Source organism: Euprymna scolopes, chromosome 40 (genome assembly GCF_053919585.1).
Source record: "Euprymna scolopes isolate OS-2025 chromosome 40, ASM5391958v1, whole genome shotgun sequence".
In the NCBI taxonomy this organism is placed as follows: Eukaryota; Metazoa; Mollusca; class Cephalopoda; order Sepiida; family Sepiolidae; genus Euprymna; species Euprymna scolopes.
The window spans coordinates 46748057-46892235 of record NC_136521.1 but is presented as its reverse complement, the minus strand read 5'-3'; the positions used below and the strand labels follow the sequence as shown (position 1 = coordinate 46892235).

At 36.0% G+C, this 144179-nt stretch overlaps 2 protein-coding genes and 1 pseudogene across 7 annotated transcripts; 2 read left to right on the top strand and 1 right to left on the bottom strand.

Annotated features, from left to right (window-relative positions):
• Positions 1-26634: 26634 nt before the first annotated feature.
• Positions 26635-97691, top strand: LOC145265534 (uncharacterized). 3 transcript variants are annotated; one of them, XM_080121462.1, is made up of 11 exons: positions 26635-26746; positions 38514-38643; positions 42856-43070; positions 50158-50419; positions 51825-51929; positions 55097-55356; positions 60071-60288; positions 71687-74003; positions 83553-83745; positions 85356-85515; positions 95474-97691. In XM_080121462.1, exons 2-11 carry the CDS (start codon positions 38526-38528, stop codon positions 96000-96002), a joined length of 4377 nt encoding a protein of 1458 aa, XP_079977588.1. In that variant the 5' UTR covers positions 26635-26746; positions 38514-38525; the 3' UTR covers positions 96003-97691. The 3 variants fall into 3 exon arrangements, with proteins under 3 accessions (XP_079977588.1, XP_079977589.1, XP_079977587.1); XM_080121463.1 differs by lacking the exon at positions 26635-26746 and adding an exon at positions 27824-27962 and having other exon boundaries at positions 60071-60129; XM_080121461.1 differs by lacking the exon at positions 26635-26746 and adding an exon at positions 27824-27962.
• LOC145265838 (U2 spliceosomal RNA) lies at positions 64577-64714 on the bottom strand (annotated as a pseudogene).
• Positions 97692-104939: 7248 nt separating the features above from the next.
• LOC145265535 (uncharacterized) lies at positions 104940-131103 on the top strand. 4 transcript variants are annotated; one of them, XM_080121465.1, is made up of 3 exons: positions 109551-109615; positions 116674-116781; positions 120605-131103. In XM_080121465.1, the coding sequence occupies exon 3, from the start codon at positions 121385-121387 to the stop codon at positions 124202-124204; it is 2820 nt and encodes a 939-aa protein (XP_079977591.1). In that variant the 5' UTR covers positions 109551-109615; positions 116674-116781; positions 120605-121384; the 3' UTR covers positions 124205-131103. The 4 variants fall into 4 exon arrangements, with proteins under 4 accessions (XP_079977593.1, XP_079977590.1, XP_079977591.1 ...); XM_080121467.1 differs by lacking the exons at positions 109551-109615; positions 116674-116781 and adding an exon at positions 104940-105022; XM_080121464.1 differs by lacking the exon at positions 116674-116781 and having other exon boundaries at positions 109504-109615.
• The last annotated feature ends 13076 nt before the right edge of the window (positions 131104-144179 follow it).

Sequence of the window (144179 nt, the reverse complement as noted above, 5' to 3'; positions counted from 1 at the left end):
AAATACTAGCATTTCAGCCCGGCGTTGCCCGGGTGTTTGAAGGTGTATGTTGAGCAAAAAAAAAAAAAAAGAGTAAATTTTTTTTTTAATTTGACCCCTATTATGACCCCTTAAAATTTATAGTTTCGGGCTCAAATCACTTTATTAAGTTAGATCCAGGTTCAAGGAACCTATATCTAAAATTTCAAGTGTCTAGACCCAAAATTGTCGGAGGAGTTTGGTAGAGTTCTTAAAGGTCAAATCGTTGAAATTTGACCCCTTAACAGCCAAATTTCTGGCTGACACCCGTCACAGCGATTTTCCCAAATCTCAGTACCCAGTATTTCAAATTTCGAGTCTATAGACTAAGAATTGACAGAGTTATTGCGTAGGGAAATGTACACAGACAGACAGACACACAGACAGACAGACAGACACGTTCACTTTTATAGATATACTAACAGGGGTGCCCGGCGTTGCTCGAGTGTTTGGAGGTGTATGCTGTGCAAAAAAAACAAAAAAACAAAAACAATGGTTAATTTTTTAACACTTTGACCCCTATTATGACCCCTTAAAATTTATAGTTTCGGGCTCAAATCACTTTATTAAGTTAGATCCAGGTTCAAGGAACCTATATCTAAAATTTCAAGTGTCTAGACCCAAAATTGTCGGAGCAGTTTGGTAGAGTTCTTAAAGGTCAAATCGTTGAAATTTTACCCCTTAACAGCCAAATTTCTGGCTGACACCCGTCACATCGATTTTTCCAAATCTCAGTACCCGGTATTTCAAATTTCGAGTCTATAGACTAAAAATTGACAGAGTTATTGCGTAGGGAAATGTACACAGACAGACAGACACACAGACAGACAGACAGACAGACAGACAGACAGACAGACACGTTCACTTTTATAGATATATATAGATAGATGACGGATCATAACGCTCTCACTTCCTCATAAAATTTGATTTTCTTAGAAAACACTACTGAGGTTTATATTTAAAAAAATCTTTCTATTTCAATAGTTGATAAAAAAAATAAATTAATTAATTAAAAAAAACTTTCCACGCTTCTACACTATTAGGGAGACATTTCGGAAACTGAATTTCACATGAAAACAATGCTATCCACGCATTCCTCGTATTTTTAAGATGATTATATCCAAAAATGACGAAAATCGATAAAGTGGACAATTATTTATTAAAGAAAATAAAAAATAGAATTTGATGAAAAACGACCGTAAGACACAGGAGCGTTTCAAAGGGAGGTAATTTTCCATTTTGATTTAAACAAAATGGCTGCAAATTTTCACCTGCTAATGTTTCGTCGGGTCCCTGTAATTTCTATGCTACCACGTGGTGACCGCTGCTATTACATTTAAGAGGAGGAAGGAAAGAACCAGAAACGCGTCCGTTCACATCAAATACCTTATTTAGACTCCCTCTGATATTAACCAAGGGCAAGTAACTCTTTATTATTACACATCTCCGTTTGTCGAGATCCTTTTTTTTTCTTCTTTATTTACAAACAGTTTTAACCTTTATTTACAAACGGTAACATTTATTATCTTTGCAAAGCAAAAGTAGTTTGGTTTTTTTTTATAATCGTCCTCTGCTTGATACAGTTGTCTCCTGCTTTTGCTTAACTTCGCTTCTTCTGGAGGAGTTGTCTACGTTTTCCAAAATCGGTTGGTTGGTTGGTTGTTTTTGTTTTACGGCATATCAACACCTTTCGGGTTATTTAATGCCGAATCCAAAGATTTAAGAAAAATTTTTAATAAAATATATTTGTTGTTTTCAAGTTGGTTTCTATTTAACCCATAGTTGGGACCCTAACAGGTACTACCACTCCGGGTCAGAGTGGACCTGGGAGCAATGGTAATTAAAGGGTGGCTCCACACTCCCCAAAGCCCGCAAGTTGGGGCCTCACCACTGGATATAGTTTAAGGTCATATCCAGGACCCCAAAATAGGTAGTAAGTGTTTTCTGTTCCTTTTTAGACTTTCTCCAGAGTTCAACTTTACTGTATATAATTATATAATTTTAACTGCTTATCCTTCAGCTAACATTCACGTATGTGAAGACTTCAATGTTCACAATGTCGAATGGTTGACCCACTCAAACAAGACCGATGATGAGGGGAGGTTCTGTCATGATTTCTCCATTGCCTATGACCTCACTCAGATTGTTCAGGAACCCACCCGTGTGCCCGACAATGACGGCCAGTATGCGAGCTTACTAGACCTTTTTCTCACAACTTGCCCTGAACTATGTTCAGTTTCTGTTCTGTCGCCTCTTGGATCTTCCGACCACTCTGTTGTATCAATTAAGATAAAAATGAAATGTAATATGTCCCCAGACGTACCTCTCTATCATACAGTATATCGATACACTAAGGCTGACTGGGATAGCTTCCGTACATTTATATCTGATCTACCTCTGCATTCCATGTTTAAAAAGGATGTGTCCTCTATAGTATTAGACCTGACGGAATGGTTAATTGTGGGTATTGACCGTTTCATACCCTCGAAAAAGTTTCAGCAAAAACCTAACAGCCAGCCATGGTTCTCTCCAGAATGTGCTGCTGCCATTGCGCACAGAAATCACTTTTTCCACTGCTTCCAACGTAATAGATGTATGGAAACTAAAGCCGCTTTCAGGACTGCCAGCAACCATTGTAAGAAAGTAATAAAGAACGCTAGAGAGTTGTATGCTCAATCTGTTAAGTCCAAAGTAGCTGAGCAGCAGCTTGGTTCCCACCAGTTTTGGCAAATAGCAAACAGAATCCTGAACAGAAGCGTGTGCTCCATCCCAACTATTATCAATGGACCTGAGGTAATCTCATCAGCATCAGACAAAGCCAAACTCTTTGTCAAGAACTTTGCAGCTAATTCTACCCTTTGCGACCAAGGCCGCCAACCCCCAATATTTCCTCCTGTATCAGAAAACACGCTATGTGATATACGTATATCTGTACGTGATGTTGCCAAACTAATCAAAAACCTTGATTCCAGTAAAGCAACTGGCCCTGACGGTATTCCAATTATAGTACTCACTTCAACCAGAACTAGCAACCATACTAGCACCCATACTTACAAAACTGTTTAAACGTTGTCTTAAGGAGAATAGTTTCCCATCTCCCTGGAAAATTTCATCAGTATGCCCTGTATTCAGGTGATCGCTCATCCCCCTCTCAGTACAGAACAATAAGTCTCCTGTGCGTCATGAGTAAGTTGCTGGAATCTGTGTTCAATACAGAAGTAATCAACCATCTCAACAAAAATAACCTTCTTAGTGACACTCAATATGGTTTCCGTTCTGCTAGATCTACAGCAGATGTGCTTACAGTTATATCTCATAGGATTAGCAAATCTCTCGACGGAGGTCACCTTTCTAAGGCAATTGCTCTTGACATATCTAAGACCTTTGATAGGGTATGGCATAAAGGTTTACTTCATAAGATCTCCAGCTATGGTATAGCTGGAAATGTCTTCTCAATTATTAAATCATTTCTTTCTGATAGGTTCTTAAGAGTAGTAGTTGAGGGGCAAAAATCAGAAGCTCACAGTATTAATGCCAGTGTCCCTCAGGGGTCCATCCTAGGCCCAACTCTTTTCATGATCTACGTTAATGATCTTCCAAATCACATCCTTACATCATTTGTAGACATTTATGCTGACGACACTACCATTTATGGTAGCACATCTAAGACAGTAAACGACCAAGTTCTCTCCAATTCTCTCTCCTCTGATCTTGAGCACGTAGTACAATGGGGAAAGGAGTGGCTGGTTACTTTTAATGCATCTAAAACCAAACTTCTCTCTTTACATCATCAACATTCTGATCCACATCTGGCATCAGTTGAAATGAATGGCTCTTGTCTTCAGGAAGCCTCAAGTTTTAACAAGCTTCTGGGCTTGACCTTTACTCCTGATCTTAAATGGAACACGTACATCAAATCTGTTGCCAAGGCCACTGGAAAAATGGTGGGATCTTTCTATCGATCCGGCAAATATTTCACTGCTGATGCAATTCTCTATCTATATAAGAGCCAGGCACGTCCAAGGATGGAATATTCTTGCCACATCTGGGCAGGAGCTGCTAGAAAGGACTTGTCCTGCCTTGATAGAGTTCAAAATAGACTTCGTAGCCTTGTAGGAGATGTCCTTTTCTCTTCCTTGCAACCTCTATCTCACAGAAGAGATGTTGCGAGTTTGTCTCTGATGTATCGTTATTTTCATGGAAGGTGTTCAACTGAGCTTCAATCTATGGTCCCCCGTCGCCAAACCTTCACAAGAAACACTCATCTAGCTGTACACACTATCAATAATTTCCCCCACTCTTTGTCTGTGCCTAAACCTAAACGTAGATTCCATGAACAAAGCTTCTTTCTTAGAACTGCACTCCTGTGGAATTGTCTTCCGTTTTCCTGCTTTCCGGCTGACTACAATATGGTTGTGTTCAAGTCTAACGTAAATAAGTTCTTGATGAGCCGTTCTATATAAGTTATCAAATTTACAAAATTTTCATTACTAATGATTACTATATTGTCCAATGTCTACTGTACACTCTTTAACCCTTATCCTTGAGTGGCCTCTTAGCCTTGATAAGTGGTGATGCCTATGTAAAAAAAAATTTTTTAAATAAAAAAATATGTCCTATTTTTCTTATTTGTTGCTGCGACTATACCAGTATTCCTCCACATTTTATCTTCATCCGTTTTCTCTCGGATTCTGTCTCCCACTCTTAGTGGTTTCAAGTCTTTACTTCCATGTCTTTTATCGTAATTTATTTTACTTTTTGTTTTGTAAACCCCATCTCTCTCTTTTACTTTTCGTAAATTTGGCCATTTGGGTTTTAATTTATTTGGATGACTGGGTAAAGTTGTTTTAATTTTTCTACCCATCAAGAGTTCTGCTGGGCTAACTCCCGTAGCAGTTATTGGTGTACTACGGTAAGCCATTAATGCGAGAAATATGTCTGGCTATCGTAATATTCTTTTCGCAATTTTCACTGCACTTTCGGCAGCTCCATTCGCCTGAGGGAAATGCGGACTCACTGTGGTGTATGTGAACCCATATTGTTTTGCAAATTCTTTGAAATATGTGCTTGTGAACTGTCCTCTATTATCACTTACGATCTCCTCAGGTATTCCCCATCGAGCCAATATTTCTCGTAATTTCCCAATTATCGTTTTGCTGGTTAGTGGATTTAATCTCGCGATTTCCAAGTAATGGGAGAAATAGTCTGTTACGACTAAGTAATATTCTCCCTCTAATTTTAGGAAGTCTGTCCCCAATTTCTGCCACGGCCTATCTGGCAAAATATTTGGTTTCAATGTTTCATTGGGATTTGCAGCACGATGACTATTGCAAAAATCACATCGTCTAATGAGATCTTTTATTTCTTGTGATATTCTCGACCACCATACTGACATTTTGGCTCGTTCTCGGCATTTGTTTAACCCCAGATGTCCTGTATGTATTGCTTGTAATATTTCTGCTCTGAGATTTTGTGGAACCACTATTCGATCTTGATAAAATAAAATTTCCTGATGAACTGATAGATCATTCCTAAAGTTAAAGTAAGGTTTAACTCCCTTGTTTAATCTATCCTCCTTGCTCGGCCAACCATTTGATGTTAAATGGATAATCTCCTGTAGTTTTGAATCCTTAGATGTAGCATTCCTAATTTCTTTTAATTTTCTATCAGTAGCTGCTCTGGTCTTTATGATAGTGTCTATATACATTTCTACATCTTTCTCCGTGGTGCTTTCTGCTTTTTCGGTTGGACTTCTAGACAGTGCATCTGATACCAGCAAAAGTTTCCCAGGAACATACTCTGCTATAGGATTGTATCTCGTAAGTCTCATCAACAGTCTTTGACATCTCAAAGGAGTGTTATTCAGATCCTGAGTATTTATCAACGGTACCAAAGGTTTATGATCCGTTAGAAGACAAAACTGATCTAGTCCCGCGATGTATCTGTCAAATTTCTCACAGGCCCATACACTCGCTAAACATTCTTTTTCAATTTGAGCATAGTTTTGTTCTGTTTGTGTCAGCGTACGAGAGGCATAAGCTATGACTCTCAATATTTTATTTTCTTCTTGGAAAATGGCAACGCCAAGTCCATAGCTGCTCGCATCCGCACTAATCGTGATGGGCTTTTTTGGATCATAATAAGTCAATATCGGTGCCTGTGTCAATAGTTCTTTAACGCTTTGGAATGACTTTTCTTGAGGTTCATTCAAAGCCCAAACCGTATCTTTTTTCAATAATTCCAGCATTGGTTGTAATGCCGCTGCTAAGTTAAGCACGAATTTCCCTAGATACTGACTCATTCCCAAAAATCTTCTGAGCTCTGTGACTGATGTAGGGACAGACAACTTTTTTATCACTTCTAACCATTCTTCAGTGGGTTGTATCCCCTTAGCTGATATGCTGTGTCCGAAGTATTTTATAATACTTTTCCTGAATTCGCACTTCTCTTTGTTTAATTTTATTCCTGTTTGCTCTATTATTTTTAGTGCTACTGTAAGCCTTCTATCATGTTCCTCCATCGTTTTCCCATGAATTAATATGTCATCTATTATGACGTGAACACCTTCCACATTTTCTAGAAGCTTGGACATTTTCCGTTGAAAAATTTCCGGTGCTGATGATATTCCAAAGGGCAATCTTTTAAAACAATATCTCCCGAATGAAGTTATGAAAGTCGTAAGCAACCGACTCTCTTTTGCCAATGGAATTTGGTGAAACCCACTGGCTGCATCCAGTTTCGAAAATATCACTGAGCCGTTCAATTTGGGTGATATATCCTCCAGATTCGGCAGCATATAATATTCGCGTTTTACTGCTGAATTTAATTTTTTTAGATCGACACACAACCGTACTTCTCCGTTTTGTTTTCTCACCGGAACGATTGGACTGCATCAATCCGTTGGTTGTGTGACTTTCTCGATCACACCATCGTCCTTTAAACGTCGAAGTTCCTTCTTTACTTTTGGCATAATGGGAAATGCTATCCGTCTAGCCGTCGGGGTACAATACGGTTTCACACCGTCTTTTAACGCTATTTTCACTGGGTCTGTTTTCATAACTCCAGTTACCTCCCCCTTAGACACGAATTTAACCAAATTCATTCGATACGCTGTTTCTCTCGATAGCAAGTTGTCTGTACTGCTATCAATAACATGTATTTCGAATGAGTATCTGCTATCCTTATGTCTCGTATCAACCGTAAACTTCCCTATACAGTTCAATATACCTCCGGGGCTTTTGTATATACCATATGCTGGTTTCAAAACAGGGTTTTTTCTCAAGCTACGAAACGTTTCGTAACTGATAACATTTATGTCCGCTCCGGTGTCGATTTTAAAAATTAAATTATTTTCACATACCTTTAACCGCATGTGCCATGGGTCTATTGCATTTTCTCTGAATTCTTTTCTTTTATAAATAGCCCAAGAAAGTATTCCTCTGTCGTATGTTTTTCCACTTGTCTGACATTACGGGCTTTGAATCTGCAACATATCGCGAAGTGATTTATTTTGTCACAGTTTTGACATCATTTTCCGTTCGCTGGACAATAATCTTGCCGTTTGTGTTTTTTGTTACATTTTCCACATCTCTGTTGCTGCGTTTCTTTTTGTGGATAATTTTGTTTCCATTCGTTTTGTTTTACTGCGTCAACCGATTTTTCCTTCATTTCAGCCATTTGCTGTCTCACTTGTTCGTAGCTGCGTGCTATTTCTATAGCCTTTTCCAAGCTTAGGTCGTCTCTAAGTTGTAGTTTTTCGGGCTTTTTTGGATCATAGCTCTCCACTTCTTAACCCGATGACCAGCCTGTCTCTTATTTGGTCATTTTTGTGTGGAAAATCACAGTTTTCCGATAGTTTGTGCAGTCCCCGAATAAATTGTTCTATCGATTCGCCTTCCCTTTGTGTTCTGAGGTGAAATTTTGCGCACTCGTGCATAATATTTTTTTTCGGCATGAAGTGGCCTTCAAATTTGTTCAGTATCACGTCGAAACTCTTTTCATCTTCCTTTTTCTTGAAAGAGAACGACTTATATATCTGTTCGGCATCCGGTCCCATACAATACACAAGCGTGCTAATTTGTGTATCGGGCGACTCTTCATATAATTTTGTCGCACTCTGAAAACGTTGAAATCGCTCTCGCCATGTCCTCCACTGGTTCGGTTGCGTAAAGTCAAAACACTCTGGGTGCTGAAGTCTAAACATATTATTTTTTTTAAATAGTTGACGTTAATCCTTTTTTTTTTCTCGTTATAAGGTTTCCTTACCCAAAGAAAAAAATTTATCCCAATCCGACACCATGTTTCGTCGGGTCCCTGTAATTTCTATGCTACCACGTGGTGACCGCTGCTACTACATTTAAGAGGAGGAAGGAAAGAACCAGAAACGCGTCCGTTCACATCAAATAGCTAACACTATTAAAGTTGTTTTGTTTAATAATTCAGTAATATTCATGGAATTTCGACTGCATGATTTGAAAGCTACTATTGTAAGTTATTAGAATTTAAAAAAAAAATCAATTGAAACCATTGTTTTTTTTTTGTTTTTTTTATCTGAAAATTCCATCGACTACAAAATTTCGTCCTAATACTGTAGAAGCGCCAAGTCTTCTAATAAACAACTTAGTCGTGGCGTGAATTAGGTGTATCAGAATTTTTGGAATTTTTGACACCCCTAACACAAAATTGTGAATAAAATATAAAAAAACTCGTAATTTTTCTTTTTTAAATGGGTTATTTTTTTTATGGAATATACTTCCAAAATAAACTATTAAAGTTGTTTAAAAAATAATAGAGAAATATTATTTTTTATTTAAAAAAAAAAACAAAAAAAAACAGCGTTTACAAAGTGTCTGCGCGTCTTCATGCAGCCATTTTTTTTATGTAATGAAATCAATTGAATTTTACGAGTTAAATTTTTTTTTCAATTTTTAAACTTTAAAACTCTATGAAAATTTTTCTATTGGTTCAATTTTTACGATATTTTCAGGGGCAATGTGAAATTTTATGCTCTTTCCAATAAACCGAATATAATATTCTAGACAAGCGTTTTTTTTTTTAATTCACCCCCCCCCATTTTGAAATGTCTATTCAAATGAAAATAATTAATTTTCTCACCTCAAATTTATATATCACAAATTGAAGGTAAAAGATCAATAAATAAAATAAACTAATCTAAAACAAAAAAAAAGAATTATTTGCAAATTTACCTGTTAAAGTTCAAAGTTTAAAACCTTTTTTTTAACCACGTTGAATTTTTTTTTAAGTGAAACCTTATAATCTTGTTATATTGTCCAAAAAATTTCGTACAATTACGACAATTTTTTCTATTTCATTCAATATTTTTTTTTTTTTAGATATTTAAAAAAAAAGTTCACTCCATAAAGAATAATAATTATAATATATTAAATCAAAAACTCATGTATTTCTTTGAGAGAAGAAAAAAAAAAAAATTCGTCGAGTGTTTTTTTTTTTTTAGGCAAAAACTGATAAGTAAAATGTGATCATTTTTACCTTCGGTGGCACATATTTCTTCATGCACAAGGCTTGACGGATAACACGTATGTGTTTATTTTTACGTTTTATAGTCCTTTTATCCATCCGTATTTCAAAACAGGAAGAAACGCCGGCTAGCTAACACCAGTTAATGCTTATGTAATGGCGGTCTTTTCAAATAGTTGTTTAAAAAATTCTTTTATTTAAAAAATACATGGAATATGAAATATAAATATGGACAAATTCTCATGAATGAAGAATGGAAGCATCCATTGATTAGTATTTTATATAGGTAAGTGATTTTTTTTTATTTATATATATTTATTATATTTAGATTAAGTTAAAATTCGTTGAATTTTGTGAAATCTTTTTTAAAGAAAACCGATTTTAAAAAATATTGTATATTTTTCGATAAAACCTTTTATTATTGTAAAGTTTGGCCTTTGCTCCTATTATTGAAAAAAATTAGCGTTTAAATTACACTATTCATGTTGTTATAAGCTTTGAAAAATAGTGAGTTTAATTAATCACTCCATTTTTAATGGCGTCTTCTGATACTCCAAGTCGTGGACATGTGTGCAACTTCAAAAAGGTTAACTAATTTGCACTTCTTCGTTATTAGAGCGAAAATCGAAATATTGAATTTCAAGTAAAACCAGTCATATCTACTTAATTATCATGTCACAAACATGAACATATACAAAAAAATTACGAAAAACGATAAGGTAGAAAATTAAGTATTAATGAAAATAGTTTTCAAAGTCAATTGAGTTTGGCTAAAAAAAAAAAAAACTAGAGAGGTCGACTCGTAACAAGGGAGATAATTATTTTCTGAACTCTTAAGCCAACTTTGCAAGGCTCAATTTTCACTAATTGTTTTTGAAACTATTTCCATTAATAATTAATTTTCTACATTACTGTTTTTCGTAATTTTTGGATATGTTCATCACTGCGACATGACAATTAAGTTTTACAATTGGTTTTACATGAAATTCGATATTTTGATTTTCGAATTTCGCTCCAATAACAAAGAAGCACTGTATATTCCTTTAAAAAAAACGAACTTATTGATTTAATATTTATTTTTTTTGTTTTCTTTATTTAATTAGTGGTTTCATTTAACACAGTTCTATCCATGCATAGTGCAAGTGAAATACAAACGATTGCACTGAAAGGGACGGCTAGAATCCTGAAAAGATCTCTTGGTTAGACTCACTATCCATGCATGTTTTCTAAACTGTGCATAAATGTGTCACAAAAGTTTTAGCACACACACACACACACACACACACACACACACACACACACGCACACGCACACACACACACCCTCCACCACGATCAGGAAAGGGTTATAATGGCTGCTCAAGCTCTTTTCTCTTTCCTGTAACCTCTCTCCTACAGAAGAGACGTTGTGAACCTGTTTTTGTTTTATCGTTATTTCCAAGGCAAGTGCGTGTCTGAGCTCCAATCTTTGGTCCCCCCCCCCCGCCAATATTTCATGAGAAACACCCGTCTAGCTAAAACCAGTCAATAATTTTCCCCACTCTTTATCTGTGCCTAAATCAAAACGTAGATTCCATGAACAAAGCTTCTTTCTTAGAAGTGCACGCCTGTGGAACTCTCTTCCATTTGCCTGTTTCCCACCTGACAACAACTTGGATGTCTTCAAGTCCAACATAAACAAATTCCTGATGAACCGCCCCCTTAAGTAAGACACTTTATCAAATCTCCAATACTAACGATTACTACGATACTATCCCATATATCACGCAATAACCCTTATCCCCGAGTGGCTTCCAGGCCTTGATAAGTGGTGATCTCCATGTAAAAAAAGAAAAAGACCAGGGATTAATGACCAATGCATTCAAGAAGATGTCAGGTCTCCCTAATGACAAATGTAAATTCTGCCATACAGAATTGGAAAATGTGAGTCATCTAGTATCAAGTTGCAAGGTTCTTTTAGGGGATGGCTTTTACACAGCGAGACTGATGGAGTATGTAAGTACCTCCAGTGGACCATCTGTCAAAAATTATACATCCAATATAGCAGCAAATACTGAAACATTAACCTGAAAGAACAGTTGGAAATGACTTATATACTATACTAGTACCTCTCAACCCTCTGCCTGGGGGTGAGTCTCATCCTTGAGGTACCTGCATTCTTGAATTTTTTTTTATATATATATACTGAAATGATAAAGGTACTTTTTATTGTTTTAATAGTCATGCATAGGTTTTGTAATCTTAAGGAGATATCAATCATACTAGTTATAGGTGCCACAGGGTTTATGAAGAAGAATCTGAAGTCCTACCTAACTAATATTCCTGGTGAACCAAGTGCAAAAGAGATCCAAATAATTGCGCTTAAGGGAACAATGAGGATACTAAAAAGCGCTCTCGGTTGGTTTCAATAAAAAGCAGGGCAATGTTGGCAGCTGGTTTGGCTGCCCCATACCCAGCATTACAATCTTCAAAGACAAAGAAAAAAAAACCACAGACACACACACGCATACAGGAAAAACCTGTGCTCTAACTGATAAAGTACTTGGTAAAATTTCATTCTAAGTAACACTCTTTTGAAGGTTCAAACCTCAGTGCAGTCGATATTCAAAATAAAATTGTGAATTACTTAGACTTCTACCTGGTCATGGCTGATGGAACGAGAGCATGCTACCTCCATGGATTAGATAAAAAGTTCTGTTCAAAATTCTGTGCATATATCTGAGTTTGACAGAAAGATTCCTGAGTTTGACAAGATACACCTGAAAAAGACCAGAAATTACATCGGCCAAAATGTTGTGACAATAAAACTCAAGATAAGGACTGTAGTCCGAAGAATCAAAATAATACAAATTATCAATCTTCATTTCAAGAGATACACTCGAAGAAGGCCAGAGGTTACATCGGTCGAAATGTTGTGCAAGATGAGAACAGTAATTAGAATAATTAGAATAATCCAAATAATACAAATTATCAATTCTCATCTCACAAAATACGCCTGAAGAAGGCCAGTGGTTACATTGGCTGAAACGTTGTGAAAATAACATGCAAGATGAGAATAGTAGTCCGAATAATCCATATAATATGTATGTGCAGGTATAGGAGCAAGAACAAAAGAGCATGCAAGGACCAGGCAGTAGGAAAGAGTGAAGGCTTAAACACATTGTAGCTTGTAGGAAAGTTTACCCTGAAAAGGATAGCTTGATCAGATTTTTGTAGTTGGATGAAAGTTGAAAAGTTGCCCTGAAAAGGACAGTTTGTTTATTATGGCTGTCTTCTTCAGCTGCTTCTGGGCTCGATGGCTTGGTAAAAGTGTGTCTTAATTAGACGCTAGAAAATTCCTGACTCCAGGTTGAATTGACAAACAATGAAAACTCAATCGAATATATTGTTTGAAATATCCAAATACATGCTGCTGCTCCCATTAAATATTAAGAACCCTAGTGTCAATTATTGGCACATGGCAATATAGTTTAATCTACCTCATATTAAAAGGGAAATAACTCTTTAGCCTTGGTTATCTTCCTTGCCTCAAAGGTATTTGGAGAGTAGAATTATGTAAAAGCCAAGTACATCCAAAGATGGAGTACTGTTGCTACATGTGGGCAGGAACTGCTAGAAGCACCTTATCCTGCCTTGACAGAGTTCAAAATAGACTTTGTAGCTTGGTGGGGGCTGCCCTTTTCTCTTCCCTGCAACCTCTTTCCCACAGAAGTGACATTGCGAGCCTGTCTCTGCTTTATCATTATTTTCATGGCAAGTGCTTGCCTGAGCTCCAATCTATAGTTTCCCCTCGTCCAATTTTCACAAAAAACACTCGTCTAGTTGAAACCACTATCAATAATTTCCCCCACTCTTTATCTGTGCCTAAACCAAAATGTAGATTCCATGAACAAAGCTTGTTTCTTAGAACTGCACGCCTGTGAAACTCTCTTCCATTCCATTTGCCTGTTTTCTAGCTGACTACAATTTGGTAGTCTTTAAGTCCAATGCAAACAAATTCTTGATGAACCGTCCCCTTAAGTAATCCAGTTTCCCAAATTTCCACTACTAACAATTACTAGAATATTATCCCATTGACTACTGTGCACTCAATAACCCTTATTCTCGAGTGGCCTCTGGGCCTCCGGGCTTTGATAAGTGGTGACTCCTATGTTAAAAAAAAAAATGTGCCTTGTACATTCTAGAAAGTAAACATATTGGATTAATGTGTGTCACAGAGCTCCATCCAAATAAGACATTTTAGATGAAGAAGTAATTTGGTTTTCACTTGTAAATGGAGAATAAATATTTATTGTTGATTTTTTTTTTTTTTTTTTACATAGGCATCACCACATTATCAAGGCCAAGAGGCCACTCAAGGATAAGGGTTAAAGAGTGTACATTAGAAATTGGACAGTATAGTAATCATTAGTAATGAAAATTTGGTAAATTTGATAACTTATATGGAACGGCTCATCAAGAACTTATTTACGTTAGACTTAAAGACAACCATATTGTAGTCAGCCGGAAAGCAGGAAAACGGAAGACAATTCCACAGGCGTGCAGTTCTAAGAGAGAAGCTCTGTTCATGGAATCTACGTTTAGGTTTAGGCACAGATAAAGAGTGGGGGGAATTATTGATAGTGTTTACAGCTAGATGAGTGTTTCTTGTGAAAGTTTGGCGAGGGGGGACCATAGATTGAAGCTCATACAGAGGAGTGTTATTCAATTCTTTTTTCATGTTAATCCCATGGCTAATAAATACCTCCATTACACATCAGAAGGTTTTCATGATTTTTCAGATAAAGATTGATAATTTGTATTATCTGGATTATTTGGACCACTGCTTTGTGAATTCCTTGGGAAAGCCAAAGGTTAAAGGGAGCAAACTCTGACAAAAATTTGGTTTGGAGTCCCGATAAGCAGATGGTGAACCGCTAGAACATTTTTCTCGCAACTCCTGCAGCTGAGCTGGCTCTGACCATATTGGCTTGCCTTTCCATCATACTTTGTCTGCAACATTGAGAAGAGGGCCTTCGTAACTTGATAAACCTATGTCTCATTATCACCCGCTCAACGTCGACTGTATAGTCACCACTAACGCTACGGTGCTTCAAATGCAGAAAGCCATTGACTCATGAAACAAAAGATTACCATCGCAGTTCTCATCTTGGATGTTATTCTCACAATGTTTTGCAAGGACCCATGGCACAAGAGATATAAGTGCTAAGTTATCATCAACTCTAAGTTGTTAGTTCACTTAGTACATCCCATGATGTAGGATAAAAACATGTTACTGTTGGCCGGATGCCATATTGAATATTCACTTGAGACAAGGCACATAACTAAATATATAGAAGAAGGCCACTAAGTTCAATAAATCCAACTTTAACATTGCTGGTGTCTTCTGGCGCCAGATGTAAGTCAAAGTTCCAACAAAAAAACAAAGAAAACGGCTTATTAACACAACGAGTATCTTAGAATTTCAGTAGAAGCTCCCATCTTTGTCAAACAGTTTGTGACCTGTTTCTGGACCTTGATCCATTCAATTTGGATTTCTTCCTTTATGAAGATTTCTTTTACCTTGGCCACATCAACTCTCAAACGTCTGTCACTTACAAGATTTGATGATTTTAAGGTCTCTACCAAAAATGCATTGTTTGTTTTGCAAAGTACTTCAGGCAACTTGGTAGTCTGAAGATTTCTTGCAGCATGGCAGCTATCAGTACACCTGCATCAGCAGCTTCACTGAGTGCAAGAGTCTCAGATACCAATGGGCTCTTTGTTACTTGGTCAAGTTTTTTTGATGACCAGCATGCAGGAGCAAGTGTATTCATCTTACCATAAACAAAGATGATAAATCCACCCTGTGAGGAACCAGCCTCCAAGCTGGCATAGGTAGCATCAGAATAGTAAACCACACTCAAATCTAAAGGATTTCCCAGCTGTGGAAAGAATATGGAACCTGTCTTCGATTTAAGCTTTAATAATGACTTGTTGGCTCCAAAAAGTAACTTCACTTTAGAAGATTTTCCGGTTTTACTCAGACTACACACATTAAATGATACATCAGGTTCCCACATCATTTGACCTGTTAGTTCTTTTAAATCTGTCTTCTCCTCTTCACTCAGCTCATCATTTTTCGGTAATCGTGCATAAAATGGGAGCCTAACTTTCATAGACACCGATAGGTGGCATCCACGTCTGTCAGTTGAGGTATAGAAGCACAAAATGGATACAATGCTTCCGCTACTTCAAAATGAATGCAATGTATAAAAATACGTAAATTTTTTTTATCAATTAATTTTCAATTTTTTTGGCGCATACCTTATCAAATAACTGTTTATTTAAGTTAATATGCTATATATTTTTTCAAACTGTTTAAATATTTTAAAAATATATTTATTTACAGAAACATGAAAAAAAACATTGAATGTTTCACATTTTCTACAGTTTTAGCAGTTTCAAAAAGGTGAATGTGCCACAGAAAATAGTTTAAAAGTTTTAAGATGTGAATATTTCACATGATACATATATAACATATTAACTTAAATAAACATAGTTATTTTTTGTTTCTTTACATAGGCATCACCACTTATCGAAGCCCAGAGACCAGTCGAGGATAAAGGTTAAGAGTGTACAGTAGTCAATTGGACAATATAATAATCGTTAGTAATGGAAATTCAGTAAATTTGTTAACTTAAATGGAACGGCTCATCAACAACTTGTTTACATTGGACTTGAAGACAATCAGATTGTAGTCAGCTGGAAAGCAGGAAAACGGAAGACAGTTCCACAGGCATGCATTTCTAAGAAAGAAGCTTTGTTCATGGAATCTACATTTAGGTTTAGGCACAGATAAAGAATGGGGGGAATTATTGATAGTGTTTTCAGCTAGACAAGTGTTTCTTGTGAAAGTTTGGTGAGAGAGGACATAGATTGAAGCTCAGTCGAGCATTTGACATGAAAATAATGATAAAGCAGAGACAAACTCGCAACATCTCTTCTGTGAGATAGAGGTTGCAGGGAAGAGAAAAGGACATCTCCTACGAGGCTACGAAGTTTATTTTGAACTCTATCAAGGCAGGACAAGTCCTTTCTAGCAGCTCCTGGCCAGATGTGACAACAGTACTCCATCCTTGGACGAACTTGGCTCTTATATAGATAGAGAATTGCATCAGCAGTGAGATATCTACAGGATTGATAGAAGGATCCCACCATTTTTCCAGCAGCCTTGGCAACAGATTGGATGTATGTGTTCCATTTAAGATCAGGAGTAAAAGTCAAGCCCAGAAGCTTGTCAAAATATGAGGCCTCCCCAAGACGAGAGCCATTCATTTCAACTGATGCCAGATGGCGATCAGAGTGTTGATGATGTAAAGGGATAAGTTTGGTTTTAGATGCATTAAAAGTAACCAGCCATTCCTTTCCTTCCTTTCCCCATTGTACCACGTGCTCAAGATCAGAGGAGAGAGAATCGGAGAGAACTTGGTTGTTTATGTCTTAGATGTGCTACCATAGATAGTAGTGTCATCAGCATAAATGTCTACAAATGATGTAAGGATGTGATTTGGAAGATCATTAATGTAGATCAAGAAGAGAATTGGGCCCAGGATGGACCCCTGAGGGACTCCAGCATTAATACTGTAAGCTTCTGATTTTTGCCCATCAACTACTACTATTATGAACTTATCAGAGAGAAATGATTTAATAATTGAAAAGACATTTTCAGCTATACTGTAGCTAGAGATCTTGTGAAGTAAATCTTTATGCCATACCCTATCAAAGGCTTTTGATATGTCAAGAGCAATTGCCCTAGAAAGGTTGCCTCCACCAAGAGATTCACTAATCCCATGAAATATAACTAAGCACATCTGCTTTAGATCTAGCAGAATGGAAACCATATTGTGTGTCGCTAAGAAGGTTATTTTTGCTGAGATGGTTGATTGCTTCTCTATTTAACACAGGTTCCAGCAACTTACTCATGACGCACAGGAGACTTATTGGCCTGTACTGAGAGGGAGATGAGCGATCACCTGAATTCTTAAATACAAGGCATACTGATGAGATTTTCCAGGGTGATAGGAAACAATTCTCATTAAGACAACGTTTAAACAGTTTTGTAAGTATAGGCGCGATTTCTGGTTGAAGTTTTTTTTAGTACTATAATTGGAATACCGTCAGGGCCGGTTACTTTACTGGAATCAAGGTTTTTGATTAGTTTGGCAACATCACGTACAGATATTTGTATATCACATAGCATGTTTTCTGATACAGGAGGAAATATTGGGGGTTGGCGGCCTTGGTCGCAAAGGGTAGAATTAGCTGCAAAGTTCTTGACAAAGAGTTTGGCTTTGTCTGATGCTGACGAGATTACCTCAGGTCCATTGATAATAGTTGGAATAGAGCACACGCTTCTGTTCAGAATTCTGTTTGCCATTTACCAACCTGGTGGGAACCAAGCCGCTGCTTAGCTACTTTGGACTTGACGGACTGAACATACATGTAAAAAGACAAATAGCACAATAAAATTGAATTTACAATAAAACAATTTACTCACTCTCTACTACCAGAATGAATACTTGTCTATGACAGCATCTTATACTCATCCATGCGAGAATCAGTCCACTGTAAGGAAAAGCATGCATTCACCTCCCTTTTCGAAATTCCTCTATCCTAAGGAGAAGTAACTTACCGGTGTCTTAACAACTGCTTTTGTTTTCCCTTATTCCCCTTCAGGAGGAAATTATGGGGTCACAGTTTGACCACAATAGAACTGCTGTAAAAACATGTTGTCCATCATAATCGTTGACCCCATTGCTGTTTGCCATGGTTTTCTATTCGTCTTCATCTCTTCTGGTTCTGGCAATCACTGAGAGTATGAACACTGTACATACATTACAAGTACAGGGTGACCCATTTAAAAGTAGCCCAATCCCTCTAATCTTTCTCTTAATGACCAACTGACACCACAAGACAAAATGCAATTCTTTTTCCAACAAGATGACGCTACATGCCACACGTCTCACAGATCACTGACACGAGTTCATGACATGTTTACGGAAGAGAGAAACAATATTCAAAGGGTTATGGCCACCACATTCCTCAGACTTGTCATCATGTGATTTTTATCTTTGAGGGACTTCAAAACAAAAATTTTGGTAGTAGGCAGGCAGGCAGGCCTGAACCTGTGTAGCGAAGACAAAACACAAAGTGAAAGAAAACCTGACATCTTACCCCTACTCCATGACGTGACTGGAAGTTCGGAATGTTGAAATTAGTAAAGTACATTCCAACCGATACAATGACTTGAAAAAATGGTGACACAAAAAAAAAAAACAGCCATCCTTGTAGAAAACTGCCCAGTTGAGGGTGAAGGAATTAATGTTTTTAACCAATTTTTCGATATTTGTCGTCCAAAGTGCCGAGGAGCTTCAAAATGATACCAGTCTCGTGAAAATCCGTCGCCTCTGTCGAAAGTTTTAGTTGATTGTTTTTGTTTTACGGCATATCAACCCTTTTCAGGTTATTTAATGTTGAATCCAGTGATTTTGAAGAACAATTTTTTAATGGAATACATTTGTTTTCTTCAAGTTGGTTTCTATTTAACCCATAGTTGGGACCCTAACAGGTACTACCACTCCGGGTCAGAGTGGACCTGGGAGGAATGGCAATTAAAGGGTGGCTCTAGACTCCCCAAAGCTCGCAAGCTGGGGCCTCATCATCAGATATAGTTTAAGATCATATCCAGGACCTCGAAAGTTTTAGGCATACATACATACATGGTGATTGTCACTTCTTGACAGAAGAAGACCATCTTTCCCTTGCTTTATTGTTGATTACTCAATTATTTTCATGTATTTTTGAAAATATATATATATATTTTTTTTTTTATTATAATTATGTACACATATACACACACACACACACACACACACACACACACATATGGAGATGTGATCAGGAATGCATCAATTCTTATTTTCTGTGCGAACAAAGGTGGCTCTTCAGACCAGCCCTACATACATACATACATACATACATACATACATTTAAACAGACAGGTGAGATTTATATAATAGATGTAGAGTATACCCAAACTGACATGAAACCATAAAAACAATTGCTGCAATTTTTTTGTGTCAGTTGGTGCACTGACCCATCTAATCTACTAAAACTCTCTCCAATCTAGTTATAAACTCTATGACTGTCTTATACTCCTCATCCATGTGAGAATCGGTTCACTGTAGGAAAAAAGCATGCATTCACCTCTATTCTTGAAGTTTCTCATGCTTAAGGGGAAGTAATCCATTGGTGTCCTGGAAACCAGTATTATTTTCCCTTATTCCTTTACAATTCAAAACGTTCTAAGCATAACATTCAAGATGGGAATAGTAATCAGAATAATCTAAATGATGCTTGTATGTCTTTGAGGATTTTTATGCAAAATAAAATCTCTTTCTTTCAGATAAAGTGCCTGGTAAAATTCAGTCGTAAGTGACACTCTTCTAAAGATTGAATGTTCAATCTTCACAGCGGGCGATACTCAGAATCTAATTGTTTGAAATTTCGTGCACAGTTCTAAATAATCCACAATTGTAGTGTTTGTGTTTGCAAGGACCCATGGTATAGAGGATAAAGTACTTGGTAAAAATCAGTTTAAAGTTACACTCTTCTAGAGGTTGACGGTTCAATCCTCAGTGTGAGCAACACTAAAACCATAATTGAATTACTAGGACTTCTACCCAGTCATGGCTGACAGAATGAGAGCATGTTAACTTTGTGGATTAAATAAAGAGTTCTGTTCAAAATTCCGTGCAGATTTCTGAGTTTGACAGAAAGGTTCCCAAGTTCGACAAGATACACCTGAAAAAGGTCGGAGCTTATGTTGGTTGAAATGTTGTGAGAATTACGATCAAAATGAGAACAGTGGTCGGAAGATTCCAAATTATACAAATGTTTTTATGCCTTTGCGGATTTCTGTGTAAAATAAAATAAGTTTTTTTCCATTTTAAAACACAGCCCACTTACTAGTACGAGTACCCGGCGTTGCCCGGGTGTTTGTAAGTGCGTGTTGAGCAAAAAAAAAGTTGTAGTAGGCAGGAAGGGTCAAACTCGTGATGCGAAGGCAGAAATGAAAGTAGGTGTGTGTGTAAGGGTGTTGGTTGAGCAAAAAAAAAAATGGAAAATTGCGAGCACAAAATAAAAAAATAGTAGTAGGCAAGCAGGCTTGAACCTGTACTGCGAAGGAAGAAAAGAAAGTGAAAAAAAAAAAAGTGACGTGTTAGTTGTTGCACCCATTACCAAACCAGAAGTGACATAGGCTTAAATTAAGGCTAGACAATCGAAAAGAGGCGATGACTTTTGAAAATATCAGCCAAAAAAGTGATGACCCCCCCCCCTCCCTGTAGAAAAATGCCCAGTTGAGGGTGAAGGAATCAATGTTTTTGGCCAATTTTTCGATATTTGTTGTACAAACGGTCGAGCTTCAAAATGATAACAATGTCGTGAAAATCTGTCGCCTCTGTTGAAAGATTTTGCAACCCATTCTTTGGCCTTTTTCAGGTGATTAATTGCAACAGAATAGGAATGCTGAGTCTCAAAACGTCTGCAAATTTAATAAATAAATACACAAATAAATCATCTGAAAAGGTTCCAATATAAAAAGTAACGATAGCATATAATACCATTTTTCGTTTTTTTTTTCATTTTTCTTAAACTTTTTCTTCTAGGGGATGGGACATCCAACCAGATGTCTGACATTTACCCCTATTTTAGTGAGTTCAACCAAGAGATCTTTTCAGGATTCTAGCCGTCCCTTTCAGTGCAATCGTTTGTATTTCACTTGCACTTGGTTCACCGGGTATGCTTGCTATGTACTTTTTAAAGTTCTTTTTCATAAGCCCAGTTGCTCCTATGATGACTGGCATAATTGAAACGTCTTTTAATTTCCAATTTCGTTTCATATCATACATAAGTCCTTGATACTTTGTTATCTTTTCCCTCTCAGCTCTGTTAAGCCCTGTATCATTGGGTACACTGACCTCTATTACGGTCGCTTTTTTGTTTGCTCTGTCCCAAATCACTATATCTGGTTTAACAGCTGCGTTTTCTAGATATGTAGCAGTAGGGATTATGTAGTCATAGTGAATAGTGTAGTTGTCATTCCCAACTGTTCGTTCGGGTATATGTTTCCAGGATTTTTTACTACACTGAATGTTGAGTTTCTTACATATCTTCCAGTGAAGGTATTTGCAAACTCTGTTAGTATGGACCCGACAATGGAAGACCAGATAAAAACAAAAACTTGGATTTAGAAGACCAAAAAATCCAACTTTAATCGCCCTTCGGGGCCTGATCACAGTGGATAGAGGCATTGAATCTCTACGGTTTCAGGTGAGCATTATCTGAAGATAGTGGTTTCAATCCTACCCAAAGCAGCCAAAAAACATGGTTAGTCAACAGCAACTATGGAAGGCAGTAATTACTAGGAGACTCAACATTCCTACCTCATTACGATTAATCACCAGAAGAAGGCCAGAGGATGAGTTGGGTGAAACAACAACTATGAAGATGTGGATAACAGGGCATAAATAAATATAGCCTACTTGTGCTGTCACTTTTTTAAAATTTTATTTGAAAAAGAATAAAATTCCGACAAGTAAAAATAAATATCATTAAAATAGCAATTTTCATTGTACACTCATTGGAATAATCTGTCAAATATAAATGTGCTCCCCTTTAGGGATTTTGACGTAAAATAAAATCTCTTTTTTTTTTTCAGTTCTAAATTATTAATTTTAATCCCTTCTTGGTGAATTCCAGTTTCTCTCCTTGACTAACCTGACTTATAGAGTTCCTAAGGACGTCAGTGAGTTATTCCCCTTTGCACAGAGGGCGTCAGGGTACTTAAGGAGAGAGACTGGAATTCACTACGGCTGCACGGGCTGCACAGGTTTCTAGGCAAATGTGTATTTCAGCGGCATAAATTAGACAGACAAAAATTTAGAAAAATTATTTATTTTTATATAAAACACATTATTAGACCCTAAGGCTGAAATAAAACCTGAAAAAATTAAACTTTTATTATTTTTTCAACATTTTTTATTAGACTAAATGTACAACAACAGAGGCCACCATCTTGTTTTGAAATTTTGGCCTTTCTAAAGCTTGCCAGATTGGTCTTTTTGAGGCCAAATTTGGCCTTTTTTACGCTCATGCGTGGAACCATGGTCAATGCAAGAGCGTAAAAATGTCAAATTTGGCCTCAAAAAGGCCAATCTGGCAAGCTTTAGAAAGGACAAATTTTTAAAACGTTGGCAGCCTTGATTGTTGTACATTTAGTCTAATAAAAAATTTTGAAAAAATTAAATTTTTTCGGATTTTATTCCAACCTTAGGGTCTAATAATGTGTTTTATATAAAAAATAAATCATTTTTATAAATTTTTGTCTGTCAAATAATTCATGCTGCTGAAATACACATTTGCTGGTTTCTACATGATTGTGGATATGAAGAAGACTTGTCTGATATTCCTAACCTATCATGTTTGGTAGAACTCCACTCAACTAAGCTCCAGCCCCTGTCCCATCACTGCAATATTGCATCACTGTGCCTGTTTTACAAATATTTTAATGGAATATGTTCTGATGAACTCGTTTCACTTGTACCCCTCAACGTACATCATATCCTGGACAAACCTGCTTAACAATAAGATCTCACCTCTTCACTGTTGTTGTCCCTAAATGCCAGAAAGCTTTCTATTCTAATAGTTTCTTCCCTCGAACAGCTAGACTTTGGAATTCCCTTCCTGTTGCCTGCTTCCCTGGCTGTACTGATATGCAGAAGTTTAAATGTAACATAAACACATATCTTGTTAATCTTTCCTAGACATGGCCCCAAATAGTAGCCCCTTACGTCCAAGTGGCGATATGCTTTGTAAGGGGTGAACATGAGTAAAAAAAAAAAAAAAAAAAAAGAAAAGAAAATTACGAGTGATGAATAAAAAGCTGTCTATTGTAGTTTACTGGTATGCTGTGTGGTAAATCCACTTTACATTTGTTTCCTCCCCCCCCCCTTTTTTTTTACCGATAATCTTGCTTTTTTTTTTTTTTTCAAGACTAAGATCAAAAGGCATCTCCTGCCTTTACAAGAATCATCTTTCCTTCTTGTTAGCTCCTTACATTAAGTGGTTTCATGCTTCGTTTGTACGGATTTCCATGAAAAAAAAAAAAATGATAAACTTCCAAATTCAAATGACATTTTGACTGAGAGCAAAATGTATCTGTTCTGATACTGCACTTCAACTTTTCTGTGCTCAGTCAATGAAAAATAAATCCTTCTAGACTAAGGCAATTTAATTTTTGTCCCAATCCAGAAGTACAACATAATCACACTGACACACTGGTTCTTGTTATATCAGCAAAGTCAACACTGGGTCTGACCAATACCAGATGATTGTAGGGAAACAAGGGAGATTAACACTGGTTGCTAAAGATGCCAATGGATTATTTCCCTTTGGAGAGAGACTGGAATTCGTCATGGTTGCACAGATTTCAACGTGGTTGGTAACATGAAGAAGATCTATCTTATTGTTGCAATATTTGTGATGATCACCAAAAATTGGAAGGTTATACTTATAGGCACTGGCAATAGGAACTGACCAATCAAATGGAGCCACGTTCTGCTAGCAGCCAATCAGAAACCAGAATTGCTCCAGAAAATATTCAATCTTTTAGCATTCTAGCACATAATTTTTTTTGTTTAGCTACCCACTGAAAACTCTTCATCTCCTGAAACTGATCGAAGCAAACTCATCTGCCTGGCCTTCCAGGCAAGGACGTCTTCAAGGCAATTAGCTTTGATCAATATGGGGGAAAACCCTTCATATCAGACAATTGCTATTCATTTGGACACTACCAGAGCTCCCTCTTTTTGAGGGAAGCTGGTTTTCCCCAACATCGTGATGAAACAAATAGGGCAGAAAACAAAAAGTTCAACTGGCCTACAGTCAGATTTCTCATTCATTTCGCTATCCGCTATGGCGTAATGGTTGACATTGTTAAATTTGAACGCTTTACACTTTCGCTCGCGTCATGGCGTAGCGGTAAGATGTCACATTTTCTTTCACTTTCTTTTCTGCCTTCGCATCGGGGGTTCGAGCCTGCCTGCCTACTACCAAATTTTTTTATTTTACACCGCCAAACACCTGGGCAACGCCGGGCACCTAGGCCAGTCACAAAGAAATCATGAGGAGATCTTTGTTTTCCTTTCTAAACTCCAGCAATGTTTCTCCTTTTATTCTCAAGCAAAATTCAATTGCTGTCTGTAAATTTATTCTCTTATTCATAAAAGTGGGCCTCGACTTAGTGATTTAAAAACCTTTCTATGTACTACCGAAACGTCAGCCCAGAATCTAGTAATGCTCTGTATGTTTTTGTGTCTAACCTAATGCTAATCATGTTAGGTGAGCCTTCCATCCTTAATTCATATAGCGGAATGTTATTGGGTGCCTATTTATCTCTAATCCTTTCTTGACACGTACGAGCATGTGTGTGTGTGTGTTGGGGGAAGGGTTAGTACCACAGTATTCTGTAATATAACCAGTAAAGTGATGTGTTTATCTCCTTCTAATGCTATATATTTGTCTTTAAACCTCAGAGTGTTTAAGTCATAGTATTCGTGTTATGAAGTCTATCATATGAATAGCACTATTAGTGTGGGATGGCATTCAATGCAATAGGATTCAAAAGATTAAGACTCATCAAACCCGGCGACACTGCTCTGACATGTTGTGGGCGTGTTGACTTGCAGGTGCATTTGGTAACACCCCATATCTAAAATACAAAAAGGAAGGATGCACACATGCTTAGACAGTTTGAATTTGAATTTAGAGTCTTCAGTTCGATAGTCCACAGTTGTCAGTTATTCTGAGAAGATAAAAGACTTCTTGTGGAAACGGTAAGAGATAGCGATGTATGGCAGATGAATCGATAGAAAAATTCCCACCCTCCTTCTAAGGATGAACAGAGAGCAGGGGCATGACTTCGATCATGAAGCTGAATAAAGTTCCAATTGTCCAGAGAAATGAAACTTGTGTCTGTTGTTATGCATGAGAGAGCTTTTGTTTCAGGGGAGCTGACATGGTCGAGAGAGATGCAAAGAAGACATAAAAGGTATGTTCTGCTTCGTTTTTATAAACTCCTCAAAAGGGCTGATGTGCCACAAACTTTGACGCAATATAAACAGATACTCCTTCCTCCGCACAACAAATGCAGGTGCAAATTTTTTTTAACCAATCACGCCGTAAAAAAATGATCCTATTTAGGTTCTCTATCACAAAGAAATTGTGATGAAATCTTTGTCCCATTCTTCTAAACTCCAGTAATGTTTCTCCTTTCATTTTCAAGCAAGATCCATACATTGTCTATAAATTTATTCTGTTATTGATTAGGGCAAGCCTCGGCTTTATTGATTTAAAAACCCTACTATGTACTACTTAAACCTTGGCACCAGTATCTATTAATGCTCTATAGATTTTTGTGTCTAACCTAATGCTAATCATGTTTGGTGAGCCCTCCACTTCTAATATATATATATTGGGGTGGTATTGGGTGCCCACTGTAGTGGCTCACTGTAGCTGGGTGTGGACCATTTCCCTTTTTTTTCTTTTACAGTTCCTAGCTATGTGACCTTTTTTGCCACAGTTCTAACAAGTCCCATGAATAGGTGTCCGTCTATCAACTTGTGTTTCAGGTTTTATACTTGGAAGAAAGAGAAAGAAAGGAATTGAAAGATAAATAACTTTTTTTTAAAGGTACTTATTCTTTTTGCCGGGGGGGGGGGATATCTTTTCTTCAGTTTTGGTGCTTTTGTAGGAGAGAAGTATTACCAGCTTTAACTTTCAAAGCGGATCTTGTTTTTTTTTTTTTTCTTGCTGTGTCTGTTTCTTGATTGCTGCATCCCTCTTCTTTCTTCTCTTCTCTCTCTCAAAACCTCAACTATTTATCTCTCTCAACTGGCTCCTGCAACATGCTGACTGTTCATAATTTATTTTAGTTGCGTACGCTTCCCATTGGTCAGATTAATTTCTACTATTTTTCTTTTTCTCAGCAGAAAGGTGCGTGGAGCTGATGCGCAGAGACGCTTTTGTATGTAATAGCTGATGAGTCAACATCTGGTTCAGAGTTTTATTTTTATTCATAGATCCCGACACAGTCGGACTATGGTACACTTGTTACTGCATGGATAACTGTGAGTAGTAATTCGTTTCTGTTTGTCTGACTCTTGTTAGTGTGTAGAAATGTCTATGTATAAGATGAAAAATGCTAGTATGTGAGTCATTGAGTACTTTCCGCCTCCTCCAGCCTGAAAGGCATGGATGGGGGGGGGGAGTTTTGAGCATGGATTTTGGACAAAAATAAGAATTGCTTCGGTCTTGAAAGATTTCTTTTTCAGTGTATAAGGATAGAACAGGTACTACACTTTAGCGGGGATTAATGTCTCTTTTTCCTTTCCATCCTGAGTGGGCAAAGTTAGAAATAATGTTAGTTTTTAATGTGGGGAAAATCCAGTCCCCGCCTCCTCAAAAAAGAGGTATTCTGGATTTTGGACACAACTAAAAATTGACTCAGTCTAGAAGGATCTCTTTTTCACAGATCGAAGACAGAACAGATACTACGCTTTGAGTTATATATATTTTATTTTCTTCTAAAGTACAAGACAAAACAACAAAACAAAAAATTAGGCAAAAGGCCACTCCAAAAAATTGGGTAGGGAGGGAGGGATCTATAGTCAGTCTCGTCACTGCCGCAGTGCCGCTTTTATTAATCTATGCTAATTCTAGCTAGAATTCGCATTCACCATAATATCGCAAACACATGGGGGGGGGTCATTTTACTTCCCGGATCAAATCTTTTTTTTTTTTTTTTTTTTAATAAATAAATAATAAAACACACACACACACACATATGGAAAAATAAAATTTTGTATTGGAGGATTGTCTCTATTAATGTGCCTCCCCATGAAGACAGAACTGAACACATGGTCAGTTTTAATGTGGGCAGCTCTCCAAAAGATGAGCACTCTGGATTGGGACAAAAATGAAATAAAATTGTCTCAGCCTAGAAGAATTTCTCTTTCTCTAATAGTCGACAGAAAAATGGCCTTTGAACCTAATCAAAATGTGACGAGGATTGAAATCGTTATTTGTTATCTCCCTTTTCTATTTAAAGGCGGAAATATTACTTGGAAAAACATTAACAGGAAAGTTTTTATTTTAAATAAGTCATTTTCTGTGTTTTATTTTTCTTCTTTTTTTTTTTCATAACTAAATCAACCGCAGAGAATTTTAAAAATACGGGAAAACCCTTAAAAGTGAAACAAAATGTTTAATTTCATTTTTGAAAGAGATTTGGTGTTCCGACAACCAACAAGTTGTTTTTGCTGGGTTGTGGCCCGTCCGGTAGGGGTAAGTTCAGAAGTATATACATTTTTAATTAAAACAAATACAGAACATTTTTTTTTTTTTTTTTTTTTTAAAGAAAGAATGGAGCAAAAAATACACAACAAATAAATCTTACAAAGACAAGATACCTACCTGGATAAGTTTTTTTTTTTTTTTAAACTTATTTTAAAGCGTTTATTAACTTTGAAGCAAAACTAGGGTAAAGTTTGTTGAGTTAGAACGAGAAAAGGTACTTGTTTAATTTAATCAAGACATTAAAATATGAAAATATTGAAAAAAAAAAAAAAATTGTACATACCCGTTATGGAATTAAGGTCAATGTCAAGTTTCTTTCCAACTCCTCAAAAAACTTTAAAATGACGACCTTTAAAGGTTTTCGGTGGTGCTGAAAACGAATATCACATTTAAATTTGGGGCAGATAAGTTGTTTTCATGATATGAAGAAATTACTTTTTCAAAAAGTGGAGGATCAGTGGATCACTTTCCTATATAAATTTAACGTAAAATGGGCACCCACTTTCTAACCACTTAGTAATTTCTTCATATAAAACAAATTTGACTATTATATTCGTTTTCAGCACCCCCGAAAACCGGCGCTGTTTTTTACTTCGTTCATTTTTTTCATAATTTGTTTTTTTACAGACGAAAATCAAATTTTAATGAGATCGATCATCTCTCAGCCATCTTGCCTATTTCGTGGACGAGGAGGAGGGGGGCGCCAAGGGTGATAACTCCATCATTGCTTAAAGTTTGTCAAAATTTGACGAGATTATTTTGAAACATGGGTAGAAAAAATACCTAGATAAATATGTTTTTTTTTTTTTTTTTCATTTATTTTACACTAGCGGGGGGTACCCAGCGTTGCCCGGGTGTTTGGAGGCGGGGGGGGGGCAGATCAAAACAACCCTGTCTAAAAAAAACAAAAAAAAAAAAAAAAAAAAAACGTTGGGCGGGTGTTTGGAGGTGTAAAAGGAAAAAAAAGTTTTAGTAGAAATGTTGGCTTGAACCTTTGACGCGGAGGTGGAAAGGAAATGGAAAAAAATTAAATTAAAGATCGCTGCGACCAGAGTTCCTTAGTCGTAGATATTATTATTTAGACAGCATATAAAAAGTTTTAAGGAGCGAGCCAACCGAGAATCACGGCCAAAAAACCCTTTTGTAGACATACACAAAAAGCAAACATACGTACATAATACATTTTCGCTTTTATATAGATAGATAGAAGAAGATAGTCTCTTTGTCCATTTTTAACCCCTTTTTAGTTTCGTTTTCACCCCTTCCTCTTCCACGAAATAAGCAAAATGGCGGGACATGATCGATCTCATTAAAATTTGATTTTCCACTGTAAGAAAAAAAGGAGGTACTTTTACAGTTTAATCAAGACATTAAAAAATTAAAATAACGAAAAAAGAAACTTGTATATATCCGTTCTCCGAAAAAAAATCACTTAATTTGATCGAGTATTTTTTAAATTTAATTTAATTTTTTTTTTTTTTTTTACAGCGGAAAAACACGTTTTTATGACGTTGAAGGCAGCCATGTTTGGATTTTTAGAACATGCCATTGGGAGATAACTCCGTCTAAAGCGCTGACAACCCTCCTTTCTATCTTAAATATTAGCTTTTCTTCCTAAAAATCAAAACATGGCTACTTTTTAGATCGGTAAAGAAAGAAAAAGAAAAGAAAAAAAAAAACTACTTGATCAAATTAAGTGAATTTTTTTTTTTTTTTTTTTTTTTTTCAGAGAACTTCATTCCATAACGGATACGTTGCAATATAACTTTTGTTTTCGATATTTTCATTTTTAATGTCTTGATTAAACTGTGCTGTGCTGTGCAGGTACCAAAAAAACTTATGTTGCCTCTAATATAGTGTTTTTTCTTTTTTTTTTCGTTGGCTATTGTAAAAGAAATGCTCCAAATATAAATTTACGTTTCGGAATTTGTATCATTCTGGCTATTAGTTACAACGTTTCAGCCGATATAACCTATCTTCTTCAAGTTGCCTTTTTTCGAAGTTCTAGTTTCAATCAGGAAATTCCACCCGGCGTTCTGATTTCAAAACGATGCACCTGAATAAGGTCGATGTTACATTGGCCAAAAACGTTGTGATGATAAAAGCCCAGAATAGTTAACAGTCAAACTCTTATAAACGTGAATAATAATTATTTAGGTACCTCCAACGCGCATCACAATTTTAACCCCTCCCCCTATATGTAACACGATGTTACTGTAATTTAATTTAATATTATCATCCTAACTTTTTTACCATTTAAAAGAAGCTTCAAATAAACTGCTAATATTGAAAAAAAATCTTTACAGTATACAAAAATAATGAAAATGTGAGACAAAAACCGTGTTTACGTTAAAATAACGTTTCGGTTCCCTTCAAAGCGTATTTTGGTTATATGAGAAAATAAAGCTGTGTACGAATTATAAATGTTTCTTTTCTGTGTCTTATGTTATACATTAGTACATTAGGGATCATTTCGAGTTAAAAGTTTATTTACTGCACCCATCTGAACTTGAGAAAATCATGATTTAAATGTATATGTCTCATGTAAATAACTAACGATGAATATGTAATATGGCCGACGTTCAGAAGACATTCTGGAGACCAGACGGGTGATCAAAAAATCAGATCAAGCGCACCGGAAAACGAAATGAGACCAAATTGACAACTCAGAAATTCTAAAATGAAAAAACTTTAATGGTTAATGTTTTAATTTAAGCAAGGTGTTATTTTGGTTGATGAACACGCATTGGCTCCGATGTTGTACGCAGTTCGTTCGAGGGAGCATTCATTAATCCGAAAAGGAAAGAAGTTTGGCGTGTGTGGCCTTTTTTTGGTGTTTTTTTTTTTTTTTTTTTTTTTTTTTGCTTGAACTTTGCGCTTTTCGGATTATTTTGTTATGTTTTATTTTTTTGGTGGATATATTTTTTTTGCCGTGTTTTTTTTTTTTTTTTTTTTTTTTTTTTTACTGTTAATTAGAGGCCTCGGTACAGTTTTTTGAAAAAGGCGTAAAATTAAAGTTGCCACTGCTTCAATTAAAACAATCAAATCAAAATGAATTTTTTTTTTTTTTAGGCTGATGTTAAATTTCTGATTTTAACATTGCCAATAGTCCTATATTCTATTATATGAATATTTTTAATATTAGAAACCTGTTAGAAAAAATTCTGTTTAAATTTCATATCCTGGAATATATCATTTAAATCTTTTAAGAATTGTTTTTTAGAATTCTGTTTTTTTGTTTTGTTATAATTCAAATAATTATATTGCTAATAAAAAAAATCAAGAAAAAGTGTTTAATTTTTTTTTAACATAATATTAATTTTATGTCCATTTTTTTTATTATTTACAACGTTAAGGTAAGTGAAATAAATAGATTTTTTTATATATATAAAGACTAGCAGGCTGCCCAGCATTGCTCAGTCGTAAAATATGCTTAAAATATGATATTTTGATTAATGCAGATTTTGTATTTATTATTATACTAGTGAGGGTACCTGGTGTTGCCCAAGTATAGAGAGGTTTTATACGGGTATTGATGAACGAAGCCCTAAAAAAAATGTTTCCAACAAAAAAAAAAATGTTTCCCCCCCCCAAAAAAAATGTCCCCCCCCAAAAAAAAAATTAATCCACCTCTATAAAAAAATGTAAATAGCAGTGAGTACCCATGCAAGTGCAAAAAAAAAAAAAAAAAAGCCTTGAACCTGTAATGCTTACAGGAAAAGAAAGTGTAACAAGAAAACAAATGGTTTAGTCACCGCACCCACTGCGACATATGACGTTGCCGTCGTTCAAATTAAGCTTAGTCATTGCAAGGCATATGATGACTTTGCAAAAATGTCGGCGAAAAAAGTGACTCCTTGTAAAAAAAAACGGCCCAGTTCACGGTGAAAGAATTAATGTTTTTGGCCAATTTTTGGATATTTGTCGTCCGAGAGACTGAACTTTTTTGAAAGATACCAATATTGTCAATGTTGGTTGCATGTCAAACGTTTTAGCGAGCCTACAAACATACAGACTAACAGACGTTTGAGATATATATAAGAGATTATAAACTAGCGGGGGTACCTGGCATTAGCCGGGTATGGCGAGGTTTTATGGCAAGGGTATTAATCAACGGAGCCTTAAAACAAAAATGTTTCAAAACTCCCTAAAAAAAAAAAATGAAAATAGCGAGTACCCGTGCAAGTGCAAAAAAAAAAAAAAAAGTATTAACAAGTCAGGCAGGCTCGAATCAGTAACACTAAGAGGAAAAGTAAGTAATAAAAAAAAAAGCGAATGATTTAGTCACCGCAGCCACCGTGACATACAACGTCGCCGCCATTCAAATTAAGCTTAGTCATTGCAAAGCATGAATGATTTTGCAAAAATGTGACCTCTTCCTTGTAAAAAACAGTCCAGTTCACAGTGAAAGAATTGATGTTTTTGGCCAATTTTTGGATATGTCATCCGAGAATCCGAGCTTTCAAACGATAACATATTTTGTCATGTTTGTTGAAAGTTTTAGGCAGGCGTACAAACACACACACATATTTTTCCTTTTATATATATAGACTAGCGGGGGTATTCGGTATTGCCCGGGTGTTGTAGGTGTGTGTGTTGGGAGGGGGGGGTGTAAAGCAGAACAGAAAGGAAACTTAAACCTGTTTAAATATAAAATAAACGATGTTAAACTTATTAAAAAAATAAAACAAAAAAAAACAACAATTTTAAAAAATGGGACAAAAAATCTTTTGTACATGTAAAAGAAAAAAAAAGGGGGATAGCAGGTAGGCTCAAACCCAGAGCCTTGAGGGCAATAGGCTGACGACATATACCTGTGCTACAGCCACAGAAGGAATGTAAGATGTTAAATTTAGTGATTAAAAAGTGAATGAGTTCAAATTGAGGTCAAACATCACGCTATTCCGCAGTTGACAATTTCTGCGAAACAGTTTTAAGTGCGTGTTTAATGAGGTCAAATCTGCACTTAATTATACTGTGGGATAGTTCCTTTGAGTTTGTATTTTTTTTACCCAACTTTGTCTGGTTTTGTTTCCCCAACGTGTTTGGGAAAACCAGCTCCCCCGTTTATTAGGGGAGTGTCCAAATGAAAGCAATTGTCTGATATGATGGTTAAAACCAAAATTGACCAAATGTCTATTGCTTTCTGAACGCTACCGGCCTGTAGGCTAACAACCGCGCCTTAGTTTCACCAGTTTCGCTTTTATACGAAAAAGCTGAATCAACACAAGAGGGGCCGAAATAGCAAGAATTGTGTAAAATTCGGCGGAAATAAATCTAGCTGTGACGCGCATTTGCAATTTGTACATATCATGATCTACATGGTATATAAGAAGTTCTAAGCGATAGTACCCCCCCCCCCGAGAACCCCCCCCCGAAAAAAAAGCCTTTCTTGGACATACAAAAACTCTCGCGCGCGTTTTGCCTTTTATATATATATATAGAAGATAACTATTTTTTAATTATTTAAACTCTTCAGCTTTAAAAAACATTGCAATTTTTATGGGCCTAAATTTATTTTGTTTAGTTTTCGTAACATGAGATATAGGAGTGGTAGAACACCTTATAAAAAAAAATTTCCTTTCATATATTTAACTAGCGGGGGGGTACCCGGCATTGCCTGGGTGTGTAGAAGTAGTGTAGTAAGGAACCCCGAAACAACAGTAAGCAGCTCGGGTAGAGAGAGGTGTTAAAAAAGAATAGTGGTAGTAGGCAGGCAGGCTCGAACCCATAACGCAAAGGAGGAAAAGAAGATAAAAAAAAAAAACGTAATGTCTTAGCTGATGTGCCCATTGCGAAACCAGAAGTCGTGAGCATTGGAATTAAGGGTAGTCAATCGAAAGGAGATAATGACTTGTGAAAATGTCGATGAAAAAAGCGACCACCTCCTTGTAGAAAACTGCCCAGTTGAGGGTGAAGGAATTAATGTTTTTGGCCGATTTTTCGATATTTGTCGTCTGAGAGATCGATCTTTAAAAAGATACCAATCTCGTCACATTCCGACGCATCTGTCAAAAGTTTTTGCTAGGCATACACGCACAGACACACATTTTGCCTTTTATATAATAGACTGGTGGGGGTGCCCGGCATTGCCCGGGTGTGTGAAGATGGTGTAGTAAGGAGTTTAAAGCGCAATTCAACTGTGATACTTGACTTTTAATTTTAAACTTTAATTCAAACCATTATCACTGCACAAGCAGTAAGGCCAGGTATATAAAATGAACAGAAGGTTCTTTGATATGACAAGGACATCTTTGAAGCTGCTGGTTTGGAGCCGGGATTGAAGGAAGTCCTCTGAAAATTAATCCCAGCTTTTCAGGGAGACGTTGGTAAACGAAATCAGAATTATTATTATGTTATAATTATGTTTAATTCATTTTTTATCATATGCAAATAAAAATTAAAAAATTGAATCTTTTTCTAGCAATGATCTCAAAATGGCTACCTGATTATTTTATCATTGAACTATTTTTAACTCATACAACTCGGACTTTGATTGTCAGAACTTTCCTTCCCCTCCCACCCAGTTGGCTGCTTATCACTTGCCTCTTTCAATTTTCACCAGCCCATGATATAAAGATATATTCGAATCTTTGGGTTTGTATTACTGTACACATAGATTCGAAAGGGTTGTCAAAAAACAAATATATAACAAATAAATATTATCAAAGGCAAGATAAGTTACTTTTCTACCTAACTGGATACATTTTTTTTGTTTTTATTCAATGTAACATGTTTATTCAGCTCGAAAAACATGCAGTGTTTACCGATGTATTGGAAAATTCAAAATGGCGCCCGACACTCTCTTTAACATGGTAAGTTTGGGAAAAGGTGTTATAAATAATAAACTAGACAAAATACTATTAAAAAAACACAGAATATATGTCAACTTATGTCACGGTAATATATAATGAGCGAATTTCTAACAGTATTTTGTCTAGTTTATTATTTATAACATCTTTTCCTCAACTTACCGTTTTAAAGAGAGTGTCGGGCGCCATTTTGAATTTTCCAATACATCGGTAAACACTGTATGCTTTTCGAGCTGAATAAACATGTTACATTGAATAAAAACACGAAAAATATATCCAGTTAGGTAGAAAAGTAACTTATCTTGCCTTTGATAACATTTATTTGTTATATATTTGTTTTTTGACAACTTTTTCGAATCTATGTGTACAGTAATACAAACCCGAATCTTTCTTTTATTTTTTTATGTTTTTAGTTTTGTCCTTTGGTTATTTGTTTTATGTTTTTTGTTTATTGGTGCATAATTTTATTGCATTATTATTTTTTTATATATATATATTTTCTTTTTATTTCTTTTTTTTCCTTCTCTTCTTTATTTTTCACTTACTTAAATGCCATTAATTTATTTCATTTTTGAATATCACGTGACTTTTTTTTAAAGAGGAGTTGCTGCTTATCATGGCCCGTAGGCCACTCAGGGATATGGGGTAATAAGTGTACAGTAGTCAATGGGAAAATATTGTAGTAATCTGCCCTCTAGATCAATATCTGCTGCAAATTTTCTTTTTAATTTTCATTATGGAGTCTACTTTTGTATAAGCAACATTCCTTATAACTGGCTGACCAAAACATGCTAATGAATGTGTAGGGACATATTAATGCTTATACAAAACAAATAAAAAGTATATATATATATAACTTTCTGAATGTGAGAGATTATATAATTATTTCCGCTGTCAATCAATGTCACATCTCACAAGAGTCATGACAGCTAACAAACCAGAAGTTCACGACTTGAGTTTCGCTCTCATTTAGGCTCATCAGTTAGACATATTTGAACTTGGGATTCAAAACTTTATATATACACACACATCATATATATATATATATATATATATATATATATATCATCTCCCTCTCAGTAAAGGCCAATAAGTCTCCTGTGCATCATGAGTAAGTTGCTGGAACCTGTTAAATAGAGAAGTAATCAACCATCTTAGCAAAAATAACCTTCTTAGTGACACGCAATATGGCTTCCGTTCTGCTAGATCTACAGCAGATGTGCTTACAGTTATATCTCATAGGATTAGCAAATCTCTCGACAAAGGCTTCCTTTCTAGGGCAATTGCTCTTGACATATCAAAGGCCTTTGATAGAGTATGGCATAAAAGTTTACTTCACAAAATCTCCAGCTACAGTATAGCTGGAAATGTCTTCTCAGTTATTAAATCATTTCTCTCTGATAGGTTCATAAGAGTAGTTGTTGATGGCAGAAATCAGAAGGTCTCAGTATTAATGCTGGAGTCCCTCAGGGGTCCATCCTGGGTTCAACTCTCTTCCTGATCTACATTAATGATCTTCCAAATCACATCCTTACATCATTCGTAGACATTTATACTGATGACACTACTATCTATGGTAGCACATCTAAGATGTAAACGACCTAGTTCTCTCTGATTCTCTCTACTCTGATCTTGAGCATGTGGTACAATGTGGAAAGGAGTGGCTGGTTACTTTTAATGCATCTAAAACCAAGCTTTTATCTTTACATCATGAACACTCTGATCCACATCTGGCATCAATTGAAATGAATGGCTCTCGTCTTGGGGAGGCCTCATGTTTTGACAAGCTTCTGGACTTGACTTTTACTCCTGATCTTAAGTTGAATACATACATTAAATCCGTTGCCAAGGCCGTTGGAAAAATGGTCGGATCCTTCTATCGATCCAGTAGATATCTCACTGCTGATGCAATTCTCTATCTATATAAGAGCCAGGTACGTCAAAGGATGGAGTACTGTTGCCACATCTGGGCAGGAGCTGCTAGAAAGGACTTGTCATGCCTTGATAGAGTTCAGAATAGACTTCGTAGCCTAGTGGGGAATGTCCTTTTCTCTTCCCTGCAACCTCTTTCTCACAGAAGAAATGTTGCAAATATGTCTCTGCTTTATCGTTATTTTCATGGCAAATGCTCGGCTGAGCTCCAATCTATGGTCCTCCCTTGCCAAACTTTCACAAGAAACACCCGTCTAGCAGAAATCAATAATTTCCCCCACTCTTTATCTGTACCTAAACCTAAACGTAGATTCCATGAGCAAAACTTCTTTATTAGAACTGCAAACCTATGGAATGGTCTTCCGTTTTCCTGCTTTCCAGCTGATTACAATATGGTTGTCTTCAAGTCTAATGTAAACAAGTTGTTGATGAGCCATTTCATATAAGTTAACAAATTTACCAAAAGTGTTCGACTGAGTTTCAATCTATGGTCCCCCCTCGCCAAACTTTCACAAGAAACACTCGTCTAGCTGTAAACACTATCAATAATTCCCCCCACTCTTTATCTGTGCCTAAACCTAAACGTAGATTCCATGAACAAAGCTTCTTTCTTAGAACTGCACGCCTGTGGAATTGTCTTCCGTTTTCCTGCTTTCCGGCTGACTACAATATGGTTGTCTTTAAGTCTAACGTAAATAAGTTCTTGATGAGCGTTCCATATAAGTTATCAAATTTACCAAATTTTCATTACTAATGATTACTATATTGTCCAATTTCTACTGTACACTCTTTAACCCTTATCCTCGAGTGGCCTCTTGGCCTTGATAAGTGGTGCTGCCTATGTAAAAATTTATATATATAAAGTGAAATTGTCTCCGTGTGTGTACATTTCCCTACATAACTACTATGTCAATTCTCAGTCTACAGACTCGAGATTTGACATAATAGGCATTGAGATTTGGGAAAATCTTTTTAATTGGTTTTCGACCAAAAATTTGGCTTTCAAGGTGTCAAAGGTCAATGATCTAACCTTTGAAAACTCTACCAAACTCCTCCACCAATTTGGGTCTAAACACTTGAAATTTTAGATGTAGGTTACTTGGAAATGGATCAAACTTTTTAAATTGATTTGAGTCCATAACAATAAATGTTAAATATCAAAATTGGGGTCAAAGTTTTAAAAAATTTTACCTCTGCGGTCTCTACCAAATCCCTCAGCCAATTTTTGGTCTAAACATTTTAAATTTTACATAAAGTGTATTCAGACTCAGGGCAAGGTTTTTAATTGGGCTTTGGCTGAAAATTTGGCTGCCAAGGGGTCAAAGTGCAAAAGATTTGACTTTTGCGGTCTCTAGCAAATTATTCAGCCGATTTTGGGTCTAAACATTTGAAATTTTACTTAAAGGATATTCAGGCACGTAACAAGCTTTTATGAAACTCCTCTGCCAATTTCGGGTCTAAACATTTGAAATTTTATATGTAGGTTACCTGGACATGAGTCAAACTTTTTAATATATATATATATAAGTTATAAACAGTACATAGGGCCCAAGCGAAGCTGGGTTGAATTGCTAGTATATATATAATGCTGAAATGAAATAAGAGCATTGATTAAAATAAGACCCCCCCACCCAAAAAAAAAAAAAATTATTACAAATAAATAAAAAGCAGAATTCAATTAGTACATTTTAATTAAAAAGTATCTTTTTTTTTTTTTTTTTTTTTTTTTTTTTGTTGGATATTAATATTTTTTAATTTTTAAAAATTTTACCTTTTTTTTTTTTTTCCTATTTAGCAAGAGTAATCCATGATTCTGTTGAGCAATTGTTGCTACCACCTCCGAATCAAAATGAACTTCACATTAAATCCTGTGCTGCAAGAGCAGTTGCCACGATTGGCAAAAAAGATTTCCACCATCAATCCAGGTAAGACGATTTTGTTTTTAAATCCGTATAAATTCTATGATACAATTGTGTGACGTTAATCAAGAAAATGTCACCTTACTTCATTAAAATAAACAACCTTGTGTCACATAGTAAATTAAAGAAAGATTAAATATAAACCTACATCAATAATAGGTCCCGCACTGTCTGCCAAGCTTCAACACCTGTCACATCACCAGTGTTACATCCTTGTGCTTGTTTTACAAGTACTGCACTAGTACAATCTCAATGTAAAGACTTTTGGCCAAACTGACCAGCAGCAAAATCCTACCCCTTCACTGCAGAGGCCCCAGATGCTGAAAAACATTTTACTATAATTTCTTTTTTACCCTACTTGTTGCCTTTGGAATTTCACTTATTGCTCTCGTTTTCGCTAGCTGTTCCAACACGCTGATATTTAAATGTAAAGTGAACAAATATCTTGCTACACAACTTCCCAGCCATAAATTTGGCTCCTAATCACAGTAGAAAAACATTTTACTCTAATAATTTCTTTTTTCCGTTCACCTTCCTTTGGAATTTCCCTTTCTACTCTGTTTCCCCGATTGTCCCAACATGCAGAAATTTAAATGTAATGTGAAAAAAAATATCTTGCTGCACAACTTCCTAGCTATAAATTTGGTCCCTACATTTTATTCTAATAGCTTTTTTTTATTCTCAGAGCACATGCCTTGAGGATTTTCTCCCTTTTTCCTATTTCTTTGACTGTACCAACATGCAGAAATTTAAATGTAATATGAACAAACATCTTACCGCTAAACTCCCCACAAAGGATGCTCCATATGAATCTTATGTCTCAGTGGCAATATGTCTTGTTTGAGATGAATAAAAATAAAACAAGTGAAGCATGAATGGTCCCCCGTGAGTGCACAGTGAACGATGCATAAAAAAAAATAACTAAGTTCAGTATTGCCCCCCCTCCCTCTCCATTTAGTCCCCAATGTCCCCAGGGGACATCAAATTCTGGTGAAAATGACCAAATGCATTTTTAGGCCTTAACATATGTAAATTTGACTTCTGCACCATATAAAAAAAGAAATGACTAAATCCATCATTTGCCCCCACCCCACCCACATTTAGCCCCAAAAGTTCTCAAGGCCTTAACATATTTAAATTTGAGTCCAGTACCATGCAAAACTGCTAAATAGACATACACAGAAAATTTTGGACAAATATAGTAAAACAGTCCCAAAAATGGAATGTTTTTATTAGCCCTAAAAGAGCCCCTGGGGCACACCCAAGAGTTATTGCAAAGTATAGACAAACAAAATTATATAGAAATCAGTTAGTTACAACTTTTCAGAAAGTTTTATAAAAATCCAAGGCATCAATTTTTTTTAGCCATTTTAACCCAAAAGGCACCCGGGGGAGGGGGGGGGGGCAACAGGAGTTTTCTTGGAAAATCCGTTCTGTTGTTTTTTTACTCATATCATGTTTAATGTTTGTGCAAAATTTAAAAAAATTTCAAGGTGCAGTTATTGAGAATAGTGTGGACAGACAAACGGACGAACAGACAAGGGTGGATTTTTTACCAAAAAAAAAACATTTTGCAACTGTTTAAGGGTATATATATAAATTAAATAAGTAAATAAATATGGGCAGATAACTCGTATTTCTTCCAATACCAAATGATATATGGCATTGCCTATTTCTTATATTCTCATCCAAATGGCTAGTTATAACAATTGTTAGTCATTTCTATTTTAGGACTTTCTTTTTTTCTTTTTTTTCCTTCTTTTTTCATTTATTTCTTTTTTCATTTTCTTATTTTTTTCTCTTTCTTCTTTCTCTTTTTTCTTTCATATTTATTTGTTAACTTCTCATCCATGAGGGATCAAATAAAAATATTTATACATTTTTTTTCCTTTAATGGAAATCGCTCCAGACAAGGCATGAAGCCACTTGATGTAAAGAGTTAAAAACCAAAATAGTAATTCAAGGGCAAAAACTTAAGTGTTAGACAGAATAGATTCTGACTGAGAAAACAGCAATTCTTCCCTCTTTGTCAGAAACATCACTCCTGGAAAGTAAGGACTAAATGACAAAATAAAGTAAGAGTTCTGTGGCTACTATTCAGGAGCAAATCTACAACGATACTGTATAGGGAGTTGAGCAACAAGATATCCGTTTACATTACACTTGAACTTCTGCATGTAAGTACAGTCAGTGAAGCAGGGATCCGGGAGCGAATTCTAGAGTCTAGCAGTTTGAGAGAAGAAACTATTTGAGAAGAAAGCATTTCAGATTCAAGGGGTCTCTATAGTGCAAAGGTGGGATTTTGCTGCCTGCCGGGTTAGTCAGGGATATTTACATTGAGGGGGGTACAAGTGCTTTAAGTTCATCGGTGAACATTCCATTAAATTGTTTATCTCCTCTAGTGGTTTTTAATTGTCAATTTAACTGAGACAAATAAAACCTCTCATGCATAAAAGACACAAGAAGACATTTGCTGAGTTTTCTTCAAGGTTTTATTAGCGAGAATGCACTGAAAGGGAGAGAGACTAAAGTTATTGTCTGATTTTTAAAATTACTTTTTTTCCATCAAATGAAATGAGGAATTGTATTGGAATTGGGAATTTAGTACGGAATCGGTAATTGTATCAAAATTGGGAAAAGTATTAGAATCGTCTCATCACTAGCACTTATGTTAAGCAACTGCACAAGCTGTGATCATCCCATCTGTTGAGTTGGTCCAAAGTTGTTGCTTGATCCAGTCAGCACTGCGACAAAGGAATTCTCCCTCCAAAACAAAAATTACATAGTCACTTTATAAGCAAATAATAATGCTTATTTCTTTGGAGATTATGAATGGTATTCATCCTTTTAAGGTCAAATGTTAAACTTGCAAATTGAGAATTTTGTCTGACTAAATCAAAGCACACAAGTCCTCTTGACATAGTTCTTCAGCCAACCTGCCCAGGGAGGCACTGTGGTTCAATTGCTCAGCAGCTCCCAGGAAAAATTAGCTGCCTCTGTTGAGCATTCAGTTCTAACTCTTTTAACTAGGAACAAAGTGTAGTATCTGTTCTGATGCTACACTTAAGCGTATTCTATTCTGAGGCAGTGAAGAAGTCCATCTTGACCGAGCCAGTTTAATTTGTGTTCCAATCCAAGGAGCCCCTTTTGGGGGGGATGGATTTTCTCCACATTAAAAACTTTGTGGCTTGCTTTGCCATTATGGGGAGATAAGTAAAGAGGAACGCTTCCTCTTCTTTCTCCTCCTCAAGGATCTGACTGCCTCTCTTTCCCATTTCCTGAAATCTTTTTACCCTTGCCTGATTCTGAGCATTTGTTAGTGGTCACAATTCAGCCACCCAGAAGTTGATTACTGAAGATAACATTTAAACAATCTCTATTCAAATGAGTTTATCTGGAGCTCATCTAGGAAAATTACTTTTCTCACACAGGTCAGTTTCAGCATAACTTTCCAATTCAATAAGGTACTTATTTTTTCAAACGAAGAAAAATATCTCTTGGGTGGTCAGACTCTAGCCAGAGGTACTTTCAATTCTCTATCCCATTACCTCGCTTTCTTTGGCCAAGCATCTATCACCTGCAATGTCTACCACTCGTATGCACCATTTAAACATGCTGCATAGTGCACATTTACACTTTCCTGATCTGGCTTTCAAATTGTGAGAACCAGCAATCGTAACTTCTTGACCTATTCTTGACGGCATTGTCTGCGGCTTGTGTGACAAATTCCCACTCAGGAATGCTGATCACCTCATAATAATGGTTCATATCATCATAAAACCTTGTTGTCATCTTGAGTGTTATTTTCACAATGTTTTGATTGATCTAAACTCTGATCTTCTTCAAGTGTATCTTGTTGTACTATTTCTGTTAAACTTGCGAATCTACATGGAATTTCAAATGAGCTTTTCATTTAATCCATGAGGGTAGCCTTCACTGGATAAAAGTCCTAAGTAATATGCAATTGAACCTTCAACCTTCAGAAGACTGTAACTTACAGCAGAATTTTACTAAGTACTTTATCCACTATGCCATGGTTACTTGTGGTGAAGATACACCAAAAGAAGATCGAAGGTTACATCGGCCGAAACATTGTGTGAATAACACTCAAGATGAGACCAGTTGTTCAAATAATCCAAATAATACAAAGCATTTTTTATGTCTTCAAAAATTTATTATGTTCTTTTGATTTTTTTTATTTATTTTATTGAAAAACAGAGGATATTCCTGAAAATCTTTTGGAGTGTCTGGAGCAAAATAATCATACAAGAATTCTGGAGGAACTGCTTCAACTCTTTTCTCAAGAGTTCCAGAAATATATCCAGGGTGCTTTCACTCAAGATTGGCCATTTCTGCCGCCAACAATCAACCCAACAATGATGGTGGAATCGAACCCAAAAATTCCAAAGCTAAATCAAGTTGAGCTTCTACTTGTGAGTAAATTATTGTCTTGACCTTTGGCCTGGATATGATCATAAACTACATCACCCCCTCAGTAATTGCTTAGTTTCTATTATTCGTAAGGGGTGAAAATATGTTTCGCTTGATTTAATTTTATGAAAAGGGGGTAGGAAGGTTGTGGAAGCCTTTCATGAACCGTCTGATTTTTATATAAAACTCATTGTATTTGCATGTTCCTTTATAGAAAGAAATACAGCATAATTACATTGAAACACTGGTTTTCATCAGATCACCAAAGTTAAGCAACAATGAGCCGAGACAATATCACATAGATGACCATTTGGCCATGTATGTACCACACCAGAACGTAGAAAAATTTTCAGGTTGGTATTTAGAGGTGCGTTTAATTCACTGGGACAGCTTCTTTTTTTTTTACATAGGTATCATCACTTATCAAGGCCAAGAGGCCACTCGAGGATAAGGGTTAAAGAGTGTACAGTAGAAATTGGACAATATAGTAACCGTTAGTAACGGAGATTCGGTAAGTTTGTTAACTTATATGGAACAGCTCATCAAAAACTTGCACCCTCAGTTTTCATTGAGACATGCATTTAGGAGAAGGAAGACTCTGATGTAACAACTTGAGGTCTACTGTCCGCTCTGTCTTGTGGCAGCCATTACACTGACTGAGATTAGCAGTTTTACCAAAAAGTGTGGTTGGTTCTGCACAAAGCCTTTACCACTATAAACAAATCATCTATGTGGATTTCTGAACTACTTAGTTGTTGTGGCTGACCTTATATGTCGAAATCGACGAGAATATCATCATAGAAAGAAAGGTTAGAGAATCTATCTAAAATCTAAAAGTGTATTCTTATGTAAATTTTACTGGGGAAGATATTAGAAGTGTTCTCGAATCTCTAAGTAAACTTCTAAGGACACTATGAGGACATAACCTCTTAAAACTTAAAATATATCCCACTTTTTATGAAATCATATGTATAAAATTTTCTAGGGAAGACAATGGAAGTGGCGTTGAATTTATAAGTACCCTTCTAACCTAATGAGGACTAAACCAATCAAATATGTCTAACCTACTGGGGACCAAACCAATCAAATATGTCTTATTTTGAGGAAATTTATATCATATTAGCAGGTCACCTGGCATTGCCCAGTTATGAAATTTGCTTAAATATGATATTTTAATTTATGTAGATTTCGCATTTATTATTATAAAGCCAATACTCTATTGATTATTATATTGTACCCAATATATAGTAGTGATTTCAAAAGTAAAAAAAATATGCTATCAGCTAGAATCGAAACCAAAATATATAGCACTTCAGCTTTATTTGTTACTGTTTGAGCTATTGTCAGACAGATAAGAAATAGTTAAAAATAAACCGGCTTTAGCGTATAAATTATAATAAATGCATGCATGCATACATACAAGAGCACTTTGTCGACTTATGCCTGCCCAGTTTCAGTTATTTTGGATTTTAACTCCTTAATAGCTATTTTTACTGGCTAAAAAAGCATAAAATAACGGTCCATAAAAAAATGCCACTTGTTGTTATGTGACCTTGCGTCTTGAAAGAGATGCACTTTGAAAAAATAATGACAGACAGACAGATATACTAAGTTTTATAAATTAGATGTATAAAATTCTCTGTGGCTAAAATAGAAAAGCATTTAGAAGATAAGTTGGCCTGGGTGGTGGCGGGAACTGATATATATATATATATATATATATATATATATATACCTATTTACTATGCCTCCCCACGGGACAGAGTTAGACACCAGGGTCGTTTTTTAACGTGGAGAAAAGGTACAAAAATAAAAATTGTCTCAATCGTGAAGGATTTCTCCTTCACCGAAAGAGAACAAGAAATAGAAGTGCAGCATCTGAAGAACAGATACTACACTTTGATCTTGTCCCGAAGGCCAAGAAAAATACAATGGATTGTGAAAGTGTCTGTCTGTGTGTGTGTGTGTGTGTCTCTCTCTGTCTGTGTACATTTCCCTACACAATAACTCTGTCAATTTTCAGTCTACAGACTTGAAATTTGATATACAGGGTATTGAGATTTGGGAAAATCTTTGTAATCCATTTTCGGCAAGAAATGTTGCTGTTAAGGGGTTAAAGTTCAACGATTTGACCCTTGAGAACTCTACCAAACTCCTCTGCCAGTTTTGGGTACAAACAATTGAAATTTTAGATATAGGTTCCTTGGACATGAATCTAACTTAATAACTTGATTTGAGCCCAAAACTAATGTTAAGGGGTTATAATAGGGGTCAAAGTTTTAAAAAAACTGACCTCTGCGGTCTCAACCAAATTACTCAGTCAATTTCTGGTCTAAAGATTTGAAATTAATCAGTTTGGGGTCGAAAATTTGAGCTACCAATATATAAATGTATGTATGTATGTTTGCATGTCTGCCTAAAACTTTCAACAAAGGCGACGGATTTTCACAAGATCAGTATTTTTTTGAAGCTCGACCCTTCAGATGACAAATACCGAAAAATTGGCTAAAAACATTAATTTCTTCACCCTAAACTGGGCACTTTTCTACAGGGAGGGGTCGCTTTTTTGCCGATATTTTCGAAAGTCATCCCCTCTTTTCGATTGTCTAGCCTTGATTTAAACCTACGTCACTTCTGGTTTGGCGGTGGGCATAACAGCAAAGACGCCACATTTTTTTCCCGTTCTTTTCCTCCTTCGCGGTACGGATTGAAGCCTGCCTTCCTACTATCACTTTTTTTTTTTTTGCTCAACACACACCTCCAAACACTTGGGCAACGCCAGGCACCCATGCTAGTATATATATATATATGTTGCAATATTTTGGACCTATTAATGGGGTATGATCCCACACAGTCGGACGATTCTATTTATAAACGATGCTGCTAAGAACTGACGAATCAAATTAATTCACGTTCTGCTACCAACCAATCAGAAACCAGAATTGCTTCATAAATATTAAACCTTTTCTGGATCAATTTCACATGTTCTTTTCCTGGGTTTCAACACGGAGCCTTCCTACTATCACTTTTTTTTTTTTCTCAACACACACCTCCAAACAGTTGGGCAACGCCAGGCACCCATGCTAGTATATATATATATATGTTGCAATATTTTGGACCTATTAATGGGGTATGATCCCACACAGTCGGACGATTCTATTTATAAACGATGCTGCTAAGAACTGACGAATCAAATTAATTCACGTTCTGCTACCAACCAATCAGAAACCAGAATTGCTTCATAAATATTAAACCTTTTCTGGATCAATTTCACATGTTCTTTTCCTGGGTTTCAACACGGTAAGAATATTTTTTTCTGTGGAACTGTCTACTACAAACAAGTCACCTCCCAGGACTTGTGTGTAACAGCGAACCATCTGAAACTGTTCTGAAACTCAAAATGGCTTACACTTCTTTCCCCTCTTTTCGATTGTCTAGCCTTGATTTAAACCTTTTTTTTTTTTTACATAGGCATCACCACATTATCAAGGCCAAGAGGCCACTCAAGGATAAGGGTTAAAGAGTGTACATTAGAAATTGGACAATATAGTAATCATTAGTTATGAAAATTTGGTAAATTTGATAACTTATATGGAACGGTTCATCAAGAACTTATTTACGTTAGACTTGAAGACAACCATATTGTAGTCAGCCGGAAAGCAGGAAAACGGAAGACAATTCCACAGGCGTGCAGTTTTAAGAAAGAAGCTTTGTTCATGGAATCTACGTTTAGGTTTAGGCACAGATAAGGAGTGGGGGGAATTATTGATAGTGTTTACAGCTAGACGAGTGTTTCTTGTGAAAGTTTGGCGAGGGGGGACCATAGATTGAAGCTCAGTCGAACACTTTCCATGAAAATAACGATACATCAGAGACAAACTCGCAACATCTCTTCTGTGAGATAGAGGTTGCAAGGAAGAGAAAAGGACATCTCCTACGAGGCTACGAAGTCTATTTTGAACTCTATCTAGGCAGGCCAAGTCCTTTCTAGCAGCTCCTGCCCAGATGTGGCAACAGTATTCCATCCTTGGATGTACCTGGCTTTTATATAGATAGAGAATTGCATCAGCAGTGAGATATCTACCGGATCGATAGAAAGATCCCACCATTTTTCCAGCGGCCTTGGCAACAGATTTGATGTACATGTTCCATTTAAGATCAGGAGTAATGGTCAAGCCAAGAAGCTTGTCAAAACTTGAGGCCTCCTGAAGACGAGAGCCATTCATTTCAATTGATACAAGATGTGGATCAGAATGTTGATGATGTAAAGAGAGAAGCTTGGTTTTAGATGCATTAAAAGTAACCAGCCACTCCTTACCCCATTGTACTACGTGCTCAAGATCAGAGGAGAGAGAATTGGAGAGAACTTGGTCGTTTACTGTCTTAGATGTGCTACCATAAATGGTAGTGTCGTCAGCATAAATGTCTACAAATGATGTAAGGATGTGATTTGGAAGATCATTAATGTAGATCAGGAAAAGAGTTGGGCCCAGGATGGATCCCTGAGGGACACCGGCATTAATACTGTGAGCTTCTGATTTTTGCCCCTCAACTACTACTCTTATGAACTTATCAGAAAGAAATGATTTAATAATTGAGAAGACATTTTCAGCAATACCATAGCTAGAGATCTTATGAAGTAAACCTTTATGCCATACCCTATCAAAGGCCTTAGATATGTCAAGAGCAATTGCCCTAGAAAGGTTGCCTCCGTCGAGAGATTTGCTAATCCTATGAGATATAACTGTAAGCACATCTGCTGTAGATCTAGCAGAACGGAAACCATATTGAGTGTCACTAAGAAGGTTATTTTTGTTGAGATGGTTGATTACTTCTGTATTTAACACAGATTCCAGCAACTTACTCATGACGCACAGGAGACTTATTGGTCTGTACTGAGAGGGGGATGAGCGATCACCTGAATTCTTAAATACAGGGCATACTGATTAAATTTTCCAGGGAGATGGGAAACTATTCTCCTTAAGACAACGTTTAAACAGTTTTCTAAGTATGGGCGCTAGTTCAGGTTGAAGTTTTTTGAGTACTATAATTGGAATACCGTCAGGGCCAGTTGCTTTACTGGAATCAAGGTTTTTGATTAGCTTGGCAACATCACGTACAGATATACGTATATCACATAGCGTGTTTTCTGATACAGGAGGAAATATTGGGGGTTGGCGGCCTTGATCGCAAAGGGTAGAATTAGCTGCAAAGTTCTTGACAAAGAGTTTGGCTTTGTCTGATGCTGACGAGATTACCTCAGGTCCATTGATAATAGTTGGGATGGAGCACACGCTTCTGTTCAGGATTCTGTTTGCTATTTGCCAAAACTGGTGGGAACCAAGCCGCTGCTCAGCTACTTTGGACTTAACAGATTGAGCATACAACTCTCTTGCATTCTTTATTACTTTCTTACAATGGTTGCTGGCAGTCCTGAAAACGGCTTTAGTTTCCATACATCTATTACGTTGGAAACAGTGGAAAAAGTGATTTCTGTGTGCAATGGCAGCAGCACATTCTGGAGAGAACCATGGCTGGCTGTTAGGTTTTTGCTGAAACTTTTTCGAGGGTATGAAACGGTCAATACCTACAATTAATCATTCCGTCAAGTCTAATACTATAGAGGACACATCCTTTTTAAACATGGAATGCAGAGGTAGATCAGATATAAATGTACGGAAGCTATCCCAGTCAGCCTTAGTGTATCGATATACTGTACGATGGAGAGGTACGTCTGGGGACTTATTACATTTCATTTTTATCTTAATTGATACAACAGAGTGGTCGGAAGAGCCAAAAGGTGACAGAACAGAAACTGAACATAGTTCAGAGCAAGTTGTGAGAGAAAGGTCTAGTAGGCTCGCATACTGGCTGTCATTGTCGGGCACACGGGTGGGTTCCTGAACAATCTGAGTGAGGTCATAGGCAATGGAGAAATCATGACAGAACCTCCCCTCATCATCGGTCTTGCTAGAGTGGGTCAACCATTTGACGTTGTGAACATTGAAGTCACCACATACGTGAATGTTAGCTGAAGGATAAGCAGATAAGACTTGGTCAATTTTCTCAGATATGCTTTGAAAGATAGTAACTCCGCTGTTATGGGGGCGATAGAGAGTAAATATAAATGCCGTAGTATGAGCTAAAGCAACCCGGAAGCACATATAGGGTAAGTTAGGATCTTCCCTGGAGATGTCTCTACCACATGGAAAGCTATCCCTAATATAGGCACATATTCCATGCCCATGGCGATCTTGGGGGTCAGATTTAGAAGTTAAGTTAGAGTATCCTTTAATTGCGAACTCTTCTAGGGAAATAGCCTGTCCAATGCCAGTTTCACTTAAAAATAAAAGGTCTGGTTTAGTCTCCTGTAATTGGGTTTCAACCTCTGGAAGGTTAGAACGTAGACCCCTGATGTTAGAGAAGGAGACATGGTAGTAGGGGTCTACGTTGGAAGTTGGAGAACCGGGTTTAATCGTGTATTTTTTCTTGAAACTTGTCATGATGAAATTTTGGAATTTGTGGACTAGGTCGTCAGATTTACTTAGAGCAGGACAGAGAGGGAAACTAAGAGAGAAAAAGAAACAAAGAATTTTTTTTCTATTTGTAGCTAATGATAAGGTAAAGCCGTAACAATTACCCACTAGTATGGCATCGAGAGGCCCCACCAGAAGCTACTGCATGGTCCAAAATCCATTCACCAAATGGCAATACAGCAGCCCCAGTACTTTGCACCTGCTGATAGGACAGCCTCCTTAGTGGTTAATCCAAGGTTCGGGTCCCTGACTATCAGGCGGATAACGTCAGCCCAGACAAAACGTTTACCTCCAGCACCCTTACTAGTGACATGGCTACAAGGATAGACATAGAAACAGAAAATTTCCGCCATCTCTGCCAACTGTTCACGCAAAATACTGCAAACCTACGTCACTTCTGGTTTGGCGGTGGTCATAACAGCAAAGACGCCACGTTTTTTTCAACCTTAATAGATCTTGCCATCGAGTTGTACTTCCTCCATATCTGATTTCTTATCCATCTTCATTATCTTCGACTTCTCACAATAAACGAAAAAAATTATTTTTCTTTTAGTTGTGTTTAAATTCTGCCTTTAACAATGAAGACTACAGAATGGCCCTGTCGATTGCTTTTGTTATTGACCGATTTGTCTATTACTGCGATGGTTCCGCAGCTCTTCTTAAAATTGTGGACTGTATTCGAAAGCTGTCACCCTCGACTCCTGTGGCCCCTCAATTGATCATTCGAAGTGCTCGGGTTATGAAGGACAATGGGGATCTTCATGGAAGTATCCAGATTTTGAATCGTCTGATTGAAGAAAAATGGGAAGACCTTCGTGAGTGAATTTGATTTTGATAAAATTTATTTATATTTTTATTTATTTGTATTTTACATTTTATTCGAAGTAATAAAATTTAACTTCCTTTTGACGTTTTTTCGTCAACACCTAAGTCTGATAGTTTTATTAGTGTTGTTTACTCTTATTACTCTTGTTTAATGGTATGTTTATCATCATAGTAACAAAATGTTATTAGTGTTATAGCCTTGTTTAATATTATGTCTATTAGCATAACAAAACTTTATTAGTGTTATAGTCTTTAATTTATTTATTGCGGACTATTATCCTCATCTTTCTTAGTTGTTGTTTCACAACGTTTCGGCCAAGTATTCCTCTGGTCTTCGTCAGGTGGTAACCGCAACAGGATAGGAACTCCAAATCTCCTAACTGCATTCTCAGCAATTACTACCATCCATAGTTGTTGTTGTCTCACCATGTTTTGGCCAAGTAAGCCTCTGGCCAGCTTTAGGTAGGATTGAAACCACTATCTTCAGACAATTCTCACCCATCACTTTATTTAAAAACATATAAGATATTAACTGATATATACTCAATAGTCAAAATAATGAAAAGAATAATCTCTTGTCTTAACCCTAATCATAACAAAACTTTATTAGTGTTATTGCCTTGTATAATGTTATATCTATTATCATAATAATAAAGCATTATTAGTGTTATAGCCTTGATAATATTATGTCTATCATAATAAAACGTTATTAGTGTTATTGCCTTGTATAATGTTATATCTATTATCATAATAATAAAGCATTATTAGTGTTATAGCCTTGATAATATTATGTCTATCATAATAAAACATTATTAGTGTTATTGCCTTGTATAATGTTATATCTATTATCATAATAATAAAGCATTATTAGTGTTATAGCCTTGATAATATTATGTCTATCATAATAAAACATTATTAGTGTTATTGCCTTGTATAATGTTATATCTATTATCATAATAATAAAGCATTATTAGTGTTATAGCCTTGATAATATTATGTCTATCATAATAAAACGTTATTAGTGTTATTGCCTTGTATAATGTTATATCTATTATCATAATAATAAAGCATTATTAGTGTTATAGCCTTGATAATATTATGTCTATCATAATAAAACGTTATTAGTGTTATTGCCTTGTATAATGTTATATCTATTATCATAATAACAAAATGTTATCAGTGTTATTGCCCTGTTTAATGTTATATCTGTTATCATAATGATAGTGTTATTAGTGTCATAGCCTTGTTTAATATTATATCTATCATAATAAAAACGTTATTAGTGTCATAGCCTTGTTTAATGCTATACCTGTTACCATTGTAACAAAATATTATTTCATGACACTTTTTATAGTCACATAATTTTTGGTTACTTATTATTCAAATTATTTTCAGCCAATTGCAATGATCCGGCAAGGTGGCAGTACAAAGAAGAAGAACAGTACATTAACGTTGCCGCAGTTTGTGTGCAGATTAAAGGACAAATTTATCATAATCTGAGTAAGTAGCGTCTTTTTATCTTCGTAGTGTTTTCTTTTTTTTTTTTTACAAAGGAGTCACCACTTATTAAGGCCCGGAGGCCACTCGAGGATAAGAGTTAATGAGTGTACAGTAGTCAATGGAATAATATCGTAGTAATCGTTAGTAGCAGAAATTTGATAAATTGGATTACTTAAGGGGAACGGCTCATCAAGAACTTGTTTACATTGGACTTGAAGATGACCAAATTGTAGTCAGCTGGAAAGCAAGGAAATGGAAGAGAATTCCACTGGTATGCAGTTCTAAGAAAGAAGCTTTGTTCATGGACTCTACGTTTAGGTTTAGGTACAGATAAAGAGTGGGAGAAATTATCGATAATGGTTTCAGCTAGACAAGTGTTTTCGTGAAAGTTTGGCAAGGGGGAACCATAGATTGGAGCTCAGACGAGTACTTACCATGAAAATAATGATAAAGCAGACAAGCTTATAACATTTCTTCTGTGGGAAAGAGGTTGTAGGGAAGAGGAAAGGGCCATCCGCCACTAGGCTATTTTGAAGGCAGGATAAGATATTTCTAGCAGCTCCTGCCCAGATGTAGTATCAATATTCCATTCTTGGATGTACTTGGGTCTTATATAGATAGAGAATTGCATCGGCAGTAGAACGATCCCACCATTTTTCTAGCTATCTTGGCAGTGGATTTGAATGGATTCGATGTACATGTTCTATCTCAGTTCAGGAGTAAAGGTCAGACCCAGAAGCTTGTCAAAACATAGAGCCTCCCCAAGATGAGAACCATTCATTTCAATTGATGGCAGACGGAGATCGGAATGTTGATGATGTAAAGATAGAAGCTTGGTTTTGGATGCATTAAAATTTTAGTGTAAAATTTTCCCAGTGTAACACATGCTCAAGATCAGAGGAGAGAGAATCAGAGAGAACTTGGTCATTTACAGCCTTTGAAGTGTTGCCATAGATGGTAGTGTCGTCAGCATAAATGTTTATGAATGATGTAAGGATGTGATTTGGGAGATCATTGATATGGATCAGGAATAGAGTTGGGTTCAGGGACTCTAGCATTAGTGCTGTGAGCTTCTGATTTCTGCCCATTGACTACTGAATTTGACAGAAACATTCCTGAGTTCAAGAAAATACACCTGAAGACGGTCGGAGGTTACATCGACCGAAACGTTGTGAAAATCACACTCAAGATAATAGCAGTAGTCCGATGAATCCAAATAATACAAATAACCGAATAACCAATCCTCATCTCAAATGTGCAGAAATGTCAGGTCATTATTTTATTTTGGTCCGCGTAACTCTAAAAAGTTAGTAATATGCCCTTCCCCACCTTCAAAAACTTTGGAGACTCCTACTAAAGATGATCCTAATTAAATCATTAATAAATGGAATCTTCCACTTTTCTGCTTCATCCATTCATTCATTTCATTTCATATGAACCAGATGACTGTTATTGGCATTGATATTTTTCTATTTAGAATTCTTTGTATAAGGACGTTGAGTATTTCCAATGGAGACTACATACAGATTGCGGACATTCCTAAGTGAAAGCATTCCTGTGGATCGAACTGGCACACCCAGGTTTTCAGTTTGTGTCATTAACCACTGTCACCTCCCTGATGATGGTGGTTGTTGTTCTTGAGCATCATTCATTCATTTTGTATGAATCAGATGATTATTGCTGGTATTGTGTTATGATTAGGGCTAGAACAACAGCATATTCTTTTGATTGTTTTGACTCTCGAGTGTGTATCCGTTGATATCTTATATGCTTTTATATAGAGTGATGTGGTCCTCAGTGGATTAAATGTGTCTGTGTCAGATATATACTCGAGAGTCAAAACAATGAAAAGAATATGTTGTTGTTCCTATTTACAATGCCTCCCCACGGGACAGAGTTAGACACCAGGGTCGTTTTTTAACGTGGAGAAAAGGAACAAAAATAAAAATTATCTCAGTCGTGAAGGATTTCTCCTCCACTGACAGAGAACAAGAAATTGAAGTGCAGCATCTGAAGAACAGATACTACACTTTGATCTTGTCCCGAAGGCCAAGTAAGCCCTAGTTATGATACACAACCATGTTACGCCCCCCCCCCTATCACTCAACAACAAACACTGATCCCAATACTGTTTCTGCGATCTTCTCTTTCACTTCTCTTCTGCCCTGTCATCATCTCTTACACAGAGAGCATGCCCAGATCACAAATATAAAAAAAAAATTAATGCTAGAGAAACAAAACAAAACCTAAACTATGAAACATTCTGTATATATTGGTTGGATTTCTGAATTTTTTAGATGAGGATTGGTTATTTGTATTATTTGGATTCTTTGAACTACTATTCTCATCTTGAATCATTTTCACAATGCTCGATCAATGTAACCTCTGACCTTCTTCAGGTGTATCTTCTTAAACTCGGGAATGCTTCTGTCAAACTTGTGACCGCAAAGACTCATAGCGTAGTGATTAGAGTACTTGGAAAAATCAACTACGTCAAACTTGCAACTGTCCTTAACTCAAAACTCTCCTTAACTGTCACAAACCCAAGACTGCCTGTAAATTGTCCATAACTGTCCTTATCTGTCGTCAACTGTTCACTGCCACTCCTAAAATTGCCCATAAACTCTAAATATATCTACCTTTATGTTGGGTCTTTTGTCCACCACATCTTTATTAACAGTACTATTTCAGCTGTCTTTTGTGTACCTTGGTGAACAACTTCCTATACCTTTGTTCTATTGAAAAACTTATTTCCTCATTTTTTTATTATAGTTTTTCCTTTTTTTCTTCCTAACACGTAGAGGAATCTAGTTAATCTTGATAGTATAGTGCTTAATTTATCTTTCCTATAGTCTTATCAATCAATTCAGAAAGACTTTCTTTCACAAAAGTCTCTAAAACCTGAGAAATAGAATATTTTTTTAAATTCCAGAAAGTTCAAGAATTGTTCTCTTAATAAAATGCTACAAACAACCTTTTATGTCACTTATGATGTCTTTATCTTTGTTTCTTGTTCTTTGTACACATATTATGTGTTTCGCTTCAGGTTCTTAAAACAAATACTAATTCCAGCCTGAAATGCTGTCCTTTATTCCTTATAAACTAAATTTGCGTGTTATATTTCTTTATAGAAAAATGCTGCACTTTGAAATATCAATTTCTTCTAGGTTTATGGAAAGAAGCGATTGGTCCATTAATGCAATCTATTGAAGGATTCAACCGTCTTAGTGTGAAAGATTATAAAGGAATCTCATACACGTATTCCCTGCTGTCTCGGTGTTTATGTCGTTTGAGTAAAACAGAGTATCGTAACCTGCGCCAGGAGTATTCATTCCAGTTTGAAAATCACTGCTATCAGGCGTATGAATTTGGGATGTTGGCATATGACTACTGTCCGGGACAACGACTTTTTTTAAGCAAGCATTTGGTAATTATTATTATTATTATTATTATTTTTTTTTTTTTTTCAATTTATTTATTTATTATTTAATTTAAAGTTTGGATTTATTTACATTTTATTTATTTTTAATTTTATTTATATTTATTTATTTATTTTATTTCTTTAGAAAGTTTAAAATTTTTATTTCATATGTTATTTATATTTTATTTTAATAAAATTTTCTATTTATTTTTTAATTTCATTTTTTATCATTTTCAGTATTTATATTATTATTTTAATTAATTTATTTTTTTAAAATTCAATTTTTATACTCATCATTTTGATATGACTTTAAATTATTAAGTTTTGTTTTTATTTATTTTTTTATTTAACTTTTTGACAAACCTGGAGGAGGTGGAACCCTACCTATGAATGATTTCCTTTCCACTTTTTCTTGATTTTTTTTTTTTTCTTTCTGGGGATTATTTTGGGCATACTATACAGGAATTCTCACCGGTCATGTGACACCCACATGAGACCTGTTGACAAGTAATGCATCTGATAATGAGAGAGCAATTTAGTAAAACTTTATAATTGTAAAGTAATCCCAGACAATAAAAGTAATTAAAAATACTTTTTTTTTTAAATTTATTTTGGTAATCTGAAAGTTAAGTTTGTTCTCAATGATAATCCTCGGAAAAAAAATCAAGAAAAAGTGAAAACGAAATCATTCACGGGTAAGGGGGTAAGATCCTTCAGATCCACTGACTTACCTTTGAAAAGTTGGGTGCTTATGCACTTATATTATCATGCTATTTTTTAAAATCATATTTTCAAATTAAACTTGAGTTTTATATCTTTTTTTAATTAAATTGTTAAACTCCCTCCCCTGCCCATGTTAAGAATGGCTTTCTAAATAATAACAACTTTAAAAAGTTGGGTGCTTATGCACTTATATTATCGTGCTATTTTTTAAAAATCATATTTTCAAGTCAAATTTGAGTTTTATATCTTTTTTTTATTAAATTGTAAAACTCCCTCCCCATGTTAAGAATGGCTTTCTAAATAATGTTATTAGTTTAGCACAGTAACATAGGTGCATAGGTACCAAAAGTTGATTTTTAGGGGTATTCAAGTCTAAATTAACAATTGTTGGCAACAAGCAGCTTTCGTGATTTATTATCCAATGTCTTCCATATTGTTTGCGTGATAAAATTTGTCCATTTGCTTATTTTAGTAAAATGTTATAATTGTAAAGTGATCCCCGATGATAAAAATCATTAAAAGTACTTTTTTCAAAATTTTTTAAAATTTGAAAGTTTAGTCTATAATCAACTAGCCTGGGTGCCTGGCGTTGCCCGGGTGTTTGCAGGTGTGTGTTGAGCAAAAAAAAAAAAAAAAAAGTGGTAATAGGCAGGCTCGAATCCATGAATGGTGAGAAAGGTTAAAAAAAAAAAAAAATGGTAGCAGCGTGAGGAGGGAATCAAAATAAGCCAGGGTGAAGAGAGGTGTTCATAAAAAACAGTGGTAGTAGGCAGGCAGGCTTGAACCCGTGACGTGAAGGCGGAAAAGAAAGTAAAAGAAAATCTGATGTCTTAGCCGATGTCTCCATGATGCGACCGGAAGTCAAAAGTGTTGAAATTAACTGAAGTAAATCCAACGGTGATGATGACTTGCTAAAATGTCGGCAAAAAAAATCGACCCCTCCTTGTACAAAATGGCTGAGTTTAGGGTGAAGGAATTAATGCTTTTGGCCAATTTTTCAATATTTGTCATCCGAGACGTCGAGCTTCAAAATGGATCCGATCTTGTCAGAATCCGTCACCTCTGTCAAAAGTTTTAGCGAGATATACAAACATACAGACAGACAGACAGATGAGATCTATAATTATAGATGATAATCCCTGGGAAAAATATTCAGAAAATGTGAAAAGGAAATCATTTACTGATTTTTAAATTTATTTTTATTTTTAAAATTTAACTTTTGTACAACTTTATCATAAAGTAAAAAAACAACAATATTTAACAGTCTATCATGTATAGGTTTGAAATACAATTTTAATGGTCTGTCAAGTATAAGTTTAAAATAGCATTTTCAATGGTCTGTCAGGGGTAAATTTAAAATAGCATTTTCAATGCTTTGAAATAGAATTTTTAATGGCCTTTCATGTGTAAGTTTGAAATGGAATTTTTAATGGTCTTTCTATATATAAGTTTGAGATGTATTTTTTAATGGCCTTTCATGTGTATGAAATACAGGGTGGCCCACTTAAAAGTAGCCGATAAAATGTAGTAAAGAGGATGAACATTCTTTTATTGTTTAAATTAATTGTAGTGTTATAAAAGATGCTGGAAGTGCTCCCAGTTGACATCTATGCATTTCTGAGCACGTTTAACAATGTTTACAGATACTGCCTGTAGATCTTCTCTGGTGATTCTCCTGATAGCGTTGGCAATGTTCTCCTTCAGTTACTCTAGATTGTGAGGATTATTTGCATAAACTTTTTGTTTTAAAGTCTCCCAAAGATAAAAATCATATGAGGACAAGCCCAGGGAACATGGTGGCCATAACCCTTTGCTTATTGTTCTCTCTTCCGTAAACATGTCATGAACTTGTGTCAGTGATCTGTGAGATGTTTAGCATGTAGCGTCATCTTGTTGGAAAAAGAATTGCATCTTGTCTTGTGGTACCAGTTGGTTGTTAAGAGAAAGAATAGAGAGATCATGCTACTTTTAAGTGGGCCGCTTAATCTGAAAAAAAATTGATTAGAGAAAGATTAGAGTGATTTGGGCTACTTTTAGTGTTCACATCGTCCAGTAATGTTTGAACATCTTCCTGGTGAGGCCAGAGTATGAATATGTCATCCACATATCATAGCCATAATACTCAAAATACAGTTTACACAGGAATTCTAGCCAGTCATAGATGATGGAACGAGAGTGTGCTACCTCCATAGATTAAATAAAGGGTTTTGTTTGAAATTCAATGCAAATATTTTTTCAGCATATTATTTGGATTATTCAAACTACTGCTTTCATCTTAAATGTTATTTTCACAATGTTTCAGTCGATGTAACCTCCAACCATTTCAGGTGTATCTTGTCGAACTTGGGAATCTTTCTGCATGAAATTCTGAATGGAATCCCTTTATTTAATTCACGGAGGTAGTATGCTTCTGTTTTGTCAGCCATGACTGGATAGAATGCATAAGTAATTCGCAATTGTATTTTGAGTGTCGCCCACACTGAAGATTGAACCTCCAACCTCCAGAAAAGTTTAACTTTACAATTGAATTTTATCAAATACTAGCGAGGGGTACCCGGCGTTGCCCGGGTGTTTGTAGGTATGTGTGAAAAAAAAATAGGTGCCCGTGAAAAAAAAAGCCTTGACGATGCGCAGTTGGAAAATAGTAAAGTGTGAAAAAAAAACGGGTGCGCGTTTTTGATTGACGTGACGGCGATAGCTATTCAGCAGTTAGCATTTTGTGCGGGACAGTTTCTAATGAGGTCAATAAATCGGTTTGTTTGTTTTTAAAAACCTGCTTCCTCGTCTCGAAATGAAAGCTACCGTTTGATATGACGAAGTCGACATTGACCAAACGTTACTTAGCTCTCTAGAGACCACTGGCTCTGGGCATGTGATTAGAGTCAAGTTTTGCTTTTTGTTTATACCGAAAACCGAATGTAATGCGTGCCGATGCGGGAAATGTGGAATAATTAACGTTTGAAAGTCAATAAAATTAAATAGACAGGCGTGCTCTGTGGTTAACTGTGAGATATTACAATTTATAGATGATATAAAAAGTTTTAAGAAGTTGTGAAGCGAGCGAGCGCTTCTCTGAAAGAAGCCTTTTGTGGACATCTAGGAAAAGCGTACATACATACATACATACATTTTCGCTTTTATATTTATAGACTAGTATTTCAGCCCAGCGTTGTCCGGGTGTTTAGAGGTGTATGTTGAGCAAAAAAAAAAAAAAAAAAAGCGGTCAATTTTTTTAACTTTGACCCCTATTATGATCCCTTAACATTTATTGTTTTGGGCTTAAATCAAGTTATTAAGTTAGATCCATGTCCAAGGAACCTATATCTAAAATTTCAAGTGTCTAGACCCAAAATTGTCGGAGCAGTTTGGTAGAGTTCTTAAAGGTCAAATCGTTGAAATTTTACCCCTTAACAGCCAAAACTCTGGCCGAAAACGGATTACAAAGATTTCCCCAAATCTTAGTACCCAGCATATCAAATTTCGAGTCTGTAGACTTGAAAATTGACAGAGTTATTGCATAGGGAAATGTACACATGCACACAGACACGTTCACTTTTATATATATATATATATATATATATATATATATATATATATATATAGACATAGATTTTATTGACCATGAGATGGTTCAATTCAAAATTCTGTGCAGATTCCTGAGTTTGACAGAAATATTCCTGAGTATATTAATAAACTGTCTATAGACAAAAGTTTTTCTTTTCTCTTTCCTTTCTTGATTCATCACCTGACAGGATAGACAGAGGCGCCGTCACTTTTACATTACTTTCACCACACTAAGTACTCTCACCACTGTGTCATGGGTCCGCAAGTAGTGTGAAGAATCCAAATAATAGCAAGTCTTAATTCTGAGTGTTTAATGTCAAAATATTGTTCTTAACATTTTATTTTCACATTCCCACATTTAGATAGTTCTACATGCCTGTAGAGTTTGTATTTTTTTGTTTTATTTGCTACGATTCATAACTTCTTTTAATAGCTCCTGTCTGGAGAATGTCTACTCATGTATGCCGTCCAATTGCCTGATGAAACATTGCGGTACGAAATGTTCTTTAAAATCCTTGAAATTTTGAATTTAGTTTTTTACAAGCAAAACCTTGAAGAATTATCCCAAAGCAAAGACCAGCTCTTCAACTTCATAAAATCTTTGTTTGTCACGTGCCTCACGCTCGGATGTTCGGCTAATCATTTTGACAGGTAAGAGAACAGAATATCTTATGAATGTTTGAATAAATCCAAAGTAGAATAAATTTGATACTATCGGTGCCTCTCTACCCCAAGTATTGGGAAGTGGGGAGGAAGAGAGGTAAAGAAATAAGACTAGTAAAAAAAAAAATGAGAAGAAAAACATCTACACGGATGATTCATAAAGAATTACAAAAAATGAGACTCTTGGACATGGCTACGCAAACAACACCTAAACAGAGGAACAGACTCACTAAAAATATCCACACAAGATAACGCAATTAGAACCAGCTATATCAAAGACAAAGATCCACAAGACACAAAAAAAAACAGCAAATGCACACTCCCTAAACCAAGGTAGTCTGATAAAAGACAAGAGGAAATAAGTTTATTGGATCAACCAAGGTATAGGAAATAGGGTTGGTAGAACGACAATAGTTGTTCACCAAGGTACACAAAAGAAAGCTGAATAGGATTGTTGATCAAGGTGTGGCAAAACGGAAGATATTTTTAAAGTTAATTTTAGGTTTGGCAATGAGTTTTAACGATGGTTGGGAGTGATTTGTGGACAGTCTTTGGTTTGCACAATTACTGACAGTTGTGAGTTGAAGGCAGTCAAAAGCTGATTGTGATTCTGTATAGATGGGAAAATGAATTAATCAACTGATCGACAAACACAACCTTGATAGAAAACTAAGCTGTGGATGTTAACATTAAGAGGGTTGATTGTGTTACCCATCCACCCAGAGTGCAACTAATATTTGTAAAAAGTATTGGAGTCTATGTTTTCTCTTGTTTTCGTATATTTTATTATACTTGTGAACCCATGTGTGCCACGTTGACAGAAAAGAAAGGGGAAATGGGTTTATCAGCAGAACAATGGATAGGAAGTTGTTCACCAAGTTACATAAAAGAAAGCTGAATAGGATTGTTAATTAAGATGCTGCGAACAAAAGTTTAGATATAAAACGTGGATATATTTCGAGCCAGTTTATGGGCAGTTTTAGGTATGGTCATGAATCTCGTGACATTTAAGAATAGTTTACGGACAATCTTGCATTTGCGACGTTGAGGACAGCGTCCAGTTGTCGAGAATTGCGAGTTTGAAGGCAGATTGTGGCTCAGAGGAGATGGGGAAATGAATTGATGAAACGACTGATGAAGACAGCCTCAACAGCGTGTAGAGAACTGATTATGTCACACCCAGCCAGAGTGCAATTGATATTTGCAGAATTGTCAGTTTGTGTCTTATTTTAGACTAGCCTGGGTGCTCGGGTGTTTGGAGGTGTGTGTTGAGCAGGAAAAAAAAAAAGTGGTGATAGGCAGGCAGGCAGGCTCGAACCCGTACTGTGAAGGAGGAAAAGAATGTGAAAAAAAAATGTGACTTCTTTGCCGTTGCGTTTATCGCGAAACCGAAAGTGGCGAAGGTTTAAATTAATTAGTCAATTGAAAAGAGGTGATGACTTTCGAAAATATCGACAAAAAAAGCGGCCTCTCCCTATAGAAAAGTGTCCAGTTGAGGGTGAAGGAATTAATATTTTTAGCCAATATTTTGATAGTTGTCATCCGAAGAGTCAAGCTTCAAAACGATACCGATCTTGTGAAAATCTGTGTTTTATGCAGACATACAAACATACATACATACATACATTTAAACACAGATGAGAGTTATATTATACACGAGCATGGATACCCGGCATTGCCCAGGTGGACATGAAGTTCGGTTTGGACAAAGCTGCTAAACAAAGGATATTGAGCAACCTCCTCAGAAATGAAGTAGGTGACACCTTCCCCACCAGATATTTCGGCAGTCTGTGAGCTGAATCAAAACAACTTTTCTTTCAATCAAAATAAACGCAAGTGCCCATGTGGCCGCAAAGAAAAAGAAAAAATTAGCCGCAGTAGGCAGGCTCAAACTTGAAACGGGAAAGAAGGGAAAAAGCCTTACTGGCAAATGCTTTTGCCCATTGGACCACAATGACTTATGACATCATGACCCTGCAAAATAACGTTTTTAAACCTACTTTCAGTTTGCTATGCATGCGTGACTTGCAAAAATCTCAACGCAAAAAGTGACTCACCCCTCACAAGAAATGGTCCAGTTGACCACCACAGAATTAATCTTTTTTTCTAATTTTCACATATTATCCATCTGAAGGATCACTCTTTCAGATGGTACCATTTCAACCCAATCTTATGCGGCTGATGAAAGACGTTTGAGATTTTTATAATAGACCAGCGGGAGTACCCAGTGTTGTCCGAGTGTGGAGAGGTATTATCTTAAGGGTATTGAGCTACCCAGCCCTAAAAAAAATAGCAGCAAAAAAATAAAGAAATTAGCCGCAGTAGCCAGGCTCAAACCTGTAATGCTAAAAGGAAAAGGAGATGAAAAAAAACAGGCCTTCAAAATAATGTCCTTTATACGTACATTGAGATTGGAACGCATGAATGACTTTGCAAAAATATCGATCCAAAAACTGACCCCTCATTGGAAAAAAACGTCCTAGTTGATGGTCAAAGAATGAATGTTTTTGGCCAATTTGGATATTTGTCATCCAAGAGACGGCTCTTCCTAACGATACTGATTTTGTCAATGTTTATTGTGTGTTGAAAGTTTTAGGGAGACATACAAATGCACACACGCAAACACAAAATTTGCCTTTTATATATATAGACTAGCGAGGGGTACCCGGTGTTGCCCGGGTGTTTTTTGGGGTATGTGAAAAAAACCTGAAGCGTTGACGATGCGCAGTTGGAAAATAGTAAAGTGTTAAAAAAACAAACAGGTGTGCGTTTTTGATTGACGTGACGGCGATAGGTATTCAGCAGTTGCGATTTTGTGCGGGACAGTTTTGAATAAATCGGTTTGTTTGTTTTTAAAAATCCACTCCCTGATTATTAGGAGGAGCGAAATGAAAGCTACAGTCTGATATGACGAAGTCGACATTGAACAACTGGCTTTCGGCCTGTGGTTAGAGTCGAGTTCCGCGTTTTTTTATACCGAAAACCGAATGTAATGTGTGCCGATGCGGGAAATGTGGAATAATTAACGTTTGAAAGTCAATAAAATTAAATAGAGAGAGGAGCTCCATGGGTAACTCTGAGATATTACAATTTATAGATGATATAAAAAGTTTTAAGAAGTTGTGAACCGAGCAAGCGTTTCTTTGAAAGAAGCCTTTCGTGGACATCTAGGAAAAGCGAACATACATACACACATACATTTTCGCTTTTATATATATAGATTTATATTTTTATACTTGTGAACCCATGCATTGGTTAAAAAACTTTTTTATTTCTGTTTTGTTATTTTTAAAATTGAATTAATTTCAGTTTGTCTTACTTTGAAGTTTTTTTTTTCTCCTATCTTTGACACAAAAAGAAATTCTGAAGTTTATGGACTGTACTGAAATAACCACCTACAAAGTAACATGACTGTTGCAACCAACCATAAAGAGAAATCTTTCTAGGCTGAGGCTGCATTTAAGAAAATCACTTTTTACGGCATAGAAAGGTCATTAAAAAGTGCTCAATATCCTGAGAATAGTTTCTCTTTAAATCTCTTAATCTTTTGTTTACCTCTCCCTCCCATAATCTGGTTGGAGGGGAGGTAGAACTGCTGAAGGTGGGGGGTTGTCAAGTACTTCTTGTTTAGGGCAATTACATTATCATAATTTTATCCGGTTTTTTTTTTTTTTTTTTTTTTAATAGGATTTTTAAGTTAAATTAAATTTTTACCATATCTATTGCCTTTGAAATTGTTATATTTTTACATGAGAAGGGCTGCCCCTTTCTCATGTAAGTAAGAAGGCAGACTAGATAAGTGAAAATAATATTAGGATCGAACACTGTAGGTAAGTGGATAATTGAAATCCTAGGAATGCAGTTCAGTGTTAATTCTTTTAGAAATAACTAAATATTATTTATGTCAGAAAAAAGCGATTGTCCATTCTTTTAGAATAACTGAATATTAAATATGTCAGTTTAAAGAATGGACAATGTGAGTTTATAAATTAACAAGGCCGATAGCCATTAGTTGCATTCTCTCATATAATGAATGAATGCGTGAATGTAGGATTGACATGAAATTCTTAAAGATAAACTAAAATGACCAAAAAATGGGCTGAAATGACTTAAATAAATAAAAAGTAAATGACTTAGAATGACTTTAATGAACATAAGGATGAATTGAATGACCTTAAGAATGACTTGAATGCTTAAAAAATAACTGGAATCCTTCAAAAACAACTTGAATGATCTGGAGAATGACTTGAATGGCTTTGAGACTGACTGGTTGTAAAGTGGGTGGTCATTTTACATTAAATTAATAGAGAAAAGTGATCCCCCACTTTATATCACAAAGTTACAAACATAAGTACAGCATGTAGTAAGAAAAGATACTACACTTTGATCTTGGCCAAAAGGCCAAGAAAAGGGTATTTATTTGCTCCCCCACCGAGCAAATTAGGCACAAGGCCGATTTTTAATGTGAGGAGTGAAGGGGAAATGGGGACCAGCTCCCCGGGGAGTAGGGGAGCTGGATAGTGACAATTGGTATGAAGGGTTGCCCCTACATTGACCAAGGTTTGATATGTGGGGTTGTCCCTACATATGGTCTTTGCTTGCAGTATCTGTTCTGGCAGATACTACACTTTGAGATATTTAATCCTTTAATCATGTTAAAAATACATTGAAAATCAACAATGAACAAAAAACGTAGGCACATGGCCAACTCAAAAGGGGGGATTGTGGGGGTCGTTGGTCATCCTTGTCACTCCAGGATTAAACAAAATCAAAAGTTTCTCCCAGCAAGTATCTTCTTTCACCATAATACTGCATTCACCCTTCCATACTGGGGGACGTCCTACTTAACTCCCAATTTTTAAAACATTTTTTATTGACGTGTAAAAACAAAACAAGATAATAAAATGGTACAATAATTCATTTGTGTTGAGGGCGGGGAGGAAAAAAAAAAAAAAAAAAAAGGTGATTAGTAAGACCCTTCCAACCCTGTCTAGTTGATAGACTGCCCGTTCCACTAGGTTTGTTAAGGGAATCTCGATTCTGCGGGGTCAGTCTCTAAGTGGGGATGGCCTCTAGATGGGGGTGAATGGAGAAAAGAAAATTTTGTGGGTAAGGAATGGGGTTAGTTTGTATTTCTTTCTCTCCAAGATGGGTGAAATTTAGAGGAGGGGTGGTGAAAACAAAAATTGCAAGAAGAAGAAGGTGGGGATCTTGGAGGCTTCCTAATCGGGGAGGGGTGGAACACACACTCAGCTAGCTGAGAGGTTACTTGTTTAATTTTACTTTACGGAACTGCGCGTTCCACACCTAGGCAAGGAACACGTATTCAAATTTGGCTCCTCTTCGTACACACAGACTTGCTACCTGTATCCATCTTCTGTCAAATGCCGCGCGATGCAGCCTTCTTCTATCACATCTGATCTTCACCCGTAGTTGGTGTTTAAAGAAAACGATCAGATCCTGATCAGAAAAAGACAACCCCCCCCCCCCGGCAACCTTGCAGACGCAACATCCAAATCACCATTCTCGCCATGGCCAGGATCGTAACGTAGACCATTTGTCTTTCCCAGTCCTACGGCGGCCTCACGTTGTCCACAACATTGGATACAGTAATTGGGTGAGAATGCTCAGGCTTGATGCGAGCCGTCACCTCGCTAACATATGACCAGTACCGGCGGAGTTCACGGCAATCGAAGAAAGCATAATCAGTCACAAGGTCGCTGGACCTTGGTAGTCATTTTAGCACGGCTTGGCACTCTTTAATGTAGGCAGATTCTCCCCGCGGACTGCGACGGCTCTCGATAGAATGGTTGAGAACGAGGTCAGGGAAGGCAGCAGTAATCAAGGGGTGCCATGGTTGGTCATCTTGCATATAGCCTCTCAGCATCTCGATGACACTTCAAGTCTTGACTTTCCAAGCCTCCCTCACACGGATGTTGAATACAGACCTGTCTGCTCACCCAGTGTCTTCCTCTGTCCCAAAGAAGCGAGGACAAGAGTTCGACAAGAGCTGTTAGGTGTTGTGCAGGCAGAGGGAGTACGGCCAGTCGGTAAAGAATGAGAGGAAAGACGTAAGTGGCGCATGCCTCAGCTCTACTCTTTAAGGAAAGTTTTCTAGGAAGCCACGAATTGACTGCAGCCTCCACCTTTGACCGTACCTCCAACCAATTTTTGTCAAGCTGGAGACCCGGTCCGAACCACACACCGAGGATCTGAACTGGGCCATCCGTCCAGCTGAAGAGTGCCGGGAGGTTGGCATTGCCACTCCAGGTGCCCAACCACAGTCCTACCGACTTGCTGCAGTTTATCTTGGGCCCTGTAATTCTTCTGTACTGAGCGAGCGCCTCCGACACGATTTTGATGTCTCTGAAGCTCGACATACAGACCGTAACATCATTGGCGAACGCGGATACCTTGGCGGCTGAGCCACCGGGTATTGCAATTCTGCGCATTGCCGAATTTGCCTCCCCACATCTCAGTTTGTAGAGCAGGTGCTCATAAGCCAGGACATAGAGCAGGGGCGACAGCCGACAACCCTGACAAACCGACTGAGAAATAACAAAGGGTTTCGAGCGCTTTCCGTTGACTTGCACGACGGCTGTGGGCTGTTGATATATCACGGAGATCCACTTGCAGAAGTCCGGTTTAAAACCGGCGGCCTCTAAGACAGATGCCAAGAAACGATGGTCGACCCTATCGAAAGCTTTGGACTGATCTAAGTTGATCAGTGCGGCTTCCGTGTTGTCATCTATCCCTCCCTCTAGGATCGTGCGGATCAGGTGCAAGTTGTCCTGAATCGATCTCCCCTTCACAGCGTAATTCTGTTCCGGTTCAACCAACTTGCTGATAACAACCTGCAGCCGATTCGGCAGGACCTTGGCCAAAATCTTCAACTCTGTGTTTAGCAGAGTTATGGGCCTATAATCGTCTAACTCTTCCCTACCATGACCGTCACCTTTCCTCAGCAATATGATCACTCCGTTGGTGAATTGCCCCGGGATGGATCTCTGAGCAAACCAATGGTTGAACACATCTGTGAGAAGAGGCAGAAACATGAGCGACTGCCTCAAATACAGTTCGTATGGCAGACCATCGAGTCTCGGCGATCTGTCACAGCTGACCTGCTTCAGCGCAGTAAAAACCTCCCGCTCTGTCACCCGGCCCTCGCAACTAGCCGCTCTAGGCGGGGAAAGTCAGCCAAATAGTTGCTAAAATCAAGGACCGGTAGATCGCCTGCTGCGTAAAACGCTCCTCAAAATGTTCTCGAACCCCCTCGCAGATCTCCCGAGTCGATTCCAGGGTGCGTCCATCCGGATGTCTTACCTTTGCACTGTACTTGTCCGAGCCACGCCTAGAAATTTCACAACACGCGTCAGTGTTGGAGTTGACTGCTTCATTGCCTACCTTTCTAAGCCTAGCTTTGACTACTGGACCTTCATAATGCTCACTATTCTCATGCAGAAGATCCTGCTTAGCTAGTTTCTGACTAACCCTATCACCCTTCCCCGTAGCCCGGACTAGTTTCTGCTCTAGCTTCTTCATCTTGGCCTTATCTAGTGTGAGGCGCTGGGCATACTTGATGGAGAATGTTCTTTTAAACCTACCCACCACTTACTCCCGGTAACCTCCCCCACTAGTGCTTTTTGAATTAATTCTATTAGCTTCTCTTGGAAGTCTTGTATCTCCAGAAGGGAAGTGTTTAACTTCCAGTGAGCCACTAACTTAGGCCTATTTCCTAGCTTCAGCCAGGCCATAACTAGTTTATGGTCTGTTTGGCCTAGCCAAGTGAACGTGGGACAAGCTAAGAAGTCTACTTCGCCTCTCCTTACTAACATCCTGTCCAAGTAAGTGTTTGGATAGGAGGAAACACTATTGGTCCACGTCCACATTTCCCGCCCCGGATACTCGACCCGAAACCTGTCGACCATATCGCATCTAGCCATCAGATCAGCCAGGCTAGACTCGCACCTCTCCGATCCTCTAGCGTCGCTTCCTACCTTATCTATCTCGGAATCTAAGATGGCGTTCCAATCTTGCATTAACACTACTTGCGTCCGACAATCTACAAACGTGTCAAGCTGACTGAAGAATGAGACCCTCTCACGAGTGGTGCTGGGCGCATGAACCACGATCACCTGAAACACAGAATCTTTTACGGCAATATCGGTCACAACCAGCCTGCCCACCACATCCCTATGAACGTCGACCGTCGCCGATAGGGTACATTTAACCAGCACGGAAACTCCCTTCCCCCGCTGGCTGCCATATGCTGAGAAAATCTCAAAATCTAGGGTCAGCACCTGACAGTCCACAGAGAAAACAAAATGCATTTCCTGAATCGCAGCCACATCCATTCCCAGGGACAAGAGGTTGTGCCGGAGGCGAGCCTCTTGGTCTGAGGATCTCAAGCCCCTCGCATTCAAAATAGCCAAATTCAAAGCCATGGTACGTACCTTAGGGTGTGTCTCACTCAGCTCAGAAGTCAGCTGGGGAGAGGACGCCGACGTTATGTGCTATACTCAAAGTGGTCAGATTTTTCATATCCTGATCTTCTCTCGCAATACCGCCGACGTCCAAAAGATAAATTAATTTCATAGCCCTGTAGAGTGACTGATGAACCAACACTGGGACCCTTCCCTTGCATTGTTTTGACAGTTCACTAAGAGAAGGGTTATTTTTCTTCACCAGTTCGATTCCCTGAAACGCCCCTTCAGCGGCCTGCAGGCTTGTTCACAAGTTGGTCTTGTAGGCCTCTGGAGTTCTGACAAAAGTTATTAGGAGCAGGGCATCCGGGAAATTTGAGGGGATATTTACATCTTTCCCCTCTATCTGTTTGTAATCGAGCAGAGGTTTTAAGTTTTTAAAAATAAACGACGAAAGGGTCTTAAAAGACATAATTCGACGATACGTATCTCCCAGTAGTGGTAGTGTTGAAGTTCATTATCTATTATAAAAAATGGAAAACGACTAATCTCGTAATTAATAACAATATTTCGCAAGTGGACAAAGTGTTGGAAAAGAACAATGTAATTTATCAATTTAATTGCCCAATAGGAGAGTGTATCTCTAACTGTTCCTCTTACATTGGTCATACTACCAACACGTCCCGTAGACTAACGCTTCATCTTTCCGATACTAGCTCTATCGCGCAACATTTAAAAAAACATGGCTGCCAACATTCTCAATTTATAAACATCATGGTAAAAAATACCAAAATTTTACAAACAGACTCTAACGTTAGGAGACTGAAGGTGTTGGAGGCATTGTATATAAAAGTGAGACAACCCAAAATAAACAATATAAATTATGAATCCAGCAAAAATATTTTAAAATGCCTCTGTTAATGTATATATAAAATAAACAAAAAAAACTGTCCAATAAATTTGTATATAAATAGCCCACATAAGCCATAAACGATCTTATAGTACGATGTAATTTTAAAACACGACCTTATCATTCGACGTAATTTTAAAACGACTTTTTATATAACCAGCCAGACGATGGCAGAAACGCCGAAAGCGCTCGCAGACTACGGAACACTTTTACACCATTTTACATATAACACAAGAAGGATTTTTCAAAAACTGGAAAAAATAAAACGGAAAATTGTCAAACAAGAAAATGCTGTGCTGTTTAACATATGTTTAAAGGAGAATATGCTGCCTAAATATACACAATATATATATATATATATATATATATAATGTATATAATTATATTTTTACTATGATAATTAAATACTTACAAACACTAGTGTTTCATCCTTGCGGGAATTTTCAATGCAGGGTTTTACGATTAACACCAGTCGACAGATTCGAACCTGTCAACACATACACACACACACCCGCGTGTGCATGTATATTTATTCCAGGTGTAAAATATTTAAAAGATTAGAATCATTGAATTTCATCAAAAGTCGTGTATAGTGCTCAATCAAAGAGAGCAAATTTATAATTTTTATTTTTTTATATAAATATAATCACATCTTGCTACGATGTGCAGACCATTTCGATCATTATTGATTGCGTCAGGCAAGAAAAAAAATATCTAAAATTTCAAAATATTCCACCATGCTGAACATGCAGCACATTCGGAATATTTTCTCCTAAAATTAAAAAAAGTTCTTCAACTTTTTTTAATTTTCAATATTCTTTCTTGCCTGATGCAATCAATGATGATTAAAACATTGTAGCAAGACATGACTATATTTACATAAAAAAAATTAAAAATTATATATAAATTCACCTGTCATCACTTTTTAAAAAGATGGAATTGTCTGATCGTCAAAGACAAGATTCAAGTAAAGGTGCAAGTTCCACAGGTTTATAATTATATAAATAAATGTGTGTGTATATATATATATATATATATATATATATATATATATACAGGGTTATTCAAAAGTCTTGATACAAATTTTTTTGGTGATACAAAAACCCTCTATACAAATAAATAAATAAAGAAAATGTTTATTTTTTTCTTTTAGCTTAAACTAATTTTATTAAATGACAAACTCCTTTAAAATTCACAAAAAGTTTTGCTACAGTATCGTGTATTATGTTAGTTCCATGTTTTCTGTTAAATTTTTCAACAAACTGACGACTGCTTCCAGACACCAATATGATTTCAATTCTTTGTTGTTTGGTCAATAACATCTTTAGGATAACTAAAAACAAAAAATAATGGAAATAAAAAATATAACTAAACAATAAATGATTTATTTATTTGTTTGAAAACTTTTGAATCACCAGAAAACATTTTATTTGTATGGAGACTTTTGAATCACCCTGTGTATGTGTGTGCATGTATGTATGTAATATATATATATATATATATATATATATACATACATACATATTTTATTTTTATATATATATATATATATATATATATATATATATATACATACATATTTTATTTTTATATATATATATATATATATACATATATATATACATACATACATATTTTATTTTTTATATATATATATATATATATATATATAAATAAAATATGCATCAAGTGCGCTTGAAAGCCAGATCACAACGTAATATAAGGAAAATCAACAAATATTTTACTTGTTTGAAATTCATCACAAATATATTTCAGAGGTATACCCCATCTTCAGTATGTTGTTTTGTTTCTTTATTTTCTTTTCTTCTTCCTTGCCATGTTGTAAAGTTGGAGAAAGAAGTCTGTTTGTACGGAGCCATGCGTTGTATCTGGCGGTTATATTTTGAAATGTTTGAACTGGGCATAGGCAATGTGAGATTAACGTCAAGAATGAGAGTTCATATAGAAACGTTGTTCTAATTTGAATAAAAAAATATATATATATAGAGAGAGAGATGATAAAGTAAAAAATGTTTTTTCTTTCTTTTTGCAGATATATGGGCAATTACCTAGAGGCGATTTGTCTATTTGTCTACAAGAAATTCTGTGACATTGGCGCTAACCAATTGGATTCAGAGATTGGAAAACAAAATCTGAAGCAAATTATCCCAGCTTTGACTTTTGCTCTTATCACAATCAGCCAGCAATATCCGAACAGATCAGGCAGTCGGGGTAACAATGGATTCACGGCAGCCAATATGTTAAATAAAACAACTGGGGATCATGTCCATGCATCGATTGATAGCACAATGAATAAAACTGAGAACGTAGATCCGGGGAAGAATGTGCAAATGGATCAGTTTAATAGAAATCCTATTGTGGCAGATAATGCCGAACTGATAATAGGCGTCAAACCTGATACTTCTTCAAACATGAGTAATGCACGATGGATGCACGTTACAATTGGTGCTGCCGAAAGGTTGCAGAATCTAAGGAGAAGAACTTTGGAAATGGGAAATCGGATAATGGATGATTTGATGGATTCGGAAAAGCTTGGAATGGAAGCGGAGAATGATCCAGTAGTAGATGTTGAACTGGCAACTCAGATAAGGGGAAAAATAGCAAAGCAGAAAACAAAGAATAATGATGAGAAGGAGGATAATCAGGAAGGGTCGGTGAAGCAAGAAAAGGGGAGTCGAATGTTGGATTATGATGCAGTTACCCCAGAAAGGGTGGTGATGGTAAAAGAGGTACCAGTGGAAGATTGTGAAGCAGTTACTCGAGATAAAATGGTAATGCGAGAAGAAGAGACTCCAAGGGTTGATTCTGAAGCAATTAATCAAGAAAGTGTAGATATAAACAGAGAGGGTAATCAAATTGTAAATCATGAAGTAGTTAACCGAGAAAAGATGGTTGTGCAAAAAGGAACACCAATGGTAGATTGTGACGCAGTTACCCAGAAAAGGTTGGTAAAGGAGATACCAATGACAGATTGTGACACGGTTACCCAAGACGAGGGAGTTATGCAAGAAGGAACACCAATGGTAGATTGTGACGCAGTTACTCAGAAAAGGAAGGCAAAGGAGATACCAATGAGAGATTGTGACGCGGTTACCCAAGACAAGGGAGTTATGCAAGAAGGAACACCAATGGTAGATTGTGACGCAGTTACCCAGAAAAGGTTGGTAAAGGAGATACCAACGACAGATTGTGACATGGTTACCCAAGACAAGGAAGTTATGCAAGAAGGAACACCAATGGTAGATTGTGACGCAGTTACCCAGAAAAGGTTGGTAAAGGAGATACCAATGACAGATTGTGACACGGTTACCCAAGACGAGGGAGTTATGCAAGAAGGAACACCAATGGTAGATTGTGACGCAGTTACCCAGAAAAGGGAGGCAAAGGAGATACCAATGAGAGATTGTGACGCGGTTACTCAAGACAAGGAAGTTATGCAAGAAGGAACACCAATGGTAGATTGTGACGCAGTTACCCAGAAAAGGGAGACAAAGGAGATACCAATGAGAGATTGTGATGCGGTTACTCAAGACAAGGAAGTTATGCAAGAAGGAACACCAATGGTAGATTGTGACGCAGTTACCCAGAAAAGGGAGGCAAAGGAGATACCAATGAGAGATTGTGATGTGGTTACTCAAGACAAGGAAGTTATGCAAGAAGGAACACCAATGGTAGATTGTGACACAGTTACCCAGAAAAGGGAGACAAAGGAGATACCAATGAGAGATTGTGACGCGGTTACCCAAGACAAGGTAGTTATGCAAGAAAGAACACTAATGGTAGATTGTGTCGCAGGTACCCAAGAAAGAACACCAATGACAGATTGCGAAGCAGTTACCCAGGAAAGGATGGTTACACAAACCAGGAAAATACCACTTGTAGACTGTAAAGCAGTTACCCAAGAAAGAGTGGTAATGCAAACAGAAGAAGCTCCAATTATTGATAGCGAAGAAGTTTCCAAAGAAGGTTCTGCAAGATTTGATCCATTATTTGCACGCATTGATTGTATAGCTGACACACAGGAAAGAGTTTATGACACTTATGTATCATTTAATGTTTTTTCTGATTTGGATAATATGGGATATTCCTTCCCTGAAGAATTTTGGACTTTGTCAATAAAACCGCAAAGGATTGTTGGTCTGCCTTCTCGCATATCTATGATTGAAAGTAAAGTATCTGCACTTGATAGCCTGTGCCAAACCTTTGAAGACTTCAATGTCGATTACGATTCATCGTTGACACCAAGGAGTAAAGATGCCTCTTTGGTCAATACTAAGGCTTTGACTCTCATATGTCAGTCAAAGAAAGATGGTACTTATTTACCAAATCGCTTACTAACTAAATTCCAGGTAAGAATTTACTTTTTTTACCTTGGTGCCATGTATTCTGTATCATAATTCTACACTCTCTCTTTTCTATGTAGACTTACTAATATAGAGAACTATATATATAGTGAAAAATGTATTAATTAATAGTTTTTTTTTATTAGGTCAGTGCAAAATTGAGGATACTGCCAAGAAGGTGGGCTCTCTCTAATGTGCTAGAAAATTACACATGCCAGAGAGCATCTTATATCTTTACAAAGCCACAGTTTGCCCATGCATGGAGTATTGTTGCCACATCTGGGCTGGTCTATCTACCACTAGTCACTCACTCTTGCTCAGGCTCCAAAAAGGAGTCTTAAATAGGTCCCACACTGTCGGCCAAGCTCCAACCTCTATCCCATCTCCACAAGGTCGCATCCCTGTGATTGTTTTAATGAAATGTGCTCTGATAAAATCAAAGTACTTCTACCCCTTTGACATACATACTCCTGACTAACCCAACAAGCAGAAAAATCCCATCTCTTCACTGTTGAGATCACTAGATGCTGAAAAGTCTTCTACTCTATATTCCCTTGCTACTTGTTCGGTTAGTTGGGAGTATGTATGTCAAAGGGGCATAAGTACATTGATTTCATGCATACATACATACGTACATACATACATACATACATTTAAACAGAAAGATGAGATTTATATTATACTAGCATTTCAGCCCGGCGTTGCCCGGGTGTTTGGAGGTGTATGCTGAGCAAAAAAAAAAAAAAGAGTAAACTTTTTTTTTAATTTGACCCCTATTATGACCCCTTAAAATTTATAGTTTCGGGCTCAAATCACTTTATTAAGTTAGATCCAGGTTCAAGGAACCTATATCTAAAATTTCAAGTGTCTAGACCCAAAATTGTCGGAGGAGTTTGGTAGAGTTCTTAAAGGTCAAATCGTTGAAATTTGACCCCTTAACAGCCAAATTTCTGGCTGACACCCGTCACATCGATTTTTCCCAAATCTCAGTACCCGGTATTTCAAATTTTGAGTCTATAGACTAAAAATTGACAGTTATTGCGTAGGGAAATGTACACAGACAGACAGACACGTTCACTTTTATAGATATATAGATACTAGCCTGGGTGCCCAGAGTTTCTCGGATGTTTGGAGGTGTGTATTGAACAAAAAAAAAAATGGTAGTAAACAGGCAAGCTTGAACCTGTACCGCAAAGGAGGCAAAGAATGTGAAAAAAAAAAAAAAACAGGATGTCTTTGCTGTTGCGCCCATTGCCAAACTGGAAGTGACGTAGACAATCGAAAATATTCGCTAAAAAAGCAAGCCCTCCCTGTAGAAAAGTGCCCAGGGTGGCAAAGGAGATACCAATAAGAGATTGTGACATGGTTACTCAAGACGGTGAAGGAATTAATGTTTTTGGCCAATTTTTTTATATTTGTTGTCCGAAGGGTTGAGCTTCAAAACGATACCAATTTTGTGGAAATCCATCGCCTCTATCAAAAGTTTTAGGTGTACATACATACATTTCAACAGACCGATGAGATTTATAATATAGACTAGCGAGGGGTACCCGGCATTGCCCGGGTGTTTGAAGGTGTGTGTGGTTTTGGGTAAATCAAAACTCGGGGGGCGGGGGGGGGGGGTTAAAATAAAAAAAAATGTTTTGGTAGGTAAGTATGAGAATCGAACCTGAACCCTTGAGGCAAAGTTGGAAATTAAAGTGTGAAAAAAAAAAGTGCAACGTTAACCATTGGGCCACCGCGAGATGCTAACGGAAACACATTTGAATTTATTTAATTACTTGAATTAGCAGGTGCACGTTTTAATGACTTACTGAGGTCAACTTTTGACTGCGGGGTAGCATTTCATTTAGTGCGGGAATGCTTTTTTTTTTTTTTCCAAGATGTTGGGGTAGGGGGAAACAACTCCACTTGCCGAAATTGAATAGCAATTGTCTTCTGATATTAGGAAATAATATTTCCACATTGAGTAAAGCTCATTGCTTTCGAACATTTCCAGCGATCGAGGCCGGAAAAATATCTAGACAATTAGTGTCGCTTTTATTATAGGAAAAGGCCTAACCCACATGCGGCGCGTGAAAACTGTTGAATAATTATCTTCCCGAAGTCGAGCAAATTAAATAGACAGGCGAGTTCCGTTGTAAACTCTGAGATATTACGATTTACATGTGATATAAAAAGTTTTAAAAAGTTGTTAGGCAACCGATCGCTTCTCTGAAAAAAAGCCTTTCTTGGACATACACAAAAAGCGAACATACATACACACATTTTCGCTTTTATATATATAGATTATCTAGCATCTGATATGAGACAAAAATAAAAGAAAGAAAAAGTAAACAAAAGAAAATATTATATTAGATGCTATATATGAAATCTCAGAAGTGTAGAGCTACCCTCACCATTTCACATTGAATTTTCGAGATGACAAATGGTTATTTGTATTATTTGAATTCTTTAGACTATTGTTCACATCTTGAGTGTCATTTTCACGACGTTTCGGTCGATGAAACCTCCGACCTTTTTCAGGTGTATCTTGTTTAACTCAGGAATTTGGACAGAATTTTAAACCAAAATCCTTTATTTACTCCACGGTAATGAAAAAGTGCTCAATATCTTTAGTATAGCAGGTGTGTTCAAATTGGAACTTCATTTCTTCTATTTATTATTTGTGGACTCGGGCAACGCCAGGTATCTCTGCTAGTCACACACGTATCCCAAAAGTTAAGTAGGTGTATTTATTAGGTCAGAGACTCTACAATAAATTAAAAGTGTATTATGTTAAAAGATAGAAATAGGAAGATTCTAAAAGTGTTTTCAAATCTCTAATGTGGGTTTTACAGCACATTCCGGAAGATGGGCAAGTTTTTCAGTCATAATTTGGAAATAAAAAGACTGTAATTTCAATGTATTCATATTATTTGGATTCTTTAAACTACTGTTCTCATCTTGAGTGCCATTTTCACAATGTTTCAGTCGATGTAACCTCTAACCTTCTTCAGGTGTATCTTGTCGAACTCGAGAATGTTTCTGTTGATCTCTAGAATTTGGATAGACTTTCGAGCGGAACGCCTTATTTACTTCACAGGAATAGCATGCTCTCCTTCCATCAGCCATGACTGAATAGAGGTCCTAAGTAATTTGCAACTGTATTTTTCAGTCGCACACACTGAGAATTGAACGTTCAGCCTTCAGGAGAATATTACTTTTACGGTTAGGCTTGACCTTTACTTCTGATCTGAAATGGAACGCGTACATGTTGCCAAAGCTGCTGGAAAAATGGTGGGATTCTTCTATCGATCCAGTAGATATCTCACTGCTGATGCAATTCTCTATCTATATAAGAGCCAAGTTTGTCCAAGGATGGAGTACTGTTGCCACATCTGGGCAGGAGCTGATAGAAAAGACTTATCCTGCCTTGATAGAGTTCAAAATAGACTTTTTAGCCTCGTAGGAGATGTCCTTTTCTCTTCCCTGCAACCGCTATCTCACAGAAAAGATGTAGCGAGTTTGTTTTTGCCTTATCATTATTTTCATGGCAAGTGCTCGACTGAGCTTCAATCTATGGACCCCCCCCTTGCCAAACTTTCACAAGAAACACTCGTCTAGCTGAAAACACTATCAATAATTCCCCCCACTCTTTATCTGTGCCTAAACCTAAACGTAGATTCCATGAACAAAGCTTCTTTCTTAGAAGTGCACACCTGTGGAATTGTCTTCTGTTTTCCTGCTTTCCAGCTGACTACAATCTGATTGTCTTCAAGTCCAATGTAAACAAGTTCTTGATAAGCCGTTCCGCTTAAGTTAACAAATTTACTGAATTTCCATTACTGACAATTACTATATTGTCCATTTGAGTACTATACACTCTTTAACCCTTATCCTCGAATGGCTCCCGGACCTTGATAAATGGTGATACCTATGTAAAAAAAAAAAAAAGAAAGAAAAGTTGATTTTTCTAAGTACTCTTAACTACTGTGCCTCGGGTTCTTGTGAAGGTTACATCGACAAAAACGTTCCAGAGTTTGAACATTTCGGTTGATGTACCCTCCGACCTACTTCAGGTATATCTTGTCGAACTCAGGAATTTGGACAGATTTTCGAACGGAACCCATTATTTACTTCGTGGAGGTAACATGCTCTTGTTCCATCAGCCATGACTGAATAAAGGTGCTTAGTAATTTGCAATTGTATTTTTCAGTCGCCTGTACTGAGGATTGAACCTTCAACCTTCAGAAGAATATCAGTTTTACAATTGACTTTTCCAAGTACTCTAACCACAGGTCCTTGCAGACTCCAAATAATATAAATAACCCCTCCTTTTCCTTTACCAAACATGACGACTTGTACACCTGAAACTGATCAGAGTTTACACTGACCCAAACGTTGTACAAATAACAATGAAAATGAAAAAATTAGTCCGATTAATCAAAACTAGCAGAGATTTTGGAAATTCCATGGTAGTTGAAAATTTTAAAACACATTATAAATAAAAATTAAAAAAAATAAAATAAAACAAATAACAACAAATTTAAAACAGTTTTTTATCAAATACTTTTTTTTAACATTTTAAAACTAAAAAGAATTGATTTTAAAAATTTAGATTTTTTTTCAGTGAAAATTCCACGCTCAACAAATTGTTTTTTTGTTTTTTTTCTTAATAACATTTTTATACAAATTATAAAGGAATAGACGTCAATTCACTTCCACACTTTTTTTTTAATTTTTAAAAGAAACTATAATAAAAAAATTTATAGTTTCTTCTCAACACAACTTTTTTAAAATTATAAAATAAAATAGCCAATTTGAAACTGTAAACAGTCATGTATTCTTTTTTTTCTTTTTAATTTTTGGAGAGAAAATGGTTTTAATGATTTTTAACTGATAAAGAGCAACTATAAAGGGAGGTAATTCGTTTGTCATTAATTAATGTTTGCGATGATGATAATGGTATTTTGTGACACTGGACATACAGAAAAGTGAATTAATATTTAGATAATACAAATAATCACGCCTCATCTCAATAATTCAGAACTGTTATGGCCCTCTGTAAACACATCTTGGCTATTTTTGTTAAATAATTTCTTGCTAACATTTTGTGCGTTTTACAAATTGTTTTAATAGTATTGCTATGTGATAGCTGGGCAATACCGGTTAGAAAATAATTATTCAGAATCGGGTTTATTTATCTATTTGTTTATTTAATATCAATTCTTAACTTTTATCCTTTTTTATCTATCTATCTATCTGTTTATCTATCTTTCTATCTGTCTGTTTGTCTATCTATCTTTCTATCTGTCTATCTATCTGTTTGTCTATCGATCTATTTGCCTGTCTGTCTGTCTATCTATCTGTCTATCTATCTATCTATCTGTCTGTTTGTCTATCGATCTATCAATCTATTTGTCTATCTATCTTTCTATCTATCTGTTGATCTATCTATCGATCGATCTATTTGTCTATCTATCTATCTGTCTATCTGTCTGTCTGTCTGTTTAATATCTATTTTTCTTTAGCTGGCAGAATGACAAAGTTGAATCGTGGGAAATGATAGTTCAGTGAGCACTGCAGGTGTAGAAGGGTTAAAGAGTCAATGTTGTGACATATGTCAAACTGAATGACCCGGTCGGCTGCGCCAAAGCTAGGTGAGGGATCAGATCTGACGTATCAGAGGTTCCAGTTTTGAGAAACTTAGAATAATTTAGTTGAGTTGATCGCTAGACACGAAAGAGATAAGATGTGAAAATCAAGGCCTCCTCAAGAGGGGAGGTGATGGTTCCCAGATGGAACCAGAGAACCGAGCAAGCCAAAGTTCGCCATTCACTCTAGTCTAATGTGACGAAAAACGCCTGAGGTCAATAAATAATATATATAAAAAAACAACCATCGTCTTGAGTGTATCTTGCATGCGCCTTTAATTAGCAGAATTAGCTCCCTCAAGATGATTAATGATGGAATCCTCCAAGAGGCAGGAAGCAGGTATGTTTGTCACATATGTGTATTATTTTGTTTACACACACACATGCGTAGATATTAACTAGACAATCACAGAGACACTAAGAAACAGCAAGGTAATGATCACAGCCCAACAAATAGATAACGATACAGACATTTCACTCATAAACAGAAGTTAGAGAACATTATAGTTAGGTACGGGCAAAATGAATGCTGATGCTCAAAATGTATAAACATTTTGACCTCTCCCTTTATTTAAAAATTCGCCAAAAATCAGGAAATTAACCAATTTTAATGAAATTTTCAGTATTTATCAAATAATGATCACGGAATATAATGAATCCATTATTTTTATTTAAATCTTAGTGGAAATGTATTATTTTGTTTAAACAAAAAATACCTTTATTAAAGTTATGGTTTTCTGTAGTAAAAAAAAATGAAAGAGTTTTTTTGTTTTTTTTTATGGGAATAAAGCATCGTAAATTATAACAATTTTAAAAAAAATTATTTAATTTTTACAGGAACATTACGAAAAGAGCCCCTAAAGTCCGTATTAATGAATTCGATATAACTCGAAGAAAAATGAATTTCTCAAACTACCGATATTACTATTGAATTAAGCATTGTTTATTTTATATTTTCACCAAAAAAAATTATAATAGCAAAAATATTTCTACTTTTTTTTTTTTTTTAAATTACAGATTTCGCATAATTTTTATATGCAAGATAGTTTCCTTGCTCGCATAAATGTGAAACTTTCGGCGTAACATAATTTTTATATAATCTCAAACAATAATTAAAATAACAATTAATTTAAAAACAGAAACATAAAAAATAATTAAATTAAAAAAAGGTAAAAATTGATACAAGCGTTCAGATTAGGAATGTATGGATGCACGTCTGGGAAAAAAAAAAGAAAGAAATCTGACATCCCTATCTCCTTTTACTATCATGAGTTCATTTTGAAACAGCGTTTCGATTGGCTGAAATTTTGGGTCTCCTTATAATCATGTTTTATAAACTGTTTTTTTTTTTTTTTTTTTTGCGGATTATAATTAACCCTATTTTTTGTACAAACATGGTGTTTTTTTTTATTTATTTAATTCAATATCTTAGGACTTTACTAATTATCTTTGAAATAGACCCAGAAAACTAATATTTATCTTTTTAAAGGATTTTTACAATGAATTTATTTAACTTCAAAATTTAGCTGAATTGGTTAGCTCGCTGTGAAAACATTTTTCATAACCTTTTTTTCACGTGTACAAATATTTTTTTTCCTTTAGGAAATTAACTTTAGTCTTTAATCTTTCAAATGCAATCAAAAAGTAGTCGGAAACCTACAAAAAAATTATTATAAATAGGCTTTCAAAACTAGGTCCCTCCTATCGTTGTCCCCCTATCGTTGTCCACCCATTTTTGCCCGTACCTACTTATATAGTAAAGTAACAGAAAAGAACCCCTCTCCCTCCTTGTAAGACACACACAGAAAATTTCATTACAGTATAGTCTACACTCTCTCTTTCCTATAGAGACTTACTAATATAGAGAACTAGATAGAGTGAACATAACATTCATTAATATTTTGCTTTGTTTTACTAATCAGGGGTACTATGTAGGGAGTTGGGCAGCAAGATGTTGGTTCACGTTACACTTGAACTTCTGCATGTCAGTACAGTTGAGGAAGCAGGGACCTGGAAGGGAATTCCAAAGTTTAGCAGTTCTGGGGAAGAAACTACTGGAATAGAAGGCTCTCTTACATCTAGAGATCTCTACTGTGTATGGGTGGGATTTAGCTGCTTGCCGGGTTTGTCGGGGGTATTTACATCGAGGGGGTACAAGTGCTTGCAGTTCGTCGGAGCATTCACCGTTAAAGTACTTGTAGAACAGGCAGAGGGATGCTACATTTCGTCGATGGGACAGAGGCTGGAGCTTAGATGACAGTTCAGGAACTATCAAGTTGGTGACTCTCTTTTGAACCTTGTCTAGGAGTTAGAGACTAGTAGCAGATGCACCAGCCATAATATGACAACAATTCTCCATACATGGGCGAATGGTGGCCTTATAGAGGTACAGGATACTTTCGGGCATTAGTAGCTTTCTATCACAGTAGAGAGAACCTACCTTTTTCGCAGTGGTCCTGGCAATGCTCTCAATGTAATTGTTCCAACTCGTGTTTCCTGTGAACGTTAGGCCGAGAAGTTTAAAAAATGTACTTTCAGATAAAGAGTCTTTGGCCATTGCTATTGGTGGTAGAGAAGGTTTCCTGTAATTATTGAAGGAAACTAGTTTTGGCAGCATTGAATGTGACCATTCATTTTTGTCCCCATTCCACTATGGATTGGAAGTCGTCCTCTAGTGTTTCTGCCATTTCTTTAGATATGTGTTGATTTGTTTTCCTGTCGTGTCTGTTATAGAGTGTAGTGTCATCAGCATATATACCCATCTCATAGTCAATTTTGTCAGAGAGGTCATTTATGAATATTAGGAATAATAGAGGTCCAAGGATAGACCCTTGAAAACTCCCGCATTTATATCATATTGTTTAGATGTACGACCATTGAGGGCAACCTGGAGTTTTCTCTTATCTAAGAAGGATTTAATTATGTTAAGTATTCTTCCAGTGATACCGTATGATCTGATTTTCTTGAAGACCTTCATACCATACCATGTCAAAAGCCTTAGATATATCTAGAGCTACCACTCTACCATCCCCTGCGTGGGTACATATACCAGAAAAAACAGTTAGAAACAAGTGAAGCATGCATGGTCCCCCATGAGTGCAGAGTGAACAAGGAATAAAAAATGACTAAGGCGACGGGTTAGGGTTAGATTCTGGTGAAAATGAACAAACAGTGCAGTTTTAGGCCTTAATATATGTAATTTTAAATGCTGCATGATGCAAAAAAAAAAGTCCATGTTCATCATTTGCCCTTTAAGAAAAGTGCGAACAGACGGATGGACAAGGATGAATTTGCAGGTCCACCCTCCTTTTGTAGGGGGGGGACCAATAAGAAAACACCACCTACTATGACTATGCATCCCCTACAACTAGGAAACTTAACTGACATAGTGATATGGGAAAAGAAGGAGAAAGAAGCAACCATAGTAGAAGTTAGTTTCTCCAATTATGCTGGATTAAACACAGCTGAGAGGGAAAGGATAGCAAAATACTAATGTCTTATGTACAACATGAAAAGAAACCAGAATCTTAGGAAGATCTCCATCCTTCCAGTCAGTAATTATGGGAGCAACCGGACTCATAAAAAAGAATTTCAAAAAATTACCTGGCAAATATACCCAATTTACCAAGTGAAAGAAAGATTCAAACAATTGCATTTAAGGGGATGGTTAGAATCATAAAACGGTCCCTTGGTTTGAATATATAAGATAGAACAAATGATATGGAAAAAAAAACTCTTCATTTTCTACCTTTGCTGAAAGATAACCTTATACCCAATATATATTAATTGTTGCTGTGGATCTTGGCTATACACAAAGATGATATCACCGTCTAAAATGGTCTCTACTAAAGCCAGGGACCACGCCACCCTCTAACCTTAATCCTGAATTTTAAGATTTGACTTTTTTGTGTGTCTTTAGAGGCAAGAATCTTTGCCGTGGGAGCAGCAGCTGAACAATCCGGTGACTGAAAGCATGAAGCAGGTGTCCCTGACATCCTTCCTGGGAGATCTTTTAAAGCAAAATCACGAAATAATCTCTTCCCTGCATTCAAAAACCGACTCCAGAAAAGAAGACCTAAACGACCAACATGAATCAATCAACAAAGTTCAAAGTACGTATGATTTATTTGTGGAAGTCAGAGTGGTGCTTTACATTTCCATAGTTTTTTCATCCTCCTCCTCCTCCTCATCATCATCATCATCTTTATTATTATTAAATTAAATTATTATTATATTAAAAAACAATATTGTTATCATTATTATTGTTTTTTTTATTATATTTATTTTTTATGGAAGTTGCTCCAGACGAGGCATGAATCCACTTGATGTAAGGCGCTAAAGAGAATGAAAGATGTTAAACACGGATAGAAGATGCCTATTGATCTTAATCTTGAAAAGATCAAGGCTATAGGTAGGAGGAAAATAGTCAACAGGAAGAGATTATTATTATTATTTATTTAGTGGAGGTCTGATTGGTGCTCTCTCTCTCTCTCTCTCTCAGGTCTTTCAACTACTTTCATCACCATCATCATTGTCTCATCATGAGGTCTTTGCATGCAAGTCATCTTCAGTGATTGCTCAGTTACAATAACAACAAACCATTGGAATTCCCTGGAGTCTAAATGACAACAAAATTCTAATTTTTTTTTTAAATCACTCCAGACAAAACATGAAGCCACTTGATATAAAGAGCAAAAAAATCAAAAAAATCTGTAAAGTTGAGTTTTTTCTCACTCTGACATTAATATTAAAAGCCTACTTTTTCTACTGAATTATTAAAGAAAAGTAGTTTTATCATTTTTGTTTTTATTATTATTTTTCTTTGATAAACATTAATGTTTCATCATTGCTTGATCTACTGATTCTAATATGTCAATACTCACTAGATTCACTATTTCAGTATCTGCTAATCTACTTAGCTTAGCATGTCAATACTCTTTGATTCACTAAATTTAATCTTCCAGTATCCGTAATTTATTTATTTTAACATGTCAATCCTCGTTTATCCTCCAAAGTTTATATTTCAATATACTTGATCTATTTCTATGTCAATCCTCCTTTGATTCACTAAAGTTCATATTTCAATATTTCTTGATATACTTACTTGATCCAATACTCCTTGATCCACTCAATTCAATATTTCAGTACTCATTGATCTACTTATTTTAGCATCAAAATCTACTTACAATAATGTCAATACTCCTTGATCCACTAAATTTTCTATTTCAGTATTCCTTGATCTACTTACTTTAGCATCAACATAACATGTCAGTACTCCTTAATCCACTAAATTTTATATTTCAATATTCCTTGATCTACTTTAGCATTAACATTTACTTACAGTAATGTCAGTACTCCTTGATCTGCTAAATTTTATATTTCAATATGCCTTGATTACTTTAACATGTCAATACTCCTTTATCCACTAAATTTAATATTTCAATATTCCTTGATCTACTTTAGCAGCAACATCTTCTTACAATAAATATTTTAAGATGCCTATATGTACTTTAATATGTCAATACTTTTTCATCCACAAAATTTTATATATCAGTATTCCTTGATCTACTTACTTTGATATGTCAATACTCCTTGATCTATCAAATTTAATATGTTGGTATTTATTGGTCTTCTTTTCGTATTTCAAGTCTAAATTCTATTATCATTTAAATGTTTGTTTATTTTTGCGACTCAATTCCTGTTTTTTGTTTTGTTTGTTTAGAAGCCACTTTGTATGAATATAACCCAGTGACGTGTGTGTGGTCAGGTCAGGATACAATCGTTTGTACTGGTAAAGAATTGACCTTGGGAAAGGGTAAAAAAGGACAATTTCGTAATGTCTATCAAATTAATTACTTGCACCAGGAGGAACCACTTGGCAAGTAAGTATATTGTCTTTAATTTAATTTTTTTTTCTGTAGCGGAAAAATTAACATTTTCTATATGTATAAAAGGCCAATGCGGCGCGCGCATTTTTGTATGTCCGAAAAGGCTTTTTTCACCGGGATTCCCGTGAGGACCGGGAATTACTATCGCTTAGAAGTGTTTATATACCCCCTAGATAATGATATCTAGGATTTGGGAATGCGCGTCGTGTCTAGATTTATTTACTGCGACTTTTACAAAATTATTGCTATTTTGGCTTCTCACATGTTTATTCGGCTTTTTTGTTTCAAAGCGAAACTAATTCGAAGCTAAGGTACTGTCCCCAGCCCTGTGCGGCCCGGGTGACAAGATCAAAGTGTAGTATCTGTCCGACAGATACTGCAAGCAAAGACCATATGTGGGGGTAACTCCACATATCAGACCTTGGTCAATGTAGGGGCAACCCTTCATACCAACAGTTACTATCCATGTCCCGTTTCCCGCCTCTCGGGAGCTGGTCCCTTTTTCCCTCCCCTCTTCCTCTCTCTCCACATTAAAAAACGGCCTTGTGCCTAATTTGCTCAGTGGGGAAGCAAATAAATACATACTGTCCTCAGCCCTTAGCGGCCCGGCTGACAAGATCAAAGTGTAGTATCAGCGCCTTGCACTAGATAAGGCCAAGACAAAGAAGAAGCTAGAGCAGAAACTAGCCCGGGCTACGGGGGAAGGTGATAGGGTTAGTCAGAAACTAGCTAAGCAGGACCTTCTGTGTGAGAATAGTGAGCATTATGAAGGTTCAGTAGTCAGAGCTAGGCTTAGAAAGGTGGGCAATGAAGCAGTCAACTCCAGCACTGACGTGCGTCATGAAATTTCTAGGCGTGGCTCGGACAAGTACATTGCAAAGGTAAGACATTCAGATGGACGCACCCTGGAATCGACTCTGGTGATCTGCGAGGGGTTTCGAGAACATTTCGAGGAGCGTTTTACGCAGCAGGCGATCTTCCGGTCCTTGAGTTTAGCGACTATTTGGCTGACTCTCCCCGCCTCGAGGCGGCTAGAGTGGCTAGTTGCGAGGGCCGGGTGACGGAGCGGGAGGTTTTTACTGTGCTGAAGCAGGTCAGCTGTGACAGATTGCCGGGACTCGATGGTCTGTAATACGAACTGTATTTGAGGCTGTCGCCCATGTTTCTGCCTCTTCTCATGGATGTGTTCAACCATTGGTTTGCTCAGGGATCCATCCCGGGGCAATTCACCAAGGGAGTGATCATATTGCTGAGGAAAGGTGACGGGCATGGTGAGGAAGAGTTAGACGATTACAGGCCCATAACTCTGCTAAACACAGAGTTGAAGATTTTGGCCAAGGTCCTGTCAAATTGGCTGCAGGTTTTTATCGGCGAGTTGATTGAACCGGAATAGAACTACGCTGTGAAGGGGAGATTGATTCAGAACAACTTGCACCTGATCCGCACGATCCTAGAGGGAGGGATAGATGACGACACGGAAGCCGTGCTGATCAACTTAGATCAGTCCAAAGCTTTCGATAGGGTCGACCATCGTTTCTTGGCATCTGTCTTAGAGGCCGCTGGTTTTAAACCGGACTTCTGCAAGTGGATCTCCGTGATGTATCGACAGCCCACAGCCGTCGTGCAAGTCAACGGAAAGCACTCGAAACCCTTTGTTATCTCTTGGTCGGTTCGTCAGCGTTGTTCGCAGTCGCCCCTGCTTTATGTCCTGGCTTTGGAGCCCCTGCTCCGCAAGCTGAGACGTGGGGAGGCAAATTCGGCAATGCGCAGAATTGCAATACCCGGTGGCTCAGCCACCAAGGTATCCGCGTTTGCCGATGATGTCACGGTCTTTGTGTCGAGCTTCAGAGACATCGAGATCGTGTCGGAGGCGCTCGCTCAGTATGAAAGAATTGCAGGGACCAAGATAAACCGCAGCAAGTCTGTAGGACTGCAGTTGGGCGCCTGGAGTGGCAATGCCAACCTCCCAGCGCCCTTCAGATGGCCCGGTTCAGATCCTCGGCATGTGGTTCGGACCGGGTCTCCAGCTTGACAAAAATTGGTTGGAGGTACGGTCAAAGGTGGAGGCTGCAGTCAATTCGTGGCTTCCTAGGAAACTTTCTTTAAAGGGTAGAGCTGAGGCGTGCACCACTTACGTCTTTCCTCTCATCCTTTACCGACTGGGCGTATTTCCTCTGCCTGCACAACACCTAACAGCTTTTGTCGAACTCTTATCCTCACTTCTTTGGGACAGTGAAGACACTGGGTGAGCAGACAGGTCTATTCAACGTCCGTGTGAGGGAGGCTTGGGAATGCCGGACTTGAAGTGTCACCGAGACGCTGAGAGGCTGGCCTTCCTGAACTACTATATGCAAGATGACCAACCGTGGTTACTGCCGCCTTCCCCAACCTTGTTCTCGACCCTTCTATCGAGAGCTGTCGCAAGGAGAATCTGCCTACATTAAAGAGTGCCGAGCCACGCTAAAACGACTACCAAGGTCCAGCGACCTTGTAACTGCTACCCGTAGGGAACTCCACAGGGATCTAGTGAAGGGGGCCGCCGCTGACCTGCTATGCACGCGTTTGGGGTGGCAACAGAGTGAGATCCACTCCGCGTGGAGCTGGGTGCCAGGTTCGAGTCATTTGAACAATTCGGAGTTCTCTCTGACCTGGCGATTGGCCCAAAATGCACTTCCACTCAACAACATACAATGCAGTTCCGGGTTTTTGGAGTTGCCTGATTGTTCCCGTTGTGGAACAATAGTTGTAGAAACGACTGATCATGCTTTCTTCGGTTGCTGCGAACTCCGCTGGTACTGGTCGTATGTCAGCGAGGTGACGACTCGCATCGATCCTGAGCATCCTCACCCAATTACCATATCCAATGTCATGGACAATGTGAGGCCCCCGTGGGACTGGGAAAGACAAATGGTCTACGTTACGATCCTGGCCATGGCGAGAATGGTGATTTGGACGTCCCGTCTGCAAGGTTGCCAGGGGGTGTTGTCTTTTTCTGATCAGGATCTGATGGCTTTCTTTAAACACCAACTACGGGTGAAGATCAGATGTGATAGAAGAAGGCTGCATCGCGCGGCATTTGACAGAAGATGGATACAGGTAGCAAGTCTGTGTGTACGAAGAGGAGCCAAATTTGAATACGTGTTCCCTGCCTAGGTGTGGAACGCGCAGTTCCGTAAAGTAAAATTAAGCAAGTAGCCTCTCAGCTAGCTGAGTGTGTGTTCTATCCCTCTCCGATTCGGAAGCCTCAAAGATCCTCACTCCCTCCTTCTTGCAATTTTTGTTTTCACCTCCTCTAAATTTCACCCATCTTGGAGAGAAAGAAATACAAACTAACCCCCATTCCTTACCCACAAAATTTTCTTTTCTCCGTTCACCCACATCTATAGGCCATCCCCACGTAGAGACTGACCCGCAGAAGCGAGGCTCCTTTTACAAACCTAGTGGAACTGGCAGTCTATCAACTAGATGAGGTTTGGAGGGTCCTACTAATCACCATTACGCCCCCCCCCCCGCCCTCGACGCAAATGAATTATTGTACCATTTTTTTTTTTTTTTTGATTTTACATGTCAATAAAAAATGTTTTAAAAATTGGGAGTTAAGTAGGACGTCCCCCAGTATGAAAGGGTGAATGCAGTATTATGGTGAAAGAAGATACTAGCTGGGAGAAACTTTTGATTTTGTTTAAAATCCTGGAGTGACAAGGATGACCAACGACCCCCACAATCCCCCCTTTTGAGTTGGCCGTGTGCCTTGTTCATTGTTGATTTTCAATGTATTTTTAACATGAATAAAGAATTTAATATCTCAAAGTGTATATCTGTTCCGACAGATACTGCAAGCAAAGACCATATGTGGGGCTAACCCCACATATCAGACTTTGGTCAATGTAGGGGAACCCTTCATACCAGTTGTCATTTTCCAGCTCCCATTTCCCACCCATTGGGAGCTGGTCCCTTTTTTCCCTCCCCCTCCCTCTCTCCACATTAAAAACCGGCCTTGTGCCTAATTTGCTCAGTGGGGAAGCAAATAAATACATACTGTTCCCGGCAATCGCGCCTGGAACGTCCAGAAGCAATCACCTTTGATCAATGCGGGGGAAACTTCTTATATCAGACAATTGTTATTCAATTTGGACAATCCCCTTTTTATGGAGAGCTGGTCCGCCCCCCCCCTCTTAACATCCTGGGGAAACAAAACCAGCCAAAGTTAAGTAAACAAACCAAAAAAAACTGCCCCGCAGTAAAAGTTAACTCCACTACTGTTTGACCTCATTAATGAGGTCAAATAGAAGTAGTGGAGTTAACTTTATTGCGAGCACCTGTGAATTCTGTTTTTAATACTTAAATTCAAACGTGTTTCAGTTACTCTTTCTTGCTGGCCGAGCGGGTAACGTGTCAGGTTTTTTTCACACTTTATTTTCTACCTTTACCTCAAGGCTTCGGGTTCGATCCTACCTACCTACCAAAACTTTTTTTCTTAAGCCCCCCCCCCCCAAAACAAACACCCGAGCAACGATTTTTTTAAGAAGTTTTTACATTGTTTTTTTTTTTTATATAAAATTTAAACAGGGTTATTACTTTGCTTATTCTTTTGTTTTGATACACCAATAAACAACCGGGCAATGCCGGGTACCCCCGCTAGTCTATATATGTACAAAAGCGAAAATGTATGTATGTGTGTGTGTCTGCTAAAAACTTTCGACAGACAGAACAAAATTCACAGATTTGGTATCATATGAAAACCCCATCCTTCGCCCGACAAATATCGAAAAATTGGCCCAAAACGTTAATTTTTTCACGCTTAAATAAGCACTTTTCTACAGGGGGGAGGGGGGGTCAGCAAAAACCGTCCTCTCATGACAAAGTCGCTTCTACGCATGCGTCATACGACGTCGTAACCTGATCTAGTTTAAAGATTAAAAATAAATGAGCTAATTTTGTGTACGTCGTGTTAGGTCAGTTGGTTAGAGCGCTGGGTCATTATCTAAAAAGGTTTTGGGTTCGAATCATGGTGTAAGATGTCTTCTTCTTCTTTTTTTTTTTTTTTCGATTTTTTAAATTTTAATATTGAAGCAGGGTTATTTAAGCCATTTTTCACGTAACGTTTGTTTTTCTGGTTTTTTTTTTTGGTTTTTTTACTTCTCTTATTCTTAGGTTTTCATTAACACCACCCCCACCCCACCCCGATTGGCCACACACACCCAAAAACACCTCGGGCAACGCCGGGTACCCACCGATTTTTTAAAATTTAATATTGAAACAGGCTTATTTAAGCCATTTTTCACATGTTTTTTTTTTTGTTTTTATTTTTCAGATTTTTTAAAGAAGTTTTAACATTTGTTTTTCTGTTTTCTTTTTTGTTTTTGATTTTCCGATTTTTACATTTACCATTGTTTGTTTGCTTTACGTTATTTTTTTTTGTGTTTTTTCGATTTTTTTAATTTGTATTTAATATTTAAATATATTTACTCCTTATGTTTTGATTACCCCCCCCCCCCAACCACCCAGGTACCCCCCGCTTTATTTTTCAGATTTTTAAAAAAAGTTTTAACGTTCGTTTTTCTTTTGTTGTTTTTTTTACTTCACTTATTCTTATGTTTTGATTAACACCCCACCCCCCACCCCGGCCCGAGCACACACACCTCCAAACACTCGTGCAACGGCAGGTACCCCCCCCCGCTAGTCTATATATATAAAAGGCAAAATGTGTGACCATTTCGTGTATGTCTTCAAAAGGCTTTTCTCGCACACTGTTCCGATGTCGTTACGATCCCTTACAACTGTTTATATGGGTCCTAAATAATAATATGTACGATTTGGGAAAGTGCGTCGCATCTAGATTTATTTATGTCGACTTTTACAAAATTATTGCTATTTTGGCTTCTCGCATGTTGATGAGGCTTTTTCGTATAAAAAGCGAAACTAATTCAAAGTTAACAACGAACAACGTTCTCGGCATTGCGCCGGGAAATGTCCAGAAGCAATTAGCTTTGATCAATGTTGTACATCAGACAATTGTTATTCAATCTGGACAATTGGGACCTGGTTCCCCTCCCCCCCCAACATCTGTTGGGGGAAAAAAACAAAAACAGTCAAACTTGGGTAAACAACTGCGTGACTTCTATTTGACCTTCTTAATTAGGTCAAATGGAAGCAGCAGAGTTAACTTTTATTGCGCACGCCTGTTTTTATAGTTCAATAAATAAATTCAAACCTGGGTATGTTGTATGTATGTTGCGGTGGCCTAATGGGTAACGTCGCCCGTTTTTTGTTTTTTTTCACACATTAATTTCCAACTCAAGGGTACGGGTTCGATTCTAATACTTACCTACCAAAACATTTTTTTTATTTAACCCCCCCCCCGAGTTTTGATTTACCTCAAGACACCCGGGCATCGCCAGGTACCCTCCGCTAGTCTAATATATAAAAGGCAAAATGTGTGTGTTTGTATGTCTCACAAAAACTTTCCACACATGCGACAGATCCTCACAAGATCAGTATCATTATAAACCACGATCCATCGGACGACAAATATAAAAAAATTGGCCAAAAACATTCATTCCTTCACCCTCAACTGGGCAGTTTTGTACAAGGAGGGGGGGGGCTTTTTCTTCAACATTTTTGCAAAATCATCATACGTGCTTGCAATGACTAACCTTAATTTAACTTGCAGCGAAGTTGTATGCAATGGTGGTTGCGAGGGTTAAGCGGTTTTCTTTTTTTTACCTTCTTTTCCTCTTTTGGGTTACAGATTTGAGCCTACCTACATCTTTTTTTCTTTTTTCTTATTTTCATGCTTACATAATGGGATTTTTTTTTCCTTTTTAAAACAAAAACTGAATTATTTTACTGTTCGCTTAAACTTTTTTTTTTTTTTTTTTTTCATACCTCTCTCCACCCAGTTAATGTGCATGTTTGTTTGTCTTGCTAAAACTTTCGACACACGCAACCAACACTGACAAAATTGGTTTTGTTTGAAAGCTCAGTTTCTCGGCCGACGAATATTCAAAAATTGGCCCAAATCATTAATTCGTTCTTTTATTGTCAACTGGGCCGTTTTTTTACAAAGAGGGTTCACGTTTTTTATCAACATTTTTACAAAGCCATCATATGCCTTGCAATGACTAAGCTTTATTTGAATGGCGGTGGCATATGTCACCGTGGGCGTGGTGACTAAACCGTTTGTTTTTTTTTTCACTTCCTTTTCTTTTTAGTATTACAGGTTCGATCCTGCCTGCCTGCTTACTATTTTTTTTTTTTTTTTTTTTTTTTTTTTTGTGTGAAACATTTTTTAGGGCTCCGTTGCTCAATACCCTTACCATAAAACTTATCCACACCCGACCAATGCCGGGTACTTCCACTAGTCTATTATATAAAAGGGAAAATGTGCGTTAGTTTGTGTGTGTCTGTGTGTTAGTTTGTATGTCTGCCAAAAACTTTTGACGAACGAACCATGACAAAATTGGTATCGTTAGAAAGATCAATCTCTCGGATGAAAAATATGTAAAAATTAGCCAAAAAGATTAATTCTGTTCTGGTCAACTGGGCCATTTTTTTTTCGTCAAGATTTTTGCAAGCATATGCCTAGCAATCTGAATGTAAGTTTAAAAAAAACGTTACTTCAAAGGTTTATGACGTCATAAGTCGTTGTGTTCATGACACGCTAGTGCGTTAGCTTTTTTCACCTCCTTTTCCTCTTTTGCGTTACACGTTCGAGCCTGCCTACTACAGGTATTTTTTTTTGTTTTTTGCAGTTGCACGGGTACTTGCTGCTATTTTCATTGAGACAAAAGTTGTTTTATTCATTTATTTTTTAATTTTTTTCTGGGAGGGGGGGGGTGCTCAACATCCTTCTCCACCTGGGCAATGCCGGGTATCCATCCTAGTCTTACTATAAAAATAACTTTAAAAATTTTCACAGGATGATTTCAAATCAGGTATAGAAAAGGTGTTATTTTAAATGGATTAGTTGGGCATAGTTTGAAGAATGCATTTGAAAGGTTATACGCTATAACCTTGTAACTAAACTCAATGATGGCAAAATGAAAACGGATTTCGCACAGAAGAGACGTTGCATGCCTGTCTCTGATCTATCATTATTTTCATGGCTGATGGAACTCAAGTTATATGTATATACATATATTTGTTTTCTTCATAAGTTTTGGTTTCGGTTTCCATTCAAGGTGATGCACCCAAGTTTTTGCCTATAATATATGTGTGAATACATGTTTCGTTTCTAAAATCCTGTGTTCCTTCGTTTATTACCATTTAACCCCAGAACAATTGGCAACAAGGATTCGACTTTCACACGGTTAACTTCACAAAAAAGGGGGAGAAAATGAAATTCTAATTGACTTCAAAAGAATGTCGGATTTAAAAGCTAAGAATTCGGCTGGCAATGACTTGCTAAAAATAAAAAAACCAACAAAAAAAAAACCCAGAAACGAACACATGGCAAAGTTATCTAACTAAATTGTAAGTTACTCTTTTTGTCTCTATATTTAAATTGAAAAAAAAAAAACTGTGCTAAACACATTTTTTATAATGTTTAAAAATTAATTTGGTTGCCTATTGAAAGAAGAAAGAAAAAAAAAAAGAGAAAAATGTTGACCCAATTTTCACCGTGAGAATAATCCTATTTTGGTTTCCATTCAAGCTGATGCACCCAAGTCATATGAATATATCTTTTATTTTTGAAATCACAACTTTATAATATATAAGAATCGATAGACTCAATAATAATATATACGAAATCTGCAAAAATTAAAATATCATATTTAAGCATATTTTACGACCGGGCTATGCTGGGTGTCGCTGCTAGCTTAGATAAACACTTTTGCAGTTTTAATGAAAAAGCTGCAATAATATCAGGGCGTCTCCATTTACACTGCACATCCACAGAATGCCAACATCAATATGAAAATGTCTGCTATGGAATTTCCACAGATCCCACTAGTCATGCATTAAGAGTAAAACCATTGTTCATGGCGTCACCTTGTCTGTACAGCACAATGGCTGTATTGCTTTCATATTGTCATCTATTTTTATATTATTTACTTCCTAGCTATATTATCACATCTGTGTGTATGTTTGGATTCTTAATCTGGCAGGGGGATGTGATGTGTCTAGTGTGTTAGATATAAGTTAGTGTTAAGTTCATGCTTGCATGCCTTCTCACTTCCAGCTAACCTCACAGTGAAAAGGGAGCAGCTATGCATAAGTCTTCTCTGCCAGTACATAGCCTCTCCATCATCAAGACTTCTACAGTGCCTCCATGTTGGCCAGACACGGTAACTGGGTGCCTTGCGGCCCCAGGCAAAACCTGTAGGAGATCTTGGAGTAGTAGAGGACCCAGAGGTAATGCGTTATGGCCCACCGATGTGTGGACACGCTCTGGCACACTACCAACCCCTATCCCACTGTCTTGTGGGTGTCCTTGGTTGGGCGAAGACTAGCGGAACCAACCCCAAAATCAAACACCACTGCCTTGTGGGCCTTATCACAGCAAAACACTAAGAGATGGGAACTCTGACTTAAAATCCTACTGCTGCCTTGCAGTTTTCCTTAAAAGGCTATGGAACCTCATCCAGAAAGAAAAGGCGTAGTAGTGGACACGATAGGGTGACTGTCTACCTCACTGAGATTACTTTCGGTCAGAAGCTGCGGCCTTCTCTGCTGTCAGTCCTCACAGGTTCGCTCCACTGGAAATGAGCATTGGAGGTTCAGAGGGTGTTTATCTAATGCGCAACAGATACTACACCTAAACTGCACAAGCAAGTTAGGAGCCAAGGTGAAAAGTCCTGTACCAAAGGATAAAGTACTGAGGCCCCAACTAGTCATCATCAAGGCTGTCGGACTGGATGATGATGATGATGACGACGACGATGACGTCACACATTGTTCAAGTTTTAACTTTTTCACTTTTATAAATATATATATTTTTTTTTTCCAGATATGTGAGCAAACGTTACCGAAATCAAAGGGAATCTCTACAGTACATGGATGATGTTGTCTGTCAGATGCAAGCTGGACTCTATGTGAACCTCTTCAACCAAGCCCTTAAGATGTTTGAGTTGGACCTTCGTATATATTTCCTTAATGCTGCCTTTATGCTTTTGTACAACTCCCAGGGAGAAGTTGAAGATTGGATGAACATTGAACCATTTGTCGACGGTGAATTCATAAAGCTGACAAGCAACTATGACTTTTGTGACCCGCGGGGCAAAAATGTTTCAACATCTTTTACTCATTTCACGTACGTGCAGTCGGGTTATCAAATGATGGTGTGTGATCTCCAAGGTTGGTTGCCGAGTGGGACGCAGAACTTGATTTATTTGACCGATCCCCAGTTTCATACAGATTCCGGAGACAGTAGCCCTTTTGATTTTGGCCAGGAGGGAATCAAATTATTTTTTGATGTTGTACATCCGGAATGCAATGAAATATGTCAAATTTTAAAGTTGCAGAGGCCAACTTTCTGATTTTTTTATGTGTTTCATGGAATTATTACAGGTGACAAGATTTAGCATACAAAGTATAACACTTCAATAACATTTCTGAAATTTTTTTTTACATGATAATGTTTTTGAATTTTTGTTATTCGTATTATTTTGATTCTTTGGACTACTGTTCTCATCTTGAGTGTGATTTTTACAACATTTTAACCTCCGACCTTATTCAGGTGTATCTTGTCGAACTCGGGAATGTTTCTGTTGAACTTGGGAATCTGCACGGAATCCTTTATTTACTTCACGCGGTAGCATGCTCTCATTCCATCAGCCATAACTGGTAAAAGTCATAAATAATTCGTAATTGAATTTTGAGTGTCGCCTGCACTGAAAATCGAACCTTCAACCTCCAGAAAAGTGTAACTTACAATGAATTTTACCAAGTACATTATCCATGAGTTCGACAAGGTACACCTGAAGAAGGTTGGAGTTTACATTGATGAAAACGTTGTGAAAATGACACTCAAGATGAGAACAGTAGTCCGAAAGAATCCAAATAATACGAATAATCAATCCTCATCTAAAAAATTCAGACATAAAGCCATAAAGAAAAAGAATGATATTCTATCAACTCCTTCCCTCATCAATGTTGCATCCCTCTACCTGTTTTACAAGTACTTTAAAGGAATATGCTCTGATGAGCACTTGTGTTTCCTTGACATAAATACTATTTCAAAGATAATTAGTAAAGTCCTAAAATATTGAATGAAATAAAAACAACACCTTGTTTGTTAAAAAAAAAAAAACTTAATTAGCCTCCAAAGCTGAGAGATTCTAGTTTTGCATAAACAAAAACAAATGAAGTTGTCAAAGCATAGATTCTACGCAAGCCCAAAATTCCCAGAAGCTTGACAAATAAGGTGATTTCTGAAGAGTAGCAATATTCATTTAAATTAAGATAGAAGCTTGGTTAGGGATGCCCTTTATAAAGGTTCTGGTTGATCATGCTCTAATGATTTGCATTAAAAACAAACTTGTGATTGAAATAAAGATCATTTACATCCCTAAAAAACAAAACTTACTAATTTCTGTTGTAGCACACATTTTGGTCCACCCAAGTGTTCCCGTTCATCTGAAAATCTTGTTCATCTGAAACTCCCCTTCATTGTGTAACATTGTCATACAAAAATAAATATAAATGACGTCTGTTCACACAAACATGTATTCACTGCACTGTGGGGGAGGGGGGGGTGCCAGTGAACAATCAAGAAACATCAATTAATGAAAATCTTGTTTACATGCATGCACAGTCACTGGTCATTCATTATTTGATTGTCACTTTCCATGTGTGCGCAGCCATTGATAATTGTGGCCATGTGTGCGTGGCCATTAGTGATTGTGATCTTCTGTTAACTCAAGATGAATAAAACTCATGCATGGAAACACAATAGAAAGACTTGTTGCATTTTCCAAGGTTTTATTGGAGAAAGAAACTTCGTTCACAGGGGGAGAGACCAAAAGGAGCCTACCTATTTTGCAGCAGACTTTGCAGTATCTTTTATGTACTTATTCTAAATCATGTGAATTAAAAAATTTTTTTTTGATGTTTAAGTAAATGTATATTGTATATTTTAGGACTTTCATTATGTTTTTATCGATCTGATAAAGAAATATATTTTAATATTGTGTAAGGATTAATAATAAAACTTTATATTTTCTCTATCACAATTTTTATGCTTTGATGTCTATGTTGAGAAAAGTAAGCGTTCACATTGAAATTTGAATAAATACGTGCCCAGTGAATGTGTGACAATATTATTGGATCAAAAAAGGGTACTCGTGCATAATCTGACCTAATTTGAATTCTCATGAATTAACGTCAAGCATGGATCGGGCGAGACTGGCAATTATTGGTGTCAGCCGAGCGTCATAATAGATGCAGACTACTAATGAAAAAAAAAAAAAACAAACCGGAAAAAATACAAATGCAAATAATCAAAAATAAAAAAAAACTACCTTGAAAAATGAAAATTTTTTTATTTCATTTTAGTATTTAATTTTTTTTTTTTTTTTTTTATCAAAATATTTATCAACAGAAAGTTTTTGTTTTTTTTCTCCAAGAAAATATTTTTTAACCGTATAATTGTTAGGTGTAAGTATAAGTTTTTTTGTTTGTTTTTGTTTTTTTTTGTAACCGTATTTTTTTAAATTTTTTTTTTATTTTCAAGACTTGTTGTTCAGTCAAGTTCTTTTGGTGGCACTGTCCATTTGTACATCTCCAGGAGAAACCATGTTTTACACAATCTTTTTTAAGTAAACTTTTGTGTTTACAATTGTTGCAGTTGCACCTCATTTCTTGGGGACAGTAATTTCTTCTGACAATATGAGATTGTCTGCATCAATGTTTTCATTTCTTTTTCTAACATGTATAGATTTATTTTCTTGCCTGTCATTTTTCTGTTTAGCAAGTTTGAAAATATATTTGTTTGTCAGCTTTTCTTTTTTTTTTTTTTTTTGTTGGTTTAGTCGCTTTCTTCCAATTCGAATGTCATCTGCTTCCATTTACATAGCGCTTTTTTCATTGGCTAATCAAACTCCCAAAAATTCAATTAAAAAATAAATAAATAAATAATATGAAAATAAAAAGTCACCCCTGCCCCCTTAATATCACCTTAAAAATTACTAAAAACATAACAGAAAAAAAAATTGAATAAATAAAATAAAAAGTCAAGTTAGCGTTTCAACATTTGAACAATGCTCGGCTCTACTAACACCGATGATTGCCGGTCTCGCCTGATACAAGCTTGATGGGAATTCACAAGGATTCGGGTCAAATTATGCAAGAGTACCAAAAAAGAGTTGTGAAACTTTGGTTTTCTAAGGTAAGTAGATATAAATGATTGACATTTTTCTCAGAATTTGGAAAAAATTGAAATGAACTTCATTTCAATGGCAAAGAGAGACAAATGATCTAATAAACTGATATGGTGAGTGAAGGAGCCTTCCCTCCTTTTTAAGGTGGCAGTGAGAGAGAGACAGATGATGTAATACGTATTATTTAGAATATATGTTCCGCATGCTAGGTTCGATTCCTATCGCGGTTTGAAGGTTCCTTTTTAGTATTTTGTCAAGAATTGGTTTTGGGAGACATTTTTAGTGAAATACGTTTCTGAATTTTTGAGATGAGGATTGGTTATTCATATTATTTGAATTCATCAGACTACTGTTCTCATCTTGAGTATCATTTTCATAACTTTCTGTCGAGTTAATCTTTGACCTTCTTCAGGTGTATCTTGTTGAACTTGGTAATGTTTCTGTCAAAGTCAAGAATTTGGACAGAATTTCAAATGGAACCCTTTATTTACTTCACGGGGCTAGCATGTTCTCACTTCATAGCTAGATAGAGGTTCTCGCCAAAATGTTGTAAAAATGACACTCAAGATGAGAACAGTAGTCTGAAGAATCTAAATAATACGAATGACCAATCCTCATCTCAAAAGATTCAGAAACAAAAGATGTAATAATTTATACAGTGAGAGGTGGGAACCTCCCTTTTTCTCCGAGGTAATAGAGGAAGTAAGTTGGTAAAGAACTAGACAGTGTGGGATTGTCTTGCTGAATTCTCCACACAATATAATCAGCTGCATTTGAGATGCCATTTTTCTTGCTACACAGTTTCTACATTAAAAAAAAGACCCCGAACTTATTGGTTGAAAATGTCAAACCGAATCACCCAGATTTGATAATAACCTATCCAAAAGCAGTTTAAGCAGAAAGCACACTTTGAAGTTTTTTTTTTTTTTTTTTTTTTATCTCTTTTTCTACATAGATGTATATTGTAACTTTTATTCAGAACTAGCTGGACCTGTGGAAATTCCACAGTGGCATTTTTCATATGTATTGCTGCTGGACATGCTGTGCGCGTTTAGCATGAATGGAGATCTTGCGATATTATTGTAACCCTTTTATTAAAACTGTATAAGTATTTATCTAAGTAATCTGATTAATGTAGTGTCAGAATATATGTGGTTATTACGGTTTATCTCCAATATCCTTATAGGAGTCTGTAACATATTTCCATTGTATGGACGCCAAGAGCGAACGGAAACCCCACGATATCATTATACCATTTTTACACAGAACAGATATTACCCTTGGCTGCTAGCCAGAAGATGAAAAAGATATATTTTAGTTCACGTACGATCCAAAAGTGACATCATTTAAAAATTTTTTTTTTTTTTTTACATTGCGTATTCAGTGATTGGAAAATCCTATTTGTTAGATAAGATAACATACCGTAAAAGATAGTTTTTGCGTGTTTATTTATTATTTATTTAATCGTTTTTTTTGTTTTTGCTTTTTTTAAAGTTTTTTTTTATTTATTTATTTATATTTTTTTTTTTTTTACACAGGCATCACCACATTATCAAGGCCAAGAGGCCACTTGAGGATAAGGGTTAAAGAGTGTACAGTAGAAATTGGACAATATAGTAATCAATTCGGTAAATTTGTTAACATATTTGGAACGGCTCATCAAGAACTTGTTTACGTTAGACTTGAAGACAACCATATTGTAGTCAGCCGGAAAGCAGGAAAATGGAAGACAATTCCACAGGCGTGCAGTTCTAAGAAAAAAGCTTTGCTCTTAGAATCTACGTTTAGGATTAGGCACAGATAAAGTGTGGGGGGAATTATTGATAGTGTTTTAAGCTAGACGAGTGTTTCTTGTGAAAGTTTGGCAAGGGGGGACCATACACTGAAGCTCAGTCGAACACGTTCCATGAAAATAACGATACATCAGAGACAAACTCGGAACATCTCTTCTGTGAGATAGAGGTTGCAGGGAAGAGAAAAGGATGTCTCCTACAACACTACGAAGTCTATTTTGAACTCTATCAAGGCAGAACGAGTCCTTAATCGTTTATTTTACTTTGTTTTCTTTTTACTGTTTCTTGTTACTTTTACTACTAAGGGTACTTTTAAGAGTCTGTGTTCTTACATATATGGGTGTGTATGTGTATGCTCTTATGTACAGTTCACTGTTCTATGTGGGTGTGTGTTCTTATACTTATACCGTTTCTTGCCTTGGAAGGTTTCCGAGAAGATGTGTATGCGCAATGTAATGTGAACATACCTGGTTGCCTTGACCAGCGGGTGATATCTTCTTGGACACTGCTGGTCTCCATCTCGTTGGGGAGTGATCACTGCAGACAGATTCATTAATGACAATAAGATGGACTGAAGCTTCAATCTTTTATTCAAGGCAAGCCTATCATCTCGGACCCTGGTTGTCGGGGAGGGATCCAAATTCCCGTCCGCTTCATCTGCTGCTTAAAACCATTCTCTGCCCATGTAGTCGTCAACCGGAAGAGCCTATGACCACAATCCCGTGTTGCCCCTAATTTCCAGTGCATTCTATCTAGGTTGTTAAAGGTGACTTGGTCTGACGCCTGTCAAACCCAACCCTTTCTGACCCTGCTAAATCGCTGATGGGAAACAAAATATGCTTACATAACTTTCTATTTCTAAAACTACCTATATAGCATTTAAGCTGGGATTCCCAATGCTACATCTCCTCCCCCATCATCTTACATCATCTTATCAAAATGTATGGCCTGAACATACATTTTCAGCTATGCCCATTTCCTTCTAAGGAGAACACCTATATCCATCTGGATAACGAAGAAGGCTGTCGCCATAATCCTCAAATTCTCACGACCTACGGCCGGTTCATTATGTGTCAACGGTCTCCATCCTCTCATCATCTCACCAATCACCACGGTATTACACGATTCTACCGTCTTCCGCCTCAGCTATGTGGAGGAAACATGCATCTCCAAGTTTGGGAATTGCAAACTGGCTTTATTAACCCGTAGCACGCGGGAACAAGGACTTTGCACATAAGCATCACTAGCTTAAGCTGGTCCATACTAGGTAACAGAGAAACGTTCCTAAGAAGAAAAAAAACAATATAAACCCAGGAATCCTCCTGTACTTCCTATTTCACCATCCGTAACGATTCATCACCAAAAAAAATACTCCTATAGCCTCACAGACAAGCCCTTCTTCCCGGATTACACACAACTTCATTACTCAGGCCCCACCCCCTTTGTCGTACTCTTCACTGATGCACCAATTATACAGAGGACGAACAGAAAACCCTTCCCTATTGGTTCACTGAGGTCAGTTTCTAGTTTTGAGATACCCTCTATTTAGAATCATTCGAGTCTCCCAGGCTCGTGACGTTTCAACCGCTGAACAACTCCTGGAGGAATGGTCAACCACACCCTAACTTAACTAGCGTCTCAGAGACGAAGATTCCTATCTAGCGGATTTTCTATCGTGTGGTATCTCCATTTCATTGCCAACCGCTTCAGCCAACCAAATCTGGGAAATTCTCCTTTCGCACCTCTTAAATTCCCTAATAAGGTATCTCAATCTATCTCCCCACCCCATGTGGGGCAACTCAACTGGGCAATGCCACTCAGGTCGTACTCAATAATATTTACAACATATAACATATAATTTATATACATATATACAATTCACCACCTGTCATTGCTTCGGTCTGAAATTCACCTAAAGGACCCAACTTATCGAATTCCACCCAGCTTACTGACCCCCGTAACCTCCACTTATCATAATCTGTTTTTTTTTTTCTTCCCGGTAATCGCCTAAAAATTTTTTAAATTATACTTCCATAATTGTTCCAACAAAATTTAATGTTTACTTGCAACAACCAGGGATCCAATCCCCTGCTAGTACATTACAATCTCAATACAAATGTGTGTAAAAAAAAATATACAATTTTTTCTTTTTTTTTTTTATTTTTTCATACAAAAAACAACATTCAATCCCAATGCCACCCGGTCAGAAAAAAACAATACATCATTTAGAATATTTTTTCTTTTCAACATGACCGCCTTACGACAAGTCAACCCTTTTTGTTCTCTCGGGGCCTCTCTTATCCCTGCATGTAAAAAAAAAAAAACCTACAAGTGACCTCGATACGTCCTTTCAGCTGTACGCAACTTTTTATTTATTAATTTTTTTTCAAAAACACCATTTTTAAAAACCAATTTTTTAACCATTGAACCATAAGAGACTCCTTCTCTCTTTAACATGACTGAAAACAAATTCTCGCGGATACACACATTCAATAACATGCCACATGCTGAAATAATTGAACATCTCTGAATAAAAAAATTTTCTGTCCATTTCATGCAAACAACAAGGTTCGTACACACTCCCAATTTACACAAAAAACAATTCTCTGCAATCCAACAATACTTTTCTTCCCGTTTAAGGGATTTAGTGAACCCCACTCTAAAAGTTCACAACAGTGTGACATTCGCAATGAAAAAAATTACATCCAATACAATCGGTCACACTCAACATTTGTTACACAAAATTAATCCTTACGTGTTCACCTAGACCTCCATCTGAAGGTTAAATCAAGGAGAAAACCTTTTAGACTGATATGACGAGATCCCTGGCGACACCAGATGATCTTGCTTTTCAAATAGAGGAAGAGAAGATGGGAGAGAGTGTTAGGGTCAGGAAGAAAAAGGAAAAAGGGTCGCCAGCCGAAAATGTTTGACTTAGATGACGAATCACTCATGGAAATAAATAGTTATCATTTATCACATCAGGGCCGGGGTGTGGTTTTTAAGAGAAAAACAACGAGAATTGACATCTATCAACAGAGAAAGGGTTGTTTTTAAAACCTCTGAGCGATATGGAAGACAGCTGGAGTGACTAATAACTCCTAATTACTGAATGGCATCGAGACGTACACATCGCTCTCACCCCGCCAGTGGGGGGGGGGGCGAAACCCTCATAAGAGCTAAGTTGAAAGGCTTTTTTCTTAGCTGGGAAATTTATTGTGGAACTTAAGTATGCAACCTGCAGCATGAAGCTTGAATCAAAGAACTCGACTAAACAAGTGTAAACCGATTTATGAATAATTACTTTGTTTCGTTATATAAAAATGTCCCAGAGTTTTTCCTTGTTTCTCGCTTGCCGGCCTGAATGAAGATACAGTTTGTTTCAGATATCCCCTGACGCCAGATGATGGAGACAGACTGGATCCAGCACGAAGCCAGAGTGACGGCTGAAATCGACAATGTTGCCACACGGACTTAGGGTCATGCACATTTCGCGTACCCTGAGCAGCAGAAGATATTTTCCAGTGACCAGTGAGAGTCTGGTCACCCTTGAGGGGTCCACCACTAGACAAATAAGAATGTAGCCCTGCTGGGTTGCATCTATGGTCCTCCTGTGAGCTGGGAGCAACGAACACGGCCAGAAGTACATCACAAGTATGCTCTAGTGAACCAAGATAGCGACGGATGCAGCCCGGCCCTCTGAGAGAGGGGTTAGGGTTATATTATACTGAGGCAATCTTAAATTTCGACATTCACGCAGTGCAGGGGGGTGCAGCTCAATTTAAAAAAAAAAAAAAAATTTTGAACTATTCATTCAATTGTTTTTTTACTTCTATAACAATCATTATTTCAAAAAACGTACCTCCCCCTCAGCGGGAGCACGCGGCAAAACCACAAAAGTAAAATTAAAAAAAAAAAAAAAACACATAAAAAAATCACTCGAAAACCATGAAAAGAGGGGTGGGGAAAAAAAATCTGTTAGTAAAAAACGATTAATACTTTCAAAACAAAGAAAAAATGTTCATGCCACGCATTTACCGCCTTCAGTGTTCAACAAGCCATCAGTTCTGCAACAAAAATCAATTATTTTTAAAGTCAACAGTCAGTTACGCATTTAAATCAACGTCTCAAACATGTGAACTCAATAATAACACACAAAAAAAAAAAAAACATTTGCAGTTCTCCAATCTCCATGGAAGCACGTGGATTTTTCTTTTTTTTTCTTTCTTTCCCTTTTTTTCATTTTAAACGATTGCATTTCTTTCCCTTTTTTTTTATTATAAGCAATTGCGTTTTTTTTTTCTTTTCATACGCGCCATGCATGTCCCACAACAACAACAAAATAAAACACGATTTGCATTGTCTTTTCTCTATCAACTGAATAAGGTCTGCTTGCATGTTTTTTTTTTTTTTTTCTAAGCGGCATATCAAACCGACCGAAAACTTTTCTCGCTATTTGTCTGGGTTTTTTTTTTTTTATAAATCGTCTAGCTTTTTTTTCTTTAAGGACCCATTCCCATTCATGTCATGATTTTCCATCGATAACAAGGTTTATTCTCGCATCGATGATGGAAACTGGTCAAAATTCGGCATCAATGTAAAAGATTGTGTGTTTGCATCCTTATTCATTATTCTTTATTATTATTATTAAACGTTTACTTTTTACTGTTTCTTGTTACTTTTACTACGAAGGGTACTTTTAAGAGTAAATTTGTTAACTTATATGGAACGACTCATCAAGAACTTGTTTACGTTAGACTCGAAGACAGCCATATTGTAGTCAGCCGGAAAGCAGGAAAATGGAAGACAATTCCACAGGCGTGCAGTTCTAAGAAAGAAGCTTTGCTCATAGAATCTACGTTTAGGATTAGGCACAGATAAAGTGTGGGGGGGAATTATTGATAGTGTTTTAAGCTAGACGAGTGTTTCTTGTGAAAGTTTGGCAAGAGGGGCCCATACACTGAAGCTCAGTCGAACATGTTCCATGAAAATAACGATACATCAGAGACAAACTCGGAACATCTCTTCTGTGAGATAGAGGTTGCAGGGAAGAGAAAAGGATGTCTCCTACAAGACTACGAAGTCTATTTTGAACTCTATCAAGGCAGAACGAGTCCTTAATCGTTTATTTTACTTTGTTTTCTTTTTACTGTTTCTTGTTACTTTTACTACTAAGGGTACTTTTAAGAGTCTGTGTTCTTACATATATGGGTGTGTATGTGTATGCTCTTATGTACAGTTCACTGTTCTATGTGGGTGTGTGTTCTTATACATACACCGTTTCTTGCCTTGGAAAGTTTCCAAAGGAGACGTGTATGCGCAATGTAATGTGAACATACCTGATTGCCTTGACCAGCGGGTGATATCTTTGTGGACGCTGCTGGTCTCCATCTCGTTGGGGAGTGATCACTGCAGACAGATTCATTAATGACAATAAGATGGACTGAAGCTTCAATCTTTTATTTAAGGCAAGCCTATCATCTCGGACCCTGGTTGTCGGGGAGGGACCCAAATTCTCATCCGCTTCATCTGCTGCCTAAAACCACTCTTTGCCCATGTGGTCGTCAACCGGAAGAGCCTATGACCACAATCCCGTGTCACCCCTAATTTCCGATGCATTCTATCTAGGTCGTCAAAGATGACTTGGTCTGACGCCTGTCAAACCCAACCTTTTCTGACTCCGCTAAATTGCTGATGGGAAACAAAATATGCTTACATAACTTTCTATTTCTAAAACTACCTATATAGCATTTAATCTGGGATTCCCGATACTACAATATTACGAACATTAAATTAGCATATCTATATACTAATTTAATGTTCGTAGTATGTTATCACCTGCTGTCCTCCTTTTTAATAAATAGGATCTCCCAATTGAATAACATATAATCTGGAAAGCGTGACTCCCCTCTTTCTTTTCCACCCAGCCCATTCACTTCTCTGGGCACACACACACACCTGGAATCTTTAGGTGTTTTAATGTTTTTAGGGCACAACCTAATAAAATAAATAATTCCATGCAAGCTTCTGAAATGACGAACGCAACAACTTCATAAAATGTAGCACAGAAAAGGTTTATTAAGGAGAATGTTCACCACATGATATGTTCCTGGTCAAAAGCTGGACTCTGGCTATGCTGATGCTAAACGGTAATTATTCCCAGTGGAATTGTCAATACCGGATGAAATAACACTGAGGTGGAGAGAGCGAAGAAAAGGGATCCGTTCTGTTTGGTGTCTCTCTCAGTAAGGAAAAGTTCTTATTCTTCAAACCAGATGCTGGCCGATTTCCTTAGGGGATAGAAAGAATCAATGCACCGCACCTCTGGTTGGTCAATATGTGGCCAAATAGCACAGGGGAGAGGCATTGATTCGTGAAAGAAAAAAGTTTCATTTGTTTCTTCTACAAATCTTAGGAAGATCTCTATCATTCCAGTAATTATAGGACCAAAAGAATTAAAAAAAACTATCTGGTAAATATGTGGTTGAACCAAGTACAAGAGAGATTCAGGCAATTGCACTTAAAGGGACTGTCAGAATCTTAAAAAGATCTCTCGGTGGAATATATAAAATAAAAAGGTAAATATTTAGCATCTGGTAGGACACACCACCCCCAACTTGAACAAACTGATAAGAAAATTAAAAAGAAAAACACACAAAATTCGTTTTTATACATGTTTCAAGCATAAGGATAAGATTTTAGTGTTTTTATTTAATGTAAAATGGGTAATTTTTTACTTTATTTCCACTCATGTTTAAAAGTACCACTTGTTGGTCTTCGAGTATGCTGGAAAAAGAATATCACATGTAAATTTTGTACAGACAATTAGTTTTCTGGATATTAAGAATTTTTTTTTATCCTAATGTATTACTTAATAGATGTTAGTGGCGTTCACCATTCTTAACATGAGGAGGAGGATGTTTTGTAACAGATGTGCTTTAGTACTTTTTGGTTGGGAAAAAACATGGCCACCAGTAAAAACAATGGATTAGATTGAATAATAAAGATCTTAATATCCAGTAAACTACTTATCTGCACAAAATTTAAATGTGGTATTCGTTTTCAGCATATTCGAAAACCTCTAAAAGTCGTCATTTTAAAGGTAAGTGTTAGTTGAGGTGGAAAGAAAGTAAAAAAAAAAAATACTGTGTAGTGACTGCTACATATGGCCAGAACAAATCTTCAGCAGAAATATTTTCGTAGTAATCACCGTTTTCAATGCCCATAAATATCAGAATGCGTAAGCACTCAATGTTGCAATTTAACCATCTGCACACATGGAACAAAGGAACTGTTACATTTCTGCATGTAGTGATACAGCAAACAGGCTGGAACGTTTGAGAAAATCGTTATATAAAGATTTGCTGTGAAAATCAGACCAGTTTATTCCTGTTTTTCTCTTATCTTCCCCAAGACTGGATGTCAGGATAACTCCACAACTGGGAGGCATTAAAATCCCCTGTCTTGAATTTGCGCACCACGCACATGAACCTTAATTCTCATCATGGAAAATTACCACATCGAATGAGAATTAATTCTTCTTTTAAACAATGTTATTTCAAACTACTATTTCTTATGTGATGAACACACACACACACACACACATTTCGCTTACATGATTTAATAACTGTTTTTCTCTCAGAAAATAATTGCATTAATTTCAAGCCACGTATGACACTCTGTTCATAAAAGTCAGTAATTTCAAACTTCGTGTTACTTTTACGAAATTGTTACTTTGGTATTCCTGCATTATGAACACTCCACACAAGAAAACACTTATGTTGGAATAATTGCACTAATATTCCTAACGCGTAAATAAATGTTATTTCGTATTAATACAGTGATTTCAAGTTCTTTGTCAAGTGTTATTTTCCAGAGTTATTTCTATATTTTTATTTTATGTATGTGAGGATGTGATCTGGTGACATCTTTCTATTAATCGGTGATCGCGTTAAATTTACCTTTAACAATCCCGCAAATACCCTACTACTTTCGACTTCAATAAGATTCCTGCACCTGCAACCTCGCTCCTAAAAATTGATAAATCCCAATTATGAATTGGTGAAAGCCAACTCCCACCCTTATCAGTTAGTGACTCCACGGCCAGCACCTACAATTGGTAACTTCGCTGTGAGTCCTACAATTGGCGACCCCGACTACAAAAGCAACATGCAACCTCTGCACATCCTCTTACAACTGTAAAATGTTTATTTGATTCTGAAAAGCAATAGTGTCGAGCATTACACAAACACAAGAAAAATGGCTGTGTGCTATCTCATATATTTGAAGTTTCGACAATGACTTAAAAATTATACAAAATACTGTTAGAAACCCAGACAATAAATGTTCCTCTGATATTTATTGGGTAGATTTCTAACAGTATTTTTATAATTTTTAATTTTTAACTCATTGTCGAGACTTCAAAGATACAAGAGATACCACACGGCCATATTTTTGTTGTGCTCGACTACCTGTTTTTCGGACCAAATAAATATTTTACATTAAATAAAAACACTAAAAACTTATCCAGTTAGGTAGAAGAATAACTTATGTTGTTTTTGGTAACATTTATTTGTTATATATTTCTTCTTTTACCACTTTTTCGAATCTCTGTGGATTGTAAAACAAACCCTCCAAACAACATAAAACTATTTTTAATACCTAAACAGATTTTTTTTCTCGCGTTCTTCTATGACCGTGATATTTATAAATTACCGTCTATTGTTAACTACTTGAGACACCTCTACTGGGAATGTTAACGGGGCTGCCCAAGCAATTTTATTCGCCTAGAATGTTCTTCCTCTAATGCACTAGAATTTCAAATAAGAAAATTTTCCTAAAATCGTGTACACGCGATGAAAGGGAGATAACTACCAAGACTAGATTTTTTGTTGATTAGAACTCTTTTGAAAAGAGAAAATCGTTTTAGCCATTTTACGGTGCGTCCGAAAATCAGGTTTTGCTGAAATATAGATTCAGGTATTCATTTTTTTCCTCATTTCCTTTTTAATGCAATATTTACTGAAATGACAATTTAATACACGACTCATTAAATTTTATTTTCTAGTCAATGTTTCTGTAAAAATCGATGCTTTTTTTTATTTATTTTTATTTTTTTTTTATTAGAATTGAATGTCTGGATCTAGGATTAGTCATTTTTCATTTTTGTCGGAGATCACTAGGTGCTTGTATAGATCAGCCCCCATGGCTGCTGATAGTCGTTCAGTAAAATCCGGTAATGGATTCCGAAAAGCAACCACACAAAATTAAACTCGAGGGTGGGGGGTGTTTTACAATCCACAGAGGTATGAAAAAGTTGTCATATATATATAATATATATATATTAACAAATAACTTATCAAAGGCAAGATAAGTTACTTTTCTACCTAACTAGATAAGTTTTTTAGTGTTTTTATTCAATGTAAAACGTTTATTGGATTAAAAAAAAAACAAGTAATGTTTAGTGCTACTGCTAAGAAGAAAAAAAAAATGACCGCGATTTCTCTGTACATCTTTCAAGTCTCGACAATGACTTCAAAATAAGAAATAAACAAAATAGTGATAGAAAGCCACCCAATAAATGTTATCGTGACATTTATTGCCTAGGTTTTCGCCATCACTTTGTTTTATCTTTTATTTATAGATCTTGACTTTGATAACATTTATTTAGGTACGGCCAAAAATGGTGGAATAAAGATAGGGGAACATAGGTAGGTGTATCAGAATTTTTGTAGGAATTTTTGACACCCCTAACACGAAGATGCGAATAAAATATAAAGAAAACTCGTAATTTCTCTTTTAAAAGTGGGTTGTTTATTTTCTTTATGGATTATACTTTCAAAATAAACTATTAAAGTTGTTTTAAAAGTAACAGAAATATTTTTTTTTTTTAAACAGTAATGAATTTTACGAACTCAATATTTTTCAATTTTTAAACTTTTAAAAAATCTATCAAAATTTTTCTATTGATTCTATTTTTACAATATTTTCAGGGTCAATGTGAAATTTTATGCTGTTTCCAATAAACCGAATATAATATTTTAGACAAACGTTTTTTTTTTTAATTCACGCCCCCCCCCCCCCATTTTCAAGTGTCTATTAAAAAGTAAATAATTAATTTACTCACCAAAGTTTTATATATCACAAATTGAAGAGAAAAGGGCAAATAAATAATATATTCAAATTTAAAACAAAAAAAAGTAGTGTTTTTTTAGAAATTTACCTGTAAAGTTCGAAGTTTAAAACCTTTTTTTTTTTTTTTAAGCCACGTTGTTTGTTTTTTCGGGTTTGTATTACTGTACACATAGATTCGAAAAAGTTGTCAAAAAACAAATATATAACAAATAAATGTTATCAAATAAAGATAAGTTATTTTGCTACCAAACTGGATATATTTTTTTGTTTTTATTTAATGTAGCATGTTTATTCAGCTCGAAAAGCTGAGTGTTTACCGATGTATTGGAAAATTCAAAATGGCGGCCGACTCTCTCTCGGGGAGGGTAAGTTTGGGAAAAGGTATTATAAATAATAAACTAGACAAAATACTGTTAGAAATTCGCTCAATATATGTTACCGTGTCATAAGTTGACATATATTCGGTTGTTTTTTAATAGTATTTTGTCTAGTTTATTATTTATAACATCTTTTCCCAAACTTACCATGTTAAAGAGACAGTCGGGCGCCATTTTGAATTTTCCAATACATCGGTAAACACTGCATGTTTTTCGAGCTGAATAAACATGTTACATTGAATAAAAACACGAAAATTATATCCAGTTTGGTAGAAAAGTAACTTATCTTGCTTTTGATAACATTTATTTGTTATATATTTGTTTTTTGACAACTTTTTCGAATCTATGTGTACAGTAATACAAACCCGCTGTTTTCCTTTTTTCTTCCAGATGTGCATCCGTACATCCCTATCATGAACATTTGTCTAACTTTTACCATTTTTAATTTAATTATTTTTCTATGTTCCTGCTTTTGAATAAATAAGTTTTATTTTTCAAGGTTATATAAAAATTGTTACGCCAAAATTTTCACATTCATGCAAGCAAGGAAAATATTAGAATCGTTCATATAAAAATTATGCGAAACCTGTAATTTAAAAAAAAAAAAAAAAAAAAAAAGTAGAAATATGAAGTGTAATAAGTCCCCAGATGTACCTCTCCATCGTACAGTATATCGATACTCTATGGTTGACTGGGATAGCTTCCGCACATTTATATCAGATCTATCTCTGCGTTCCATGTTTATAAAGGATGTGTCCTCTGTGTCCTCTATAGTATCAGACCTGACAGAATGGTTAATTGTAGATATAGATCATTTCATACCCTCGAAAAAATTCCAGCAAAAACCTAACAGCCAGCTGTGGTTCTCTCCGGAATGTGCTGCTGCCATTGCGCATAGAAATCACTTTTTACATTGCTTCCAACGTAATAGATGTATTGAGACTAAAGCCGCTTTCAGGAATGCCAGCAACCACTGTAAAAAAGTAATAAAGAACGCAAGAGAGTTGTATGCTCAGTCCGTCAAGTCCAAAGTAGCTGAGCAGCGGCTTGGTTTCCACCAGTTTTGGCAAATAGCAAACAGAATCCTGAACAGAAGCATGTGCTCTATCCCAACTCTAATAAATGGACCTGAGGTTAACTCCTCAGCATCAGACAAAGCCAAACTCTTTGCTAAGAACTTTGCAGCTAATTCTAACCTTTGCGACCAAGGCTGCCAGCCTCCAATATTTCCTCCTGTATCAGAAAATATGCTATGTGATATACAAATATCTGTATGTGATGTTGCCAAGCTAATCAAAAACCTTGATTCCAGTAAAGCAACCGGCCCTGACGGTATTCCAATTATAGTACTCAAAAGACTTCAACCAGAACTTGCGCCCATCCTTACGAAACTGTTTAAACGTTGTCTTAAGAAGAATTGCTTCCCGTCACCCTGGAAAATCTCATCAGTATGCCCCGTATTTAAGAATTCAGGTGATTGGTCATCTCTCTCACAGTACAGGTCAATAAGTCTCCTGTGTGTCATGAGTAAATTGCTGGAATCTGTGTTAAATACAGAAGTAATCAACCATCTCAGCAAAAATAACCTTCTTAGTGATACACAATATGGTTTCCGTTCTGCTAGATCTACAGCAGATGTGCTTACAGTTATATCTCATAGGATTAGCAAATCTCTCGACAGAGGCTATCTTTTTAGGGCAATTGCTCTTGACATATCAAAGGCCTTTGATAGAGTATGGCATAAAGGTTTACTTCACAAGATCTCCAGCTATGGTATAGCTGGAAATGTCTTCTCAATTATTAAATCGTTTCTCTCTGATAGGTTCATAAGAGTAGTTGTTGATGGGGAGAAATCAGAAGCTCTTAGTATTAATGCTGGAGTCCCTCAGGGGTCCATCCTGGGCCCTACTCTCTTCCTGGTATATATTAATGATCTTCCAAATCACATCCTTACATCATTCGTAGACATCTATGCTGATGACACTATTATCTATGGTAGCACATCTAAGACCGTAAACGACCAAGTTCTCTCTAATTCTCTCTCCTCTGATCTTGAGCAAGTTGTACAATGGAGAAAGAGGTGGCTTGTTACTTTTAATGCATCTAAGACCAAGCTTTTATCTTTACATCATCAACGCTCTGATCCCCATCTGGCATCAATTGAAATGAATGGCTCAAGAAACACCCGTCTAGCAGAAAACACTATCACTAGTTTCCCCCACTCTTTATCTGTGCCTAAACCTAAGCGTAGATTCCATGAGCAAAGCTTCTTTCTTAGAACTGCACGCCTGTGGAATTGTCTTCCGTTTTTCTGCTTTCCAGCTGACTACAATATGGTTGTCTTCAAGTTTTTGATGAGCCGTTCCATATAAGTTAACAAAGTTATCGAATCTCCATTACTAACGATTACTATATTGTCCAATTTCTACTGTACACTCCTTACCCCCCTATCCTCGAGTGACCTCTTGGCCTTGATAAGTGGTGATGCCTATGTAACAAGAAAAAAAAAAATTTATTTTTTTTTTGCTATCATGATCTTTTTGTGTGAAAATATTAAATAAACAATGCTTAATTCAACAATAATATCGGTAGTTCGAGAAATTAATTTTTCTTCGAGTTATATCGAAATTTGTTAATATGAACTTTAGGGGCTTTTTTTTTCGTAATGTTCCTGTAAAAATTAATTTTTTTTTTTTTTTTTTAGTTCGAGTGACTGTCATTTAATTATTTCTAGCCTGGGTGTTTGTTGTAGGGGTGTTTGCTAAAAACTAATTCTCTATGCCATGCCTTATGCCTTGTTCATATAAAATAAATCCATACACTATGCCTTATGCCGTATGCACGTAACTAGTGTATTATATGCACCGCTCTTATGCAGGTATCGCTTCTCGTATACATACTATACTATATGAAGACTTTCATTCACGTTTACTTCTATATATGGACTAAGACATACCCACATGCAGACATCCCTGGCCCCCCATTGAGGCATAAGAGCGGCGCATATAATACACTAGTTACATGTATAAGGCATAGTATAAAGGTTTATTTTATATGAACAAAGCATAAGGAATGGCATAGAGAATAAGTTTTTGGTAATAAATGCAGACACACTGATATTATTGTAGCTCTTTTATGAAAACTACAAAAGTATTTATCTAAGCTAGCAGGGACACCCGGATGACCAGGTCGTAAAATACACTTAAATATGATATTTTAATTCATGCAGATTTCATAGAGAGTTAATTTTCTATCGATTCTTATATATTATAAAGTTGCGATTTCCAAAATAAAAGAAGATATATGCATATGACATGAGTTCCTTCAGCTATAACCGAAACCAAACCTTATGAAGAAGAAAAAAAAAGTATATATATATATATATATATATATATATATATATAACTTGAGTTCTTTCAGCTATAATCGAAACTGAAACCAAAACTTATGAAGAATTCTTGGTAAAATTATTTATAAAAATATGAATAACTTGAGTGCCATTAGCTATAATCAAAACCAAAACTTATGAAGAATTCTTCATAAAATTATTTATTACAAGAAATGGAAGGTCATAATAATTAAACGACAGTCACTCAGAAAAAAAAAAAAAGATGTAAGCTTGACACACAAAATAACACGCGATATTGTATTAATACATAGGGGTTTGTATTACTGTACACATAGATTCGAAAAAGTTGTCAAAAAACAAATATATAACAAATAAATGTTATCGAAGGCAAGATAAGTTACTTTTCTACCTAACTGGATATATTTTTTTGTGTTTTTATTCAATGTAACATGTTTATTCAGCTCGAAAAGCATACAGTGTTTACCGATGTATTGGAAAATTCAAAATGGCGCCCGACACTCTCTTTAATACGGTACGTTTAGGAAAAGATGTTATAAATAATAAACTAGACAAAATACTGTTAGAAATTCGCTCATTATATGTTACCGTGACATAAGTTGACATATATTCGGTGTTTTTTTAATAGTATTTTGTCTAGTTTATTATTTATAACACCTTTTCCCAAACTTACCATGTTAAAGAGAGTGTCGGGCGCCATTTTGAATTTTCCAATACATCGGTAAACACTGCATGTTTTTCGAGCTGAATAAACATGTTACATTGAATAAAAACAAAAAAAATGTATCCAGTTTGGTAGAAAAGTAACTTATCTTGCCTTTGATAATATTTATTTGTTATATATTTGTTTTTTGACAACTTTTTCGAATCTATGTGTACAGTAATACAAACCCATATATAGATATTGCTCACAAATTGACAAAATGATATGAGGGAATACTTGTCCCTTTTGGAATGAACAGATGCAACACATCTAATTGTTTTCTAATTACAAAATATTTTAAATATTTTTCATATTAAAAAAGTGAAAATAAAAAATTTCCTTTATTTTTAATATTCTTTATTAAATACAAAAAAAAAAAACGTTCATCATTTTATTTTATTTTTATTTGAAGTAGATAAACATTGCTTATTGGCTAATGGAAAAACAACTTCATCAATGTTCGAAAAATGAACTTTATAATTTATATAAAAATCTTCCTTTTTCAGCGTCCTGACAAAATGGATTTGTCAGTATATATTTGATTTCTGGAAAATAATGAAATTTCTTTGTATCAAAAAAAAAAAAAAAAAAAAAAAGAAATCTGCTTCCTTGTCCTACTGATTATTTCAGTATCCTAAATTATCTGAAACAAAATAACATTATTTCGTTAGTAAATGCTAGTTATCTCCCTTAGATAAAGGCCAAATCCCAAATAAACGCACATTTTACTTTAGATAAAAACACTAAAAACTTATCCAGCTAGGTAAAAGAATAAATGTCACGGTAACATTTATTGGGTGGGTTTCTAACAATATTTGTATAATTTTTAACTCTTTTTCGAGACTTCAGAGATACCATGTGCCCCTTTTTTTCTTGTGCTCGTGTAACGCTCAATACTATTTGCTTTTTGAATTGGAAAAACATTTAAAAGTAAGAAAATACATAAAAAACTTATCCAACTATGTCGAAGAGTAACTTATCTTGCCTTTGGTAACATTTATTTGTTATATATTTGTTTTTGTCCACTTTTTCAAATATCTGTAGAATGTAAAACAAATTCATTAAATTATTTAAAAAAAAAGTGTTTTCAAGTTATTACATTCAATTTTTATGATATTTTTGTTTATTAAATAGATGAAAGTACAAAATAGTTACAAAACACCCTCCTCTCCCCATGTTAATAATGGCTTTCTAAATAACAATGTTATTATTTCAGGATGGTAACATAAATGCACAAGTGCTATAATTTTTCTTATTTCGAATTATTTAAGTAAAAATTCCATGCAAATGTCCATGAGAACCTTCAAATTTGTTAGAATAATTTTTATAAAAATTTAATCAAGTAAAAATTTCATTTTTTTTTTTTTTACTTGATTAAAACATTCGAAATAAGAAAAATGATTTTTTGTTTTAATTTTATTATATATATATTCATTTTTTTTTTTTTTTTATAAAGGAGTTACCACTCATCAAGGCTTGGAGACCACTTCAGGATAAGGATTAATAAGTGCACACTAGTAATTAATGGGACAACATCGAGGTAATCGTTAGTAGTGAAAATTTGGTAAGTTGGATTACTTAAGAGGATGGCTCATCAAAAATTTGTTTACATTGGACTTGAAGACAACCATATTGTAGTCAGTTGGAAAGCAGGAAAACAGAAGACAGTTCCACAGGCGTGCACTTCTAAGAAAGAAGCTTTGTTCATGGAATCTACGTTTAGGTTTAGGCACGGATAAAGAGTGGGGGGGAATTATTGATAGTGTTTTCAGCTAGATGAGTGTTTCTTGTGAAAGTTTGGCGAGGAGGGGACCATAGATTGAAGCTCAGTCGAGCACTTTCCATGAAAATAATGATAAAGCGAAAACAAACTCGCTACATCTTTTCTGTAAGATAGAGGTTGCAGGGAAGAAAAAAGGACATCTCCTATGAGGCTATGAAGTCTATTTTGAACTCTATCAAGGTAGGATAAGTCCTTTCTAGCAGCTCCTGGCCAGATGTGGCAACAGTACTCCATCCTTGGACGAACTTGGCTCTTATATAGATAGAAAATTGCATCAGCAGTGAGATATCTACTGGATTGATAGAAGAATCCCACCATTTTTCCAGCGGCTTTGGCAACAGATTTGTGAAAGTCAAGCTAGAGAAGACCATAGATGGAGCTCAGATGAGCACTTACCATGAAAATAATGATAAAGAAGAGACAGACTCGCAACGTCTCTTCTCCCACTAGGGTATGAAGTCTACTTTGAACTCTGTCAGGGCAGGATAAGCTGCTAGAAGCAGCTTATCCTGCCCAGATGTGCCAACAGTATTCCATGCTTGGACGTACTTGGCTCTTATACATGTTTTGTGTTTCAGTTGGATATGGATTAAGCTTAAAAAAAAACAAAAAAAAAAAACAATGTTCATGACCGTTTTGGTTAAAAAAAAAAAAAAGTAGGCATTACAGAAGCATGGGTGATCCAGACCAGTGTCCGTTAAAAATTGTTTACTGGTTCTCGTACTGAGTTTTGCTTTCAGAATAGGAGCGTGGGGGTGAGAAAAAAAATTAGACTGTAAACAAGAGAGAAAAAGTTCCAACTCTTGTTGGAAAATTGACATGTATCAGATTTGAATTATAGACGGCTAACATACTTCCTGTGTCCGGTGTGTCTGCTACTCGAAGTGGTGACAAGACAAATCAGTTCCTCCACTTTGTTGTTCTTCAGTATTTCTATTGTGAAGCGATTTATTGAAATAAAATATAAGAAAAGGACATTATTGGAAAGTATGCAATAAAAATTAACAGTTATATAAATAAAAATAACACCATTAGTCTTTATTTTCACTTTTTTCCTGGCTGACATTGCTTCATAAATAAATAGTTCATTTCTTAAAACAATTTTTAAACATGTTTTCAATAATTCTTTTAAAAAAAAAAAAAAAAAGAAAAAAAAAGAGTGCAGAAAAGTGTTTTCAATAATTATTTAAAAAAAAAAAAAAATGAAACTAATTTCAATAATTCTTAATCAAAATAAGGCTGCAAAAAAACTTTTCAATGATTATTGAATAAAAAAGAATGATCAGAAAAAAAACGTAATTAAAAAAGAATGCATGTACAGGGGAGATATTGGCGTGAGAGAAAAAAAGCGAAGGAACTGATTTGCCTTGTCACCACTTCCGGTAGCAGACACATCGGAAGTGTAGAGTTGAATGTAATAAGCAAAGAAGAAAGCGCCCACGTGTGCGTGCATTATGTGGTTGTATGACTTACCTTCAGGTGGGATCTTAAGAAGAGAGAGATTAAAGGTGGGATCTTCAGGAGAGAGATTAAAGATGGCGGCCGTGGATTTATAAGGTGTAGTCTTATGGAATCGCATGAGATTATACTGCACACATATACAAATGGGATGAAGTCAGTTTTCTAATAAAATGCCTATTGGCAGAGGTGAGGAGGAGAATGCATGCTGGAAGGTGAGAAAGTTGACAGTGATGAATTCTAGCTGAACTTTTATTTATTTTATTTTATTTTTTTTTTTTTTGCTGTTTACCAGCCCATTTAACTGCAGAAAGTTAGGAAGTATGTTGGTTGACTATTACCCATTGCATTGAATTTGATCCTTGGTCATTAGACACCAATTAACCTAAATTTGCTTTTCTTATTAAAACTCCTTAAGCTTTAGATGTTCTCCAGAATAAAAATCATGTAATGGATTTTTATCGAAATTGAAATAATAAAAAATATCTTTATTATTTTGATTGTCGTAAAAGAAGCATAAGTAATGCAAAAAAATTTGGGAATTAATTTTAACCGTCCTGCGACAGGTATTTTACCAGCATATTTAGTTATATATATAAGTGTGTTCGATATATATTATTTTAATTGGAATTCATTATTGAGATGAATATTATTTTATTAATTTATTCATTGCGGATAATTATCCTCATCTTTCTTAGTTGCCATTTTCAACGTTTCAGCTAACTATTCCTCTGAAACAACAATTAAAAAAAGATGAGGATGATAGTCCGCAATAAATAAATTAATAAAAATAATACTCATCTCAATAATGAATTCCAATCAAAATAATATATATACCATTCAGAACGGACCATGGAAGATCAGATAATAAATAAACGTGGATTTATAAGACTCCAAAATCCAACCTTGATCGCCCTTCGGGGCCCGTGGCGCAGTGGATAGACGTTGAATCTCTACGGTTCCAGCTGAGCATTGTCTGAAGATAGTAGTTTCAATCTGTCAGTAATTTTCCCCACTCTTTATCTGTGCCTAAATCAAAACGTAGATTCCATGAGCAAAGCTTCCTTCTTAGAAGTGCATGCCTGTGGAACTCTCTTCCATTTGCCTGTTTCCCACCTGACTACAACTTGGATGCCTTCAAGTCCAACATAAACAAATTCCTGATAAACCACCCCCTTAAGTAAGACACTTTATCAGATCTCCATTACTAACGATTACTACGATATTGTCCCATTGATTACTGCACACACACACACACACACGCGCGCGATAACCCTTATCCTCGAGTGGCCTCTGGGCCTTGATAAGCGGTGACTTCCATGTAAAAAAAAAAAATCTTACCCAACAGCCGGCCAGAGGCTTACTTGACTAAAACGTGGTGAGACGACAACAACTATGGAAGGCAGTAATTGCTACGGATGCAGTTAAGAGATTCGGAGTTTCTATCCCGTCGCGGTTACCACCTGACAAAGGCCATAGGAATAGTTGGCTGAAACGTTGTGAAACAAAAACTAAAAAAAGATGAGGATGATAGTCTGCAATAAATTATTAAAGTGTGTTTGATTATTTATTATTGATATGTATATAGGAAAAAAGATGGTTATTGTTATACTAGCAGCTTAATGCTTATTTTAATTCATGCAGATTTTGTATTTATTATTAGAGCCAATTCTCTATTGTATATTATATTGTACCTAATATATAGTATTGATTTCAAAAGTTAACAAAGAAATGACTTATTTGCCATCAGCAAAAGCAGAAACCAAAACATTTAGTGCTCCAGCCATTTTCCTTACCGTTTGAGCTATCGACAGATAAGAAAAATTTTAAATTAAACTACTTCAAGCTCTGAATGAATTTTTGCATGCATAAAACTAATAGAAATATGTCGGCAAGTTGGAATAGACATTTTGCATTATAACTTGCCGACATATTTCTGTAAATGTTTTTCATCCATCCAAACAAAGATTTTACTCATTATAAACCATCCTTAGTGTATGATTACTATTTCCTGTTAATTTCAGTGTTGTGTGACTCGTAGTTTATGAGTTTATCAGTTACATCTTTACGTACACACACACACACAGATTTACTGTTTTGTCTATATAGATTTATAATTGATATTTTTTTTTATTTTTCATTTCAGATACCTGAAAGAAAAAACATTCAAAGTATTTTGGAATATATTTGAGAAATTAAAAAAAACAAAAAGAATTCTAATCAGAATTTCCAGATATCTTTAAGCGCCGCCAAAAATACTGCTGGTTCCAGAGAAGATATGAGTTTGTGATCTTCATTGATGAAAAAATTCTTGAAGAGTTCTTCTGAATAAACAAGTTGAGGAAAATCATTAATACGTATAACCTTAAAAGTATTTCAACCTTTAAAATTATTAAAAAAAAAAAAAAAAAAAAAAAAAGAAAATTTTTTGAAGAAGTACTCGGAAATAAATGTTGCCGTTACAAGAAAAAGAAAAAGTAGTTCCTTGCAGCATACTCTTCTACGTGTTGCATCTATCTGTAAACATTGTCTGGGGCGAATTCCAAAGAAAAAAAATTAATTTTTTTTTTAAAAGTTCTGTATTAATGTTTCATAAAATAAAATTTGTATTTGGTACCCCCCCCCCTGAAAATCAGAAATGATGTCATTTGGGTCAGTTACCAAAGCAAGCATGAATTTCTTCCGATGTACAGTTTGTAACGAAACATTTAAATATTACTTGTCTTATGTTCATTGCGACATACTCTTCTACAACGTGTTGGGTCTACATATATGAACGTGAAAAATGTTACATTGCCTGACGCGAATTCCATAGGAAAAAAAATTAATTTAAAAAAAATTTTTTTAAAGTCGTATTAAAATTTCATAAAATAAAATTCATCCTTGGTACAAAAAAAAAACCCCCAAAAAGCCCTGAAAATCAGAAATGATGTCATCCAGGTTGGATACGAAAACAGGCATGAATTTTTTCCAATGTACGGTTTGTAGCAAAACATTTACCAATTCGTTCCTTTACATTGAACACCTGAAACAACATTCTCATTCGACAAGAGACGATCTGGGGGGAAAGACCCTCACCCCGAAAATAAGAACTAATGACAGCCCATTTGAATGCGCATACTGCAAAAAGCCGTTCTCCTATTACAGTAAACTTCGCGAACATATTCGATCACATACAGGTGAGAAGCCATTTAAATGCATCTTCTGCGGAAAGACGTTCTCGCAGTCCGGCTCTCTTAACAAACACAGACGAACGCACTGCCGCCAGAAACGGTTTCAGTGCCACCTATGTCCAGAAAGGTTCATCCGTTATGATAGCCTTACTAGGCATTTGAAAACTCATCTCGAGAACAAGGTCTTCAAGTGCCAAAAATGTCCTATTGTATTGCCAAATTCTGATAAATTCCAAGCCCACATGACGATCCATGAAAGAAAGATAGCACTCCTTCGGTGCCGTTATTGCAAAGCGGCATTTTTGTCTCGTGATTCTTTGACAAAGCATCTCAAAGTTCATAGCCAAAAAGGAAACCTTGTTTGTCCATTTTGTCGTAAGGATTTTTTCTATCCAAGCAAATTCAATGAACATCTACGTAGTCATACTGGAGAAAAACCATACCAATGTATTCACTGCGGAAAAAAATTTTCCCAGTCCGGATCTCTAACCAAGCACATCCGGACTCATGTTACCAGCACTAAAACGTTTTCTGATCAATTTCTCCGACCTCAAATTTTAAGAACACCAGAACAGTCACAACAAAAATTATCCTCACAGTTAAATCTCTGCGAACCTTTTTTGTCAACAGGTTTGTCTGACAGACTTAAATTACCTGAATTAAATTTACAAAATAAAATTACTGCAATTGCAGGGAAGTTCAATAGTTTCAATCCATCAGAACAATCAGAACAAATTTTAAGAACACCAGAACAAAAATTATCCTCACAGTTAAATGTCTGCGAACCTCTTTTATCAACAGGTTTGTCTGACAGACTTAAATTACCTAAATTAAATTTACAAAATAAAATGACTGCATTTGCAGGAAAGTTCAATAGTTTTAATCCACCAGAACGGCAACAAAAAATTTTATCCACACAGTTAAATATCTGCGAACCTCTTTTATCAACAGGCTTATTAAACTTAGAAAATAAAACAGCTGCAGTTGCAGAGAAGTCCAATGTTTTTAATTTTAGTCAACAACTCCAAGGTTTAAGTCTGATGCAATTGTATAACTGTAAATACTGTCCAGCATCTTTTTCTGATGTGGTCACTTTGGCTTGGCATTTAAAGCTTCATAACCAGGCTAAAGTCTACCGATGTCCGTACTGTGGAAAAATATTTTTCTACCGAAGCAAATTAACTGAGCACATCCGTTCGCATACGGGTGAAAAGCCATTCATGTGCGTCAATTGTGGGAAGTCTTTTTCACAATCTGGATCGTTGACGAAACACATTCGAATTCACAAAACTAAGAAACTGCTCAGTTTTCCGTCCGAAAATTCAAGGGCAACAACGTCGTCAACCACAAAGCCCTTTCAAGACAGAGGAAGCGAATCCGTTTTAAACAGCCGTTATGTTGTCACGAATCTGAGGAATGAAAATATAGTTAACAACATTATCGATATTGATAATAATAATAATATTGGCATTTCTAACTATCACACTATTGCTAATGATCAGAACCATAATGGCGAAAATATGCTTAATGCTACAAATTCTTATATGTTTAACAAGAACATATTTAATGTAAAAAATGCTGATGTGTTTAACAACAATGTAAATTTGCTTAATGCAAAAAATGCTGATGTGTTTAACAACAATGTAAACTTGCTTAATGCAAAAAATGCTGATGTGTTTAAGAACAAGAACGTATTTAATGCAAAAAATGCTGATGCGTTTAACAACAATGAGAATGTGTTTAATGCAAAAAATGCTGATGCGTTTAACAACAATGAGAACGTGTTTAATGCAAAAAATGCTGATGCGTTTAACAACAATGAGAATGTATTAAATGTAAAAAATGCTGATGCATTTAGCAAGGACATATTTCATGTAAAAAATGCTGATGTGTTTAACTATAATGAGAACGTGTTTAATGTAAAAACTACTGATACAATTAACAAGAACATATTTAATGTAAAAAATGAAGTAAATAACAATGCGGATGAAGATAGTGAAAACGTTTTAAAAATCAGTATCGAAAATGATATAAACATCAACAGAAAAACTAACGTTGCAACTGTAGACAATACAGGGTTGCTTAAAAAAGTAAAAATTGAAAACATTGCTGATGAGGATTACCCTGCAAAAGTGTCCAAAGTAAATATTGAGAGTAAAGAAGGCGTTAAGGAGGTGTTATCATCTTTAACACAACAGTTGGATCCGAGCCATGTCTCACAGAGACAAAGTCCAAATGATGGAATAGTGAATGCAGTAAATGTCAAAGATGAGTTACTGCAGACAAAAGATGACCGGTTTTTCTGTCAGCACTGCAAGACAGGCTTTTCTGAGTTATCCAGGTACACGCAACATCTAAAATTGCACGGACAGAGGGAACTGTTTGAATGTGAATATTGCAAAAAGCGATTTCTTTACATTAGTAAACTGAACGAACATCTCCGATCACACACCGGACAAAAACCATATCATTGTATGTCTTGTAATAAATCATACACGCAACAGGGTTCACTCACAAAACACCTTCGGACTCACAACTTTGCAGCCAGCCCATACCAAAAGCTTATGGGATAGAAATTAAAACTCTCTGATTACTAAAATGTTTGTTTAAATTTAGTCAATTACGACTGTTAAGTTGAAGAGAGAACTTGTTCCTATCCAGAATTCACCTGATATTTAAAAAAAAAATAAAAATAAAGACAAATCTGTATAATGTATGTACCTGTAACAAAATGAAAGTATCATATTCCAAAAATCACATAAATTAATCAAGTAGTTTTATTTAAAAAAAAAAAAAAAGAAAATCAAATTTTATGAGTCTTGTGCACTATTTTGAAAGCCATCTAAAAAAACAAAAAAAAGCAAATAGAGATAACTCAATAATTCTTGCAAGGTTTATGTTGTAATGCCTACTAATTTCTATTAATCACTTAAAAATGGTTTTCTTATCTTCTATTAGTGTGCATGTATGTGTTTGTATGTCTTTTCGAAATCCAAAGCGAATAAGAATGATTCTGGTACTGTCTTAAAAAAACGGACTCACATGCATGATATGTGAAATGTAGAAGAAAATATTCATTTTTTTTATTTTTTTATTTTACCTTTACGACTGCAGAATCTGATGGGGGGCGGGGGTCATGTAAAATTGTCTCTTTCTAAACGATCTCAACATCTGCGTATGCGTGAACAACTTCACCTCATGGATATGTTAAATACATAAATTTGCAACATCATAGTATAACTCCTGCCATGGCCGAATGAGTGAGACAATTGCCTCAGAATTATTAGTTTTTATGTTCGCTCCCACCTTATGGCAGATCTTTTTTTTTTTTTTTTTTGTTTTTTTTGTTTTTACATATTCTTTAGAAAATTTTAAATTTAACCATGTTTTAATTTTAAGATATGTTAAAATTAAAATATGTTAAAATTAACATGTTTTAATTTTAATATATTTTAGAAATATTTTTTAAAACTTTCAGTAAGCTTTTTACATTTAAACATTTAAAATTTTTTTTAAATATTTTTTTTTGTATTTTGTGTTTACTTAACTCAAAACAAATATATTAAAGAAATTTTTTTATCTGCGGTTGACTAAATTAAAACAAAAATCATTTTTCTTATTTCTTTCATTGGCGGTTGATTTAGCTGAGGGTTAATTTAACGATCAATCGAAATGCATGAATAATTACTTACGTAAATCAATATATTTTTTATTTCAATCGTATTCGCTTAAAACTTTTTCCTCACTTCTACATGCCCCTCTTCCAAATTTGTAGCAGTGGACTGACATCAGTGGATTTTTTTTTCAAAATGATATAAATTATTGCACAGTAAAAATGATTGAATTAAAACAAAAATCATTTAGCAAGTGTAGTCAAACGCAAATTCACACACCTGCTAGTTTAAAATAAAACTACTTGATCAATTTACATGATTTTTGGAATATGGTCTTTTCATTCTGTAACGGGTATGTACAGCATGAAGATTTTTCTGTATTTTTGTTTTCTATAATATAAATCTCACCTGTTTGTATGTATGTCTGCCTAAAACTTTTGACAGAGGCGACAGATTTTCACGAGATCGGTATCTTTTTGAAGCCTGACCCTTCGGATGACAAATATCGAAAAATTGATAAAACATTAGTTCCTTCACCCTCAACTGGGCACTTTTCTACAAAGAGAGGGGTTACTTTTTTCACCAATGTTTTCGGAAGTCATTCTCTCTTTTCGATTGACTAGTCTTAATTTAAACCTTTGCCACTTCCGGTTTGGCGATGGACGCAACTGCAAAGACGTCACGTTATTTTTATTTATTTATTTTTTTTTTTTACATTTTTTTCCTCCTTTGCAGTACAGGTTCAAGCCTGTCTGTCTAATACCACTTTTTTTTTTGCTTAACACACACCTCCAAACACACACCACACACCTTTTTGATTGACTAACCTTAATTCAAACCTTCGCCACTTCCAGTTTAGCGATGGATGCAATGGTAAAGACATCACCGTTCTTTTTTTTTGTTTTTTTTTCACATGCTTCGAGTTTGAGTCAGCTTGCCTGCCTACTACCACTTTTATTTTATTTTGCTCTACACACACCTCCAAACACCTGGGCAACGCCAGGCACCCAGGCTAGTTTAATATAAGGGTAATCCTGGACAAGAATCAGTGGATTTTTTTTTTTTTTTTCAAACTGATATAAATTATTCCACAGTAAAAATAATTAAAACAAAAATAATTTCGCAAGTGTAGTCAAATGCAAATTCACACACCTGCTAGTTTAAAATAAAACTACTTGATTTTTGGAATATGGTCTTTTCATTCTGTAATGGATATGTATAACATGAAGATTTTTGTTTTTTGTTATAGGGTAATTCTGGACAAGAATCAAGTGTGTTAACTGATTCTGAGAAAGGCTGACAATATCATTGTGAAAATTGTTTTTAAATTTGAACTGCGAGGAAGCAGATGAGAGGAAGACCGATGATAAGATGCATGTCTTACACAATGATTTTCGAAAACTGGCTTTCGTCTTTGGATGTTTTTGAAGCATGTGATCCACAGGTGGTCAACCTTTGATGGTGGAAAGCAATTAGTTAGGCAACTTTTATGATAAGGATGGTGGATCAACTCTCAGATCCACAGGTGGTCAACCTTTGAGGGTGGAATTGTGATTAGTTAGCCAACTTTTACAATGTTGCTCAGGATCACCATGTGTATTTTTTCAAGTTTTAGATTGACATATAAACAGACATTTGCTCTTTATTTATATAATTATAAAACTCTGAACCTTGCTTGCTTCATGTCTTCAATGATAGGGCAATTCCATATTTTAAAAAATTACAGGATTACAGGTGAATTATATATATATATATATATGTTAAGATTTGTTGTAGGCATTTTTTTTTTGTTTTGTTTAGCAATATTAACAATTTCAAAACGCTGTTATTTTTATTTTTTCGCTACCTTAGCGTTTTTTTTTGTTTTTTTTAAGCTATAAGCTCTTATTGTTATTCATATATATATATATATATATGAATAGATCCCCTTATTTTTTATGAGACATATTTATTTTTATTATTAAATATAATTTTACATGATGCTTGTAAAAATAAATATTTAATAATCAAAAAAAAATATATATGGGGCATGGCTCTGAGACTAAGGAATGAGGGTGGATAGTTGTATGTTTGGTTTCGATTCTAGGTGATTGCACTAAAGTCATATATATATATATATATCTTTTTGATCTCACTACTATATATTAAGTTCCATATAATAATCAATAAAGAATTGTCTTCATAATAATAAATACATAATCTACATGAATTAAAATATATTTAAGCGTATCTTACGACCGGGCAATGCCGGGTAGCCTGCTAGTATAGATTAATGGGTTTCATTTATAAATTAAATAGAATCTGTCCGCAGTATGAATTGAAAATGCATTCAGTGGTGAATTCCGAATTTTGAAGTAGTGTATCATCATCATCATGTGTCCTGTCTGGTACGGGCATTGACGGCTATACCTCTCTATCTCTCTCCCTCGAGGCATTCATGAATTCATTGTTGCTCATCCCTACTGAGCGATGTGTTCTGAGTCAGAAACCTATTCACGCTGTTTCTCGAATAAAGAGTTTGATGTATTGCCATACCTTTCTTTACAGTTGTACAGACTGTAGATTGCAGTTTCTTTCTGTCCGAGCAGTGTGCATACTGGGTGATTGTTCTAACCATTGTACCTAGAGGTATCTTCTGCTCAGCACAACGAAATACGAAACCATGAACAGAATTATTTCTGTTTGCTTCCGTATTACATCAGTCACCTGCTTTTGATGACCTCGTGTTACTCTGATCGGGCGTGGGAGTATAAGTGGGTTCTCGACCATACCCAAGAGTCTCCCACAGACTAGCGGATGGAAGGAGGCGCCTTACTTTTACTTTGACAATAGTCAAGGAGGAGTGTGTAATGACCCCCTTAATTAGTATTACTCCCAGGTCTACCTTGATCTAAAGTGGTAATACGTGCCAGAGTTCTATTTACGAGTTTGCAGATCATTTATTTAAAAAAAAAAATACATGCATATAAAGTAAATTAAGACACAAACTAATTGTATACAAAAAATATGTATGATTTCAATTTAAAGTGAACCGAAAACAGTTGACATATATAAGCCAGAAAATAGGTCTGAGAAGTTGCATATGTTGTTGGCATTCCATCAAATAAAAAGTGACAATCCTCTAATTTATAAAACTCACTATGTCTGTTTGTCTCTCCATATTTTCAAACTCTATCTCTTCCGAAACTAAAAGTTGCAGAACGGTGCTAGAGGCATCAGATGATTGGATTTTTTATGGACGATTCTTTTATGCCGGTTATAATAGTTTTTAAGGGGTCAAAATTGAAAAAAATCGTTATTTTGTATATCGATTTTAGTTTATTTTTAATCAGTTCATATGTGTGTCACGTTGGTACAGTGGTAACGTTACCAGCTTTGAATGCTACAGTTTTGCTTTTGGTTTCGATTCTAACTAATGGCACCCAAATACCTTTTAAAAAGTTTTTAAATCACGACTTATCATAATATATATATATATATATATATGAAATCTGGACAAATTAAAATATCGTATTTAAGCGTATTTTATGACCAGGCAAAGCCTCCCAACCTTGCTAGTCATTAATATAATAATCTACAACAATCTAGATGAAAATGCAAATAATGATTATCGTTAAAGCATTTGCTTTTCACAAAAATTATGGAAAATTGGTCGATAAAGTCACACTCCGTAATAGAAATAAAAAAAACAAATCTAGCACAATCTAGATGGATATTACACTTTTATTTGCAAGTCAAAATGCCAAGGAACGTTATTTTGGTCAAATATTCTTTAAATAAATAAAACGAAAATGTCACCTATGGAATCCTTAATACAATTTACTTTCCAGCATGAAAACCGATGCTAAATCAGCATTACTCGATTCGGCATTAAATAACTCGAAATAAGTTGACATGCCGTAAAACCCAACAACTGATTGACATTACTTGATTTGACATTCAATGACCTGAAAAGAGTTGACGTGTCATAAAACCTGACATTCAATTGACATTAATCAATTTGACATTTAATAATCCATGACATGACATGAAATTAAACAACTGATTGACATTCACTGATTCGATCTTAAATAATCCGAGAAATGTTGACATGCCATAAAGCACAAAAATCAATCAACGTTATCTGTTTTGGCATTAAATAATCTGAGGAATAGTAATATGCCGTAAAGCCAAGCAGCCCAAGCACCATGGTCATTTTCGGGATACCAATGGAAAGTGTTATGGCACAGAACTTTCCAAATGTTTTTTTCCCAAATTTCGAGACGGATATTTTATGCAAAGAGACCTTTGCCATGTGAATGACTTGGAAAAAGAAAAGTTTGAGAAATTTCAAACGGCTTAAAAATGCAGGTTGCCCCCCCCCTCCCTCGCATGCCCCGTCATGAAATCTATATATATAAAAGGCAAAATGTGTGTGTGTGTGTGTCTGCCAAAAACTTCTGACAGACACATTGGAACCTGACCAGACTGGTATCGTTTTCAAGCTCGATCCTTCGGACGACAAATATTGTAAAATTGGTCAAAAACATTAATTCCTTCACCCTCAACTGGGCAGTTTTTAACAAGGAGGAGTCGGTTTTTGTGTCGCCATTTTTGCAAGTCCTTAGTCGATTGACCAAGCTTAATTTTGACATTCATGACTTCAGGTCATGCCATGGAGACATCAGCAAAGACGTCACTTTTTTTTTCTCCCTCTTTTGCGTTACAGATTCGAGCCTGCCTGCCTACTACCACTTTTTTTTTTTTTTTTTTATTCGACACACCCAGGCAACGCCGGATTGTTTTTTTTTCTTTCTTTTTTTTTTTTTTTTAAATTTTTTGTTTTGATGTGATTTTTTCCATTCGCTTCTTCTTTCTCTTTTACATCCCACCTCTACACACCCGGGCAACGCCGGGTACCCCCGCTAGTTGTTAATAAAGTTCACAGTTCTTTTCTATAATCTAATTATCTATTTCATTTAACATCTGCTTTACATGTTGGCATGTGCTGGCAGCTTTTTGAAATTGCATTTGAAGCTAACCTATCTCTGGCCAAGGCTTTTTCCCTCTTTCTCCTAAATATATCCATCTACTGCCAACTTATTTTGCTACTTCAACTGTTCTATGTTTATTAATCCAAACATCTTATCTATTCTTCATCTTTTTCTTCATCATTATCATAATCATCATCATCATCATCATCGGCTTAGCATCCGTTTTTTATGCTGGCATGTAAATTTTATTAATGACTAACCTGACTGCCCAGCATTGCCCTGGTTTGTGGGGGTGTATGTTGAGCCAAAAAAAATAAATAAATAAAATAAAAAAAGTGGTAGTAGGCAGGCTCGAACCCGTACTGTGATGCGAAGGAGGAAAAGAATGTGAAAAAAAAATGTGACGTCTTTGCCATTGCATCCATCGCAAAACCAGAAGTGGCGAACATCAAAATTAAGGCTAGTCAATCGAAAAGAGAAGATAACTTGTGAAAATATCGGCGAAAAAAAGCGACCCCCCCTCCTCATAGAAAAGTGCCCAGTTGAGGGTGAAGGAATTAATGTTTTTGGCCAATTTTTCGATATTTGTCGTCCGAAAGTTTGAAGTTTAAAACGATACCAGTTTCATCACGTTCTGACGCATATGTCAAGTTTTTTAGAAGACATTCATACACACAGATGTTTGCCGTTTATATTATAGATTCCATACGTGACATTTGGGAGGGGGGATATAATTTTTTTAATAAACTTGTTTTTTAAGAATCTGCCTTTGAATCAACATTCGTCAGATTGAATTTTTGAAAAATATAACTTGACCGTTGGGTCAGTACTTGTTATGTATGTTTGTTATGTAGAAAATATAATTAAATATTCATGAACAGCTTTTTGAATTCTCAAGTATTTTTTTTTTTTTTACTTACAAGATTCTATGTGTGTATATATGAGTCCGTTTCATAATGATATATATTATATTCAGACCATATCCGAAATGGCTGGGCTGATTTTTTTCGCTATTTTTAAATTTCACACATTTACTTTGTATCTGGGAGTGTTCTTAGATGGGTTTTGTATTAAAATGCATTTGATAAGTATCGATAATCTAAAAAATTTGATTAAAGAAGGAACAGTCTGATTTTAACCAAAGTTAACACCTTTGTACAAGCTAACATCACAAATGCATTTGATAATTTTTATCACCGCACAAGTAGAAAGGCCAGTCATATAAAATCAACAGTTAGGAGTGCGCTTGAAATTAATGTTTCTGTTTAGAGCAAAATTGTGCCATGATATTTGAATTTTACATTTTAAACCATTATACAAAAATAATTTTATAAAATCAATCATAGCAGGGTTCTATGGACAAACTCATCTTTAGTTAACCTTTGACAACTAAATATTTTCGTTTACTAGCCAAATAAAAAAGTTACTAGCCAAACCCACATGATTTTTAGAATATGACATCTTCGTTCTTTGACGAGTATATACATCATAAAGATTTTTCTGTATCATTTTAATAAGTGTAATTCTAAATATACAACAAATTTTATGTTGATATTTGAAGGTATAAACATTCTAATTTCTTCAGATATTTTAAAAAAAAAAGAAGTATATTGTTCTATTAAACTTTTATTGCTTAAATAATTTAAGTTTGTTCGTTTTATAAAAATAAAAAAAAAGTTGAAAAGATATTTTTCACTCAGTAGTGAGCTTTGGAAGATTGTCAGTGAAAGAAATGCAATCGCCAAAAGACAAGTGTTTCATTATTTCTAGTTGCCACTTTGAAAAATCACTCACAAATGCGACTGTTTCACTCACAATGTAGAGCCCTGCATAGGATCTCTACAGTCTAATGTAAGCTACAATATATAGTTGGCTAAATTACTACAAGGAGGCAATGTGAAGCTTCCTCCTGGTGCACTGCAGTAGATCCCTGACTAGAGCAGGCAATCAATTGATTTAATTGAAAAATGGAAGATTTCACTGATTTTGATGACAATAAAAATATTGGAAGTAGGAAACATTTGTTGATCCTCATTCAATCTCGGGCAACGTCGGATCTCTTTGCTAGTGTATATATATAGTTATTTTAGACATACAGTGTATCCCATTTTTCGTTTCTTTTTTTTCTAATACACTCTATGGCTATTTATTTTAATTGTATTGTCTCCCATTTTATTTTAAACATATCATTTCCCATTTTATTTTAAACATATCATTTCCCATTTTATTTTAAACATATCATTTCCCATTTTATTTTAAATGTATCGACTCCCATTTCACTCGATTTTATTAATAAAAATAAAGGAAATTCCTTGATCCAGCTAATGAAAAGTGAGGGCGAAACCGGTCAGCTGGCTACCTCCATCAAGTTTTTTTTTTTTCCCCCCCATTTCCCACTTTTAATCATGAACATCAAAACGAATTTTCCTATCATTGCACTCCACACACACACACACGCACACGCACACACACACACGCACACACACACGGACACACGCACACACACACGCACACGCACACACACACGCACACGCACGCACACACACACGCACACACACACACACACACACACACACACACACACACACACACACACACACACACACACATACACATATTAGCAATGCGATGATTCTTATATTTCCCCGACTCCAATACATTAACTAATTCCGGTTCTAAATTCCTGATTCTGATTCTTTTAAAATCTCTAAATATTTAGCTATATAGTTATAGTTTATTATAACTATTTTTCAGTAAAAACTCATGTAATATGTGTATATATTTTAGCCATGTGAAAATACACTTATCTGTGATGATCTATAGATTTTAATTTTATTGGTAGTTTAAAATCAATCAATACTTATCATTTTATCATTTACACATGCAATGGAAAATTATGTTTTAAGCAAAAGCAAACCAAAAAAATAAAAAGAATTGTCTTGGGCATCGGAAAATAGGCGCAGATGTTATTGATTCTGATACAGATTCCGACACTCCAAAAAGTTTCACTTTTATTATTCTGATTAATCGGCCCAACATTAATAGGTAATCTCCAAAAATACCATTAGGGCTTACAACATGGCCGCCAGAAGAGTCACGTGATCCGGTTGATCCAAAACATGAATCGTGCAAATGGAAAACGCAGCCTTGAAGGCAAACTTTGACAAACAATCACAATTTGTTTGTATTTAATTTTTTGTTGATATAATGTTGTTATAAAAATAGGCAAACTTTGAGAAACAATCTTAGGTTGTTTTTAGTTAAATTATTTATTATTATGATATTGAAAAACTGTTTTTGTACGTAATTATTATGCTTGTTTGTCAAAGTTTGCTTTAAATTTGCGTTTTCCGGTTTCGTAATACGGCGATTCATGTTTTGGATCAACCGGATCACGTGACTCTTCTGGCGGCCATCTTGTAAGCCCTAACGGTATTTTTGGAGATTACCCATTAATATATATATATTACTACAATAGAAAAATGCGAGCATGAAAAGTAATATGGCTAAGCTTAAAGATGAAAAAAAAAAAGGACTGGTTATTAAAAATGGAAAAGAAAAGGACAAGATATTCTAGTAAAAAATATAATAAATTTATAACTTAAAATATTGCAGCATTAAAAATTGATTTTATAATGAATTTAAAAAAAAAATATCTTAATGCTGCAATATTTTAAGTTATAAATTTATTATATTTTTTACTAGAATATCTTGTCCTTTTCTTTTCCAGATTTAACAACTAGTCCTTTTTTTCCCATGTTTAAGCTTAACCATATTACTTTTAATGCTTGCATTTTTCTATTGTAATCCATGATTTTTCCACCTGTTCTTTGTTTAATTTCAGTCTTATTTCCCCCCCCCCCCATAAACATAACATATATGTTATAACAATGTACGGCACTCGTCTGCTTTCATCCTCTCTGTTTCACTTGTTACTTCTCTTTTTGTGAGAGCAGTGAATTGGTAGCAACAGTACTTGCTGAAGCGACGAGGTTGCTATGGAAACCAGTAAATAAAAAACGTCGCTCATCTTACGTTTTTTTACAATTTTGAACACCACTAAATTCATCATAACATTTGTTTTACTGAACGAAAATTGAAAAAAAAATTTTTTAACAATAAAGCTGAGAAGGTGATCTATAAACTGTAATAATTGTTTGAAATTTAGTTGAAAAATGAGTGAGTGGTGAAGCTTTAAAGCAGTTATAAACGACTCAAACTGCCACTTAACCATTTATTCAAACGCTACCATGTTTGAATGATATATATATATATATATATAGAGAGAGAGAGAGAGAGAGAGAAACAAAAAAAAATTGATGATGAAAAAACATTGAATAAATTACAATACTTATTAATTGATCGATTACCCATTAATTCATTTTTAGATTCCATATTTATATCCCAACCACATATCCGATTACATTGATGATACAGTTGGACCTTACGGTGTACAATTTCATCGAATTTGTTAACTTTTGGGATTTTATGATAATCCCTTTACACCTAGGGTTGCATTTTCTCCATTGTGAATTTTACTGAATACAACTTCAGAAATTTTTTGAGTTTTTTAATTTTTACCAAGAGGTTTTTTTTGTTTTTTTTTACTGAGTACAACTTCAGTTTTTTTTTTTTGCATTACATTTATAATCCATTCACACTTTGATTTCAGATTCTTCCTTTGGCTTCACAGATTATTATTTCATTAATTGATTAACTGTCTAATTAGTCAATTAATTTATTGATCTGTTATTCAATTGAAAATGCCTTTTGTTTCACAAACAAAGTTTCTTATATGAGGTGCCTTCAATAAATTTACACACTTTTCTATACAGACATTTAAAATTGTCGTAGACCCTTGAAAATTCAGTATGTTATTGCTATACGTCTTATGAGATGACTAGCCAATTTTTATGATTTCAGGTTCAAATGACCAGCTACAGCAGGAATTGGAATACACCCTACTAAAGCCTGATCGTCACAGCTGTTGAATTTCAAAAATGAAATCTGGACGAGAGGTCATTTTAGAAGATCAATATGCAATAGAATTCTGTTTTAAACTAAAAAATTGCTACAGAAACGTATAGGATGCTTCAGACTGCTTTTGGACTATCTTGTATGAATTAAGCACTAGTTTTTTTAGTGGCATAAGATATTCAAGGAAGGCAGGGAATCTGTAAGGGATGAGAGGTGTGTCTATATAAATAAAAATATTATATTTTGCTCTTTTTTATTGAGCACTCTTAATAACCTTATTTTAATTCATGACTTTTATCTCTTGAATACTATTAACTTGGTATATATATATATATATATATATATATATATATATATATATATATATATATATATATATATTTTGTTAAGAAGTGAACCATAGCGGAAATTCAGTCAACTAAAATAAGATGGAAAACGGGGTGAGGAAAAGGAAAAAAAAATGGGGGAAGTTACATGGAACAAATGTACAATTCAGTAAAATAAATAAGTCGATTAAAAACAAGATCGTTAAAATACACCTGAAGCGCTTTTTGTTCAGACTAACTTTTCAAGGGTATTCTAAAAAAAAAAAAAATAATTTTCAGGGTATTTAAAAAAAAATAATTTTCAGACTTATACCCTTGAAAAGTTAGTCTGAACGAAAAGCGCTTCGGGTGTATTTTAACGATCTTGTTTTTAATCGATTTATTTTACTGAATTATAAATTTGTTACATGTAACTTCCCCCATTTTTTTTTTCCTTTTCTTCACCCCATTTTCCATCTTATTTTAGTCGACTGAATTTCCACTATGGTTCACTTCTTTACAATTATTCTAAAATTTTGCCAATTGAATAAAGTTATATATATATATATAATTTTCAAATTTATGATGACCAATGATGCAATTTTTTTTACTCATGTTTAACCTCTGATGAAAAGAGCCTATCTTTGAAAATCCATGGGTTAAGGATTTTTTTTTTATTATGATTCCTTCTTTGAAACTATGAGAGAGAGAAACACTTTATTCTTATCATCGCATATAATTACATGTCCAATCAAATAACTGAATAAAAATTGGTTAAAATAAATTCATTTTTTAATAAAACAAATTAAAATAAAAAAATTTAACAAGAAATGACATTTCATTCTTCTCAAATTTCGGTGCTTATTTAGAATTTAACTTATAATGAAAATTTTAAGTAAAGAAAATGCAGAAATGTTTTTATGATGTATGTACCCACTATGGAACGAAGATGGCATATTCCAAAAATTATGTAATTTGATCAAGTATTTTTTTTTTATTAAGAAAATCAAATTTTATGACTTGCTTTATGCAAGAAAAAACAGTTACCATATTTGCTTGAATTCGAAATTCATCCCTGGTTCCTACCCCTTTAACAACTTCTCCAGAAGCTAGGGCTCACAATGTCTACTAAAAATACTTAATCGCTAAAAATCGTAAAAATTTGATTTTCTTAAATAAAAAAGAACCTACTTGATCAACTTTTATGATTTTTGGAATATAACATTTTCGTACTGTGACATGTAGGTTTTTCTTTATTTTTGTTTTCTATTATACTAGCGGGGGTACCCGCCGTTGCCCGGGTGTTTGTAGGTGTGTGTGGTGTTCAATAAAAAAGAACCCCTTGGGGGGTAGGATCGAACCGGAAACCCTGAGGCGAAGTTTGAAAATAAAATCGGCCAACCAGAATGAGTTAGTGAAAGATGTTTGAATTTATTTAAGAACCAAATTGACAAGTGCGCGGCCGGAAGTTGTCAACGACAATGTAGGTTTGTTTGTTATAAGCGAAGTAAAAAAAGAAAACAACGTTAACACTTAAGCGGGAAAAAAACACAAAAAAAACTAACGTAAGGCAAACGAACGATGAAAACAGAAAAACGAACACATGAAAAATGGCTTAAATAAGCCTGTTTCGATATTAAAATTTAAAAAATCGGTGGGTACCCGGGTGCTTTTGGGTGTGTGGTCGGGGGTGGATAAGCGAAGTAAAAAAAAAAAAACTATTTAAATTTAAAAAATCGAAAAAGAAAAAAAGAAGACATCTCACACCACGATTCGAATCCAAAACGTTTAGATAATGAACCAACGTGCTAATCAACTGACCTAATGCGACGTACATGAAATTTATTCAGTTTTTCAACTATTTAAAGAAAATCAGGTCATGACGTCATCTGATGCATGCGTAGAACCAGTTGAGAGGGCCGTTTTTGTTGACCCCCCCCTGTCGAAAATTGTTGATTTCGGGGTGAAAAAATGAACGCTTTTGGCCAATTTTTCGATATTTTTTGAGCGAATGATGGAGCTTCGATATGATACCGAGTTTGTGAATTTTTGTTGTGTCTGTCGAAAGTTTTTAGCAGCCACACAAACATACATACATACAAACATACATACATACATACATTTTCGCTTTTATATTTAGCGAGGGGTACCCGGCGTAGCCCGGGTGTTTGGAGGTGTGTGTGTGGGGGGGGTGTTAAAAAGAAAAAAAGTAAGTATGAGGATCGAACCTGAACCAAAGTTGTAAATTAAAGTGTGAAAAAAAAAAAAAGTGCAACATTAACCATTGCCCCACCACAAAATACTAACGGAAGCACGTTTGAATTTATTTAATTAGTTGGATTTAGCAGGTGCTCGTTTTAATGAGTTAATGAGGTCAGGTTTGACTGCGGGATAGTATTTACTGCTGAACGCTTTTTTTTTCCCCCCCGAAGATGTTATAGGAAAAAGACTAACCCACATGCGGCGAGCGACAAATATTGAATATTTATCTTCCCGAAATCGACCAAATTAAATAGACAGGTGAGCTTCGTTGTTAACTGTGAGATATTACGATTTGGATGTGATATAAAAAGTTTTAAAAAGTTGTGAACTGACTGACCGCTTCTCTGAAAGAAGCCTTTTGTAGACACACAGAAAAAGCGAACACACACACATACATACATTGTATGTACATAAATGTATGTATGTGTTCGCTATGTGTTAGCGGTAGAAGGATCCCACCATTTTTCCAGCCACCTTGGCAACAGACTTGATGTATGTGTTCCATTTCAGATCGGAAGTAAAGGTCAAGCCCAGAAGCTTGTCGAAACATGGAGCCTCCCCAAGATGAGAGCCATTCATTTCAATTGATGCCAGATGGGGATCAGAGCGTTGATGATGTAAAGATAGGAGCTTGGTTTTAGATGCATTAAAAGTAACCAGCCACCTCTTTCCCCATTGTACTACGTGCTCAAGATCAGAGGAGAGAGAATCAGAGAGAACTTGGTCATTTATTACCTTTGATGTGTTGCCATAGATGGTAGTGTCGTCAGCATAAATGCCTACGAGTAATCTAAGTATGTTTTGGGAGGTCATTGATGTAGATCAAGAAGAGAGTTGGGCCAAGAATGGACCCCTGAAGAACTCCAGCATTAATACTGAGAGCTACCGATTTCTGCCTATCAACCACTACTCTTATGAACCTATCAGAGAGGAATGATTTAATAATTGAGAAGAGATTTCCAGTTATACCATAGCTTGAAATCTCGTGAAGTAAGCCTTTATTCCATACCCTATCAAAGGCCTTTTATATATCAAGAGCAATTGCCCTAAAAAGAAAGCCTTTATCGAGAGATTCGCTAATCCTATGATATAACCGTAAACACATCTGTAGATCTAGCAGAACGGAAACCATATTGCTTGTCACACAGAAGGTTATTTCTGCTGAGGTAGTTGACTACTTCTTTATTTAACACGGATTCCAGCAACTTACTCATGACGCACAAGAGACTTATTGGTCTGTACTGAGAGGGAGATGACCGATCATCTGAATTCTTAAATACAGGGCATACTGAGGAGGTTTTCTAGGGTGTTGGGAAGCAATTCTCCTTAAGACAACGCTTAAACAGCTTTGTAAGTATGGGGGCTAGTTCTGGTTGAAGCTTTTTCAATACTATAACTGGAATGCTGTCAGGGCCAGTTACTTTACTGGAATCAAGGTTCATGATTAGCTTGGCAACATCATGCACAGATATTTGTATATCACATTGCATCTTTTCTGTTACAGGAGGAAATATGGGGGAGGGGGGTTGATGACCTTGCAAAAATGTCAAGATAAGTATTTGTTGCTTTAGTGGCTTACTCAAGAATGGACCGTACCAAGGATGGAGAGTGTCGTCTGCTGCTGCTGTTTTTTTTTTTTTTTTTTTTTTGTTGTTGTTGTTGTTGTTGTTGTTGTTGAGGAGGAGGAGGAGGAGGAGGAGGAGGAGGAGGAGGAGGATTCATTCATTTCGTATGAATCAGATGATTCTATTGTTGGCATTCGTTTTCTCAACCTCTTTCTAGTTGGAATTCTTTCCAGAAAGACATTTTGTACTTATGGGAGGGACCAGGTGAAGGTTGCCAACATCCCTAAGTGAAAGTGTTCCCGTGAAAATAAACTGGATTCGAACTTGACAAACCCAAGTTTTCAGTTCGTGTTGTTAACCACTTATCTACCATTGCATTCTCACTGTTGTTGCTTTCAAACAAACACCCACATCCGCACAATTATACGGTGGGTGATTGTGAGTGCCTACTTTTCCCCTTCATATTTCCTCTTTCTGCAAATGCATCACAGACATTTTAGAGATGTTCTCATGTATGCTTAGTCCATGCAAAATAAAACACTATTTATATGAATAACTAAATTTAATATAATTTAATATCTAAAGAAATGGATGAAACCTTGGAAAAAGACCTCCTGTTTGTAGTGGAATGGGGATATTTTTATTTTTTTATTTTTTTATTTTTTTTTACAAGGGTGTCACCACTTATCAAGGCCCAGAGGCCACTCAAGGATAAGGGTTAATAGGTATACATTAGTCATTGTGATTTTAGCATAGTAAACAGTGGGAATTTTGAAACTTGGATTACTTAGGGGGACGATTCAATTAGAACTTGTTCACATTGGACTTTTTCTTTTTTTTTTTTTTCATAGGTATCAACTCATTATCAAGGTCAAAGAGGCAACTCAAGGATAAGGGTTAAAGAGTGTACAGTAGAAATTGGACAATATAATAATCATTAGTAATGAAAATTTGTTAAATTTGATAACTTATATGGAACGGCTCATCAAGAACTTATTTACGTTAGACTTGAAGACAACCATATTGAAGCCAGCCGGAAAGCAGGAAAACGGAAGACAATTCCACAGGCGTGCAGTTCTAATAAAAAAGCTTTGTTCATAGAATCTACGTTTGGGTTTAGGCACAGATAAAGAGTGGGGGGAATTATTGATAGTGTTTACAGCTAGACGAGTGTTTCTTGTGAAAGTTTTGCGAGGGGGGACCATAGATTGAAGCTCAGTCGAACACTTTCCATGAAAATAACGATACATCAGAGACAAACTCGCAACATCTCTTCTGTGAGATAGAATATAATTGGATGGTAGCATTTAATGCTGCCAATGTAACAGAGCGCAGACACGCATATGCAAATGTCAAGCTGTTTGCAAAATATATCGCGGTAAGGATAAAGAAAAAGACTATAAAAAGGAGAGAGAGCGGGGACGATCATGTTAGGGACGTGGGTGACGTCACAGCCGCAATGAAAAGTCATGCATGATAGGAGAATGAGGAAATAAATAGAGTAGAGTTATTACTTGTCATATGTTCCTTGTGACGTACTCTGCTATAACGTGTTGGGTCTATGTGGGTAACGTTACACCAAGATTAAGCCTCTTTCATTTAATAATCACAAAAATCTGCTAAACCACAGATAGCCATGACTAATGATACGCTACCTGAAACCTCTTCATTCAAACTTCTTGGCTTAAAATTCACAGGCAACATGAATTGGAACAAATATATCGAGGACATTGCCAAGACTGCTGCAAAGAAGGTGGGCTCTCTACCATGCTAGAAAGTTACTTACATCTGAGAGTAACCTACACCTCTACAAGGCCACCATTCGCGCATGCATCGAGTATTGTTGCGACATTTAGGCTGGTGCATCTGCTACTCATCTTTCATTTCTAGACAGGGTTCAAAAAAGAGTGGCCTACCTTGTAAGTCCTGCATTGTCAACTAAACTCCAACTTTTGTCCCATGGACGAAATATTGCATCCCTGCGCCTGTTTTACAAGTATTTTAATGGAATGTGCTCCGACGAACTCTTGTACATCCTTTTGTACCTTTACACTGGCTAACCCAACAAGCAGCAAAATCCCACCCCGAGAGATCCATAGATAACGGAAGAAGTTCTACTCAAATATTCTCTTCCCTCAAACTTGAAATTCTCTCCCGGTTCCTTGCACTTCCATGACTGTACTGACATATAGAAGTTCAAGTGTAATGTGAACAGACGTCTTGCTGCTAAACTCCCTACATAGTACCTCTGCAAATTTGATTCCAAATAGTAGCCCCTTACATCTAAGTGGCACTGTGCATTGTTTGGGGTGAAAAAGCAATGAAAAAAAAATCTTATCACCAAAAATAATCACATTTTAAACTCTTGCTTTCTCATCTTGTCCTTTCGACTTCACGTGCCACGAACAATGTATTTGAAAAAGGGGGGAAGAATCGTTGTTGTTTTAAGTTGAAACCTGTCAACAGTTATCGTTATTTTTGGCTTATTATCAAAAACAAAAAGATTTTTTTCATACATTTTTATTTTTTATGTTTTTATGTTTTTTTTTTTTAAATTTTAATTTAATTAAAAACATTTTTTTCTTTAAGCTCCTTACATCAAATGGCTACATGCCTTGTCTGGAGCGATTTCCATAAAAAAAAATCTAATTTATTAAAAATCTAATTTATAAAACTCAGTATGTCTGCCTATCTCCATATTTTAAAACTCTATCTCTTCCGAAACTAAAAGTCGCAGAGCGGCGCTAGGGGCCTCAAATAATTGGATTTGTTACGGACCATTCTTTTAGGGGTCTTTAGCTGGTTAAAAGAGTTTTTAAGTGGTCAAAATTGAAAAAAAAAAATCGTTATACATTTTGTACGTTCAGTTTAGTTTATTTTTAATCAGTTCATATGCGTGTCACGTTGGTACAGTGGTAACGTCACCAGCTTTGAATGCAACAGTTTTGCTTTTGATTTTAATTCTAGCTGATGAAACCCAAATACTTTTTTTTTACTGAATATATTATACGAAATCTGGACAAATTAAAATACCCTATTTAAGCGTATTTTACGACCCCTCCCCCGCTAGTTAAATATAATAATATAGTATTCACATATTTTGATGTACTATTTTCTCTTAATGTAAATATACATCGACCAATCAAATATACTTGCGGATAAATACAATTTGTTTTACTAGTTGTATAACAGTTGATCTTCTCAGTGAGATAAGGCCAGAATTCCATTAAATTTAATCAACAAGTCATTAGATATTAATTAAGCAAGATTCCTTGAATTTCAATTTTTATTTTCAATTTCTTAACAATCATTAAGCTTACAGTAGAGTAAGGGAAAATATTTAGTTTTGTCTTGCCAGACTGGTTGAACTTCCATCCTTGGATTGTAGAAGCTTAAAAAGGATTCTCAGATCGAGTACGTACCGTGTCTTTCCTATATTAATAAAGCAATGAATCCAGATAGTGTGTGCTTGTATTTCTCGTACAAGTGTGTATCAAAATGTAGTAGGCAAAAATCAGGAACAAAGATAGGAAATAGTCAGTTTCGCCCTGCACCGCCCACCTCTAGAAGAGAGGGATTTCTTGGCTGTAATGACCGTAGAGAAAGAAGAAGAAGGAGACAGAAAAAAAAAGGCAGAAGAAAACTCGCTTCTCACAGATTCGTGGTTTGTCACAAAGAACAATCCAACCGCCAGAACCACCTACGCACAATCTCCAAAACACTGACTGCTTCCCAGCGTCCTGCCTTTATAGCGGCCGGGAATTATATATTTGCATAATCGCATGAGAGCACACGCAATTCTGCGAGAATTGCATGGGGTCAAAGCCAATAGAAACCCCTGGACACCATCTTGGAACTCTCTTCCGCTCGGCCCACGACACAACAACAGACGTATCCGAGGTAAGCTCTTTATCCCCCCCCCATTTCAGCTATTGCCAATTCCGCTGCAAAGTGTAATAATTATACATTTAATTATTATTTAAAAAAGAAAATGTACTAGTAATCAACTATTTATTGAAATAAAAAAAAATGCAATAATGTAAAATAAAGCAAACCCTTTGAAAATCTAATATATAAAAGCCTATATGTCTGTCTGTCTGTCTGTCTGTCTCCATATTTTCAAGCTCTATCTCCCCTGAAACTAAAAGTTGCAGAGCAGCGCAGCGTTAGGGGCCTCAAATGATTGGATTTTTACAGACCATTATTTTATGGGTCTTTAGCCGGTTCAAATAGTTTTTAAGGGGTCAAAAATCAGTCAAAATTGAAAAAAAATCGTTATACATTTTGTACATTCATCTTGGTTTATTATTCATTTTTAATCAGTTCACACGCGTGTCACGCTGGTACAGTGGTAACGTCACCAGCTTTGAGTCCTACAGTTTTGCTTTTGGTTTCGATTCTAGCTGATGGCACCCAAATACTTTCTTTTTTACTTTTGAAATAACGACTCTATGATAATACATACGAAATCTGAGATGAAAAATGAACGAATCTCTTAGTAAAAGAGAGTTGTCTCTCTCTGCACAGTGAACTATTGTAAAACAGCGCCAGTCCTTGCCCCCCCCCCCGCCCAACATAAATACCCCCGACAAACCCGACAAGCAGCATACACAGTAGAGATCCCTGGATGTAAGAAAGCCTTCTATTCTAATATTTTCTTCCCCAGAACTGCTAGACTTTGGAACTCCCTTCCGGGTTCCTGTTTTCCCAACTGTACTGACATGCAGAAGTTCAAGTGTCATATGAACAGACATCTTGCTGCTCAACTCCCTACATAGTATCCCCGCAACTTATGCTCCGATAGTAGCCCCTACATCAAAGTGGCACTGTGTCCTGTTTGTGGTGGTAATGG

Coding starts and splice junctions, on each gene's coding strand:
- LOC145265534 (XM_080121462.1), top strand. CDS start 38,526: ATGATTCTGTTGAGCAATTGTTGCTACCACCTCCGAATCAAAATGAAC. Junction 43,071..50,157: donor ATCAAGTTGAGCTTCTACTT/GTGAGTAAATTA, acceptor TTTTTCTTTTAG/TTGTGTTTAAATTCTGCCTT. Junction 51,930..55,096: donor ACAAATTTATCATAATCTGA/GTAAGTAGCGTC, acceptor AATTTCTTCTAG/GTTTATGGAAAGAAGCGATT.
- LOC145265535 (XM_080121467.1), top strand. CDS start 121,385: ATGATGTCATCCAGGTTGGATACGAAAACAGGCATGAATTTTTTCCAA.